General features: G+C 45.3%; 1 protein-coding gene across 1 annotated transcript; it reads right to left on the bottom strand.

Annotated features, from left to right (window-relative positions):
* Positions 1 to 37,596: 37,596 nt before the first annotated feature.
* Positions 37,597 to 105,323, bottom strand: LRRC56 (leucine rich repeat containing 56; the record flags this gene model as incomplete). The annotated part of the gene is made up of 14 exons (XM_084263122.1): positions 37,597 to 37,678; positions 37,762 to 37,842; positions 38,585 to 38,948; positions 41,596 to 41,775; positions 42,174 to 42,195; positions 43,845 to 43,909; positions 45,329 to 45,529; positions 47,624 to 47,801; positions 51,871 to 52,068; positions 52,493 to 52,589; positions 72,998 to 73,058; positions 79,862 to 79,949; positions 89,973 to 90,137; positions 105,288 to 105,323. 14 exons carry the CDS (start codon positions 105,321 to 105,323, stop codon positions 37,597 to 37,599), a joined length of 1,818 nt encoding a protein of 605 aa, XP_084119248.1.
* Positions 105,324 to 105,705: the final 382 nt, after the last annotated feature.

The raw sequence follows: 105,705 nt of genomic DNA, 5'->3' as shown, positions 1-105,705 counted from the left end.
TGCATTGTTTGTCTTATGTATTTAGATTGCACCTCATTGGCATGCAGCACTTCTGAAAGCATGAAGAGCACTGCAACGTCTGCGTGTGGCTACCTGCTTTCCACAGCTACACCGGTGGGAGCTGCGGAGGCAGATGACCCACCAAAGGTCTCATGAAAAGTGGTGCCCAGGGAACTCGGAGTGTAGATGGGAGTCAAGCAGAAAGGCAGCACTGTAAAAACCCAGGATGGGGTCAGAGGCAGATATCTCCAGTCCTTACATCCTCCAGAAACCTACACTGCTTGCTCTTTGCTAGAATGGCTCTTGCAAAAGGTCCAAAACCACCAAGATTGACCTTTAAAGTGGAAGCAAATAACCCAAAATGAGGAGCAGGGCTCTCACCCCTTTTGCAGTAAAAAAGTAGGAAAAAAAAGAAAAGGCTGCATTCCCATCCAGCATCCCCAGGGGAGACTCTGGCTGGGTCATTACAGATTCATTGCCATTCCCTGCTTCAACAGCGAGTTGAGCCATGCGACACCGGGAGCAGGGGAGGCAGAAGCAGCCGAAACGACGGTGGATGGAAGTGAAGAGAGAGAAAATGTACTGAAGAAATAGAAAGGGGAAAGGGCAACGGTGTTAGGAGGAGAAAGGATGCCCAGGACACATCCCACAAGCCTTTTTTTCCTGTCCAGGTCCCGGATAGTATTCTCAAGATCTGCCTTTCACCAGGAAATCGCCCCATTAATTATGGCTCTTGAGTATGGGAATGCGAGGGCTCCTTGCCACTCCGCTGCTGGGGGAGCCTGTGACCCGAGCCGTCCAGGTTTCCCAAGCATTTAGCAGTGTGGTCATGCTAATTTAGTTCGGGTTTTTCAAAGGCTTGCCGGGAAAAGTCCTCTCCCTCCCAGAGGCATTGAAAGTTTTGACCCCCTGACCCTCCCTTTTACTAGGAGGTTCAAAAGCAGCATTGCAGCTGTTAAAGTTTTTCTTCATGCCTCAGTGATTCTCTGATGGGGGACCAAGCTGGTGTTTATCTAGGCTTGACCTCTCTTCTTTGAGCCTGGAGATGTCTCTTTCTTGCAGTGCCACAGGCAGGGCAATGATGGAAACCTCCCTGCCTTGCCATTCATTGCCTCCCCGCATGCAAACACACCGGTGCCCGTTACTAATCCACCTCCCAGCAGGAGCTGGGGTTCCCGGCACTGATCCCATTTGTCCATCAAGCTGCAGGCTCATTTACATTCAATCCACCATGTGTATGAACTACCACCCTCCTCCCACCCTGATGCTGGCATCTATTTGGCTTCCAAAAGTCAGCTGTTGGTTTCTGGAAAAAAAACCCCACAACATCCCCAACAATCCAAACCAAAATCCAAACCCACTCCCAACAGGCTACCACTGGCTTTGCATGGACCTTTTCATCTCAACCTCTCCTCTGCTGCCAATACTCATTGTTTTCAGAGGACATCCTTCCCTTAGCTTACATCTTTGTCACATGCACCTCATCCACAGTGACAGACTCCTCCTTCCTCAAGGACCAAGATCCATCGAAGTTTAACTTCAAGCATCTTTTTTTTTGGGGGGGGGGGGATGACACTACACATCACATACCTGAGCAAAGAGGTTGGAAGTGGATGGCTTGATTTGTTATGCTTGTAGCCTGTTACAGCAGCCTGATTTCCAAGCCAGGACAAGGTTTGGTGCCTTCTGCTTTGCACAAGTCCCACCAGCTCATGCCCGCGCTGGGGCATTAGGGTGGGATGCAAAGGGAGGTGTGAGGAGGTGGGAGAAGAAAAGTTTCTGAACTGCCAGTCCTGAGAACTGTGCTATTAACCACATTCACACCAACAGATTAGGGTCATTAACGTAGTCATTAAAAAAGGGAGAGTCCTACTGTGAATAATGACAGGTTCTTCACACTGGCAGGTGCCTGTCCCTGTGGTGGGGACTTAAAGGTGATGAGATATGTGATGAGCACCGTTGTTACAAACATCTTCAAGGTAGGAGAAGCCCTCAGTTTTCCTGCCACCTGAAAATGGTGGAAAACACAGAAACATTCATGGCAGAGTCTGAATGACTCTGGATCGTGTTCCCAATGCCTCAGTTCTGCAGAACCCTCTGCAGAAAGGTGTTTGTGGTAGAAACTGGGCCAGGGACCTGTTCTCTGGGCTCCTACATACCTGCTAAGTTATTATCTCCTTAGGTGAGCTCAGCTTCCCTAGCTGTAAAATGGGGATAATGTTTACTTTGCTTGCAGGGGTGTGGAGGAATAATTGATGTTTATGAAGTGCTTTCAGATCCCCAAACAAGAGGGATGAGAAAAGCAGTGAGATTTATGAGGGAAGTGTTCCGATGAGTTACATTATTGCTGCCCGGTAAGCAGATACAGCCTCTGTATCTGACTTCTAACTCTGCTAGCTTCTTTCTTCCTCCTTCTTCCCAAGAAGACTGTAGTTTCACCTCTGCTACTCATGCCCAGTTGACTATAACAACCTGATAAATCATATGGGGCTGACCCATCTGGCTTCTGATGGGAAGGAGAAGAATGGTGCAACCAGCCGTGTTGCTAGTGGTGGTGAGACCTGCAGCAGGGCAGCTTCAACTTGCACCACTGCCATGAGCATCTCACTTGCAATGGCATCTGGGGAAGGCAGAAGACTCTTCCTTTCCGACGGGGTGCATCCACAGAACCTGACTCCCATCCAGCTTCAAACAGCAAACTTGGTGCGTGAGCCTCTTCAAAGCCTGTTGCAGGTCAGGCGGTGCCAGGACCCAGCTGCGATCCCACCGCTCGTGGTTACCAGTCCTCAGACGGGCTGGGGAACACTCCCACGGGCCTGTCCCCAGCCCAGTCCTTGCTTAGAAAGAGTCAAACCTCTGTTTAAGACCCCACACTGGCAACAGGTTAGGAGAGCATGGGGGCCATGACAGGGCAAGCAGGCACGCGGGAGCTCGGACCTCTTCTAAGCTGGGCTGAAAATAGTCTTTAGGCAGTTGGCCATCTCTGCCTTGAAACCAAAGCAAACGTGACCGGTTTTAAACCTGTGTGAGTAATGTGAATCCTGGGCTGGCATGAGCAGGTTTTTCTGGTTCTCACCGCAGCCTTTCTGCCTCCTTCCCTGCCTGGGCTCCCTGTTTCACACTGGGAGGGTACCCAGGCACAGGGAGGAGCACAGCTTCTGCCCTCCCAAACACCTTTTCCTGCCCTCAACCCGTGCTACTCCCGTTGGTCCTAAATTGCTTTTCTGACACCATGCCTCAGAAGCCCCCTGCCAGCCTGTGCTGTCAGAAACCCCCACATTGCACACAGCCAGCCCTCTCACTCCACCAAAACCAGAGGTCCTCTCCTATGGCCTCACTTCTGCTGCAGTTGCTAGTGCCAGGCGTCAGAGCACAGTACCGTCTCACAGCAGCCCTATGCCTTGGCTGTACCCAAGTGGGGACCTTGGGTAGAAATGAGGGGGGATCCTGAGCCTGAATTGCTTTGAGTACTGATTTGGCTACCCCTAGACAAAAGCCTACAAAGGACAGGCAAATTCTCTTGTTTCTAATTGTCCTATGTTATTTTTATACTCAAAACCTTTCTTCCTCCCTTCCCCAGCTAGGAAGACAAGGTCAAGCATGAAGACCCCATTTCAGCAAGATGGTTACACCCAGGTTGGAACCCATCACTAAAGACTTAGAGCCCGCAGGAAAACAATAGTTTATCCATAGTTATTTCAAGTCCTAAGTGGGTCCTATAAGCACCTGAAACACAGAAAGAATAATGCCTAAATAAAGAACAGTGATTTGGTATTTTTCCTCTTTGTCAAAGTTTTGCAGTTTTTATTTTAATTTTAAAGATAAAGTTATTATCCTCAAGGGACTGATGGGTTTTTATTAGTTATTCATTTTACATGAAGATATTATTTGTCAGGATACTTTATTTGCTCCTCATGTCCGAAGTGCTTGAGTAGGTTAGGTAATGTATCTCAGTAAACCGAAATTCACTTGGAAAGCCAGAGAGAAAACAGATTTTATTACCTACTATGTTAAGAATAAATAGTACCCGGTGCCTGCAAAGTATCTCTGTATTCTTAACCCAAGGTTTTCTAGTAACTACATAAATCATGCAAACAAAGTTGCTTTTCCATCTGCGTGCTAGCAGCATGCCTGAAATAGAAATATCATCCAACAGATGCACATTCAGCATGTATCTTCCTTTCTATTGGAAAGTCAGTAAATTGGCTTTCGCTTCCACAATGCTGAGCTCTTGGCAATTTTTGAGTGCAGCCGTACTCAGCACACGGCAGGCAGCTCTAATAACAGGCAACCTAAGCAAAAAGGAGGATTTAGGCTGCCCTTCCTCACCGAGATTTTCCACCTCTTCACAGTCAAAATTTGCCTTCAACCTGTAGGTTAAAGAAATCGGGGCAGCCCAGCACCCAGTGTGAAGTGCTGCTCTTCTCCCACCCCTTGCGCTAACCAGCACAGCCCCAAAACACATGCAGCAGCACCAAGAAGGACATGCCATGGCAGATGTTGGCACCTGCAAAGTCTTGCTTTTCGAACCAAGAACTGTCCCTTCTCCCACCAGGCATGGGAAGTCTGCCTGGATGCCATTCAGAGAAAGCGGAAAACAACTGAACAGCCAGAAACTTCAGACTGGACTAAGCTTCAGGCACATCACCCTCAACAAGGGGGAGTTTTAGAAAACACCACCTTTGTGAAACCAGACAATACAGAGCTTGGCATGGGCAATGAAATATGTATGTACCTAGGACCTCATCCAGCTCTCTCCAGCCACTGTACCTCTTGCCTTTGCATTCAAGGGGTGCTGGATCCCATCCAAAAAAGATGCAGGGGAACAAATGTAGCCCTGGCAACCCCACTGAGGGCAGGGAAGAACAAAGAGAACCCCTCCTGGGCTGAATTTGTTTCCATTTTTAATCCTTATCTATATCCATCACCCCCATGCATGTAGAGGGGCTTCTCAGCTGTACAGATTTGCATTGCTATGGGAGTCTGAAGTGATAAAACATTTGGCCTGCCTATTCAGAAGCAATTAGTGATTCAAAGCAGCTTGAGACATCTTAAAGGGGCCTGGTTTTCCAAGAAATAGGTGTTCTGAACTGACTTGGAGGGGGGAAATCAAGATTTTTAGAAAAAAAAAAGGGCAGCACTGTCTGCTTGAAAATCCAGTTCCTTACTAGAGAAAAAATATTGTACAGAAAATTCCTGTTTAAACTGGCAAAGTCTGGGAGGAGGTGGGGAGAAACAGCTTAACTTACAGTGAAGGCAGAAGTAATGGCTTATCTTTCCATTGAATTCTCATAGATGATATGTTCCTTTTCTGGGTTAAGGATTTCACCACCACCACAAGTAATGCAGGCACAGCCTGCATCTCCCAGTAATGCTGCTATCCCAGCATCCCTGTCCCAACACAATATCAGCTCTGAGCCAGAATTTGTCACCCAGATCTTCCACCAAGGGAGGAAGTATTTTTAGGGGGCATTGTTGCTCTTAGGCTTTTAAATCTACCTAGGCAAGAGGGCAGCCTGGCAGCCTTCAGTTTGTCTGCAAGGACCAGCACATCCTCGCTGCCACTGTTTCAGGGCAAGCCCGGGGAAGGAATGGGACCTGCACCACTGGTTACAGTCTCTGGCAGGATGAAAAGCTGTGCAAAGGAGCCCCAGGGGGTGGTTAGCTCTCAGGGTCTCTGGGGAAAGGCAGGAAAATCCACACCAAAGGAGAGCTTGCCCACACAGAGACAGCAGGACAGGGTATACAGAAGTCTGAAGCAGAGGAGAAAGTGTGCACCCTCCCCCTGAAGGAGCTGTCCTTTGGCATCATCCCCATGCAGCTCCTTTTCTGCATCTAGAACCAGGAGATGCAAATCGGTGCCTGCAACAGGCAACTGAGAGCAAAGCCAGGCTTTTGCTTGATGCTACGGAGGCTCCAGCTCCTCCCTATCCCTGCATCGCCAAGTTGTGCTGACACAACCATTGAATCGCTGGATCTGTGAGGAAAGGGGGAAAAAAAACAAAAAAGGAGAAGGAGATCTCCAGCTTCCCTGTGGAGGCGTCTTCTCCTCCCCACTGCTCTGTGTACAGCACCTGGGCTCCCTGCAAAAGCAGCCCAGGCAGCCCAAGTTGTTGCCATCACACACGCCGCGTTCCTCGGGGGCTGCTGCTGGGGCTTTGCCAGGCAGAAAGCAGCAGGAGAAGGCTGTAAGAAAGGGAAGGGCTGAAAGAGGATTTCTTCGAGGCAGGGCTTGAAAGCTATCAGGGCAGAGGGCCACAGCTGGCTGGGGATGCATTGTAAACAGCTTTTTAATCTGAGAGTGGATATATCCATCACTGTCTCTAAAATAGTCTGGCAAGCGGGATGGGTGGAGGCAATAACCTCCCAGGCTGTTATGTGCACACGAGGAGAGAAACTAGTTAGCAGATAGATTCAGGACCCCCCAGGGGTTTCCGAGGTGAAGGACGGGTTGCCAACAGGTGCCCCGACGAGCAGCAGAGGTGATGCAGATATCCCTCTCCCCACTGTGCTGTGGGAAGCAACGGCCCAGCAGGGAAAACAAATAACACCCTCCCCTACGTGCAGCTCTGCAAGGCTTAAAGAGCATCTCGGGCTGCTCAGCTCTAGAGCTGGTTCTGTGTGATTCAGTACAAGCCTCCAGCTGAGACCAGGGCCTCCGGCACGCGCTCACACATATATGGGGACATCTCCTGCCCCAGAAGCTTTCAGGCTGGAGAAGAATCATAAAAGGAGAGAGAAAAGATACTTCTTCCTGTTACCCAACTGGAGACCAAAATTCTAAGAGCCAGCTTAAAAGCAAAATAAACAGCACACAGACACCAACCCGCAATTTTAGGCTCTTCACGTAGGTGCTCCAGGCAGGTTTTTCACCCAAGCAACAAAGCATCAAAGGCAGAGGCACGAGTTGGAACTGCTTCCCCTGGTCCCCAGCTGCTAAACCTGCCCTCCCCTGCCCGTGCACAAAACTGCTACCACGTTTGGCCAAAACAAGGGACCAGACCCACAAACCTGTCCCAGGTGCTTTTCAGAGCTTGCTACACCCCCAAGAACAACTTAGGTTTAGGACAAGGTCATAAGCATGTGTGAAATACAAGAAGCAACAGGGAAGAAGGAGCAACAGGCATTACAGAAGAGGACAATACACCTATCTGGGGCTGATCTCAGAAGATCTGTCCAGTCCTCACAGCATCTGCAGTGTTTCTTGTCACCTCCACAGTAGCCCATTACATGGACATTTCACATACACCACCAGGTTTTAACTCCTGCTGTAGCAAAGGCATGCTAGAAGCATGGCCCAGATATGCTGCAAAGGCTCAGAAAGCAAAGCATACCCATGATTTACTTCTTCAATCTTGAACTTCAAGAGCTGTGCTGCCGTTTGAGTTAGCAGACTGGTGTGGGACCAACAGAGAGCTAAAATGCCAGAGTTTCCTCCCCAAAATTAGGTGTCAAAGATGATAAATCAAGTCTAACAGCAGCTACAGGAAGGACTTTTCCTAGATCCTATAGGAGCCTCAATACCATGTAGCAATCACTTGGAAAAAACTCACCAGACAAGAAGCAAGAAGAGATACAGCAGAACTGGCAGGTCTGGAGGTTGCCCAGAAGACCACTTGCAACCTACTGCCAGCACCCACCACTCAAACCCTTCCTCCCAAAGGAAATTTCTGCCTACTTCCCTCCCATGACAAGCTTTTCCTCCCCTACCCCTGCTCAGGTCAGCTGTTTTTCAGTTAAGAATGTTTTGCACTGAAGGAATCCTACAGCCATAGACTGGCTTGGGCTGGAAGAGACCTCGAAGACCATCAACCCTCCTGACACAGGCAGGGACACCCTCCACTAGCCCAGGTTGACCCAAACCCCATCCAGCCTGGCCTTGAACACTGTCAGAGAAGGGACATCCACAACTTCCCTGAACAACCTCCTTCCAAAGACTCACCACCCTCACATATCCAGAGACAAGCCTTGTAATTAGGAGGTGGGTGCCACCCACTCATTAACTCCTCTTCCTTCCTCATTTAGCCTGAGGGATGTGTAGCCAGGTTTGTTTATATTGCCCATACAACTTATCATTTGTGCATACTGCTTTCTGTCTTCAAAGCACTCAGCAGGCACTTTGTGAGCTTCTCCCAAACCCTTGTGTGACAAAGGTTTTGGAAAGGGGATGGAAGGGCAACACAGCAAAAGAAATCTCTAAGAAATTTGCCCCGAGACAAAGAGAGTCAGCAGCAGAGCCAGGATCAACACTGAGCAGCTCCTGCCTTTGAATCTCTTGCTCTGATCTTTTGCTTCTACCTCACTACCTTCAGGTTCAGAAATGGTGGTAGAGCCTGATGCTCATCCTGGTGCCTGAGAGCAGGTTTCAAGGGGGTTTCTTCAGCTTGGCACTCCTGTGGTCACAGCCACTGGGCCAGCTGGTCCTGGACCAATGATTAAACTAAAATTTCAGCCACCTGGCAGTGGTTGGTAAAAACCACCATCGGTGAGCATTTCTCTTAACAGCCCCCAGGAGAGAGAAGGGAAAGGATCCATCCATGACATCTCCACCCAGCTGATGTTGTGGACTGGTTAAAGCTGTCAGTGGTGGCCTGACAGCCTGCACTGCCCCTCCATCGTGCTGGCACTACTCCTGGTACAGAGAACGAGATGCAGATGTAGAATAAACCCCAGGAGAGACAATGGTTATTGTTTTTTCTCCTGCTGGACCAGTACCTCTGCATCGAGCAGCCACAGGGCAACACTCGAGCCAGCACAGAAGATGGAGGACTGAGTGCTTGGATCAGGCTGCTGGGATGAGAACAGCTTAAAGTACTTTCCCCATTGCTAACCGTAGCAGTAGAGCAGCCCCAGGCAGGTCAATGGAGCTGCAGCCACCTGGAGCAACACTGTGCACAAAATCCCTAATATATTGATAACCCTGCTGCACACAGCTTTACCATCAGCACTCCTGACTTACTAAACCCCATAAATCATTCTTGGTCAAGAGCAGCCCCTCTCCTGGGTGGTCCTGGACCCACAAATGACTTATTTTCTCCCCATCACTGAAACAATCTTGTACTGATGATTGTTTTGCTGGTTTTGCTGCAATTTTTCTCCCCTATTGCACAGGGAGAGGAAAGCTCATTAAAAGGGATAAGAGACACACTCCTTGTCTTTGCCATGCAATCACCAGGCAAAATGAAAAGGTTGTAGCAGATAACCAGCCACTCCAACAGAGCATTCCCAGTACCAAGACCCACCTGATGATCCGCTCCTTTGGGTGAGGTGAGAGCAACACTATCAGCCCCTTGGCTCTGCTGGGAGAGCTCCTACCTACACCTGTTACTTGGTCTTTCTCCTTATGCTTCCCAGCCGTAAAATAGATGTAATGCACACAGCATCTTCCCCAAAGGCCTCCAGGACCTGCTGATGAATACTCCAGAAGGGTTAGAGGACTCCAGTGTCATCGCTGCTTTGGGGGATACTCCTTTCCGGGGTAAGAGACGGTGGCAATTATAAGAGTCACGTCTCCATCCCTCTCCTCCACGGGCGGGGAGGGCCAAGCAATTTTGCCTTCTCCACTGAGAGCAGGCAGGGCAAACACACACAAAGTGCCAAGGCTGGAGACCGCAGTCACTGGGGTGATGCAGAGCTGGAGACAGCCCCCGACGCGAGGGCTAGGTGAGGACTACCAGCACCAGGCTGAGTAATCTCCTGAGGAGTCCAAACGCGCATGGAGATGGCTGGGACTTGGGAAATCTTGCCCAAGGGCCAACAGGGCTGTAGTGAGTGACCGCATGAACTCCTGCAGATCCCACGTTCATTAAAAGTAAAATTAATGTCTCCCTTTAATAACCTTGTTAATGATGTCTGCTCTCCTACCAACCAGGATTGCTTGGGGCACGTGTCTGTGGAGATCTGAGCTGGTGCTGAAGCCTTCTGGTGAGTGAGTTTTGTCAGGGTCCCTCTGCTATGAGGACTCTCAAGGTGCCTAGCAGAGGTAGGGTCTGTGCTGGGCATTTATAGGGGCAGTGTGCATGTCTCTCTCTCTCTTTCTTCCCCTTGCCACCCATTTTCAGGACACTTGTAGGTGTCCTGAAGCAGAGAACTCTACTTCTCAACAGTGTTTGAAGGGTATGAAGAGAAGGAAGGGGCACAGCCTGACAGGCACACACAAGTCTCACCACAGTGTCCCTTTAGAAAAGGAAGAGGAGATCAACAGATCAACCATCTTTCTTTTTTTTTTTTGTGGTACGAAGAGACAATTTCCTGTTCATGATTCAGCACTGTCATATGGAGTCAATGACTGGTCTTTATACACCTCACAGCTTCACCTTTAAAACACTGATCGTGACAACACACCTCTCCAGGTAAGGTGCAATTACCTGGGAGTTCACTAGCTCATTGCTAGCAATTACCCAACTGCCTGGTGTCCCATCAACCCACCCTAATCACTACATCATCACTGTAGCCTTAAAACTGGTAGCTCTTATTCTCAGCAGTAAATAGCACTATTAAACATCTGGGAGCAAATTTACTAGCAGCCATGGAGTGATTGCTTGCTGGGGTCATTGCAAACATGCAAACTGAGCAGAAGGATTGTTGTAAAATATGATCCCACTCAAATAAAAGCAGATGCTATTAGTGAGCAACAGGCAGTGTTTATTCCATAAAACACTGAGGAAAGACAAGTTATTTAATGGCTATCTGGGAAAGTCCTGCTTCGCTGGGGCTAGCGCTCCCAGTTCATAAACTGCCTCAACAGAACTGTTGGGGAGACACAGAGAGCTGGATTTATTCCTGGTTATAGATTGCAAGGTGTGGGTATGTTTTCCTCTCTCTTGGGTTTCAGACTGACATTATTGTTCATGGGTTTAATAAAGCCTGAAGAATGTACTTGACTTAACCCTTTGGAGAAACAAGGCTCATTTGAACTAACTGGAGCAGGGAGAGCTGTTGGTCCAAGTAGAAGCAGCATCATCCACTCCCAAGTTTTTGAACTTTAGAAACTGGCTCTAAAAACATGGGAAAAAATGTAACTAAAATACCCAATAATTTCATTCACCTTTAGGATTCTGTATTTCCAGGCTTGCTAGGTCAAACCTCCCCCAGCGACACGTGACAGATGCTTTTCCTTAACTTTTGCTTAGACACAGGAACATTGATTCTCACAGCCCCAGTGAGCGGGTCTCCTAGGCCAAGCCTATGCTGTTGTAAACTTGGGCAGTGCAGCGTGATGTGGGACTCTGGTTTAGTTATTTATTTAAAAAATCTAACAACTCATGCTACATGTTCCTGCTTCAACAGTGAAAAATGATCAGTGTATGAGATGTGACCCTTTCCCTCTGTCTAATCCCCACCCTCCAGCCCTGGGATGGGCTGGCTGTGATAATCATACACCTCACCACCGCAAATCCAGGTCAGCAATAACCAGCAGTTTGCTTCCCATCATGAGGCTATTTGGTGAGTGCCAATGGGCTGGGGGCTCCTTTGGCAGAGGAGCCCTTGTTGCATCCTGTTCCTGAAGTTCCTGTGCCTCTTTATGGAAAATGGTTCAGGATGGTTCCTCTGCTCCATTGCCCCACTCCAGGGACGTATCCAGCTGTGATCTGACTGGGGGTGTATGTGTGGGAAAACAGCTGGATGGCTGCAGTCACTTTGCCACAGCATGTGCCCTGTACCAGGTGTGGTACAAACGCTCCAGATAAAGCCTTCGAATGCTGTTTCAGGGATGGGGTGAATCAAATACAGTCCCTGACCCTGAGATTCCACCCCCCCCCACCCCACCCCCCCCCGCTTCCTGCTCCAGCCTTAGTTGACATACTTGTCAGCAAAACCACCTCTGCTCATGTGGTGATGATCCTCTGCCTGCCACCAGGATGCTGAGGAACTGCTCTTCTGCTACAAGCGTGAGGCTAGGAGACATCTCCAAGCCTCCTCATACCTTCAGGAAAGGCTTGTTCAGGCAGCCCACTGCCCTGATAAATAACATAAGCTGTGAGCCAAAAGGTTTTGGCATTGTGAGCCCGCTCTGTCCCCCACTCGTGGCACCAAGGCCTTTCTGAGTCACAGTGCTCCTTTTCAACACGTGCTGCTGGATGTGCACGGGGCAGCAGCCCCTCTGCCAGCTCCTGACCTGCACTGAGGCAGGAGGCTCCTCGGGGATGGATGTGACTCTGTGGAGGAGGTTTCGCCTCTCGGGCAGCTTGGACCTACCCCGTCATTACGCATCTGCAACACGGTTTCACACATGTGGCTCTGCCAGTTTTGGTGGGTGCAAAATGCACTGCGCTGGGTGCTGCCCCCCCGAGCAGGCACGCATCCTCCCCCAGGCAGCTCCTCGCATCTCCACTCCTATCTCCTGAGCGGAGGAAAAAAATCCCTTTTTTTACAGCGTGCTCCCGGCTCCACAGCGCTTCTCCCTTCCCTGCACACATCTGAGCCCTGGGGGGGCCTGTCCCTCCCCTCCACCCCCCCCCCCCCCCCCCCATGCATCAGGGTCGCGCTGAGGGGAACGCAGAACAGCTCTCTATCAGCAGGGAAAGCTGCTCCCTTTCGTTCAAAGCCGCCTTCTCCTGGCACAGCTCCTGGCCACGGGTGCCCTGCAGGGCTTTGCCAGCTTGGGTCATCAGGAGAACCCAAACCTCCCCAAACCACCTGTTCCGTCCTCTCGGGGCCGGAGCGCTGACCGCGCCACCGTCTGCAGGCCCCTTGACCCCTCCTCCCCGCACAGCTTCTCCCCAAGCATCCCTCTCGCCAGCCCCGCTGAACGGTCCCTCTCAAGACGCCCCCCCTCTAAAATACCCCCCAGCGATTTCTCTCCCCCCCCGCCCCAGTTTCCCCGCAGGAGCTCAGGTGCCGGCCCAGGCGCCCCAAGTCTGACACCCGCCGTGCGAACCGGGCGGAACTCGTCCCAACTCCAGGGCAGGGGCCGGGACCGCGCAGGGGGTACCTGGAGGAGGAGGAGGAGGAGGAGGAGGGGGCCGGTGGCCCCGTGTGCTGCTCCTCGACGCCCGCCTTTCCCCAGCGCCCGCTGCGCTGCCGGAGCGGGGACGGGAAAGTCTGGCTCCTCTGCTTCCCGTTGCCAGGACACCTCGGCGTTCAAACCGCGCTGGGACCAATCAGCCCCGGGGCCGGAGAGCACCAGCCTCACGTCATCCGCCGCCGGCGTTCATCTGAGCGAAACGGCGTGACAGCGGTCACACAGCCCGCGGAGAGCCGCCTTTGTGCCGGTGGGCTCTGCCCCCACCCCGCGCTGGAAGCATCTTCTGCCGGCCTGCGCAAAGCAAGAGGCGAGGGAGGAGACCTCTTCCCCCCCATTGCCAAAACTGAGTTCAAAAGCCCGGGGTCTTCTGGGTGTCATCGCTCCCCACCCCCTGGCTCCAGCCCAGACCCCAGGGTCACCTCGCCCGGGAGCGGTGGAGCCTCCCCAGCACTGGCAGGGTGCTCCTCCTGTCCCCCACCTCCACCTGCCTAGCTCTGACCTGCACCAAGCAGCACGGGCACACACCCACAAACCCACAGCTCCAGAGATGCTTTCTGGCTCGGATGTGGTCACAAGGGCACCTTTCTTTTTCCGATCCCAGGCAGGTCCCGCAAGGTGCTTTCTACAGAGCATTGGAGAGCCCCCCGTGAGCTTAGGGGACTGGGGTGCATCATGCAGAGAGACCATCCTTGGTGCTGGCTTCCCTGCTCAAACATGGGCAGATGCTATCAAGGTGCACACCTGAGGTGAAAAGATCAGCCATTGTCTTGGCTCCTTCGCTGCCAGAGGTGGGAACAGATACATTTTGATTGCCCAGAGCTGGGGAGAGCTGAACCCATGAGGCTCCTTCCCAAGGTGGGGTAGGTCTAGGTGTCTGGGTAGATGCTGAAGACCTCCATATCACCTTGGTGGCAGTGGTAGGGGAATAGACAAGAGATCCAGGTGCCCTGGCAGACCTCTTCCCCTCAAGGCCCTTAGACCCTCCAAGCTAGGTGTTTCCATGGAGTTCATTCCTGCTAATGGGATGAAGTTGCAGGTCAACATCCTCCACGTCCAGAGCAGATGCTGAGCCTCTGGGATAAGCTTATGAACCCTGCTGTTTGTCATCTATTCTTCCCAGCAGAAGTCAACTGAGGTTTTACCAGCTCCCAAAAGAAGACCTGAAGCATGGTCTGAGCATGCTGGAGGGAGGAACCATAGAATCAGCTACGCATGGTGCTGTGCCTGACTCACCTCCCCATTATACCACCTCCCAAACACTCATTTCACTCCATTAATTAGCTGTGACACTGAGGTGCAATTCACTCCTTTGGCCAGCACTCAAGCTGGCTTGCTTGCCACCAGGGGCTGGTGTCAACTAAAATCCAGGCTGGATCCTCACCCCACTCTGCTCTGCAGGCAGATGTGGATGAGCTGTGGCAGCCTTTTCCCAGCAGATCCATGTGTTGCCTGCACAGTACCAGGCACCCAGACTGCCTTCCTTGCCTTCAGGCTCAATACAGCACATTGTGAACGAGGTGTGATTGAATTAAGGAGCTCTTTCTGCAGAAGATGGCCCACGCCAGGCTTTAAAGGACTTTAACTCATTCATTTTCAGGACATTCATTTTCAGGACATACCCACAGTTAATTTGTGGTGACTTTATGGAGTAGGCAAACACACGGGGAGGTGTCAGTGTGGCTCTGAGGTTGCTCTGCTCATCCTTGGCATGAGCCTCCAGCAGAGCTGGTAGGACCACAGCTATAGATGTCCATCATTTGGCTCAGGTACCAGGTTTCTCCATTGGCTCAGTGTTGGAGGAGAAGGGGAACAATAATCACAGAAATAAATGGGATGGATTCCACCCCCTTATTAACCCCATTATCACAATTACAAAGCGTGGGGAGGTCAGGCAGGGCTTCAGCCCCACTGGTACACAGTACAGGAGGGTGAAAACAGCAACATTTCTGGGAGCCTTCCCGATGGGAGCAGACAATGTGGTGAGAGAGCAGGTATGTATCAGCCTGAAGACGGGTGGATATGAAAGGACATCCTCACCAGTGGTTTTCATGCTTTTAATAGCAGGTTGTGAGGGTTGAAGAGAATTGTAAACCAGTAAGACCTGGCTGGTGGGGCATCACTATGGTGTAGCAACATGTGGCAGTGAGTTGTGATGTTGCACCTGTGCAAAAGGCAAATAGCCAGCCCTGGGCAGCAGTGGGGCTTGGGGATGAGGCTGTCAGAAACACCGAGCTGGGTTTGTACCAGGATTTCTCTGGTGGAGAAAGAGCCATTGCTGCACTTGCACATGATGTAGAAGTGTCACCCTTTATCCTCTACCCATTTGTCAGGAGTGCACTTCCAGCCCCCAACTCACCATCTTGTATCTCAGGTTTTAATGCAGACAGCTAAACTTGGGTCCTGGTCTCCTGGGGACATTTTCAGTCAGTGGGAAAAACTCACTCAAGAGGGACTTGAGAGGCAGCTGACTCAGCCCCTGGAAGTGCCATCTCCCTCCTCCACACAGGCAGGAGCCAGGTGTATAACCAGGCGTAGTCAGCTGCTTCATGTTATATGGGAGCTTGGTCCTGCCTCCAGGCAAAAGTCAAAGGATATGAGATGCCAAAGTACTCCAGAGGACCTTAACCTCACTCCTCAGGTAGGAGCCACTGCTGACCAGCCCCACGCATTTTGTCCAGGCTCGAGCAGCACTGGTGGATTGGGTGAGTGAGCTCCAGGACTCACCAACTCCTTCCAGAGCTGCAGATGATGCTGCTGCCAGCACAGGAGGGAGCACAACCCCCCCTTTTGCACCGTTCTCCGGCAGCCACGCTGTTAGCAGAGCTGTTGTGCCACTGGACAACTGGTATCTGCCTGGACTGATGTGGCATCTAACCACAGACCTTTTGAAAGGGTTACAATGGAAGAGGGTCCCAGCAGAAACCTTGTCCATCATGTTGCTACAAGTGCCATCATGTGACAAGGCTAAAAGATAGCAATGATGAGTGGCTAAACTAACCCAGTGGTGGGGCAGGGTGGACTCAGCGAGTTAACCATCCAGGGCAGCAAGTGGGTAGTCTTGTCCAGGGTCCAGTTGTTCAGCTTTGCCCCTTCTTGCAAGATCTGCTCTGCCTGTTATTGGTGCTGGTGTCCCATCCACAGCCACACATCACCACATGCATGGTAGCAGTGGAACAATGGGGCAGGAGCGTGTCTGGATGCCGCGGCACAGTGTGATTTCCCTTCAAGCTGTTACTCATTTGGGAGCTTCCCAAAATCCCAAGCTAGCCACCACGAGAGTCGGCGTGCTGGTGGAAGGAGAGAAATAAATCAGCTCTTTCTGGAGGGGCTGGAAGGGGGCCCAGCAGTTATTGATTCAATTCTTCATTCAATGCACATTGGAGTGAAGCAATTCAGAACTGTCCCATCAATTCAGACCTGGGTAATAACATTAGCCACAAAACTCGGGCACTTGGTCCATCTTGCCTAGCAGATCTATTATTCTGCATCAGTCTCTAAGTAGCAACAATGAAATGATCTCGGCCTGATACACCAAAGCCAAAACCTTAACAGTTGAAGAGCCAAAGTTTTGACTGTAACTTTTCTTTAAGTGCCCTATGAGAACACACCAAAGATCTGATTCCCTGTCTCCTTCTTACCTTGAATAAATAATATCATAAAAGAATAATAAAGTAAAATTAATGAGATATATACACACATATGATAAACACATCTTAAAAACATAAAAAGAAAACAGAAAACCTGCAAACCTGCTCCCCTGGAGCAACCACAGCCCAGGAGAATGCCAGGGAAAATGCTCCTTCTTTTCCACACGTCCATTGCCACTCTTAGAATAGACTCAGCTGGAAGTTGTCTATGTTCTCAGTCCAATAGTACCTCCAGCAAACCTATGGCCCCTGCCCGCCTCACATCACCCGCTCTCAGGTGATCATCTCTTCCTTCCCATATTTTGGCTTAGCCTATGTCGTCCTCAGGAAAACTCCTTGAAGATAGGACACTCCCTCTGTCCCCATTTTCCCTGAAGGGTTTTCCTTCCCCATCAGGTTTGTTCTCCCATGAGCCCAGTGGCAACTGGAATGTGGCCAAACACATGTATGTACTCATGCACATCTCCATCTCCGTATCTACCCACCTCACAGGTGAGACACAAACCCTGCTGTGAATAACAGCTTTAACCATGGCAACATGCTCCAGCATTACAAACACAAAGGCACTGAGGTTGTAAAAAGGCTGGAAAAAAACATGAAAGGAGGACAGGGACCAGGTCCATCATGGCCTGTCAAGAGCCAGGCACCTGGACATGGTATGAGCAGCCAGGTGATGGGCATGTTGGTACCCTTTCTCTGCTTTTTTCCTCCCTTTGTACTTACATCTCAGCGTCTCACTGAAAGGTCACTGGGCTTGATGGACATGGAGTAGAGTTTGCTTCACTGTCCTCAGAGCTGTCATAAAGATGTTACTAGCAAAGATCCCAGCTGCTTGAAAATCACAGTGCTGCATCGTTGTTCAGCCTGATGGAGAAACCAGAGCAGTGGTGTGATTCCATCACCTCGGCTCCACCCTCCTACTGTGAGATGAGCCACAAGGCTCAGGCTATGAAATCCAACAGCCCCTTTGTTGGATGTGGGGTATCCAGGTCTCCTCCACCCCAGACCCCATCACCATCTCATCTGTGCTCATGGGACAGCTTTGAGTGTCCCTGCCAGACAGATAAATCAAAGTATCATTTTCCCAGGTTTGCACTGATTTACTTGTGGGGAGGGCAGAGATGCAGCTGTACAGGAAGCACCCGCAGAGCCACCAGGTCGTTCTTTGTGTCCTTGACCTCTCCAGGAGGACCCTGACCCTGTTACAAGAGGTGCTGCGTAGGAAAGCCCCTGTCACACGGAGCTTGCAAGCCCAAGGGGACAGATTGATGGGAGGTGGAAGAAAGCGTGTTCTATGATCTGCATTTTTGCAAGAGGACGTAGGGGAGTGGGAGGGTTGAGCGACATGCCCACAGTCAGCGCCGGTGCCCATGGCAGAGCCAGAAGTGGATGCAGCCCCACCTGTGGCTGCTAATACTCCTGAGACACAACCAGAAATATGGGACTGACACCTGGCCTTGCTGGACTTGTCTCACTGCTCCAAGGTGGGAGGTGAATCCAGACAAAGCAGCAGCTTTTTGCTTGCCACAGCTAAAACATCACCGTTTCTGGGTGGTTTTGGCCCTAGAGTGACCTCAGACCTCCTTTTAAAGAGTGATGTGGGTTGTTTTGCTTGTTCTTGGTTAAAACCCAACGAGTGTTTGCAGCCTGCAAATAGCAAAGGAGATGGTAAGGAAGCATGCTTTCCATAGACAGGGTGTTGGGAGGTGACAGCCGTTGCTGGGGAAAGCTGTTCCCATGCAAATCAGGGAGAGGAAATAATTCAGAGCAGCATGGGGAGAGGAGCACCTTCAAGGGTAACCGGTTAGCGAGGCGGAGGGATGCCGAAGGGTTAAAGGGTTTTACTGAATGCACAGAAGAGCCTAAATGGATTGGAGAGTAAAAATCCAATTAGGAGATCTAACAGGAAGAAGCCAAGCCCTGAAACAATAAAGATAATAGTTTTAGCTGCCAAAGAAAAGATTAGAGCCGAGTGGTGAGAGCAGATTTGCAGTGGGGCCAAGAGGAAGGAAAAACTGTAGAAAAAACATAGAAAAAAATAATAGAGAGTTATTGTTCCTCAAGACAGATCCCCATTGCAGCCTCACCTGCAGCAAAGTTCATCTTGGGACTCAAACTGTGTGGTTGGTTCTTGCTTTTATCATGGGCTGAATGCCTTCAAAGGAGTTTGAAGTTCCAGTCTGAGTCCATCACGCACTTATCAGCATGAGAGAACTGACCACAGTGAGGTTTGTTTGTTTGCTTTGCTTTCTGTGTTGTCTTGTAAATATGTTTGACCTGGGATAAAAGCAAAAGGGAAGGAGCTGGTACAGCTCTAAATGTGTTCCCTTCATCTCTGGCCTGTGGTCCCGTACACACCATGGGGTCTCTGCAGGAAAACCAAGCAGTTTTAACACTGGGAGGACAGCTTTGTGGCCAGCCCAACTCTCATAGAAACACCCAGACATCACCTCTACCTTTTGGAGGAGAAAAAGTCCAGGATTAAAAAAAACCCCAAAAAAGCAAACCCAAACTGGTTATGCATGTGGGTGGCAGTTACTTCAGCAAATGGGATCACAGGAGCTGGCACGGCCTGTGGTCCAGCAACAAGAACATCTGGAGGGAGCAAGAGCCACGTGGCAGGTATGCTCACCAAGCTACTGGGCTGACCTGTGCCCCAAAAGGCATCTCTCTGCATCCTCAAACCCAAAATACAATAGGGCAACACAGTGAAAGGGATGAAGGAAGATCAAAGGTCTGGAGGAGCTTCCCTGCAAGCAAGGACTTGTGTGTGCCAGGACTCCTCAGTCTGGGAAAGACATGACTGGTTATGGTAGAGGGCTACAAAATCATGTGTGGCTCAAAGAAGGCTGATATGGATCAGTCTTGCTGCCTCTTCCCAGTGCAAAAACCGGGGCTGATTTCAAATCACACAGGTCCTCTGTACAGTTTGGGACAGACCTGGGGAACTCCTTGCCTAAGGATGCTGTCAGCTGTGAGTACTTACAGGTGTTCAAGATGAGACTGGACAAGTTGGTGGAGAAAAAAATAATAATCTGGATTAATAAATCCAGACATATGCTGCTGAGAAAGTACTGGGGGCTGTGTTCTTGACCTGTGTTAGTAGAGAATGATGAGGGGATATTCAGGCCACACTCTGCCCAAGCAGACCTCACTCCTGAAGGAGATGACAAGGGGTAGCAACTGGGGTGGTGCTGAGCACTAGGTCTCCCAGGGTCAGAACTGTTCCACAGTTTATCTCAGGAAAAGCCTGACAGTGAGTGGTTTCTCCCTGTACACCAAGTTGCAGCCTCAACCCACTTATCACTAAAGGGTGATTTGCTTCACTCAGCAGAAACAAAGGTCCTTCCACTGAAGAATCCCACCAGGCCTATGGAGGATCATCCATCTCCAAGCTCACACAACCCTATTCAGCCTGTGGCCATGTTTCTCCACCACAAAAAGCACACTGCTGATGTTAGACAGCATAGAGCCACCCACCTCCCTCCTCCGACTCACTTGTCAGATGGGAACACTCTCTCGCCAGCTCCGGATCCCATCTGGGAACAGGAAGCCTTTGCCAGCCCCATGCCTACACCTGGGGCAGCGGGTCCCCCTGCCAACTTCATATGTGCTGAACCACATGTAATATTTGCCAGCTCAGGCAACCTCAGAGCTTTAATGTTTAATGAAGTGAGGCCTGCACAAGCACGGGCACAGGAGGCATCAGGCTGAAGCTCAGGTTGCCCATGTGCTCTTTTTTATTCCTCCCAGACAATGTCTTCCTTGACTGCCCTCTGACCTTCCTTTCCTCTGGATACACATGATGAGGGATGTGGTGGCAAGAGAGACACTGTGATTTGGTTTTTATGGCCTTGTGGGGTCACCAGCCTATACAAGAGGCACCAGGCATCAGTCAAACCTGTGTTTGATCTGTCTTGTGCCTATTGGGAACCACCTCATATTGGCCAAAAGAACCACACAACCTCACAGAGAGGTCCTTTCAAGCTCTCATGAAGCCAAAAAATGCCAATGCCTTTTCCTGGCTTACACTTTGCTAGAGCCCAGCCCTGAAGCGTGACACTGCAGAAGCCACGATAAACCCCTACACTGCTGGGACATCCCAGCAAAGCCACAGCAGAGGAAAGTGCTATTTTAACTGGAGCTGCTGCACTTGCAGTGCAGGATAAAAATCTTGTTTAAGCCAAATGTTAATGAGATGGCAGGGACTCTGGGCAGGCTTTGTTCTTTTTTTTCCTCCTGGATTAAGCAGTGACATGTGAGGACCGGGGAGCTGAAGTTCTGACAGCTGGAGGTTAACACCAGGTCAACAAGCCCTTTTTCTCTTCATTTCAGCCCTAAGACCCTGAGGTAGGTGGGGGAGACGCGATGGGGGGATAGGGGGGGTGCTGTTACCTAAAGCAAACATTTTAAATACAGGCAGTTCTCCTTTCCTCCCAGCCTCTTTCTCACAGAGGAGCTGCCTTGGGTTTGAAATCCAGCGTGAGTGCTGCTTTGCCAGAGCCAGCAGGACGTGGGAGCGATGGCAAGCTGTGGCTCTTCTCCCATCTCGAGTCCACTGGCCTCTCTTTCCCAGGACAAACTCACTCCCTCCTACACCCTGCAATGTCTGCAAGCACCCGTGCTGTGCCCCGAACAGCACGCTGCAGCTCCTGACTCTGCACCTGACTCCTTGGGTGACGCCAGGCGGGTTGTGCACAGCCTGACTAAGCCACCCTCACGTTTCCTTGTGCTGCAGAAGCGTAACTGAGATCTGGGCTCTGGCATCTCTTCTCCAAAGCAAAGGTCATCACCCCTCCCCTTGTCAGTCTCGTGGTGTTGCGGAGATGGTGACATCCCTGGTGAAGCAGTGGTTTCTGTTTGAGCATCTGGGTGGTACCACAACTCAAACACAACAAGTGGGTTGTTCTCATGGGTCACACTGTGCAGCGGGCACTGCCTTTGCACCCAAACCCAAATGCACCCAAGTCTCATCAGCAGTGCTAAGGACAGCAGAGCAAAGTGTGGTGCCTTGTAGTAGTCTGTTTTATAGTGCAGATTCTGAGGAATACAAGCACTAGGCACCTTCTGAAGCGGTGACCCAGCAGCTGCACTGGATGGTGGGCTCCAGGGGGGCACAGAAAAGTGACTTGTGGGGGCGATTTCCTAAAGGGATCCAGCTGTACAGTGGCAGAACTTCAGAGGGAACCATGGCTGTCTGAGTCAGACCCAGTTAAGTGTGCTGTGGGCATGAGAAGAGGCTCACCAACCCTTTTCACCATCTCTGCTATGGGTGCGCTGATCCGAGCAGTCAGAGTACCGTGCAGCTTCAGAGGAGGGAGCAGGGAGGGGATGGGAGGGAAAACAAATCATAAACCACCACAGGTACTTCTGTCATCACCTTCTGGCCCCTGCTTCAAGCCTCATTAGCATTCAGAAGTTGCACTGATTTAAAGCTGTTGGAGTAATCAAAGTGGAACAACTTTCCCAGTCATGTTTTTGCACAAATATATATATAAAAATTTACATTGGCAAAGTTTATTCTTGCTTGGGAAGGAAGTATCAGTACAAGATGCTTAAAAGGTGTGTTTATATCATGCTGCACCCCTTGAAAGACAAAAATATTTCACTTTTAAAACTCCTGCCACATATCTGACTGGTATTTATACCAATAAAAGTGTCAAGTGTGCTCTTGGAAAATGAATCCAAGATAATTAAGAGTAAATTTAGAGTGGTGGAGCCACATTAAGTCTTTTTTGTCTATACCCTCATTTGAAATAAACACTCTTAATTCAGGTTAATTTATAATTCATTGAAAAAATCCTTAATTAAACTTATAGGACTGCTAGTCCATTATGTTCCCAGACTGTCAATGCAGCTCTTGGCCCACTCTGTATTGTTTGTCATAGTTACACCAGCACAGAAACACCCAGAGGTTTCCCTGGGCAGAGAAGGAACCCCCACAGGGTGTGCAAGGGGGACCTGGGGACAGTGATAAAACACCCACGCCTCTCCTTCAGCCCTGGCACTGCAATCAGAAGCATGACCACTGGAGCAGAGAAACAACTCTGTTGGGTTCTTGACCCTTTGGTCCCGGTCAGCATATTTGCATCTTCCTGGCGGGGAGGGAGCCCACCCTGCATCTCTGAGGGTCCCCAGACCCACACAGATCAGGTGTCAAAGCCTGTTCGGAAATGCATATTAAGGTTTTGCATGTGCCCAGTGCCGTACGCCCTGCCCACAGCAGATACGGACCCAAAATTGTACCTTGCTGAGCGCTGGCCGGTTGTCCATGATCACTCACAAGGAAATAAAGCTTATTCCCTAAAGTAAGCATTGACCATGGATCCATCTGGCATCCCAGCCAGAAACAGAAATGGGACAAACAGCATCATGTCCCAGAGTGCCAGAGAGGAGGAAGCATGGCTCTGCTCCAGCCCATTGCCCCACGGCAGAAGAGGACACCGGAGTGGTGAGCTAGACAAAGGGAAACACCTCTATCCCAGGTGTCAGGAGAACAAGGACAATAGACGGGTGCTGGTGCTGCACTGGTGGGATCTGGCAAGGGACTAGTGCCAGGGGAGCCAGGGCAGGGCTGGGTAGCATGGTGTCACCTCCTCATGCCCTTCCACTGTGCCCCCTTCTCCCAGTCCACTCGAAACACTTGAGTCCTTTGACTCGGGCATCAGAACAACACTGGGCCATAGCTGCCTGGTTTTGTGACATGGCACATGAAAGCAAGCACCAAAGAGGCAGTAAGGTGTTTGTCAGGGACTTGTTTTCGTGTCCAGCGCTCACTGACACCGGCTGGTTTGCAAGCATTGCAGGCAGTTGTAGGCATCCTGCGAACAGGAGCGAACAAGCAACAGCGGCGGTCCCCAGGTCTGAGTATTCCCATTTCTAACAGTGCCCCTTAGCCTCACACAGTGCTGTGAGCTGCTGGAGTGATGGCAGCTTTTCCTAGAGCTACCAGCACGGAGATGAGACTAGAAAATGATTCCATCCCTGTGTGCCCGCGGCACAGACGATTACGATTTCGCTTCTGACTCCTACTCATCCCGCCTTGTAGAGATCAGATTAATCGTGGCACATGATCAAAGAGATTGAAATGAAGACACCAATAACCAAACGGCTGCAGTTTCCCTGCTGAAAAACTTGCATGGAGATAAGGACTGTGATTTTGCTGCAAATTAGCCTGGGCTGAGGGAGGGGAGGGACGCGGTGCTAACCCCGTGTGTCTTTAACCTACCGACGCTCTGGCTGCCCCGTGCGGGTGAGGACTTGGCTGTTGCACTGCGAGCTTCAAGAAAAAAAAGAAACACTCCCCACCTTTTGGGCAAGGAAAAGCAAAGTGTGAGACCTGTGAAAAGGAGCAGAGCTGCAAAGAGACTTTGCCATCTGGCAAACACTTGCGGCGTCTCGGAGCACTTGTGGGCACAAAGCCCAGCATGTCCCTGGGCCACTGCGTACGGGCCAGCTGCAGCCCCTGTCGCACCCTCCCCTCCAGCCGAGCACCAGTAACACACTGTCAGTGGGCCTTACCCACTGTCCCCCTCACGGGCCAGGGTGGTTACTTTAACGAAGGGTTAGCACCCTCGGAGGGAAACTTGGCAGCAGGGCACGTGTATCCCATTCGCTCCTCCTCCTGCTGCCGGCACACCACCCACAGACTCGCCAGCCACCCTCAGCAGCTCCGCAGAGCGCTCCACCAAAGCAGAGCCAGATGGAGCTGCCAGCTCACCCATATGAGATGGCACAGGCTTTTCAAGCTGCCTCTTCCCAGGGCTGCCTACTCCCGCGTGGGAGGTGTAAGCAAGGCACGTGTTGTGTCCCCCGCAAAGCGCTGCTCCGCCGTGTCCCAGTGCCACCACTGCCGGCACCAAAGCCTGTGCTTGGTGGTCCCGCAGAGCTGCCGAGCATCGAAGTCAGCTCATGTAAGTGTCATATCACCTCTTCCAGATGCCCTCTGGGTGGAGACCAATTCAAGGCAGAGTGGCATGGATGCCAGCCCAAAAGCAGAGAGACGTGATTTTTGTGGCCACAAAAGCCCCAGCCATGGACCCCAAACTTACTCACTGCCACGCACAAAGTGGTGCCAACAGCTGGATTCCCAGTCTGGGAAATGAAATCCCTGGGAAGACCCTCCTCCTTGCACACTTCCACCTCTTTAATCCAACTTACAACTTTGGGAGGACTGTGAGAAAGAGCATCCACCCCGTCCCTTACCGAGACCTGCTTCTGCAGGGACAGGCTGTGGCTGGTGGTAGGGGAGGAAGGCACTTGCTGTGGTACACATCTCCATGCTGAGGTGAAGTGTTTGAGCAGGGGTGAGAACAGCTAGGACCGCCGTGGTAAACAGCAAAGTAAAGTAAAATCCTGTCTTCCACCCCCAGAACTTTGCTATCTCAGTGAAGCCAAGCACGCACCAGGGGGAAAGAACAAGCAGCCTGCCTGCACCCCAGCTTGCCAAAAATGAATTCAGGTGCTGGCCATGCCACAGACACTTGCCTCAGGTTGCTGCAGGGCTTTGTTGCCATCCTGAGCCTGCTGCAACCAGCACTGCTGGGAATGCCACCTGTGGAAGATGGGAGGGGGCTGGTACAGGACAGCAGAGGAGCAGGCAGGTCTTGGACCTGCACCACTTAGGAAGCAGAGCACAGCCTTTCGTGGGCTGGGTAAGGCAGCCTGAAAGAGAGACTTGCACATCTTGTGACCATTGCTGTGTATCAGGCTGTCCTCACATGTTTTTGTGAAGCTTTATCTGTGCTGGAGATGTGCTTCTGGCCTTGGCAAACTCGCTGATGGGGGAGAGACTGGGATGCTCAGGGACTCAGCATTTCCCTTGGTGGGGAGCAGGCAGAAACACCTCATCCTGCCACACTGTCATGCTGGGCTTTCAGCAACTGCATAAACTGCAGACAAAAAAGGCTTGTAAAGGGAGAAAAAAATGCCTTTCTCACCCAAAGCAGGAAGGGCTGGGTGCTATCCTGAACCTCAGGTAAACTACATAGAGGGGGGTCTCACCTTTTTGGGAGCCTGCCAGGGTGGGATGTGGCATGGTGCAGTGCCACAGTAGCAGGGCATGCCTGGGGGCTATGGGCTGTGTGCGTGCATCAACACAGTTGTAGCAGCGTGCAGCACAGCACAGCAAAGAGGACCTTTAGGCCATGGGTAGCCTCCTTGCTCTTATAGAACATTTAAGGTTGGAAAATACCTCCAAGATCAAGTCCAACTGTGAACCCACCACCACCATGTCTACTAAACCACATCCTGATGAGCCACGTCTACACATCGTTTGAACACCTCCAGGGATGGTGACACCACCACCATGCTGGGCAGCCTGTTCCAATGCCTGACCACTCTTTCAGTGAAGAATTTTTTCCTAATATCCAATCTAAGCCTGATGCAACTTGCGGCGATTTCCTCTTGTCCTATCACTAGTTACCAGGGAGAAGAGACCAACACCCACCTCACTACAACCTCCTTTCAGGTAGCTGTAGAGAGTGATAAGGTCTCCCCTCAACCTCCTCTTCTCTGGGCTAAACAACTCCAGTTCCTTCAGACTCTCCTTTTAAGACTTGTGCTCCAAACCCTTCACCAGCTTCCTTGCCCTCCTCTGGGCACACTCCAGCAGCTCAACATCCTTCTTCTACTGAGGGGCCCAAAACTGAACACGTTACTCAAGGTGTGGCCTTACCAGATCCTTCTCTTATCTCTGTAGCAAAGATCTCTCCAAGGTCAGTCTAGGCCAACACAAGGAGCAGCCTTTAATTACAGGAGTCTTGTTTTGCAACTGCCATTGCTCACCACCGAAGAGTTGTGTTTGGTCCTCTGGGCTCTGCTTTCCACCTCTGTGCCATTTTTTAGCTTTCTTGGTTGCAGCCTGCAGTGTTGGGCTGCAGCTGAACCCAAGAAGCCTTTTTTAACGTGATGACTTTTGCTGTTGCACTGGAGGAGGGACAGCGCTGCGTTCCTCTGAGGGATGTGGACGTGGTTCACCAGCTGTGATGGTGGCAACTGCAGCACCGAGTCCACAGCCACCACGTTTTCCAGTGAGAGGGCTTACAAGCTACTGTCCATTCCGAGCAAGAGCGGTGGTTGTCACCTGCAGCAGACCCCATGAGCGACACTGGACACATGATAATAAAACAAATATACACAAAAATCCTTTTAGCCCCCTCTCTGCTGGTCTTCAACTGGAATGTGGGGCGTGTCCTTACGGTAGATCAGCTTTCTCCATGGTAACAGAGAGATGCTGCAGTCCCATCCCCCTTGGTGATGCTGGGGTGGGCGGGAGGGAGACAGATGGTGGCAGAGGGGAAAAGGGTCCAGATCCTCCAAGTGACAGAAATCGCAGGAATCCCTGATTGCCGGAGCCAAGACGCTGACCTGGAGCCGTGGGAGGGGGGGAAGGCGGAGGCACGTGGCTCTGCCGAGCCTGGAATAGCAGAGCAGCTGCTAAGTTATCGCTTGCAATTATTACAGCATATGGGAGGGAAAGAATAGCTCTCAAGGGGAGAAAAACAAATCAGGAAAAGGCGGGCTGCTGCAGGGCTGAGCCGCGGGGAAGAGCAGCTCTTGGCACTGCGGCAGGTCCCCGCTGGGTGGCAAGGGCATCAGGGGACAGCTCTTCCCCTCTGAGGCCCCGGCAGGAATTTGGGTACAAGTACTTGCACCCACAGAACCAGGTGCTCACCCATCTCACACGGTGCCCGCTGTCTGCCCAGGGGCAGGGGTATGCCAGGGAGAGGATGACACTGGTTGGGACATTAGGAAGGGATGGAGCCAGGTGGGTGCCTCCCTGGTCCCTTCCCCCATGTACAATTTGGCTGCTCCGTCTGCAATTTGGCAGGAGCCACCAGCTTCTGTGTATGAGCACGGCAGCGGGGCCATGGGCAGCAGGTCACACGGTTTGGAGGGAGACCACCCAAATTTCTCATCTAGGGATGCTGTCACCCATGTCTGGTGCTGCACAGGGAGACAGGACCAGCAGCATGAAGCATCACTGCTCACACCACCCCTGCAAGACAAGGCAGGAGGCTGCAGAGCCAGAGAAAACACCTGCCCCTGGCTTCAAGATATGCCATTAAGTCCCAGCAAACCAAAACAGAGCCGAAAGGGAAAGCCACGGGGACAGCCCTGCTCCGGGGAAGCCACAGAGAAGGGGAGAGGTGATGCACCACAGTGGGGAAATTCGGAGGTGATTAATTATCTGTGAACGAGGAGCAATGACAGTCTCTCTTAATTTCCATGCCGCTTGGAAAACAAACACTGCATCCCCTTGTGGCTGCTGTTACTCTGGGCTTCCATTATGATATATAACAAAATAATTACATGACAAGTCTCTGCTAATGTGGAGCCATTGGCAGCTGTTTCACTGCATCCCACCTTTGGGCTGCAGCGTGGGGACAGGGAGTGGCAGAGGTATGTTCCCTGCCTGAAAAAGCCTGGGAGACAATAGAGGAAAATGTAACTGTATCTGCTGAGTACTAAATGCCAGGGTTTAACTTCACAGATTGTCAGTCTGGGGCAGAATCTTGGGCCCACTTGATGTTTGCTTGCCCTGTGTAATGTGGCTGCAGAGATGGGGCAAGAGGAGCAGGAAACATTGTCTGTCCTGTTCCTACACTCTGCTGGCTTTTCCCTGCACATCTGCTACTGGCTACAAGTGGAGCTGATGCAGGACCAGGGGTGAGGGGTTAGGATTTAGTCTGCAGATGTATTCTTAGGCTCCCTTATATTCACCTGTCTTCTGCCTTTGAGCTGTATTTATTTTCTGTCCTCTCTGGCAGCATCATAAATATCCTTAGAGCAGGAGAATCGGCACCTGCCTGCTCACCTAGATCAACAGCAGTGCGTCCCTGGGTCTCTCATCCCAAGCCAAACTGTTCCTGTTGCCAAAAGCCTGTGGCTTTGGTGAAAAGCACCAACACGTGCCTGAGCAGGAGATGGGGAACACCAAACCCACTGGGTCAACATTCCAGGACAAAGCACACCGGTCCCAGGACCAAAGCATAGCGATCCGGGGCTGAAGCCAGGAACTTGGCATGATGCCCCTGGGAGGTGGGCAGGTGTCATGGTTTAACCCTGGCTGGCAACTAAGCACCATGCAAGCACTTCCTTGCTCCTCCTCCAGTCTGGCAGGATGGGGAGGACAACTGGAAAAAAAGTAAAACTCAGGAGTTGAGATGAAGGTAGTTCACTAGGACAGCAAAGGGAGAGAAAACTAATCATAATTATAGTGACAAAAGACTATAAAAAATGAGTGATTCACAATGCAATTTCTCATCACCCATTGACCGATGTCCAGCCCATCCCTGAGCAGGGATCACACCCATGGCCAGTTTCCCCCAGGTTTATATACTGAGCATGATGTCATATGGTATGGAATATCCCTTCAGCCAGTTTGGGTCAGCTCTTCTGGCTGTGTTCCTCCCACCACCAGCTTCTCTGGCATCCCGGTCTCCTCACTTGCAGGGCATTGTAAGAAACTGAAATGTCCTTGACTTGGTGAACACTGCTTAGCAATGACCAAACCAGCAGTGTGTCAGCACCACCATTTTCATCCCAAATCCAAAGCACAGTACTACACCAGCTACTAGGAAGAAAATGAACTCTATCCCAGCTGAAAGCAGGCCAGCAGGACCTGCTGGACTGGGAGACTGGGATATTCCGTTCAGCACTGGTACCTCACTTGGACATGCAGCACAGGCAGCTGCTGAACAGCAGTGATGCTGCAAATGAAGCTGGAGCAGAAGCACTGGAAATAGTAAATATGGTTCAAGGTCCATGATCCAGAACAGGAATAAATTGCACGTGGCAGGTAATTTATTGAGGGCATCGAGGGCTCAAGTTGAGGTATGCAGCTCCCGCATTGTGGTCTGTCAGGTGAGCCATGTACAACATGTTGTAGAAAGTTGCAAAGGAGTAGATCTGTTCGGCCTTGCTCAAATATCACCTGTCTCTGCTATGAACCTGTCTCCTAGCCCCTTGCATGCCTCCAAGCAGAAGAGATGAAGGTGACAGCAAGGGAAAGGCTGGGGTGGGGTCCTGTTGGGGATTTAACAGTGATCGCAACTCTTACAACCTCCCTACTCCCCTACCTGGGCTTGTATCCTGCAGACAGGGTGCTCCTTCTCCCTGCCACCACCACCAACCTTCTGCTGGGGACAGACAGAGAAGGCCTTGGCCCAAAACATCAGTCACCCATAAGTCACTGTGGGTTTCTGGAAGCTGGCCCTAGACTGGAAGCCAGCAGCGTGTCTCTGTGGTGCAGGCAGGGTGCAGGCAGGCCTGCCTCCAGCTGGGCTACACCATCGGGGCTTTGCCCACCCGGCTGTGTGCCTGAGGTGTGGTGCACAGTGATGGTGATGCCTTCTGAAGAGGGGGGGTATAAAATCCAAAGAGAATGACCTGCAGCTGGTCCCAAAGCTGATCCCTCCTTCTCATATTGCCTGACAGATCGCTCATGAAGTTGCTCGATCTTAGGGTAAAATTACCACTTTTCCCAGTGCAGCAAGGGTCTCTCCTTTGTTTTTCCTGTGCCACTAGACTAATGCAAAGGCTTGTGTTTGGATTCCTGCTTCTCCTGGACAGAAAACTGGGATTGGGCAACAGCAGTTGAAAGGGAAAGATAAAATCTCTGATTTAATTCTGAACCACCAAAACTGCCACTAAAGACAATAAAATACCTTAAATTCTTTTTTTTTTTCATTTAAAAATTAATTTGTAAGTGAACATCCAAGGGAAAAAAGGTATTCGTTGCTTTGATCCCACAAGACCTATGAAAATTCTTAATTCCTGGCTATCCCTGTGAAGACTCACCTGGGGTGGCAGCAGGACACATCACCTGGAGGGTGCCAGCAGTTCTTGGGACTGAACTTCTGAATGGGGAAAGATTTGATGACTAACCCAGGAAATCTCCTTCTCCTGGAGAAGACAACCCTATCCTGATCCCAGCTGTTGTTCCTGGTGTGCAGCAGTTTTCTCATTAAGAGCTGACAGGACCCCTTGGAAAGAACATGCAACACTAGCAGAGTCATTCAAGTGGTCTGAAAACACCACACTCTGCTCTACCCCTCTGCTCTTGATGGAGGGGTGGGGGGTGTTGCTTTGGAGGGGGATCCGTCACCCCTGCCTTGTTACTAGCTCCATGTCTGATCCAGTAGCATGTTCTTCTCCTCTTGCAGCAGGTTGGGTGATCCCAATTGGACTGCTGCTGCTGGCCTGTCCATCTCCCCCTGAGCTGCACACTGCAGCAGGTTTCTTCCTCTTTTCACCAAGCCCTTCCTCCTGAGGCAGATCTCCCGAAGACTTCCATCGCTCACACCCAGGGCAGTTTCATCTTTGCTTTCTCTCCCCCAAATCTGTCAGGGGTGTAGCTCCTTTACACAGCAGATGGTGCAGACACAGCTGCTTGTACCCTTGGTCAGTGCATGCCCTGACACAGCCGTGGTCCATGTGGGCTTCATCCGCCCAGGGCATGGCCAGGAGACAGCACAGGCTCAGCACTGTCCCCACAGGCAGCACGGCAGGGGCCAATGTGTTTTGGCTGGTGGGGAGAGAGGAGACACTGTATTACTTACCTTCAAGCCCCTGGCACAGCTCTGGATGTCCTCTAGGTTGTAAGTGATGCTGGTGACAGGAGCCCGCAGCAGCAAGGTGGCCCAGGGATGGAGACTGGACTGGGTTGGTACTTGCTGTTGGGGAAGAAGGGGCTGAATCCACCCACAGGGCAGCAGTAAGAATTTGGGTGTTGACTTTGCTTAGTTTGCACTGCTCTTACAGCAAGGTCCTGCCTGGGAGGTACCAGGAAGTCAACTGCTTGCAGGTGATGGACTGAGGTGGGTGAGAACCAGATGCAGGGCAGGGGAAGAAGGATGGAAGAGGAAAGGGTGGGGATTAAGGGAAAGAAATAGCAGAGATCTTTAACATAGCTGAGCTGGGAGGAGAAGCTGGAACTCAAGCCAGGCAAAGTCTAGAGACTGTTTGCAGCTCACAGCTACGGTCTCTGACAAAGATCATCTCTGTAAGATGTGCTGGGTTTGTGTGTAGCATCATCAGATGCCCTGTAGAACCACTGATGCCCTTTAGTGCCATGGCTTTCCAATGTCGAGGCAGGGGCTGGAGATGCTTTCTCTTACATTTTGTGGGCATTCCAGGTTTCCCAAGGAAATATTTCCCAATAAATCCAAGTTACATGTGATACAGCAAGCCACTGCCAGCACAGCGCATTTGGGGGCATCCTGCAAGGCCACCACGCTGGATGCTGGAGAAAGTAATAAAAGAACACGTTGAGCCCACTGCGCTCTGAACGCCTCCCAAACGGTCTGGAGCTGCTTGGGTTGGCTTCTGAACCTTTTTTTTTTTTTTAAAGTTAGGCTTGTGAGACTCTCTCCTTCCCTCTAGCGTCCATTTCGAGATGTTTCTCTTGCTCTTCAGCTACAAAAGGCGGCTTTGCGTGGCTGCGTTTGCAGCCACGTTCCTCCTCAGGCGCAGGTTTTACATTTATAAATGATTCTGCAACTCTTCATCCAGGAACCTGACACTTCATTTTCCTGGTTTATACCATGCCATGCGGGAGGCGCCCATTGCAAGGTTGTCATCCCCTGGCATGCTTAAAAAATTATCCTAATTACCCCCTTAATTTGAGCATGGTCACGCTGAGCTCCAGCTGGAGGTGTGCAGGCACCATAAAGCTTTTGATAGAAATAGGAAGAGGACGTGCTTGTGGCAAATGCCTTGTCTGAGGGACAGGTCAGAACAAAGCCCTGCTCATGCTGCCTGTGAAGGACCATACCACACCCACTTTCAGATCACAAGATTTGTCTGGAGGCTGTAGGAAACCAGTGAAGAGCTGAAAAACTACTCCACCGCTCCTAAGGCTTGACCAAGGCTATTGCTGCAAGGTTGTCGTTCGTCTGGTGACAGCAAGAGACCTTCCAGGCAGGATCTCCACTACCTGGGTTACCTCCCTTTCAGTTGGACTGGTTTCTAAAATCCAGCCAGCATTTCCCTCTTCAGGGATAGAGACGACAGACATGCTCCCTCTTTTGGGGACTGGGCAGCAAACCTGCCCTCCCAACTGTTACCTGCAGTGGGCCAGCTCTCCTCCTGCAGCCCCAGCACAGAGTCTTTGGTGGCATATTGAATTTGGCTCAGGACAAGCCCTTCTCACTGTCCCACAGCCACGCTGCCCTGCAGGTGCCTCCCTGGATGTTCCAAAAGCTTTGCAGGCCTGCTCAAGGAGACCATATACACTGAACACAAGGTGCACTGTCCCCAGCAGCCACATGCTCCCACGCCATCTCCACTCTTCTAGGCAGGTCCTTTCCCTCGGCCAGAAGAAGAAAGATGTTTACATTCATATTTCCAGTATCCCCCAGAGGAACTTCAGAGGAGCAAGATGCTGCCAACAATAACAACATGGCCAGGAAACTCTGGCATACAGGGAAATCTATTGCAGGGGAGGTTTCATTTCATTTGGCATTGGATAATAGCAATTGAGGCCATCTCAAACCTTGTTTTATTGATGGAGAGACTGGCACTGCTGGAGCATGAACTATCTGACTAATCATATCCCACAAGTGTCCATGTCCAACCACAGGTGTAGATACTGCCCCTGGCAATAAGCCCGTGGACATCAGGCTCTGAAGGTGGTGGCAAGCCAAGGAAGCGTGTATGAAGTGAACGTGAGCTGACCTGTTGTTTGTATTTGCAGAGGAGGTGTGTATGAGACTACCCTCCTGGATGTCTCCCGTACTACTTCTTCCTTGGCAGCCAAAGAAAGTATCTCCTCTTCATCTAGCAATGAAGATTAATGTGTTCCAAGCACAAAAAAAATCTGAAGCCTTCAACATGAGTAAGTAACAGCCTTGGTAACAAGCACAACAGCAGTGAGCTCTGTGCAAGAGATGGGCTGTGCATGTTGCTGTGATGGGGACACTGAACAGGGCTAGCCTGTCCCCAAATGGGAGGGACACAAAGGATCTCTGCAGAGCCAGGAGGTGCAGAACACAATCCAAGTCTGAGCAGGAGCCAGCTTAACTTGTCATGGCCCGTTTGTTTGGGTGGGATGCCATCCTGGACATGGTTCCTGCAGGAGAAGGAAGGATTTTTAGACACTGAAATAACTGGCTGCTAGCAACGCAGCTCCCCATTGCTGTCTCCAATTATTCTTTAAAGATCTGGCTTTCAGTATGCAGGGCAGCACCAACCAGTCCGGAAGAGCTGTTGTGGGACACCAGGTAGGTGATGCTGAGAGACCTCCTGGATGGATCATGCTGCTGCTAACTCTGAAACATCGTCACTTTGGGCCAGATCCCTTTGTTCCAAGCCCTAGTGCCCGCAGGAGAGCTGCCCCAGCTAACTGCTCCCTCCCATAGCAGCACAGATGAGACTGGCTCCCGGAAGGAAACTCTTCCCTGTGGTGCTGATTTATTAATAGGTGAGGGGGAATCAGTTCTCACCCCTCTCTCCTGCTTACACACTAGATAGCAGTTTGGCAGCTGGCAGTAAATGCCATTAAGGCAGCAAGATACTTAAGGGCATCAGCAGCTCCTGCCCATTACAAGGATGAGGACCCTGGCAACGTACACCCCAAGCTGGCTGTACCTAACTGGAAGCAAGGAGCCTACTGAGATCAATATTAATAGAGCCTGCAAAGGCAGGGATGGGAACAAATGATTTTGTCCACATTTAAGGGACTAATGCAGGATTTTAACAGAGGAAACAGCAACAAGAAAACTCATGATTAAACCCCTTGTATATTTCCCTTTTGGGCTAAGAGAATCAAATCCACGTGTCATGCCTGACATTTCCTAGTTAGCCTATTAAAGCCCTGGCTGGCTTTTGCATTTTCTAGATGAAAAGGGTGGAAAGTGGATGAGCAGCAGCTTTCCTTTGTGGATCTGTTACAGCTGCACAGATCTGATCTGCAATGGTCCTGTTTATTTTGCTTGTCCTGGAATCTTTGACAGAGAACAGAGCAGCAGCTCTGGGAAACCTTGGGGTGCACCCACTACTGGTAGAGAAGACTACTAGCTCTTCTTCCCAGTGTGGTCAGCCTGTGATCACCAGATTGCTCTCTTAACAAGACTCCCTGCTGCTCCACACATGACAGCTTGTCACTGGCTCTCATTACACACTTAGCTGCAGAGCACACACTCTTGTACCTACCACCCCTCAGGTCAGATTGCCTGGGAAGGATGCACTGAAGGTGGTACACAAGAAACTTGTGCCTGACAGAGCTGTCCACCAATGTTTGGTTCTGCTACCCACTAAGTGTTCATGCACTGAGAACTAATTGGTCTTCCTCCACTCCCTCTGCCAAAACCCTATTAACAAGATGCATGCATGATGGAGGGAAGTCAGATTCCTACTGGTGCCGCTGCTCTGCTGCCAAGTTGTTTTGTCTTCCTCTCTGCATGCGTGAACCCCATCTCTGTCCTGCTGGGTAACACAGCTGGAGATCCACCTCAGGAAAGCAATTCCCAAGAACTAAGCGTTGTCACTTTGCTGAACATGGGAGCATCCTTCTCTGGCCTCCTGCCCTGTGCTGTGGGCATGTGCTGAGCAGCGCAGCTCAAGGTAAGCACGCCTCCCAGATAAGCACGGGGCATCCCGCCTGCAAAGTCCATCTGAGACCAGAGATGCTTTCCTGCACATAACTCAGAGGTTCAAATGAGGGGAGTGGCATCAAGATGCTGCCCTGTGAGTATCCCAGGGCCCCCAGCATCGCTGCTTTCTGCTGCAGGACAGCACTCACACCAACCGCTTTAACCCCCAGGCCTTCCAGTCATCTCCAGACACTAAATCCTCACAGTAGCACTGCCAGGACCAGGGCACGTGGCTTCAAGTCCGTCTTACGTACCCATCCCCGCCGACACGCACCTGAGAGCGTGCTGGGTCACCAGCAGTGGGGTGACACCTTCTCCTGTCTGTACACACATGCTATGCCACTACATAGCCTGTGACTGCCTTGGTTAGGCTTCAGGGGGGACAGAGTTGGTTAGTAAGGGATGGGGTGGCTGTTTTGAAGGTCACACACTGCCCGCACCCCTGGGAGTTATCACCGAAAGGGAAGGTAAAACAGGAATCCCTGAGTTGAATGGTTTTGATGAAGTCCTCAGTGATTCTCACTTCCCACACATGAGGGCAGAGCTTTTTTTGGTTTCTGAAAGCCCTCTCCTCTACCACAAAGCAGTTCCTTGCCCCATGCACATACAGAGGCAAGCTGTGTTTGCTGCAAGACGAGCTGAGAGATGCTTTTGAGAGTACTTTCCAGATCCATACTCAGAATTTTGCATCTGCAGATGAACACGTGCAGACCCATCTTGTTGCCCCAGTTTCCATGCACAAAAACTTACTTATGCTTTTTTCCTCTGCCCCTTTGAAACCAAAGATGCAAATTGAGAAGGCGGCTTTGAATGTTTGGAGAAGACAGCCCTACCCATCACCCACTGATATGACCCTGGCCACAGAGAAGGGCCTGATTGTCACCAGTGCTGACTGCCAGTGAGGGCTGCAGACTTCAAGCACACAGGGAGGGTGCACAGCATTTCTGAAAACTATGCTGCCATTTTCTTCTTTTTTACAAGGTCAGATTTTTTTTTTTGGTGATGGTCATGGTCAGTGACACTGGAAGAAAGTCAATTTTAGGAGCCTGTTCAAGGACACAGGCACTGTTGTTGGGTGACATCTGATGGGAAATCCTGCCTGCATCCACAGTATTGCACAGAAATATATGCCACATAGTTTTCAATGATTTTTGATGGACGATTTCCTCTAGGACTTATCAAAACTGGAAAATAGCTTCAAGCTCCAGGCTCTTTTGTAGGAGAAAGTGGTGCACGTATCACCACACCACAATGAGACAAAGGTTTATGGCTTTCTCTATTCTTCCACTCCTCTAGATTAAACTGACCAGTAGAAAGAAGACATAAGCCAATTCATTAACTCATCATGTAATTACTGTTTTTAGCAACTGATTTAAAAATACACATCTAACATAGTAACTTAAACTGGAAAAAAAAAGTGTTGATGCTTGGTTTCAGGCTGCAACATCAATAAAGCTGTAAGGCACTGTCATTTGGGTCAGCATCTCACAGTCTGCAGTCTCTAAACCAGATGTTTTGAATCACACCCAAATATAAAGCAAATGCCTTATTGAAAAAACAGATTATTCCCTTACTTCCCTGCCTTGTCTTTGCTGCAGCATTAAAATTATTCAGTCATCAGAAACTGGGAAGCATATTTGATCTAAGAGAACTAGAAGTGGGATGCCTGACTCTAAAGGCACACCCACCTGCTTACAGAGGTCAGCTCTGCCAATGCAGTTCTGGTATGCGGTGTCTATACATGGGAAGCAGGAGAAATCCACCCAGGTTTGTTTGCTCCATAGCTACATGTTAATATTGGTACGAGCTGCCTGGTCACAGCATTTGTTCCAACAGCAATACAGGCAACAAGAACCTTGGACGCCTGCAAACGGGGTGAGCTCCCATGGGGCATCAGCTCTGAAGCCACCCAGACTTCCTGGGCTTCCCTCCCGTACAACCCACCCTGGTCAACACTTCCTCTCAAGGCCCTGGCTTCATCCCTTGCCTGTTAAACATCCAGGACTGCAAAAGATACGCTGTGGGGCTGCTGCTAGGTCTGGTGGCTGAGTGTGAGAGGGAAAGCCTGGCATTCCTCACTTCTTCCAGCCCACTGCACAAACCTCACGCTCCACGCTCTGCTTGGTTCCGTGTCCCTGAATGCTGTGGATGAGAGGAAATACGTTTAGACTTGTTCTGTTTCAGTGTGTGAAGCCTGCAAAAATAACCACATTTTTCTGTAATAAGAGGTTGATTAGCTCTTCTGTTATCAGCGGGGGCTCTTTAAAGAAAGCATTTCTGGACCAGCTGGAGCCTTAATTGAGGCAAATCATGTCATTTGTTTGAACTGCTCTACTCGCACAGCTCTGCGTTTAGCTTGTGGAAGAAGAAAGGTGGCACTGATCCTTCAAGACTGTGCTGTGTTCGTGGCTCTAACACACACTGCCACCTGGATATCTTCTACGATGAGGAACTTCTGTTCTGAGATGCTGTTGAGGAAGTGGGTCTGTCTGGCAATGACTGCAGCATGGCCCTGGCAGTCAGGGGCCAAGTAGTGCTCATTAGCCCAAACCTCTCCAAGTCCTTTGTGGATGAATGGACAGCTGCCTGGTGGTGGTTGATCACTCCAGGAGGGCTCTCATCCACGATGGGCCTGAGGAAAAAGGGGAAACACTGGTGAAATTGCACTCTGGGTCTGACTATCTGCATTCTCCCCACCGACTTTGCCACCTCCTGCTCTGAAAATTGAACCAAAAGCTGCCAGGCCTGGGAGCAGCACAAGGCACACCAGCTGCCCACACAGGGCATACGCCCTCTGCCTCTACAGCTCTATACTGACTGTGTTAACTTCAAAACCAAGGTGTCATGTCACAACTCCTCAGTTTCATTTCTTCAAAGCAGCAACACGATGCTAATGTTACAGTAAGTGGATTCAGAAATAACTGTGTTTTGGTGCATGTGATGCTTATATAATGCCTACTTTATTTTCCAAAGCTCTTTCTAACATGAATTAATGGAAATTTCAAGAGGAAAAAAATCAGAGAAGTGGATGTCAGGAACTTGTCCCAGGGTTTACCCAAGGAGAGCATCACTGCAAAGAGTTCTGCAACAGACATGGGTATCAGCCCTGTGTGGGGAACATGGGAACGGAGCTGTACGAACAATGGAAAATTGTGGGATATTATTCAAGAAAATACAAAATTTCAAATGCTCAAGCTATAAGGAATATGAAAAAGTCTTTCATTTAGCATTAAACATCAAAAGTAAATGTCAGCACAAGTACAGAACAGGCAGGAGACTCCAGAGACAACGCAGAACTCTGCTTTTTCCTGCTGTGAAGTCCCTTCTGTTTTCCCCAGACACACTGCAGGCAGCGCTGCTGGCAGCACACGTACCTGACTTTTGTTGATCCAGCAGCTGCTGGTTCTGAAATAGGCCTTTGCCAGCCGGTGGCCCCAGCAGGCTGGCGCTGCCCTCGGGATCCAGAGGCAGCCGGCTCGCTGTGCTCATTCCGGACAGCAAGTTCCTTGCCCAGAGGGCAGGCTGAAGTTTCTTGATGAGCCCTTGACTGGCATTGCTGTATCCACTGCCTGTCCTCTTGGCTTGGTATTGTTAGGCCTCTTACCCTGTGGTTCCTCATTTTCCAGGGTCTTGCTACAACACCCATTACAGCTGCAGGTGAAGGGCTTTTTGGAGGGAATGGAATCAGATAATGGTTCAGGTTGGAGGACATCACACCTTTCTCAGCCTGTGATGAATCTGAAACAGAAGGGAGGAAGCACAGTGATGTGCCAGTTCATCTTACTCCTAAATGACTGACCAGCTGAGCAGAAGGTTTCAGAGAATGGTGTGTGATGGAGCTGGGTGAGCAGATGTGTCTCAGGGCACACAACAATGCTGGCCTTGTTGAACTTCTTCCTCTGATAATTGGGGGTTTGGGTTACTCAGCAGCCTCCCTGCCAATACTGCTGGTGATGTGCCAAGCACTGAAACTGTTCATGGGCTGTGCACAGCCCAAGAGGGACAGCCCAGCCCAGCACACCCATCCTCTGTTCTCAGGCAGGATCATACCCACACCATTTCTGACCCATGTTTGATCTGACTTGTTTTAAATATCCAAGGACCCCACCCAGTGATCTGAAATTCAAGGTGCAGGAATTATCACAGAGGAGTGGATCCATCGTTTTTTTTAATTTATTTTTTTACAGAGGCAGAGGTGTAAAAATAAGACCTTGAGATTAGCCTTAAAATTACAGAAAGCACCACACTGCTAAGGACAATATTGCACTACATGCAGGACTACTATCTGGCTGTTCATACTTTAGCCCATGCAATCCTCAGGTGCAACACACAGAGAAGAAAAATCTTCTTGTTGATTTATGAATATATCATGCATGCATACACGCTTAAAAGCATGCTATATATAGCAGGGATCCAATTGCTCTTGGCTATTAAAAGAACCAATGGTATCTAAGTGGCTGATGTGCAAGGTCCAGGGCAGGAACACAATCTAAAGAATGTGCCACCAAAACCCAGGCCCAGAAAGTTCAGCTTTATAACTCCTAATTGATGGGAATGTATTTTACTGCTTAAGTAACCACATAAAGCTGATAAAAGTTTTTACTGAACAGTTTCCATCATTCTAAATGCTTTAAAAATGCCTAAACTTCATAGGCCTTTTTATTTCAGAGTGTAAAGACACTCTGAAAGCCTGCTATGTCTGACTCAAGAGCCTGAAATAACATTTGATGTCTTCCAAAGAGTGTGGATATATGGACTGGATGCAGCCAACACTTTTACTTAAGAGCAGTTTTGTTCAGATGACTTGCTCTTTCCTGGGCAGGATGTTTTCTAGCACCAAGTTCTTCTGTGGGAAAATCACGGTGGGTGGGACAAACTTTGGGAGATGAATGCTGAGGCATTTAAATACCTCTCCAAGTCTTGACACGGTCTCAAGTGTTGAAGTGTATTTTTAACCACCTTCCTGAATAAAGTCTATCAGTTGCTAAAGCTTTTTTTAATGTACTTGCTCTGCAAAACACATGTCTATTGGTGACAATGGGCTAAGGCTACCATCTTGGTGATTATCTGAATCTTGGTTATTCTGGCCAGCTGCTCATGATTTGGGCTCTGGGTTGTCGGCTCCCTTCCCCACCGCCCAGGTAATGCTGGATTTCGAACCACATGTCAATCTTGTAACCAAATCACAAGTCTGGTTAGAAGGTGGACAGATCTGTGAACCATTCACTTCTATATTCCTGTAGGGCATGACATCAGTACGCTGTGAGATGTCTGGGGCACTGTCTATTCAATCTAAAAAAGATTATAACATAACAAATCATACTCAATCGAAAGAAATCATATTAAATCTAAAAAAAGAGAGATCAGATTAAATTTAAAGAGACCATAAGATCATAACCTAAGACTTCTGAGGTCACTGGACAATAGGCTATTCCTTTAGATTTTTCCAAACAGGTTCTGTTCTTACAAAGGAGGTATTGTTTACATTACTGCTAATACACAGAGGCTTTGAATAGTTTAATGGTACTTCTGTTTTTTCCCCAAAATATATATTTACAAATTTTAATCGATCAAATTTTGCCCTTGCAAGAAATGTAAAATTCAAACTCCTATGCCAGTATTTATTGAGGCAAAATAAAGTGATTGTTAAAAATACAAATAGATTAAAGTTGTACTTTTCTAAGCTCCTCTACTCAACATTTATTTGGAATAATGCTGATATTATTATTTGCATCAATATTATGAACATTTCTAATATTCTTAAATACGATATTCAACAATAAGTGAAGAGTGGGAATTCTGCTTTCATTCATGTAAATGCAATTCCAGAGAGGTCTTTGGCTTTGCTCCTTAGTAGAAGAGCACGTCTCATTTTTAAACTCTTTACTGAATGTGTCACTTTGGTTGCATATCTTTCCAGAATTTCCAATTGGCCAGTTAAACCTTAATCATTAGCTCAGCCATTGTTTCCATCAGTGCCAAATGGGGAAAAATATAGCTCAGTTGGAACAAGCTGAGTGTTTTAGACTCACCTGGCACTGCCATAAATTAATGACACAAGGTAAAAGAGAGAGGCACATCCCACATCCTTCCACTAGACTTGATGCTAAGCTCGTGTAAGATCAGCTTTGTTCCTCTTAATTCTATGGATCCATACCGAAATACATCAACTGGTGGTCAACACAGGTGACCACCATGTCTTGGTTAAAAACTGGAATAGATACTTAGGGCCTGGCTCTGCAATGATAGTTCCAAATTCCTTCCCTACAGCGGCAAAGCCAGATTTCATAGGACTTTGCAGCTACTAATGCACCTGTTTACAAACACTTGGTAGCACGTGCCACTGCCTGATGCTAACCTTTCTCCAGAGATTTAGGTCCAGTACCTGAGGAAGACTGGGAGAGAGAAGACTGGCAAGAAGAATCAAGAGAAGATCTTTCAATAAGATCCTCATCACAGGTTTCCCTCAAATCATCTTCACGGCTGTCAGTCAGGCTGCAGTCTCCACCCTCTTCCTCATTACTAAGAGTTAGCTTCAGTGCTTGGGCAGCCTCTTCTTGCTGATCTGTTTGCAGGCTCCTGGACAACATAAAGTATCATAGCTTTAGCTAGTCTTTGAGCTGTGAATCTACAGCCAGCCAAGTGCAGCTCGCCATGGCTGTGCAGGCAAACACACGGACAGTAGATTTGGTCACCCACCATGATTTCTCACTTCCCTGAAGATACAGAACAGCATTCTAAACAGATCACCCATCTAAGCTGCCAGTTTCTCATTACCTGAAAGTATCCCAGAAGTTAATCAAGTGAAACAGGGCAGATTTGAAATACTAGACAGTGAAGTAAGCTGAGTGAGCCAAAGCTATTTCTACTTCCAAAACAACCATTATCTGTGGATGAGGTGGGGAATCTTGGCACGGCGTTATTTTCTTTTCAGCCTTTCATTTGCTTAGGCCAATGTCATACTTGCCTCATCCACTTTCACTGTCTGGAGGTAGACACTGGCAGGGTCAGGAATGCCTTACCAGTTATGGAAAGTCATTTCCTTGCTCTCGCTGAGCAAGCAAGCCCACTCTGCCCATGCTGGTCTTTCTCCTGCTCTAGAGGGAAGGCGTAGCTTTCCCTGGGTTTCTTCTGCCTTGCCCACCCAGCAGATGCTCCAGCAGGGAGGACTGATGTTAGGACTGCCACCACAGGGACAGGAAAGCAGAAGGCCAAGCCTGGCCTCTGAAACTGCCACCATGTGCCCAAGAGTTTATTTTATTACTAGAGCAGAAAGCAAACACTAGTTTTACCACACAACAAGATTTTTCCCATGGTCTTACCACCTGTGCTGCTGTCTCTGGACTCTCAGTTCAGAGAATACATTTTCTTGGTGCTGATCTCCTCTCCCAGAGCCATGAGGGTTTTCCATCCTCAGACCATGCAGTTTCAAAGGGGTCACTGCAGATGGCTGCAATATGACAAGTTATCATGATAACTTCTGCTTCTAGATTGTGGATTTTAGAAGGCATCAAAGTTTGCTGTTTCTGAGTTTTTGGATCTCTCTCCCTCACCATTTTCTTCTCTTCAGTTTTAAGAAGCCCCACACCCCAGGTGTGCGCACTGTTACAGAGGGAGGAACCCAGTGTGGCAGTATCAAAAGTATTGATGTATATCTCGCTGGTGTATAACCCTCTAGCATCTATGCCAGTAAGCATATGAGGAACATGCTGTGTCCTTCAACAGACAACCAGTGTCTCTTTCCACATCCCAGTTTATAACACACAGTAATTCATACAAATATACAAATTTGTTTGAGGAAACCTTCCACTGCTCGGACAGTGGCAGCAGAGAGACAAGGGAGGGACATGTTTTCTTCCACTGGTGGTTTAACATGTCTAAGGGATATGGTTTAGGCATAAGACAGGAATGGTTGGACTCAGTGACTTTAAAGGTCTTTTCCAACCTAGTGATTCTGTGATTCTGTTGTCAGCATTAAGAGAGGCTGCTGGCAGCACAGCGATGCCAGTGTCCTGTGCATGCTGTGTCCCTGATTTATCAAAACCTGTTTAAATATATGCACATGCATCTGTGCTCTGTTGAACTTCAGGGTCCAAGAAAGCTAACAGGACTAGCCAGGCTGCACCCCCTTACACACACAGGTATCCTCTCACTAAGTTACTGCTGCGATGAGCAGGTTGGGCTGCAGAGCCAGGGTACCACCCCCATGCCAAGAGGAACAAACTTTGACTTTGTTTAGTCAACAAGAACGACCTTGCAGCATTAGTTATCTGTCTATTTATGCCAACAGCAAAGAAACACGGCTGAGAAAACTCCTTTGCTCAACAGCTGTTGCAGAAATACCATCAAATTTTGCAATCCTGCCTGGCATTGTGCTCAACCAGGATGATAGGAAATGCAATGGCAGCAGCTGAGACATGATTTTCATGTGTTCCTTTACAGCTGATGCCTGTACATGGGCACCATTGTAACAGCAGGGCAAGAGACTCTGTCCTCCTCAAGGCCAGTTGCATGCTAGGGGGCTTTTGGGCTACAGAAGACAGCGGGCCACCACAAGCCACTGTGGGAACTTGTTTATCCCAGGATTTATGGGGGTCACCAGGCACAAATATAAAGTATTCAAGAAAAACGTACACCTAGCTTTTGTCTCCTTGCACAAAGGGCCTTGGTGGGGTTCCCACATATAACCTGGCCAAGTCCTAAGAAAAAAGGAAAAAAGAAAACATTTTACTTCAGTGTTTAACAAAAGGTGCTGTCTTTGAAATCAGCCAACATTGTTTCCCACAGACAGGAGGATGCAATATTTCGTGGCACAGGTTCACACCATCACCTGGCATGGCCAGAGACTGCTGCTAAGAGGCAGCTTCCCTGTTTCTACCAGTCTCCTTCTGCTCCTGCCCTGTGCTGGTGCAAACATTTGTGTGGCCACATGACAAGTCAGACCAGGGAACAGATCCAGATTAAAACTAAATATGGGGGTTTTGTTGTTTTACTGGGTTATTTTTCAGCTGGATTTTGTTCAGAATCGGGTTCCCCATGTGGCTATAGAGATGCTTCTGCCAAAACAAGAAACAAGGCAGCGAAGGGGCAGGAAGAAACAGAGAACATCAAGTGAAACTGTCTCTATCAGCTACCTAAAAGTGCATGTGAAATTATGGTCTCGTTCCCTGGCAAGCTGTATGCAGTTTCCATGTACTTTTCCAAATCAGCATTCAGCTCAGATGGCACTGCACTGCTTCATAATTCTGAGTCCTACCTACATCAAGGAACTGAGACGGGGCTGGTATCTGTGAGAAGCAGCCCACAGTGCTGTGAAAACAAACATCACCTCCCCATCTAATCTGCACTCTACAGGCAGAGGGGTTGCACTTTCAAGGTCTTTCCAGGACCCAGGAAAGGACGCCTTGGGAATTGCCAAATATTGTACCAGGAGTGAACTCCCCTTTCATCCAGCTGTCCCCAAAAGCTGCTGACTTCTCAGTATTTCCAGGTGGCCAAGGCATGAAGGGCAGTGATATGCCTGTAGATCAAGTATGTAAAGTCAAGGAACTGATCCCTCGTGCTGAGGGACCCACCCCTGGAAACCAAAAAGAAAATGCTCCTTGATAGCAGCGATGCTGCTGCAGTATGAGTCTGCAGTACCCACAGTTTGAGCACATGATCCAATGGGGAGTAAGTGAGCATCATCATGTCTTTCTAGAGGACTACCATGGGCCACATTCCTATGACTGAACAGCATGTACCATATGTGACTTAAGTGAGCCCCAGCTGGCTGATGTGTAATCTAAAGGACTGAGCAGGACAGCAGACAGCAACTTCAGCAAGGGAGCACCACTGTGGTATGGGGCTGCTGAGCAGGACAGCAGCACGTGATGCATGGGGGTGAGGGGCTGGGGAGGGGGAAGCCCAGATGACTTGCACCTTCTGCTCCTGGGGAAAATAAAGGAAAGCCCACACTGCAGCAGGCGAGTCCCGTGGATGAAAACATATGCTGTACCTGATGTAGCAGCGGCATGGGTGGGTGGTATTCAAAGCACCCAGGCTTTCATCAGCAATAATTACATTCAGAAGGAGGTGGAGGTGTGGGAAAGAACAGGATTAAAAAAAACATACATTACCATGTGTCAGATCACTGGAGTTGTCTTCTGGGAACAGCTCAGCAGATGCAGTGGGATCTGGAAGAGGACAGCCACCATACAACAGGTGGGCATTGCCAAATCTCCTTGTATTAGCTGACCACTGTGCTGCTCTAGGTCTGGAAGTTGCTGGGGGTCTTGGGACAAATCCAGACTGTGTTGCTACTGCCCCAAGATAGGGATCTAAGAAAGAGGTTTTACTACTGTAAGCACAGTCGTGCAAGGCTTCAAACAACACCATCACTGTATGCTGCCAGTACAGTGGCTGCTGCTGCACACTTGTAGTGGTGGGAGACAGGAAGATCTGTCACTGCAGCTACAAGAAACATGCTGGAGACAGTGGGCTTCCACAGTAGCTGTCTTCTGCAGACTACAAAACCTGGGGACCCCCAAGGAAACCAAAGCACCTTCCCACCCTCCTCCTGTTTCTGGGCACCAGGGACAGGCTGTTGGCTGAGGATGGGTCAGGAAGGGCTCTGTGCTCACTACCTGCCTCTGACTGCCCCACAGGTGACCCTGGATGTGTCCAGGGCTCTGCTACTTTCCCTGCCTGCTTTCCCAGGGTAAGAGGAAGCTACCCCTAATTTGCTGCCCACCTGTCTGCAAGAGAATCACTGCAGGCTTGCCACAGGCACTGTCCAAGCCCCAGTCTTAAAATACATTGCTTAAATGACCAGGCACAACACAGATTATGATGGCCTCCTTACCAGAGCTGTTAGTCAATCAGGGCAAATCATGTACTACTCCAAACCAGGAGTTATGGACATCTGGGAAGAGCAGCAGTAATAGACTTCCCCCCCGCCTCCCCCAGTACTGCCTCAGAGACAGACACTTCTCTACCACAGAAAGAAAGGCAAAACCTGAGTATTTGTAATGCTACAGGGCAGTGTGGAATACACAAAAGCTAGCAGACAAAAAGGCAGACAGAGCCTTGTCCTGTTACCTGCCCCACTGCTGGCTGTCCTGGGAGCACAGTGCAGCTGTAAGACTGCAATGTGCAGCCAACAACCCACAGGAAAGCGAATTTCATTTTGCTGCCTTGATGAATAGCAGGCTTTGTAAAGTGTTGAGTATCTACCAGCTCCACAGTGGGGCAATTGGCTCTGCAATAATATGGCCATTTCCTTAAGAGCTGAGTATTAGGGACCCTTAAAACATCTTGGACATCATTGTTAATGCAAACCCATAAAACACACCGTGTGTGTAAAGTACCTGAGTCAACATTACTATAGGAAAGAAAAAAATATGGGGATGTCTGAACCTGACCTCATCAGTTCGGAGCTGAAGGCAAGTCTGGTTACACTACGAAAGAATAATGTGAACCCACAGTCTGTGCTCTGTCCCTACTGTTTCTGCTGGCCCACTTTGTTAACTAGTTTTCTGAACGATAGCTGATGCTGCACGTTGCCAAAGCAGGATCGCCGAGGGATCAGATTTTAATGGATGTTTTCCCCTACCATAACTACTATTGCAACCGATGATTTGGACCCACAGGGATTAAATAAATGACGAACGTCTGTACTTATTCCTCAACAAGCTAAATTTTTAATGGAGTACAGTTGGCAGGCAAACCACAACTGGGAGGGCTGGGAATCCAACTGCACTGCCCACACTAATGGGAAGCAACGGGAGCAGTTATAGGAAATATTTCTAATATTTAATGGTATGTGGTAAAGTGCATGTAGCATGATACGTAAAAGCATGGACATCTGAACTATAACCAAGGCTACAGACAAGAGGACAACAGATTTCTTTTCAAACCATTTACTCTCTACTAATGAATGTAATGGACTTAATCACAAAGTCAAAGAAAATTGAACAGATCTATTATGAGACCGTACAACCTCTGTTGCTAGGATGTTGCTACCACTGAGGAGTGGTCACCAAATTGCCTTTTGGAGTAAGAAATCCTGCTACATCCACACTACACACCATTGACCGCTACCGTAGAATGGGCTGTGAACAGCTGTTCAAACATTCTTTTCCGAGCTTTGCTTCCTACCGTCATGCAGAATGAATGCTAAATAGAGATTCCCAGGAACTGCTGGATTTGCCTGATGCTCTAGAAGTCGCCCGCATTTTTCTCATCTTGATGCCCAGCTAAGGACAGCTTTCCTCTAAATCTGCACTGTGTTGAATTCCAGCTTCCTCACTTCCTAAGTGAACGAGACGACATCCTTTGTACCTTTGTTATAATTAAATGTTGGCTTGCTCTTAATCTTTCTTTTTCATACATTACAACCTGAAAAATGAACCCCAGTAGGAAACCTGACATACCTAACCATGAAATGTCTCCAGCTAAATCACCTTCCTTGATGGTTTCCTTGATGATTAGCCAATCCTCATGCATCTTCTTGGAAGGAAGGAGAGCGGTCTGACTTGCTGGTATTTCATCCAAATACTCCAAGTGGGGAATGAGTTTTTTTACTTCAGCTCTGTAATTATAATCTGGTTCCTGGAGAAATTGAGAAAGTGGTAACTCGAGCAGTTTATTTAACAGACTCTTCTACCAGCAGCACAGCAGTGTTCAATTTGTGTGACTACCATACAACTTCAAACACCTTCTACAAGGCAAAACTATTCACCCCATTCGACAGAAATACATACAGACAGGAGTTCAATTTCACTGTGCTTTCTCCTCATATAATTTTTACACAAATTGATCATGTGAACACATGCCCCTGACCAAAAGGCTCCTTTGTTGCTCACCCACTGCTGCCTTTGGCATTTGTCACGTTATGTGTAATGTTCAAAAGCATAGGAGGTCACTGTTGCCTGCGGAAAGCCTGAGCACCCCCTCAGCCTTCAGCCAGCATCTCTCCCTGCTCTTGTGATCTGCTGGTTGCTGCATCAATATTCAAGTGATAGGAAGTCTTGAAAACATGTTGTAAGTGTTGCTACATCTGCTGATGGAAAAAGAAAAAGCGTTTCCATGGATTGTGTTTTTAGACACACCCATATACCAGCTACAGCGAATGAACGGCACTGATTTTCTGGGGCAGTCTTCAGGGGTTCACTGTGAAGCAATGGCTTACTTCAAAGTATGTTTTCTTCTGCAACAGGCTGTGTCCAGGTGCACAGAAGGCTAAAACAGATTGCACTTGGGTTTCTTTTTTATGTGCTGGAAAAACAATGTGAATGCTCCCAAGGGATATGGACTCAGTGTGACAGCCATGGGGGAAGGATGCAGCAAGGATGCAGATGCCTTCTACACATGTGTGTGGAGTTGACATAATATAAAATGATTCATGAGCACTAATGGTCTCCAGTGCCTGGAGATCTCTAAGCATCAAGGCCAACCCAGAACAGTTACAACTGCGCTCTGAGTACATTGTAAATTGGGCTGTTTTGATGGATCCCAGTGGTAAAAAGATACCTTCATGTGGCACCTTCATCTCTGGGAAAACTTAGCAATATCTCAAGGCTGACTGGGTCATGCTGCTTTGCAATGGGAATATTTTTTGGTTAAAATAATCTCAGATTACAAAACACAGCAAACAGCGATGACTACCTATTCTACTTAAAGGAAGTATACAGCAAGAGTGCACTGCTAGTGGCAGAATCTGGACAGCCACTTACAAATCAACTGCTTTACCCAGATAAACGTTGCACTTTCCAAGACACTGCATGCAATATTAGAAACCCCCACAAACCCAAGTTTTCATTCAACACAGAGCTGTTCCAAACAGAAATCCTTCTGAGGGCCCTGGCTGCTCCCTGCGTGCGCACCATGCAGCACTGAGGCTAGCAGCAGGAACTCACCAAATAAAGCCTGCTTGCTGTTAAAAGGCAGACACTGAATTTCTCTAACCAAGCCTTTAATCTTAATTTAGAAAATGAGTCAACCAATCACTGTGCGACCCTGTAAGCACATGTACTCTGAACAGTGTCTGGGCTACAGCCAACTTCCAGCCATGTCCTGTTGGAGAGAAGCATCATGTTACACTCATGTTACATTACTGCGAGGGAGGCCGTAGAATTTATCATCAGGTTGCTGCTCTTGGTTTAGATAACAGGGGACGATGAGCTCATCTGAAAATCAAATTACAGAGAGCAAGCAGGCCATCTGAAGAAAGAGCAGTAAATTTAGCTGGAGCATTCTGCAGATTAAAAGTAAATAAATAGGAGAGGCTTTTACGGAGCTGTAGCAAGGGCCAGACTACAAGAAGGAGCGTGAGGAATTAGAGCTGGCCGTGTAGGGCATGCCAAAGTAAACCCACATCTACTCCTTTCTATATTTAAGGTGACTTTTCTATGCCCTGAAGAAATGCAACCATCATCAGTTGAAAGCATGACAGTGACAAAGCCCACGGAGAAGGTCTTGGAAGTCAAGGGCAGGGCCGGCTTTGTAACCACCCCAGGATTGAGCAGCTTCCCAGTGCAGACACTGGGTGGGAGGCAACAGTGAATTTACAGCCTGTCTCTGTTACATCTCAGTGTAAAACACCATCCTGCAGGCTCCCTCACTAAATTCTGTTTGGCATCTGAACACAACTACTTTCACGGGAGTAGCGACAGCCATCCAGCATGGAGAAGAGCAGTAGGGCACACCACCACATACTGCTCCTCTTTGAACTCCCATCAATAACACAGCAGCATCCCAAGGACTCATCTGAACAAACCAAGGGCAATCTGACATTTCCCTATTACAAGTATATTTAAGGACTGAGGATGCCAAATGAAAACCACATCCTGCAAAAAGACCACTTCCGTTGAGCAGGAATGACAAGGCAGTAGAAACAACAAGGGAGTAGGAACAGACCTTCTATGCTGCTTTCTTCCTATTTTCATGGTAGGAAGCTATGATAAGGAAGTGTTAGAAGTTATATTTGTGGGAGTGAAAGAGTAAATAGGCACGCTTTGTCCCTCACAAGCAGGCAGTGCTTCCTTACTGTAGGAATATGGTTATTCCCTCTCATGACTGCATCTCCCAGAAGGGAGAAATATTGATGGAGAAATGATTTTGGTTATAAATAGCTACAGGTGTGGTCCCTGCAATGTACTTCCATCGGTTCAGAACAGAAAGGCAAGTGTATTTTCCTCTGGATTCCAGAGAGAAAAATGACGATAGCTAAAGCACCACCTTCTGTGGCTCCTTTTACTGAGGGATACGATCAAGCCACAATCACATCTGAAAAACGCTAATAACTCATGTATCTAAGAAGTGTGAAGATTTAAAATGCACATATCTAGCACATGATTGAGTTTTAGTGACAGCATCTCAGTTTTCAAGTCTAAATGCAAGACAAATATCAAATTCAATCTTCTATGCAAATTAACTGCCTGGGTAGGATCACTTTGAAAAGCAAAGTGAAGCTACGGAACATGGCACGGTGGAGTCACAGCACCAGCTCTGGCTCTGCTTCCTAACCTCCACGTTAGCAAGGGCTTAGATAAGGTTCTAACCTCATCCTTAGTGAGTGCTGTGTACTGCATACCTATGAGTGTGTGCATAGCCCTGTGATCTTCCAAAAGACGTGGATTGCACGCTGGCCATAAACTGTCATCTGATGATAGGCGTTGGACATTATGTGACCAAAATGAGGAAGTCTTATTTGACCAAGTTTTTTAAACTGTAATTTTCTTCCAGTTACCTTTGCAGTACATGTCAAGATGCTTGGTTTTTTTTTAATCCAAACATTTTTCTTTGAAACAGGGGCAAGTAAAAGAGAGTAATACAGATCTGAGACTGTTAATGTAGAATTAGATCTCCCTTATTTTTCTTGTTGAGTGCCCTGAAACTCAAAGCAGATCATGTGTTACTGTGTTTTCATTTTTGTGACACAGAGGATCTCATGCCCTTGACAAAATACCACTGCAGGAATGAATTTATCATTTCAGTACGTAAGAGGTGAATCACTGTATTTTGTATCTTCAGTTTTTGCTGAAGGACTTTTTGATAATTTAATTTTAATCCTTCAGGGGAAAGGGCAACAAACAGTTCCTACAATGCAGATTTTCATAATTATCTCAAGCATCATTTTTGATTAACTTTTCACTGCAGTGGTTCTGGAGCACTTGCTGTTGGACTGGAGAACCTCCAAAAGAAATGCAAAACCCCAAAGACAGATATCTAGTTGAGACATTGCAACTGACATCTTGTAAGAAAAATACTGGCTACTTTCCAGTCTGCTGTGAGATCCCTACAGGCTAGAAGGATCCATACAGCTGTGGTCCATGCTCTCCTTGGTCTCCCTTTAAGATGCCTGCTTGTACTGCAGGCTGGAGAAGACAGAACAGTTGTATGGATCAGAACAGCAGATTTCTATTTTAATCTCATTGTCACAGCTAAGAAGGAACACATTGCTAGGAAACAGGCCTGAGTCTTTACTAGCACTCCTTGTGCTCATATTGAGACAATACCCATGAGAGGACAAAATCAGCAAAAATGAAAGATGGAAAATGCATCCTGTTATCATCACTCAGAATGACACAATTGGAAGACATGAAAATATTTCGTTTCCAACTCAAACTAAAAAAGCACTGTCAAAAATTAGCATGATTTGTGCAAATCAAGTCCTCACCTCCGCAGATTCTGCATTTGGCTTCAGACAAATAAAGTTGCCCTCCACTGTCAGGCGGCTCAGCTTGCCACAAAGTCCCAGGTACTGCATCTGGTTGATGTCCTCAATATTGTTCCCTTCTAGGTCCAAAACCTCAAGGTGATCCAACCAGGTCAGCTGGCTCAGGTCAGAGATATTGTTATAGGCTATGTAGAGCTCCTATGTAGAGAAAAAGTAAACAAAATAAATATGTAAACCACAGACTTGCTTGCACACATAATTCACAAGCTTTGCAAAATACTTTCTAATACTTGAAATATTACATGGTACAGCATGAAATTAGCTTGGAAGTGAACATTTCTCAAGTGTGGCTGTTGCCACCTTAAATAACCAGGGCTAATAGGGCAATGAATACTATGCTGCATTAGGCATTTTCAGGATCAGACCTGAATTTTGAATCTCATTAAGAAAAAATACACTGTAATAACTTTTAAATTAACACATACAATCCAAGGTTTCCAACCAAAGTGCTTTAGAAAAACAAAGGGCAAAAAGAGAACAAAAAGACTACAAATGAAGAGAAAAATACTAACTGAAGATAGTTTTGACATTGTCAACACAATTTTGACACATCCACACTTACTTTGAGAGAGCTGCAGGCCGAGATCCCATGTAAATCTGAGAGACCACAGCGAACCATCCACAGGACATGGAGATGGGACAATGTGGTTCCAAGATCCCTTATAAAAGAAAGAATTCAAGCTCTACTAGAATGGATGAAGTAACTCAAGACTTGCTTTCTTTTTCCTAAGACTAGATCACTGCTGCTTCCTTTGAGTTTCACATTGCTTACATGAAATGTCATTAAAATGTTCACCTTCAAAGGCAGAGGATAAAATTATGCCCCTCTCTACCTGTCTGTCTCACAGACATCTTTGTTCTTGCATAGCATGTCACCCAGTTCAGTTTGATTAAGATCCTGCCAAGAGCTACATCATGGTAATTCTGTCATAAATCACAGGCAATTGCTAAGAATTAAGTGAGGTTTTCTTATGCTGGCATCATTTGCCCTACACACATAACCCAAATTAACATATCTGATCTGATTGCACGGTCATCTTTCTCTGTCCTTTCATGGAGTTACCTTGTTTTTTGATTTTGCAGTTGAAAGGAACAGCACTCTTGCCAAATTACATTATTGAATCAGCAGAAACTTACAATCCTTTCCACGGTCTTTTCCTACCTTTGAGGTCTAGCAAAATATAAACAAGGTATCATTTGTATGAACTCCAAACTTTCTGGTTGGAACCCAGAGAAGTGTATCCTGGCCTACCTACCCCACGCATGTGGAACATCCCACTAACACTGCAACGGTGCCATACAAAGCTAATGCAAAACGCAAAAATGGTGGCAAATCAAACTCAGGGCTTAACCACCTCCCACCTTTGAGAACATTAAGTTGCATAAAGCTACTACACAAACAAAACTAAACATATCACCTTATCAAATTCCAAACCTACCAAAAGCTCAGAGCTCTCTACTGTAGCCATGATATCAGATTATCTAAGTAATAAGAAAGTACCAAGCAGGGCAGAACTAAACTCAAGGCCCCATCTGGAGTACTGTGTTCAGGCCTGGGGCCCCCAACACAAGAAGGATGTGGAACTGTTGGAGAGGGTTCAGAGGAGGCCACAAAGATGATTAGAGGGCTGGAGCACCTGCCCTACAAAGAGAGGCTGAGGGAGCTGGGCTTGTTCAGCCTGGAGAAGAGAAGCCTGCGGGGGGACCTCACTGTAGCCTTCCAGTACCTGAAGGGAACGTATAAACAGGAGAGGATTCAACTTTTTAAAAGGGTAGACAATGGCAGGACAAGGGGGAATGGATTAAAACTAAATGAAGGAAGGTTTAGATTAGATATTAGGGGGAAGTTTTTTACAGAGAGAGTGGTGAGGTGCTGGAACAGGCTGCCCAGACAGGTGGTGGACGCCTCGTCCCTGGAAGTGTTCAAGGCCAGGTTGGATGAGGCCCTGGGCAGCCTTGTGTAGATCCAGGCCTGAGGTTGGTGTCCCTGCCTGTGGCAGGGGGCTTGGAGCTCTATGATCCTTGGGGTCCCTTCCAACCCATGCCCTTCTATGATTCTATGAAATACAAGGACAGTTTCAGAGGAGGTAGACACTAGCATGGAGTTCACTGAGTCACAGCAACGGTTGAGGTTGGAAGTGACACCTCAGGTCATCCTGTCCAACCTCCCTGCTCAAGCAAGGCCAGCTGCCCAGGACCACATCTGAACAGCTAAAACATGTCTTAAATAGAGCTTCTTTGACTGAAAAAATGTGTATCAGCTATCTTTTGTAATATATACTGTAATAAATAATATATACTTCAACGCACTGTCCAGGGAAAATTGCAGAAGGTAAAAGAACATGGCTATTAGGTCCCTTCTGACCTTGGAACAAAGTAACTGTTCTTTTCCTCATGTCTTCTCTTTATGGACCACAGGGGGAAAAGAGCAGCTTTGCACTGCCCTCCAAGAACCTCTTGCAGCTCTGATGCAGCTTTGCAGCAAAAGACCCCACAGTCAAACTGCCTGCTTCAGGGGTACTTCACAGCCAGCCGGACCAGGAGGTCCGGAAGGACTGCTTTTACAAGTGGGGATGGGCACTCTCTCATCTGTGTTTCTCCTTGTTTCTCCACCACCTGGACACTTGGGAAGGGCCATGACAGGAGAAAGGAGATTGCATACAGCTGAATAAAGGACGGACACAATGAAAAATATCTCCAGATGCCTCCCTCCTGTGACTTGCCAAATACAGGATTGAATAAGAGTTTCTGGGGTGAAACCTGGGATTTTCATCCCTCTGCCTTCTGGGGCATGGCTCGTCCACAGGTGCCATTCAGACCTAACTCACTTCATCCAGCCCTGCAGGTGCCCCAGGCGCTGGGTGCCTCTGACCATCTCTTCCCTGGATGCTGCAGATTTAGGTAAGCTCACAAAGGATACACCATTCGATGTGGGTATACCACAGTCTGTTTATGTAACATTTTATAACCTTTTAAGTACAAACAATGCCACTGATCTAACGGCCCAAACAAAGCAAGTAAGAAAAATTTCAGTCACCTGACACACTTCTTTCTGCCTAAGGCTACTCCTCCTTACAGGAGAACACCCTCAACTGACACAAACCACAACTCCTCCACTGAGTTTTGTTCATCTAGGCAGCCTGCCTGTACTGTCACAGGATGTCGCTGCCTAGTACAGAGACACAAGCATAAAGCAAGCCACACGCGCACAGAAACTCCCCACATGTGTAAACTATACAGCTCCTTCTCTGAACTTGCTGTAAACTTCCTTTACCTCATCCCTTAGCTATCAGAGCAATGGGGAGCACTTGCCATCATGTCACTGTACCTGCAACAAGATGAGCCCCTGAAAAGACAGAAGTTTGTCACATTTCTTTCCAAGTACTCATTCAGATTTGCCTGGTCTGAAGGATCATAATGTCCCCTTGTGTCATCACATCCCCAGCCTAGCAGAAGATCTTCCAGAGACTATTTACATTGTGCATATTTTATAAATACAGCAAACACCAGTTCTAAGGCTTCTTTAGGGAACAGATGCCTCCCAAAGTAATATTTACAGAAATTTATTATTAGATTTGCAAGCTGTGTGCCTATAATAAGAAAAAAAAATTAAATTACAAAAGCAGAACCTACCATCAACCAAGGCCAACGCATCCATAAACACAAATATGGCATTAGGAGTAATGTGAAGGAATTACATTGCTCATTTCATGACCCACTTCAAGCACTGGTGAGTTTTTCAAATCTCCGGCTAATTTTGTTGCAGAATTTTCTTTTCTGTCAACCACTGAACAGTCACTTTCATTTTTGTATTGTTGAAACAAGTGTTTCTGATAGACACTCTGTTTATTAGGTCAGCAAAACCAAAGACAATCCTAACCTGATTACTTTACATGCTGTAAGGTATGATTAATGATTTTTTATTTTTTCATCTTGTACTTCCTACCTGGAGGTCTTTTGCCACAGAAGGAGCTTTTGATTTTATGCTTGTTCCTAAAGTTTCTCTGCCAATATAAAGGGTGCCAAACCAAAGCAATGGATTACTTCCCATGTAGCTTTTACACAAGGCTGCAAGAAGACAGCTATCCCCTCTGCTGCTAAACCCCTGATCACTTCATGCATGTTGAAGAAGCAGTCCCCTGCTCCTACTTGGAGGTCAAAGGGTCCCAGAGTTAAATCACGTTTTCCTCCGTGTGTTACGCTTGTCAGTTCCAGTGCTGGCTGTGGCTAAACCTGGTGCACACAAACAGGGTCAGTCCCCACTCACGCCATCCGTTAAGTCACGCACAGCACGTATCCGCTATGAATTATTAGCTAATGAATCTTCAAGAATTCTCCTACTGCAGATACCATCTGAAGACAACACTAATTTAAATGACTTCTTAAACCTACTTACCTTACAGTCACAATTTCCTCTGCCAACTATACAGTCTGAAATCTACTGCATTTTCATTCATGGGTTGCAGTTCTGGCTCTCCTATAGCTACCTTTGGCACAAATCAGGAGTAGCTAGCATGTTTAAGGTTAATACTAATCAAAGTTTGTTAGTATTCCAGACAAAAGAATTAGATTGTATAAACTCTGTCCTGGGTACTTGTAAAAGGCAGAAAGGCTGCATGTTTGCAATGCAACCCATTGTTTGACAATAGTGTCTCATTAATAAATACTTATGTAGATACTTCAGAAAAGAAGAAAACATGGAAGCTAGAAGGAACGTGTTTCTTATATGGCTGAAGCTGGTTGTCCCAAGCTAACCTTTAACCTGTGAAACAAGACACTAAGAAAGCATGAACTTCCTCACGCTTAGTGTTTAGTGTCACTTGGCCCACATTTGCTCTCCATACTCCATTTCAGGAAAGGGAGCTAGCAAGCCAAGGTAGGTATCCTCATCCCCCACTCCCCAAGAAGAGCACTTCAGTCCTTATACAGAGCAAGTGACTGCTGTCCCTCCTTCCCTGCTACCTCAGACAGACAGCAGTGAGAAATAGAGGCATAGGACTTTTTCCTCCACCCAGCACAAACTGCAGAACTCTGCTACAAGTTAAAGCCAGGACCAAAGTTCCCTTTCCTCTATCTATCCAGGGTCACGCTAGCTGCTGCAGGAGCCTAAATAATGGGTCATGCAGTCACATTTTGTCCCTGCAGACTTTCACTCCTACATCTGTAACGAGTCATCTCCAGTCAGAGATGTTATCACAGCAAAGTACATCTGCAAATATTTTATTCGGTAACTAATGAACTAATCTTTGGAAGCTGAGTGAATCACACTGCAGCATCAGAGAAAACTCTCTCATTAATTACTATGCAGATAATTGCCCTCAAGAGCATGGCTGCTGTAAGGTGAAACAGCAATGTAACTCAGAGCAAGCTGCTCCTGACGACCACATGCACCCGCGTTCCTGAAGATACTTCTGAAATATTGCCATGTGAGAAGAGAACTTCAGAGCTTGCAAGAGATGGGAGTACCTCCAGCTCTACTGCATCTGGCACCTCCACCTTGGAGGAGGTCAGAGCAAAGTGAGGAGCTGTGTGAGCACGCGTGACTTCCATGTGCACACAGGTATGTTCTCACTCATGTTAAGTGCAGAGGGTCAGATCAGCCCAAACTGGGGAGATGCATCTTGCAACTTTTTAACAAGAAACAGAATTAATGGGAATCTGAACTCTGATAAGAATTTACAATGATAAACTATTTTAATATAACAATAAACTCTTAATAACAATTTACCAGTGTAGGAGGAGAGAAAATCCACGATAATTATACACATAGTGTAACAGAACACAGCCCCCCAAATGGTCATTGTCCGAGAATAAAATTAATGAGACACTCGTCAGAAACCAAAACTGTACTGTACTAGGCACGATATAAACACAGAGGAAATGACAGCATGTATTCCAAAACCACAGCAGAGAATATGACTGAGAAGTTTGGACATCCGAAACAGGAAAATGAGGAGACATTGAAAAGTGGGTGGCCGTTGGTTGGATGATGCAGCACAGGAGCATCCCGGTGATGTGCAAAGAACAAAGAGCACATAGAAGGAACCAGAGGACGCTGTAGAGGAAACGCAGCTCCTGTTAATGTACACAACAGATAATTCCAGTGGATGAGTGTCCTGTTCCAAGTGAGGTGGAAGCTGTGCACTTTACAGAAGAGGCCAGGAATTAATAAGCAAAGCAATTACATATGCTGCTCACTTCTGCTATGGTTCATGCAGGTCAGGTTTGAGGCAGACAGAGTATGGGGTGGGAGTGCTTATATCATGTCTCAGTGTGATAAACAGAGGATTAAAGCCTCTGAGGTTGCCAAACCAGTGTCTTCAAGAGTATTTACTACACACACCCCTATGCACCTGCCTGCAGAGCACAAGCTGAATACCAAATTGTGTTTTTAGTATCAAAAAGTGCCAAGAAACCAAGACAGACTTCCCTAGTTTCACTGTGAACTTGCATTTATAATTGTTTGGGAAAAAAAATTAATAAACTGAAGGGTTTGAAACCTGGCTTCCCACTATTTCCAGATACTTCTGCATCAAATAGCTCTGCGTTTCTGTGAGGGTCTTGGCAACAACCGCCCCACCTGTGCATGACAGTTTAGGATTTTTTTCCCATGAAATTTGATGCTCGCATCTTGTCATCACTCCCCCAGACTGGGGGGACAGCACAGGGGCAAGGAACAGCTTGGCTGACAACACCTAATAACAAGTTTGAGAAATAATAATGTGTTCTTCCATTAATTCAACATCCTTGTTCTTCAGGGATTGATTTGCTCCAGCCAAAATTTTACTGGATGGAGACCAGGCGCAGAGAGCCAAATCCTGCTCTTGGTTTCACCACAATAAATCTTGAATAGTTCCACTGAGCTCAAGCTACCCGGCAAACACTTACAAAAGCACAACCCTGAACACATTTGTCAGCTTGAAAACCATAGTTTCTCTTGGAAGCTGGTTTCAAATAATTCACCTAGAAATAAACCACTAAATCCACTGAACTTGAACACAGTATCTCAAAGCACCAGGGCATCTGTTGAATAAATCTTCAGTAGCTAAACATCTAAAATACCCATTGATGCCAATATTATTTATTTCCAATGATTGCTCTGAAAACCAAAGCACAAATCAGAGAGATTTAGATTTTAAAACTGTGACCAAACTACAGTGTTACAAAATGAAAAAAAAAAAAAAACCCAAATAATCTTGTCTCTGATCTACAGAAATCAAGTCGAATTTATCAAACCACACTGTGATAACAATGATCCAGTCCATATGTCAGTGCACAATGGTTTGGTTGTACAGATAATTCTGACATCAGAAGCAAAAACTTTTCAGGCATGAATGTATTTAAATCAGTAACATATGTTCTAATAGGGAGCTTACATAATAGTTTCATTGTACTCTCAAATAGCTGTAAAGTATTCGAATTGTAAAACTGATTGCATGCATGTGTGGCTCGCGCTTCATCAAACCCACGACACAGCCCCAACTCTGCAAGCAGCGCTGAGGCCACGTCCTTCTGTCCCTGCGGTGTCCTTCTGTCCCTGCGGTGTCCTTCCGCAGCTGGACAAGTATCCAAGTACTAACGCAAAGACCCAACTTGCTTTGCAGCATCGCAGCCTTGGCTGGTTTTGTACTTGTGCTTCCAAATTCAAGTAGCCATACGCTGCAGAGCATTGGCTTGGGTCTGATCTGTCTCGCACCTCTCACAGCCACAGCACGCAAGAGTTGCCTTCAGCGTCTTGTGTTCCTTTACACCACTGCCCAAGGTGTAAGATAGGAAGGATCATGTGCCACCTTTTGCTGCCAGAAGCCTGCTTTTAGGCTGAAATGCCATGAAAATGTAGCACCTAATATTCCAGCCTCATTCTTCCTTCTGAAGCGTGCAGCTTTTTCACACTAAGGGCTCAGAACCCTGTTGAGGTATGTTGTTGGAGACTTCAAAAACTAAGCAAAGAGAGACTTTGGTAGACAATTCTCAACTCATCAGAGGAAAGCAATTGTGTTTTAGGCTAAACAGAAAGCATGGATCTACCAAAGATCTTTTAAAATAACAACCATGTCTATTAAATTGTTTTCATAACTCCCTTTTACATGCAAACAGTGAATTTCTGTGTAAATGAAGTTACTCTTTGCAGTATTTCTGCTGTCCCATCTTTTTGAGGGATCCTTTGCATGAACAAGCACCTGTTTTCCAAATGGGTTGCAGTGCTGATGCCACTGGCAATATTTCTCCCAAGAAAAGGATTTCAGTATTTCATTTCAGGTTTGTGGTTGTTTCTTTGGGGTTTTTAGGGTTTTTTTTTTGTTGGGTTTTTTTGTTTGTTTGGGTTTTTGTTGTTGTTGTTGCTTGCTTTTGAGTTGCAAATTTGGAAAGGTGCAAAATTTTTACCTGTGGAACTCTGCTGCACACAGCAAAATGGATCTCTGGGGAGGAAATGCAACCTCCAGTGCTGCGCAAGGGGGAAAACAGGGAGACCATTCCGGGTTTCAAACTTCATCCAGCTCATGACTCTGCCTTCTCATCTTTGTTATGCCAAAGTGAAAGCAAGCTGCTGCAGCTTTCATGGACTTGCTAAACCAAATTTTGATCATCAATGAATCACATGCTCATGGCCAACACTTTCTCTAAAGCAAAAGCCTGCAAACAAGGACAGGAGAAGGAGACTACCTGGCTGCTGCAGTCAAAACTGCAAACCATTCAAGACAGTTTGGTTGTTGCCCAGAACTGGAACCAGAGACCATGTTGGTGGTCCTAGTAGAGTACTTGAGCTCTGCCATGGACGTGTCTGTGACCAATGCAGAGACACTGCATAAAAATCCTTGTTCCTCTAACATCAGTGCCTAAGCTCCCCCTGTGTTCAGTGGGGTCAAGAGTGCTGGTGGGCAAGGGTGGCATCTGGAGATGGCATGACAACAGAGGAAGATACCAACTCCAGTGAGATACAGCTCTGGGCCATTCCTGGCTTACAACATTTCCACTCATCATTGTTGCTTCTCATTGCCTAGCTGAGCTCGCTGTGGCAACCACAACACTGCACTAAACACTATGCTACTTGCAAGCACTTTATTTCCTACGTCAGATTATACCTCACTTAAACCCAAAGTGCTTGCTGAGGCCAAGAGGACAGGTATTTGTAAATGAAACTGAGTGCCGATAAACATGTTTCTGTAACTAGCAATAATCATGCTTAAGCTAATCCAGATGCTTACTTCTGATAAGTTAATACACATGAAATGTAGCTTTTTTAGTTGCTGTCAAAAAATCCTAGAGCAGAATAATGGGCTTGATCGATGTTGATGCGGTCAGGAAGAACAATTCCCTCACACACGAATACACAGCATGTGTGGGAAGGATAATGTAATTTTGTGTTAATTTCCTTTTGATCATTAGAACAGCTTGTCAGCTTAGTTACTGTTAGTGTTTTAACAATGGAAGATGGGTTGCACTAACTCAGCTCCCACAGTTTGGAAGGAGTAGGGGTTGTCAAAGTGTTGTTCTGTGGGCCAAGACCTGCCCTCGATCCTCTTCCTTTTTTCCACCCTACTCCAACTTCCACCCTTGGCCAGAAGCTGGGCCCCAGAGATGCTGTAGAAATGCAACAGGCCGCACTGCATCTCACTGCACACATTATGCCTTCCACAAGAGCAAGTGAGTTTTCAAACAGGATAAAGTCGAGACATGCAGTAAATAAAACTCCCACACCCACCTATCTGTTGCCCCTCAGTTTAGCCCCAGAGCTACTGACAGTTCCTACAGCTTTGGCAATCGTTCATTCTCATTGTTGAAAGTTTACATATAGAAAAAAGTTAGGGATAAAGGAATTGTGGTTACGGAATGAGTTATTTACATTGAAGGAATGAATCCCACAGTGCTTTAAAATTTCCTTGCATGAATAACTTTTCAGTCTCCTGCATGTTGTGTGCCTGCTGCGTTCCACGTCTGAGCTTCCGCAGAGTAAGACAACTTTGATTTACTATAGATCTCATCCTGCAAAATCAACACTTGAAAGTTTTAATGCTGCAAGGTAGGCAGAAAGAATATCCCGTAAAACATCCAAATCATCTGACAGATTCAGTGGTGTTAAGTCACACAGTAGCCCCCCTCAGCCCTTTTTTCTGTATAGAAGAAAAAAATTGAATTCTAGACAGAGCTAAAGAATTTGATCAGCTGCGAAGTGCTCTTCAACTTTTGTCACTGTTATGGCTGTAGAGTTTCCACTAGAAAAAAACCCACCAGCTTGAGATACTGCAGAAACTGCTCAATATGAAAACCTAGAGAGAAAATGTAATTTAAGCAATTTAGTCTGAGTGTACAGTGGCAGGAATGCAGGTTCTCCAGATTCTTTAGATCTGGCACATCCATGTGACACTAATGATTTTCTCCTGTGGCTGATGTTCATTGCTTCGTTGTGCCTTATCCTTTCCTTTTTTATCTGTGCATATATTCAATAAGAAAACAGAAAAATACAGAAGCTTGCAAGGAACAGATATGGGTACAAGTTGGGCCTGTGAATGGCTGGCAAATTCCAGTTGATTTCCTCAGTATTTTTTCTCTGTCATGGTTTAACCCAGCTGGCAGCTAAGACAACCACACAGCCATTCACTCGCCTCCCCATCCAGTGGGATGGGGGACAGAATAGGAAAGAAAAAGATAAAACTTGTGAGTTGAGCTACAGCCAGTTTAACATGACAGAAAAGGAAGAAATAATAACAAGAACACACCACCACCACAAGTTTTGCACAGCACAACTGCTCACCACCCAGAGCCAATGCTGAGTTGGTTCCCCAGCCATGCCACCTCTCAGCCAACCCCTGTTTGCGTCACCTGTCCTGACTGTGTCCCATCCCAGTTTCTTGGGCATCCCCTGCCTTCTTGTTGGCAGTGCAGCGTGAGAAGCTGAAAAGCCCTTGACTGCTCAGCCAATACTAAAACCATCAGTGTGTTATCAACATTAATGGCAGGACAAGGGGGAATGGATTAAAACTAAAGGAAGGAAGGTTTAGATTAGATAGTAGGGGGAAATTTTTACAGAGAGAGTGGTGAGGTGCTGGAACAGGCTGCCCAGAGAGGTGGTGGATCCCCCGTCCCTGGAAGTGTTCAAGTGTTCAAGGAGAACCTTGAGGGACCTCAGAGTCCATCAACCTGACTACTGAGGCAGATGAGTCCTCCTAGACCTTACAGATTTTCATACTGAGGGTGTTACTGCAGTAATAGACAGAACCTCAGAATTTATTTCACAGTACACCAATAGACATCCCAAGCGTGGCTTGCCAACTGGATGCATAGGATCCACACCCTGGCCTTGACTACTTTCAAACAAATTCCCACTCCAGGCAGATCTAGCAGTAGATGTTGTAATATGTCATGGAGATGAGTCTTACAGTAGGAGTGCAAACCCTCACAAAGGCTCTCAGCTGCCAGAGATGCCACTGATCAGCTTCACTGACTGAAAAACTTCATCAATGTTAGTCCTGTATAAATAATTTCAGAGGAGCTCACAGAAAGTTCTCCCACCCATCTTGACCTAGCTTTAGAGACATCAGTAGTTGCCACCCACAAGTAACAGTTATTCTAGAATAACAAGAATAATATGGCTCCATTGCAGGAATAGCTAATGGCAATGGTTCCTTTACAGGCTACCAACACTCTCACCAAAACAGTACACAGACTTTGTACAAGGGAAACACAGACCACACAGACTTCCAATCACTTTATGGGTTGGGATAAAACCCTTCATTTGCTATGATGTACAGGGATCTTGAGAAAAACAATTCTATTAACTTAAACTGGCAGGCTTTTGGCTGTGAGGTAAGGGAAAATATTCCTCAAAACAGCTGCAGAAGAATCACGTAATCCATTATCTGCCACATCAAAGGTGGACAAACACCATGAATTTCAGCGGCTCTGTATCTCTCCAGTGAAAAGACAGGTTTTCAAATTGTCATACCTACCAATTGTTACATAAACTAAGTCAAATACATCATACAAACAATCTGGTGTCACTTAAGTAGGCAGGAAACTAAATGACTCTTTCACAAGACACAAATATACAGACATGCAGTTTTCTTCTGAGCTGTGTTGAGACTAATGTTACTTCAGCACCATGAAGTTAGCTTGGGAAAACACAAGGAAGAAAACCTCACTGAAGATGTCTATGAGTGGTATTTAACATTAAGGAGTGTATAAGGTAGAGAGAGATGACTCTCCCTAATGATAGTGCTTTGTGAGTTTAAAAGTAAATACTGGTTAACTGAAACCTTTAAATAAATTAAAAAAAAAATCTTGAAAACAACCCCCCAGATTCGCTCAGAGAAAAGACCTGCATTTTCACCTTAAAATAGTGGGAAGACCCATTGCATATTGCAGATTAGAGCAAATATTTAAAATACACAAAATCTGCTTCTCACATAGATGAACTTTGCAGAAGGTCCTTTCAACAGTGGTGGCTATACAGTTTAAACAAATAAGAGCAACAAAATAAGACTCATTATACAAATAAGCACATTTTCAAATATTTTAAAAATTACCCACTATGATTTAGCAACCATATTTTAATATTTTTTTCTCATAACGAATAAAGTTTTTGCTACTGATCCTTACTATTTCTAGAGTCAAAATTTAATTGTGGAAATAAAACTTTCTTCTTTAATTTAAGAAATTCCTATGGAACAAACATTAGGGTTTAAAACAGTCTGTCTTGGGATACTGAGAGAAGAAATTGAAAAAAAGGCCTGTGGGACCTTAATAGGTCTAATTGTTATAACTTTATATAAGGGCAAGACAAACAAAACAAAAATAAGAGTAAAAAAAATCTCAGTAAGTTCTTGCCTATGGTGAGATGAAGCAGTAGAAAGTGGTGTGAGGCTGGTGAAGTTCAAACCAGGAGATGTCACAAAGGGTCTTTCAAACATACAACACCTCATAAAACTTCTGTTATCAACAGTTCTATAGCAGGTTCTATTACCAGACCTTTGCGTTCAGGTTTTCACCTCCATGAGAAGAGTATGTGGTGCAGCTTAAAATACATGGTAAAGAGCGTGCACGCATTATTCCTGCTGATGGAATCGCAAACTTCACCTCCTAAATCACGAAGGCATTTCTGTATTTCTTTTTGCAGGTATTGATCTACCCCCGAGAGACCTGACACACCCTGCAAGGATCTCAGAAGGATAAAACTTTGCCAAACAGAAAATGAGAAATATATCTAGAGAAAAGAAGTGTGCATCTATTTTAGGGGAAAAATAGCAACAGGCTCTTTGTGTGCAGTAATGTGTCCACATAAAACAAGCACAACTAAATCAATTTCTGCATGGAGAATATTTTATAGAAATTAGATTACAAAAACTGACCTTACACTGAAAATCTATTTATTTATTCATTGCTTATTCATATTGTCTAGCACTTATCAAATGATGAATACAACCATATAGCTTAATTTCCCCATCAAACCCAAATCCCTCCCTTTTTAAAAAAACCCATCACTTACCTTGCATTTCAAAACCATAATTTCCCACTGAATATAATTAATTTCAATAAAAAACCCAAACAAGTTGCAGACAAAGCAATTCTTTTGTAGGAGAGAATCAAACCAACTTACAAACCTATTAAGCTAATGGTAAAATTATTTTCCTACCTCTTTCCATGAAGACAACCCTTCCACAGCTGGATAGCGCTGCCAGCGATGGGCTAATTACTACTGCTTCCCAGCCCAGTTCTTTGGCTTTTCTCAGATGATGATTATAGCCATTCTTTCTCATCACTCATGAAAATGAGCATTTAGGTGTAAATTTTCCTAAGTGATCCCTGACACTGACAGCTGAAACAGAGCTGCTGCAAACCCTAATAGCCAGGCATGTAAGTACTTATTTGCTGGCAGAAATCAGCTAGTTATTACCAACGTTTTTATTTATCATATTATGGTAGCCATCCAGAGCGTGCAAGTGAGATCATGATCCCATTAAGCAAAGCCCTGTAGATAATTCATCCAGAGGACTGTATCTGCCCCAGAGTAATATGCAAAATAAACAACTGAGATGATTGAAAACATGACGAATTTCTACAGCTAACCCAGGATGCTGTAGAAACAACAGCTATCCCAGGAACTGAGTCATATTTTTGAAGCCCCGGTCCAGTGACTCAGCCACAAAACTTAGTCTGACTACATCCTAGTCAGCCATAAAATCCCTTATCACTGCCATTGCTATCTTCAGCTGGTTCAAATAATAAAGCTGCCCCTGTAATCCCAGAGATTGGAATCAGGTGGCCTTGTGGACCCCTAAAAGGTTCCTCCTTCACTAAAAGCGCTTGGTGCATCTTAAGTAACTACTACTTGTAAGCAAACAGTATTTGTAAGACCAAAGCTTATACAGAATTTTATACGTTCCCTTTGGAAATGAAAAACCCTTTTATCTGTGTGTTTTCTTGAAGGACAGGAAGAGAGAAATAGTGTACAGAGGGTGAGAGCCAGAGATGTGGCTTTTGCACTTGTTTCTGGTCACTGACATTAATAAAGTAAGGGCTAGATTCTTTCCATGGGATCAAACAGTCTACCCTCAAATGCCACAGACGGAAGGCACGGTGCCTCTATTCTCAGAGAGTAATCTTAGGAGATTCAACAAGGGCAAGTGTAGAATCCTGCAGCTAGGAAGAAATAACCCCAAGCACCAGTACAGGTTAGGGGCTGACCTGTTGGAAAAAAGCTCTGTGGAAAAAGACCTGGGAGTTCTGGGGACAACAGGTTACCCATGAGCCAGCAGTGTGCCCTCATGGCCAAGAAAGCCAAATGACATCCTAGCCAGGAAGAAGAAATCAGGAAAAGTGTGGCTAGCAGGTCGAGGGAAGTTCTCCTTTCCCTCTGTACTGGTGTGGCCTCATCTGGAGTTGTGTGCAGTTCTGGGCTCCTCAGTTCAAGGACACGGAGCTACTGGAGAGGGTACAAAAAAGGGCTACAAAGATGATTAGAGAACTAGAACATCTTCTTAGCCTAGAGAAGACTGAGGGGTTATCTTATCAATACTTATAAATACTTGAGGGGTGGGTGTCAGGAGGATGGAGTCAATCTTTTTCCAGTGGTGCCCAGTGACAGGACAAGAGGCAATGGGCACAAACGTGAATCACAGAATCGTAGAATTATAGAATCACAGGGGTTGGAAGGCACCTCGAGAGATCATCGGGTCCAACCCCCAATATAGAAGTTCCACCTAAACATGAGGAGGAACTTCTTTACTCTGAGAGTAACAGAGCACTGGATCAGGCTGCCCAGGGAAATGGTTGAATCGCCATCCATGGAGGTATTTAAAAGACATGTAGATGTGATGCTTAGATACACAGATTGGTGGTGGACTTGGCAGTGGTGGGTTAGCACTTGGACTCAATGATCTTAAAGGTCTTTTCCAACCAAAACAATTCTGTGATTTTATGATTCTAGCTTGTATTTGAAATTAGATGCTTTCCCCATCCAGAAAAGCAAATGTCAATGCAAACAGTGATGTTTTGGGCACTGAAGATATTTACCCAGACCAAACCAGAGCAGTGGTTCTCTGACTGAATGTGTAAGTACAACCTCGAGCAAGAGCACCCTGATTCCTCATTTAACACTGTAAGCAGCTACTGTAATACAAATAAATTACCCTTTGACAAACATTTGCATCTTTAATGCAAACTAAGTAACAACTGATTTGAGATTTTTTTAAAAAATTTTATCTATCATAAAAGCAATGCTGACCCTTGTTGCACAGAACTTGTTGTATTTACCTGTAGTACATATGTTTGGTGCACTAACCACAGTCATTCAGTAATTGTAAAAATTAGAAGTGATGAGCAGAAGGAAAAGCAAGAAAAAGCAAGCTGGGGGAAAAAAAAGACCATGGAAAAGAATAAGTAAAAATGACAAAGAAAAAAATTAGGAGATGATGCCCCTAAATCTCTTCTGTTTGAAAGAAAATGATCCAGCAAATAGGGGGTGCCTAGACACGCTCTATCAGCAATACAAGAAATTCTGGACTGAGCAGCATCATGGCTCAGTCCTATACAAGATGGTGTAACTTGGTCTAGATCCAGAAAAGCACTTGGTCTAATTTTCAATTTCCAGCCTGTGAGCAGTTCCACTGAAGTCAAACTTCTTGTGACTTTAAGAGGTAAACATTTGCTTAAACTCATTGGATAAGTACCAAGGAGTAATATTGCTAAGTTAAATTCCTAAAGATACTGAATCAGGTCTCAGAAATATTTTTTAAACATCAGATTAAAGTCCCTGCCCTCAATTAAGAAAAAATAATTTCTTAATCAGCAAAATCCTTACTCAAATCACTCGGTTCACATTTTCAGTTATTTTTTTCAGTCAAAAGTTTTCAAAAAGTGAACACACAGACTCCTGTGTAGCCAGTCTTGTCCCTGGGAGCTGGTGACATCCCCCCCCCCCCCCCCCCCAAATAAAAAAGTCTATGCTAAGAATCATAAAATCATGAGAATTGATGCATTTTAATCTACTCTGCATCTTGCTCATCTGAACCTTCAGGACAGCTATGTCTTTTCCACTCTCTTATGACGACTCTGCTGACTCAAATGGACTGGGATTATTGTCCTCTTATTCTAGGGGACTCTTCTGCAACAGGGCAAGTGTAATTTGAGAACCGCATCTCCCTCTGGATGAAGGAAATCTGCTTTCCTTTCCTTACATCCCTCATTCTTATTTTTCCACGCCTTCTACAGTGTCTGCATTTCATCTCACTTAAATATAATAACCTCTCTCTGTTACTAGCAGTTGCTTACGTAGCCCTGGGAGCAGACCAGTCTTCTGCTGGCTGCAATGCATAGACCTGAACCAGAGGAAATGGACTTCAGCTGGTGAAACAGCTTCTGCTATAAACTTATGGGAACCAGTTCCTGAGATTCCCCTATCTGATTTAAAAGCCCTTTCATAAAGATATCTATCTAATATTTTTAAACAGACCTTTTCATTCATCCCTAAATTGAGAATAAAAGCTATCTGATAAAAAACACATAGGCTACATGCCAAACCAGAAGTAGCAATTCATTGGCCTTAAAATACAGTTCTTTTACTAGAAACATTACAAAGATGAGGGCCGTGTGTCATCACCAGCACCCAAAGCAGTTTTTAACAGGCATTCTTCAGAATGGGCTCCACATTTCATCCTCAATTATCAGTTCATAAATCTAGAATTTCTTAGCTGCTAGCAGATGGGTGAAGGTCACCAATCAAGGACCTCAAAAAATCAGTGCAATTCATAAAATTAACAACAATCTGAATTTCTTTCCCCAGTGCACTGGATTTTCTGGAGACATTATTTTCCTTTAGCAAAGGCCCAGTAGAAAACTAAAACCCAGAAATAGCTAAGAAAGAAATTCCCTGTCAGTCACCAAGGATATACTTTCCTTATGGATTAAACAATTGATAATGATATCCTGCACATATATGTATCCCTTCATAGTTGCAAGTATTTGAAAGTAGTGCAAGCTTTAGGATGGTTGGGGAGGGACCATGAATTTACAACTAAGGTAGCTCAACCACATTCCCTATCAAAGGATTCAGAACTCTTTCAGGAACTACCAGAAAAAACCCCAGTATCTACACTCACCGAGCTAGCAAGCCTTGCACTCCTGTAGAAAATTGAAATATAGAAATACCTTGATTCCTCCCTGCCAGAACGTTCCTCCTTTGATTTCTATAGAACAGCAAATGGCAATGCACACCTGGGCATCCTCACAACTTAAGTTCCTGTGTGAGGTTGACAGGAGTAAACATTTAAAAAAATATCAGTAACTGAAGTAAGGATCATAAATCCTTATTTTTGACATCTCCCTACATACAGTTTACTAGCAAGAGAATTCTTCTCCCATTTTCAAACTAAAAAAAAGATGGTTGAATTCCATTTAATCCTAAAACAATTAGGAATTCTGCTACACAGGATGAAACAAAAATAAAGTGACAAAATGCAAGTTTGTCATCTTATTACCCACTCATGCATACACACTGGCAGTCTTTTGTTCATAATGATTCACTGTAACACATTTTTTCACACAATATAGCATGAAAATAATGTCTGCTTTTAACATAGAACCATAGAACGGTTCCAAGCCCCTGCCATGGGCAGGGACCCCCTCCACTAGCCAGGTTGCCCCAACCCCCTTTCAGCCTGGCCTTGAACACTGCCAGAGACCCAGGTTGCTTCTCTGGGCAACCTGGTCCAGTGCCTCACCATCCTCATAGAGAACAATTTCTTCTAATCTAAACCTACCTTCTTTTAGTTTTAAACACATTACCCTTTGTCCTATCACTACAGTCCCTGATAAAAAGTCCCTCTCCATCTTTTCTGTGGGCCCTCTTTAGATACTGGAGAGGTGCCATAAGGTCTTTCTGGAGCCTTCTCTTCTTCAGCATGAATCATCTCAGCCTGTCCTCACAGGAGAGCTGCTCCAGTTGTCCGATTTTCATTGAGACCCTCCTCTGGACTTGCTCCAACAGCTCCAATTCTTGTGGAAGTGTCCATAACAAGGACACTTCTTATGCTGGGTGCCCTTAGCGTTGGATGCAGTACTCCAGGTGGAGTCACACAAGATCAGAGTAGAATCAGCTCCTCATCCTGCTGGTCATGCTGCTTTTAATGCAGCCCAGGATACGGTTGGCTTTCTTGGTTCCAAGCACACATTGCTGGCTCATGTTGAATCTTTTGTTCACCAACATCCCAAAGTCTTTCTCATTCATGCTCTCAATCCATTCTCTGCCCAGCCTGTTTGGGATTCTGTTGACCCATATACAGGACCTTGCACTTGGTCTTGTTGAACTTCATGAGGTTCTCACAGGCTCACCTCCAGCTTTCCATGTTAAGGTCACTCTGGATGGCATCCCTTTCCTACAGCATGTCAACTGCACCACACAGCTTGGCATTGTCAGCACACTTGTATGAAATGCCCTCTGACTTTTGCCCACTTTTCTGTCCTTACCTTCTTTCCAATGAACAAACCAATCTTCCAGTCTGTCCTTACAAGACATTTCCTGTTATCTGTTGCCCATTTTCAAATTACAACCACAATGATTCTGGCCCTATGTCTGAGAAAGACTGCAGGAATTACTTTTAGTGAGAAGGAGGAACATTTTTTTCACTCATTCTAGAAAACTTCAGTTGCAAGGGTTTGGTCAAATACAACAAAATAATCACATTTTGGACAGAATTCAAACATCGACCGGTTTGATTCAGAAATAAGATTTCTAAACATTTTTGAGTAAATGGCAGCAGCCTGCTAGAATGGAGGCAGCTATGTCACATCAGCTGTAGCAGACATCACTACTGCCATGACAGAAATGTTGTTTTAATGGGCATTAAATGGATATGATGCAGACATCCAAAAATAAAGTTCAAGTACCCAGGCTGAGCTCGCATGGGCTGTGCCCTTAAGTGATCCGTGTTTATCAATGACAGATTGTCAAAGACGGTAATTAATAAAGGACAGCTACTGCTGTACTATACTGACTGAGTTCTGGTCTGGGAGAGCTAATAGAGTCTTCTTCTTCCTTTACCTATTCCCTGACAATTGCATTTAACTGGCACGCAGAAAAGACGTTTGTTTATTTGAAGGAGGAGCAGCAGGTAGCTTCTCCTGGGGTTTGTGTGCCCGGGAAGCATCACAATATTAGACATGATATCCAAGGCCAAACATATTTACTTTATAGCTGATCAAATCAAAACTCAACCTGAAAATAAATGTTGCCTGTCATCAAAGATCACAAGGATGTCACATCACAGAAAATGGTGTGCCAAAACATTTCATGAGAGAAGTTAGAGTCTCACAATACAAAGGGATGTGCAATATCCTACTAAAGTGATAAGTTAGATAAACTAGAGCTTAGTTTTCCTAAACTGTATCCTGTATTCAATACCAGCAGAAATGGTCAAAACATTTTCTGTTAACACATTTTAACAGAGCAAATTCAAACAAGTTTTTAAAAATTATTTTTAATATAACAAAATATCTTTTGATATTCTCAAAAGAATATTTTTTTTCACCCACTACTTACTCGTCCTTTGCAATAGCAGAGCAATTTCATGCTGTGACAGTGGTTGGTTGCCAGTAAAATAACTGCAGCAATGTAGAATCACCACTTTTCCATTTTATGGATAAGAAGGTGGAAAAAAGTTTAGACTACAAATACTTCATTTCATATCCATAAGAAGGGAAAATAGCCTCAAAATGCAACAAATGAAGTTCAGTAACTGCTTTGGTGACGATGCATAAGACTGAGAAAAATGTATTGCTGTTTCCCACCAGGTAACGTGTTCTCTTCGACAGGAATTAGCAAAATCAATCTTTTTTTATCCCCCACAAATTTAGCAGATAGCCAGAGAGCAGTCCTGTTTAGTATAAAAATAGTCTTTATGTAACTCTTTACTGATATCAACTTTACTTTTCATTTAGGTGTGAATTACCATGGGTAATACAGATATTAGCCCCAGAAAGAGAAGATTGCTCTTCCTCCTCATTGCAATGATTTTCACTTCTACCTTCCCAACCTGCCAACTCCCCAGTTCTCTGGGAGAAAATATGTGATGTTTTCACAGAGCTCAGCAAGCCAGGGACATGCAGTCTTCATAGCAGCTCTCATAACCCCAACTTCACTGACTTCAATAAAGCCAAAGTATTTTTCATCAGCTGAGAAACTGGTCTGACCTGTACAGAACAGGCTACTGTGCACAATATAAGCTGAAAGGCTGAAATAAGCATGAAATCCAAGCGTGTAGACATAGATAAGAGGCTAATTTCTAGATCCTTTCAATTGTGCAACAAGTTTCCATGGACTTCAGCATGGCAGGAACTTCCCTGGTGGCAGACTAGGGCTAATTCACTGGCATCATTTGAGCTACATCGATTTATTCCAGCTTAGGTCCTATCCTTAAACTTATGTGGTTGGGGAGCTAATATTCATGACTTAATCCATTATCACAGCATGGGGGAATAGAACAAATGAAAGCAGCACAAATTAAGATTTTATCACTTAAATAAAATTGAGGGCTGTTATCCTTTATGTTTATTTCAGTTATGATTAATTTCTTACCTCACAGACACAAGCAAGCTATTGTTCAACTTCAGTTCTCTCAGATTAGGTAGATAGACACCTATGGGAACAGAATAAAGAATCCCTTTGCAGACCTGGGAGTGAAGGAAACTTCTGACAATTACAAGTCGAAGCATCTAATTTACATGCCTTTCTTACCTGTTCCAGACAGATCTGTACTTCTAAGGAAATGAATTAGATTATTTAACAACAGCAACAAAATTTTACACTGTGCATTTCTGCAACGTATACATATTGTCTGCATGACTAGCCCAGTTAGAATTTTTGGAACCCCTCTCTGACAATTCTGATAGAGCAGCTTTCCAGAAAGACAACAACAGGAACTGGCTTCATGGGTGACTGTTTTCTTTGGTCTGATTCCCAACCCTTGCTGACTAGCAACACTGATACTCTGGAGAGGTAAGGGATGTTAGAATACAGCATTCCATGACCTCTGATGTATTTTCTACATATTTAATGGCAAGTAGTGATGGACTTACTGGATATACAGCTAAGTAACACTTGTTCAAAATGTAATTCAGAGTCAAACAATAAAAGCATGATTTCTCCTGTCACAAGATCATCAGAGGTCCCCCAAACCCTACATTCATTTTCCTAAGCATTGCCATCTCCTTTTAATTTTCTGGATGTGAAACATCGTTTACTATTAAATTGTACAAGTTTGATACCTATCAAAACCTCAGCATTCTGTTGTTAGTAGTTCAAATAATGCTTTTTTTCCCCAAGAGAAATTTGCCTTTTTGTTTGCTTCTATAGGTATTTCTGAACCAAAATCATAGGCCAAAGCCCTGTAAGCTACAGAATTATTTGGACATAAGCTCAAGTCTCAGAAAACATTTGTTATTGACAACAGCAAACTTCTACTCACATCCACCAGCAGATTTTACCCATGACTGATGAGCATCCTACAATATAACATGCAAACATGTAGAGGTAAAACTGATTTTAGACAAACTCGATCATTGCTTAAACATTAAAATCTGTTCTCAGCAAGTATTTTTATGAGTCATCTGAGTAATCTCTCTCTGGCAAGGGTGATTTAGCAGTGTCCAGAAGGACATCATTCCAGCTCTTTGCAAGGATCAAAAAAAAAAAAAAAAGCAAACAAAAAGTTTAAAAAATGAAAAAGAGAGTGGGATCTCAAGAGGAAACAAAGGGGGTCATGTTGTTAATCCCATTTCCCCAAACAGAACAATAGCATTTATAGCAAAAACATTTTAATAAATCATATTTTAGTAGAAGCATTATCTATATCTAATGCTATTTGGGAGTGATTATACTCCACATATTGATCTTCATGCTATAACGCAAATATTTAACTTCATGTGTTTGAAAAACTCTTTAGAAAATATTAAAAATTCAAAACACAAGGTGCAATTTTTTAGGCTTATTTTTTAATAATTTTCCATAATCCATAAAAATTGTTGTACAAATTATAACATAGCATCCTCATTCTGCAGGGCATACTTTCTCACATCAAACAAGTTTTATAAAATATGGCAACAAAGTAATTTGGAGCCCTGAGAGAGGAGATGCTAGAATCTCTGTAAATTATTCACAGTGGTCCTACTAGCTACTGAGCAAAGATTTCCTCAGACATAATCTTTGCCTTAAGAAAAAACCTTCAGAAAAAATTCAAAATCTAGATTAAAAAAATTGCCATCATGTTTCTGATAAGATGCCTGGAGCGCAGAGATGCGATTACTTCCCTGCAAGAGTTGAAGGAAAGAACAAGAAGGATGCAGTAGCCTCTCCAGGCCCAACACAGCAGCAGGTTAGCCTTGCCATGTTTCAACCAGAGATGTTAAAGGCTTATGAAGCAATGGCTGTTTCAAAGCATTACAAATTAAATTGGTTTTAAAAACTAGTTTTAAGCAGAAGATTCGAATGAGGAGTGAAGAAGACTAACTCAAGAGAAAAGAAGAAACTCGTTCAAGAAAAAGCTTTCCACTGAATCTACTTCAGATTCAGGAAAAATCCCAACAATTAAAGGATTCAAAGAGGCAGAGTGACAGATTGCCAATACACTTTCCACATCTGGTTATTTCATTACTGTAACACGATCCTCCATCTCTGACATTTTCTTGTATTTTGGCACAATCTGTTCCTGGGAACTTGTAGAGTTAAGCTCTAATGTACTGTTTATTAGACTGAAGTATAAGTATGCTATGTGCAGTGGTGCAAAATTCTGCCAACAAGACTTTTGCAATGTATTTCTCTAATTCCACAGGTTCTTCCCTCCCTGACGTTTCATACTCTGTATGCAGTTGTTCTTTGGTGCAAAGAATTGTCCATTTGATTTTGCTGGTTTTTATAGCCCACATTATTATAGAGAGACTGAGTTAAGAAGAAAAAACTGTAAAATTAAGATAACAAAATAAGACATCTATCCAAACATAACAGCATACTTCTAATTTTCTTAGTTTTCAATCCTTATGGCATCTTTCTTTAAAGCAAGGATGCAATTTATTCTTATATTAGCATTAAAATACTCCAAACCATCAACAAAATTAGTTTCTAATATTAATTTAAAAACTGCAAACCATATATTCCTCATGCTGAAACTGCCTTCATAATGTACAATTTTGATTTTTAAAAATGGAAACAACCCAGAAAAACGCTGCTGACTGCAGTACAAGGCCAGTAATTCAGAACGGTGAGCAATACTCTCTCATCCATCTATGATTCCTTTTCACTAAATACCATTTTGTTACATAGCTCTGAACTTACTAACCACCAGCAATGTACTAGTGCTACTGTTCTACTATTCCACTGTACCACACCAGCGGAACAATGTTAAATGAAGAGCAGAAAGAAATTAAAGTATAAGACAGGTGAATAGCAGTGACACAGGCATGCTCAACAACATTACATTAAGTGCTGCACTGCACAAGCAGGGCACCACTGCAATTGTCCTTCTGAACTGTCTTGGTGCAGCAAGGAAAAAACAGGCAAGATGCTGGGTTTTTTTTATATTTTATAAGCTACAATATTTATAACACTTGTTTACATTACAATGTAGTCTTTAGGCAGCATCATGTATCTTGTTTTTTCTATTGTTAACAAATCATTGAGGCTTGACTTCTTATGCCTTCTGGAATATGGGCTAGTGAAGAACACACACAAAAGAAATTCCTGACATAATTGTGTTGGCATCAGGCAACCTATTGGTTTTGTTGATCCTACAGTACAAAGCAGGTATGTGAACACTGGATGCACTAGCAAGAGCAACCTGATACATAAATTAAACAGGCTATTTAACTCATTTAAGCCATGTTGGATAAAGTCAGATACATCATCTTGATGTTCTAAATATGCATTTTTTTGCACGTTTCTGGGATGAACTGGGCAGTGCAGCTGTAGATAAGACTGCAGTACTTGCTTGCAAACCCAAGTTAGCTGCGGTCTAGCTACCCAAGATGAGAAACCCACAAAACCCCACATTAGTGCAGGGCTTAAAATATGCTCCCTGTCCCAGTACGTACTTGTGACTCCTGGAGAGCCTGCCCAAGCTCTGCTGCAGCGGGTGCTGTGGCACCTTCTCACTGGGACTTGCCAATACCAGCTAAACCAAGACCAGTGTGGGCAGGGATGCACATGCTGGGCTCACACCTCCAGCCTCCACACTGGCTTCCTGGCCAGGCAAGCACCTGCCACTGCAACGCTGGCTGCTGACAAACGTCTCCCAGCTTCACATCAGGAATAACAACAAAAAAGGATAAAAGAGACAATGACCCTGTGTGAAAAATAATGTGTTCCTACTTCTGAACTTCTAGCAGAGCTTTTCCTTGATAAAATGCGTGCAAGGGAAGCAGCAGACTCCAGACACGTAATCAACTTAGCCTGGCCACCAGCAGGCAACAATTCAATAAGTACCAGCGAACAGCACTGTGGGTAACTTGATTTGTGGCTATTAAAATCACTTAGAAATAAGTGAACTATGTAGTGTCTTAAAAGACTCTATCCTACCATTACTTTCAATGTGAATTTCTAGAGCCAGTTATGAACGTGCTCCCAGATCTGTCAGCAATCAAAACCAAGGGGATAAGCTAATGAAAAGGGAACGGCCCATCTGTGTGAATATGAACTGAAGCCTACATGCAGCTGAAGAGCACAGAAGTTACATCCAAGGTCTGTAAAGCTGAATGTAAGACTTGCCAGGGCAGTTCAGTGTTTTGCCTGTCACTCAGCAAGGTGCACTGAAAATAAACAGCTAGAGCTTTCAACAACTACCCCACGTCCCACTAAGACTCAGATTCAAACACTGGCATGAAGCCTTTGCTTGATTTTAAAACTGATTACATGAAAATATTTTAATGTTGGTCATGTTTTAACCCCCACCCTGTCCCTAAGACACGTAAGTGTTCCTCCCCAACATGTCATGCCATTATGTAGAGGCTGACCTGACAAACTGGGAAAGGTTATCAGGATGGCACTTTAAAGTGTACTACATCCCAAAGTGAAATGCTCATAAGAAAAACTCAAACAACATGTTTTAAATAACTCTGGAAATCTTGCTAAAGGATGTGTTGCCCCGCAGTGCTCATGTTACTGTTTGTGTAAGGCTGTGAACATTGAAATGTTTCTCAAGTGGAAAATGTGGTGTAAATTTGGGATTTGAGTATTACAAGGTTCCAGGTGACCCAGAGTTATGTGCAGTCCAGTATCTTGCAATTCTTCTACCTGGCCATTTAAGAGCTTGCACAGCCTATTTTATCTTTATACATAAAGTCAGTTAAAACAACATTGTTTACTGAATGCAAACTGGTCATCCAAAAAAATAATTCCTTGATGATAAAGATGCTCTTACCCACCTTCTGCAACTGAGGTACACAGTGAGAGCAAGGTTAAGTGATTCAATATGGCTATAAAGCAATCTAATTAGCCAGGTTCGTAATGTAAACAGAAACACCAAATTGCAGGGCAGTCCAGACAGGAGGGGACAGCTGGAGGTTTTGATCCCTTCTGCTCAGAGTCAGGTCTTCTGTGAGATCAGCCCAGGTGCTCAGGGCTTCACCCAGCCAGGTCTTAAAAACCTTCAGGGGTGGAAACTCCAAAACTCTCTGGATACTCCCACTGCTCAATTGTTAAGGGTGGAAAAACTTTTCCTTCTGTCCCACTGGAACTTCTGTCATCCCAGCTGGTCTGGTTCTTATCATACTCCTTCCCCCAGACGCCTGTGACCAGATACTAGGTCAAGAGCACACAGTTTCCGGGGCAGGTCACCAGCAAGGAGCATGCAATGAGCCTGACACCTGCAATAGCAGCCTTGCTGACACCACTCACATTGAAGGTGCAAACTGTCCTGCGATACCCCTAAAAATTTAGAACTTACTCTATGGACCTAAAAATCAGCTGTCATGTAAAAAAACATGCAAGGAACTGATGATCACTGGAAGCAAACTTGAGGAAACTTGCTGCACTAGCCACCTGCTGATATTTGCAAAGAGATTTTCACAGGGAGGAAATTCAGAAATGCACTTTAAAAAAAAAAAGACAGAAGGAAATTCAGGAGAGTCTTGATGTTCTGTTATTCTCCAATGCAGCAAGGACCTGCAGCTGCTGGTTTTTATATTCCTCAAGAGCCAACTTTTGGTGCAAATGGTGGGACATAAGCAAGATAGAAATTGTTTACAACATGGGAACAGTGCTCTGTATTCTGTAAAAGTTGCAAAAGCCTAACCACAGGGACCAGAAAGCAAGGGATTTATTCCAGTAATGGAAAGGGAAGGGAAGTACAGAGTGAAAAAGGTGAAACATCTTGCTAGCTTGTCAGAGCTAATGTAAAATGGCATAGGAATGGGAGCACCACTTTCGAGCATGGTAGAAATGGCATAATGAGATTTTCTTATCATCTGGAGGAAGCATGACTGAATAGATTGTGATCTCTGAAAGAAACGGATGTAATTTACCTTAAATTACCAAGTCACTATCAGAAAGAGACCTATTTATGAAGCAAGCAGAATAACCAATACAAAGTGGGTATGTAATTCAAGGCAAAAGCCCGTCACTGTGCTTGCTTAACCATTCTTGACAAATCAACATCAGAAGACCCACTAAAGGTTGTTGGCTTTATATACATTGTGCATGTGAAAATGGACTGCTTGGCTGAAAATGCCAGCACCCACTTTTGGGGACACCTTTTGGCACAGAAAACATTACCCTGCCATACTTAGCAGAAGATGGACCTGGTTGTGATGGGAATTCACATGACAGAAATAACTGCCAGTACTGGAAAAAAGGAAGGGTTCACATTCTCGGTGTTAGCTCTGCTAGAAAGGGAATCCTGTTGGTACTTCCTTACTTCCCCAGTGTAGTGATGATGACATAGAAAAGAATCACCAGCATTAGGCCTGTTTGGGGCTCATCAAAATGACCTGTGTATAGGACCTTCCTTGAGCACAGCTTGATGAGGCAGTGCAGGACACAAAGACAGCCTGATATCACTAGCAACTTCTCAGCCACAGGGGAATCTTACAGTGGAGAGAACTGAACTCTGGCTACTGTTTTGCTAGAGTAGCCCCGAGTACTCTAGAGGGCCAGGTAATCAGAAAATGCTCATTTAAGGCCTCGCAGTGTGTCATTCAAGAGGAACTTGTTCAAACTAATTGGCTTTAGACAGAAGTGGTGTCATCCTACTGCCATAGTTTTCAGTCCTATTTAGAGTCTCACAGAAGAAAAGAGATACCAAGGAGTGAGAGCTACCAGGGAGATTATGTTCCAAGAGCTCTTCAGCAGGACAGTGCTTTACACTGCCTGTTGGTTTCCGAGTGCCCAGTCCTGTTTCATGACATCATAAGGAAAAATTTGAGACAGTATGCAGAACATAAAGTGTTTTCTTACCAAAGTTTCCCAAGCTGTTCTCTCTAGTATCTACTCGCATTTCTAGGGTCTCCACTTGCTGCAGATCATCTACCCCTGTCAAAGCTTTCTGTAAAGATAAGCAGAGATATGCATCTATGCAGTAAAACAGATGATACAGGAGCAAAAAGGTTTAGAAAGGCTTTCAACCAGTGCTTTGTCAATACATATTCTAGGTCAAAATGGCTACTTGCATGATCACAATGAAATAAATTTAGCATTCAAAGATCTTCCTTGTAACTCCGAATTACTCTAGTCTCACATAACTTCTACATTGCTTAAAGAGTCAAGGCTGAGGGTTTCATTCAAGCTGCCAATCAACAGCTGACCTACAAGACAATTAGCTTCATTTAAACATTATGCCCATGCTTTAAGATTTGCATATGTCATGTACTAATCCTCATCAGATAGGAAGCGTTACCTGTAAGTGTCACCTGTAATCAAAAGGGCACTAGGTAGTAAAATTCAGTAAAACAATTTGGCTTTTAACCCAAAACTTTGAGAAGGAAACATGATTTTAGCTCAGCTCACTATTCTGAAAGAAGATAACATTAATTCTAAGAATTAAAAATTCCTTTTAAAAGATCAAGGCAATGTAAATAGAAACCTCCAAAATCTTTCACAGTTTAATAATAGGATCTACCACTGCACTAAGCAAGGGGGCATGTATGCATGCAGGATCTTTCCTATCTTATCACAGGACCTTTCCTAATATCTTAGTCTGTGTTGATACATATATGTAGATTTTGCCTTGGCAGAGGTAAGCAGGAGGACAGAAAGTAACAGATAGCCAGTGAAAACTGCAGCACGTCTGTGAAGTCCTGAGATGCCAGACTGCAATTCCACAAGCAGCTGAAACAATCTGACATTACCACTGCTCTCATCCTCTGTTGCCTCCTGCTATGACCCAGCTCTGCTCTCTCCAGCTTCCAGCCTACATGTCCCACCACCTCCTTTGCATCAGCTTTGGGTTCTTAGTGGATCCTTCCACGCACAGAGAATGAGGGTTGTGATCAGTTCATCACACCTTGTCTCTGCTGCTCCTTCCTCCTCAGGGGAGGACTCCTCACACTCTTTCCCTGCTCCAGTGTGGGGTCCCTCTCACAGGAGACAGTCCTCCACAAACTTCTCCAACATGACTCCTTCCCATAGGCTGCAGTTCTTCATGAACTGCCCCAGTGTGGGTCTCTTCCATGGGGTGCAGACCTTCAGGCCCAGACTGCTTCAGCGTGTGCCTCCCACAGGGTCACAAGTCCTGACAGCAAACCTGCTCCAGTGTGGGCCTCTCTCTTCATGGGCTGCAGGTCCTGCCAGGAGTTTGCTCCAGCACAGGCTTCCCACAGGGTCACTCCCTCCTTTGGGTGCATCCACCTGCTCCACTGTGGGGTCCTCCACAGGAACATATATGATGAACCATATGTGAGAGAGACCATATGTGACCACAACCCCCATTCCCCGTCCCTCTGTACCGCTGGGGGAAAGGGGGTAGTGAAATCAGGTGTAAAATTAAGCTTGGAAGAAGGGAAGGGTAGGGGAAATGGTTTAAGATTTGGTTTTATTCCTCATTATCCTACTTCGATTTGGTTGGTAATAAATTAGATTATTTTTTTCTAAATTGAGTCTGTTTTGCCCATGAGCATAATTGGTGAATGATCTCTCCCTGTCTGTATACCGACCCCTCAGCCTTTCACTATTTTTTCTCTCCCCTTTCCAGCTGAGGTGGGGAAGTGATAGACTGGGTTTGGTGGGAACCTGGCCTCCAGTCAGGGTCAACCCAGCACAGGTTTTGATTTGGACTCCTAAGAAACAGAACTATCCCAAATCTTCAGCTGCTTTTGAATTGTCTTTAAAACATTGTGTCTAAAATTATTCTTTATCTAATTTTTTTAAACTGTGAGTTTAAGCAGGTTGAGCCAAAGAAAGCTTCTAGATTTTCTTGCCTCCCCAGCAGAGTATGAGAAACAAAGGTCTAAGGTGAAAACAGGAGTTTCCAGTGGCATCCAGAAATTTACTTTTTATGCCCAGCAGCCACCACAGAGACAGTTTTGCTCCTATAAAGAATCCAAGCTTACCAACTACAGACTGCCTTCTCCTCCCAAGTAAACACAAGATCCTCCACTGCAAGACAGATTTTGCAGTAATGCTTTCCAGCAGATGACACAGTCTGTCACACAGTACAAGAGTATGTGAGAAACGAGCTAGCTGACATTCTGGCACACAACCACATACTTGGATTGCTGGACTTGGACACAAGCTTAATGTCATTACATGAAGCTTCATCTGAAAATTACCCCTCACCCCACGAAAACAGTTTTAAGAGTGTACATCAATAGCTGAAGGAATAGGAAAGGTCTCAGAACAACTAATAAGATAAGGGTCATACACTTGTTCAGTGGAGTTGCAGAAGGTCCTGGCACCAGAAGGATCCTTTGCCTTTCTCCTTCGCTGGTTGCAATTCCCCGCACACTGTCCTTCTCCCTGCTCTATTCTAGACAGCCTCCTTTCACAGTCCTACTCCTTGTTCTCCTTTTTCAAAATCCAAGCATAAAAGCTGCATAAAGCTATATTCTCTCCTCTCCTAGGGTTCCCTATTCCTTTTCCTCGTACTAGGGATTGACAGTGTGCTGCTTTGGCTTCCTTTTCCTCGTACTAGGGATTGCCAGTGTGCTGCTTTGGCTTCCTTTTCCTCTTTCATCCCCCATCTGTACTCCCCTGTCTGAGAGATGAGCCTCTTAGTGCACCCATATTTCATAGAGGCAGAGCTGTGGCTCCAGTGCTGGAAAGGATTATTGGCTGCCATCACCAGCTCTTTCATCTATAGAGAGCCGCCTTGAAGTGTGTGATAACCAGATGCAACACGTTCACTAGGGCTCCTGGTCCACACTTCCCCATTCTGCTTTTCCAGGAGTCTCTGTGAAAACTGCTGTCCTTCCATCTGCTGATGCTGTGGAGATGCTTGGAAAGCTTGGAACTGATTGGCCGCGGAACGCAAAAGCTATTGTACAACATGCATGAAATGAGGAACAGTCTGGGGTTGAGGATATGACCTAACATAAAGGCACTAGAAGCACGGAGACCCCAGGTGTTCACTGCAAGGTAGTTGTCAAGCAAGAGGCCAGGACGGCAGTTCAAGAGAAGGTTACACGGTGAACGGTTTCTGTGGAAGATAGTTAGGACACTCCTACTCCCCAGGCACTTTTCTTGGCATACTGGTGTAACTGAAAGTGTGATTCGTCTCATGTGTCACCGCTAAAATTCTGGCACCAGGAACAGGGGAGATTTAGGCAAGGATGTGGAAACATTTAAAATAAAGATGACACGTATATAGCAAGGTCTCCTTTTTATGCTCATGTTTAATTTCAAGGCACGGGAACTTTCATCAAGATTTGAAAGGAAGAATTTTTTTGTTACTGGGTTGCAGAAGAAAAAAAATCAGTCAAACACACTGAAGGGATCAACTTGGACAGAGAGCTGCCTGACACCATGTGAGTAGAAGTGATGTTAAGGGGCTCTGCATCTCTTAATTACCAGGGCTCTGCCAGGTTTAGGAGAGACTCCTGCCCTAAATCAGAGGTATCCCACTGTAGCTTCAGGTAATGACTGCCTGCCCTCAGCTGAAAGGGCTGTTTTGCCAGACAGGGACAGAAAGTGTCTCTGCCTGTGGCCCAGGAATGCTTACAGACATGAGGGTCCATGTAGGGATGTCATTGGCTGCTCAATGAAGAGCAGACAAAAAGGGACCAAGGATCTATTCTAGGCGGAATTGGATATACTCAGAGTTACTTTACATCAAAAAGATACTTTGAAAAAACTAACTATAATTCCAGGCTGATAGTTGGTGTTCCAGAGAGGATTCTGCTTGCCACCCCTCTCCTGCCCAGGGAGGTAAGTATCAGTTAGATAGGGAAGGAAGATACTTTCTGAAGAATAAAACATCAAAATCTTTCTGGCACATGATGACTAAGAAGGTGGCCTGAGAGCCTGATCCTGGGCAGCAAGTGTACTCAAACCTAAATTTGTTCATTTGAAAGGCTAAATTTCCATGGTAAAGCTCAATCCTTTGAAGATTAATAAATGACAAGTAGAACAAAGGCAGATAAAGTTCACTTTACATTTCTGCACCTCCTTCAAAATTTAAAGGAAAACTATTTTCCATGAGATCATGCAGAAGCTATTGGTAAATAATTTAGCCAGTGTTTTAAGAAGCATCTCCATGATGGCTCACAGACAGTTTCCATAATCCTAAACGTCTGGCCAATATCTAACTGGAGACCATGCACTAGTTTGGAAAGCTTTTCCTCTGACTGACAAGAAGAGCCAATAAGTATTCTGTAAAAAATTGCAAGTGAAAAATACTTCAGTGCTTGCAGAGCTTCCCAATTGGCAAAGCAGTCACCTGGGGATCCCGGGAAATCCAGTTCAAGTCACACTTGCAGCTCTCTGTAAATTCTTTAATTGGCAAATAATATCTGTTTAATTAAAGCTGGCATATACAACTGATTTCTTCTCTCTTCCCTAGATTTTTCACATACTCAAAGAAAAGTAGATATGTTGCTGAAGAGCATGTTGCGTGCAGCTGTCAGAGAAGCATTTCCAGCTGTGCGTTTATTTTGCTGATCCTGGTTAATTTGGCTAAGACAGGAATTCCTGAGTGCTGAGCTTATTTTCTTTTAATACTACACCTGTATGCAAATACTAGATTCATGTCCATTCATGTGTTCATTGCTTTTTGCAGGGATTTTATTTCAAATTCCCATCTCAAGTTTAATCTCTCCCCGCACAAAAAAATCCCACCCTACATTGCTACAAGCCTGACAAAATATTTCTGCTAAGAGGAAAATTATTAGAACCGTAACAAGGTTTTGAGTGACTCTAAGTTGAGGGATTTTCAATGAGAAGGAACAGAACTTCCCTGTGGTCCCATATGCAATCTGCCTTTCAGAATGGCTACATGCTGCAGATGCCCATGATTATGTTATTTCACTACTTTCTGAATATACACACAAATACATTCTTCTCTCAGCTCAGGTGAAGAGATTGGCTGGGCATTCAAACTGTGACAAAGAGAGATCTTCTTGGCTTGTATGAGAAGCGTAGATGAAGGCAGTAATTGTGAAATTTAAGTAGTGGTGGATGCATTAGCAAAAACATCTTTATTCTTGTGCCAAAGCCTCCAAGTCACGCCAGTGGGTCTATACGGACACGCCCCTGCCCAGCCTTGCCATCTCCAGTTCAGCTCCTCATTTAATGTTAGCTAACCAGCTCTGACTGGATGCAAATGACAATCTGCTTTTGTCATACAAAGGCATGTGCCTGTTTCCCTACGCATGGAAGTACAGTGATTCCTGATGCCTGAGCGGCAAGATGAACACTAATCTAACAACCACAAGCCTTCACTGTAGTACGGGCATTAGTGTCAGGGTAAGAACATAACAGGAGGAAAGCTCTGAAACTAAATCTGGCTTTGTAAATTTTTTCCTGTATGTTTACTACTATCTGCTACGTTGAGCAATCTGATCTGACTTTGAAAGTAGATGTGCTGAAGATCAAACTGGGACCTCCAGAGGTCCCTTCAAACCTTTTTAAAAATTATTTCTTGACTTATTATACAATGCTAATAAAGAATTCAGCAGATCCAAATTCAGTTGCTTCCATCTTCTTGACTCCACTCAATTTATCAAGATTTTGCACTTGCTTGCTTGATCCCCAGGTTTTTTTTCTGAAATCCATTTAGCTTACAACTGAGAGGAAAACTTTCTGCCAAGGAAATAAAGGAAATGATTGAGTCATTTCAGCAAGAATCCAATATGTTCTTCTAGGACCCTCCAGGATTTTCTTCTCCCCCTGAGGATGAGTGCATACCATATGAAATACACCCTAACCTCCTGAGCAACAAAACTAAACACCACTTCCGAACACGTGTTCCTAAGTTTAAAAAACATGATTAATTGGAGCAGGATCAATAAATAGTGAAAAAAGAATACTTCCTTTCTTCTTTAGAGATCACGCACAAATGTGATTAGTTTTGATAACATGACAGTATCTGGAAGACATTTGACCTTGTAAAATGAGTTTATTCTGAGAAGTGGAAAGCTTTTTGTGGAAGTCAGGGAAAGAAAAGATCCTTTGAAATGGTGGGGAGGGGATGGGGGTTAATGGAACAAAATAAAAATCTGATTCAAGACAGGTGGAGCCCTTAATTTCAGTTCCCCCACACTTAATGAGAAATCTCTGCTTTAGGCCTAATAAAGTTAAAAATTAATTGTGATGCATTGCCCACTAACATCCAGACTTCAGAACAAAGGAAGAATGTGGAATGTGCTCACTCTGGTATTCTACAATATCTGACAACAACACGTAAGCATGACACAAGTACAGGCAGAGCAGGGTGCTGAAGTATTAATAGGACAGGTACAAATAGGAAAACAAGAATGCCTATTCATAGAGCTGAAGATTAAACAGTACAACAGAAAATTGACATTGACAGTAGCAGAAAGAATAAAAACAACATCTAATGATACCAAGCCTTGCATCAAAAGCTTTTGACCTGTAATTTGGATGGAGAGTATTCAAATATAAAAGGGCACTATGTGATGGTCGCAGCAAGAGAGATGGCAACAAGCAGAAACTACAGATGTGATTATCAGAATGGGGATATAGAATCACACAGGATTTCACAGTGAACATTGTGCTGAAACAAGGCCACAGAGAAGACCACAAACCCTGTATTTTGTGAGCGAGCATAAGTTAAGTGAGGTGAGGTAATGGTCTGCTATGGAAACGAAGAGAATGGACAAGGGACTAGTGGTTTTGTAGAGGTTGTCTTATAAGCTATGGGGTCCAAGAAGGCAAAACCAAAACCAAACAAAACAAAAGTAAACAAAAAAAAAAAACAACCCCACCAAAACAAAGAAACAAATAAAGTAAGGAATACAAGTATCACACCTTTTAGCAAGTCTTTAATAACGAGTCCCTGCTAATATAGACTGCTAACGTTTTTACTTCTAAACAGATTGCTATTCCCCTGGAAAAAGGACAAAATGAGTAAAAAATGCAGGTAGAGACAGAGCCACAGGCTGCAATCCAAGGCACCCAATCTTCACAGATTCTGCACAACTAGACTTTCCAGACATCCTGAGGTCAAACCCAGCTGGTGAAAGACAGAACATTGCAAGGGTGTCCTGGTTCTGGTCAGGATGGAGTTAAATTCATTTGTAGCAGCGGATGGAATGCTGTGTTTGGGAGTTAAAATGGGAGCAGTGCTGATAACACCCTAATGTTGTTAATTGTTGTCAGACAGTCTCAGCTCTTCATGAGAAAGCAGGGGCGAAGCCAGGACAGGTGACCTAACTGACCAAAGAGAGTATTCCACGCCAGTTACGTCCTGCCCAGGATATCGGGGGGCTGACGGGAGGAAGAGCAGGGGCGGCTCCGGGACGCGCGGTTCTTGGGGGACGGTCGGGTTCTGGGACGGCTCTGGGTGGCACGGCCTGAGCTGTGTGGTTTGGTGAGAAACTGCATTGTGTATCAACAGCTTCAAATATTTTTGCTTTGAAGTCCTGTTAGCATTGTTATATTGTATCTTTCTGTTATCTTAGTAAACTATCCTTATCCCAACCCATGGGCCTCTTAGTTTCTTAATTTTGGGGTTATTTGCCCCTTTCTCTTCCTTTTCCGTTCCCTTACTTCTTCCCCCCCCCCCCCCCCCCCACACACACACTTCCCTTTTCCTGCTCTTTTCCTTTAAGGAGCAGGCAGCTGCATGGATCTTGGCCCTCAGCTGGGGTAAAACCACGACAAAGGGCAAGGGGTAAAGCTGAGTATGTATCTCAGAACAGAAACTGTCCTGAGGAGCCTCCACCAGGTGTCCAGAAATCTGTCTAGAAACACTGCAGAACTGAGGCAAATTTCCTTATTTGAATGTAAAATAATTTTACTTTAATGAGCATGTATTTAAAAAAATCTATTGGTTTCCTTCTTAGAGCACTTCAGCAAATACAATCAATAACTCCTAAAATATTCACAACTAAATGACAATGAAGAATATATTGAAAGTGTATTGATTTAAGCAAAACAGCCTTTCGAACCATTTGGTTGTCAATGGCATTGTGGTTCTTTAACAAAATACACACGTGAAAACTTGTTTGGGATTCAATGTTTGAATAGCGTCTCTATTTTTACATTTGCAAATCCAAAGGAAGTAAATTTATGGAAGCCACAGTTTCCAATTGATCAATGCAAAGGTCAAAGAATAGATAGATTTGATATGTTATTCAACAAGCTATAAACATTGTTAATGTTTCCTTGACAATGTCATACAATTTCTCCTCTGAGCAGGAAGTATCCCAGCTATGCCAACACAAATGTTGGGTTTCCAGGGCCAGGAAATAACTGTGTCCAGACAAATTACTAGGACGGTATGCATCCAGTTAAAAAAAATCTCTGAAATGGAATTTCTTACACATGTTAACACACACAATCTTAAAGAGGCAAGACTTGATTAAGTTCAAAAAGGTACATATGAATGATAATGCGTTTTCCCCCCCTTTTTAAAAATAGCCTAGAACTGTGAGAGGATGTAACTTTGGATCCATATTTTAAAAACACATTGCAAAATAATGAACTGCAACTTAATGGAATGTGGGTAGCATCACCATACATACACTTTTCTGCTTACAATTTACTGTGAACTGAGCAGCAGAGTTTCAGAAAATAGAAGAATTTCATGCCAGCGAAAGAACTTCCTAAGGGCTTAATTCAAAGTTTACTGAAGTCAGAGGGCAGCTGTTTTGGTTACTCTAATGGGCTTTGGTTCATGCCCTAGAAAAACATACTAATCTGAGAGCTTCCCGTTGGGTTTATACAAGGTATTGTGGGCCACAAACACATCAGACTGGTCAAACTCTATGCCAGATTTAAAAAGAAAAAAAAAAGGCCAAGGAGTTGTCAGGGGTTCACATGAGCCAAAGGAGAGTGAATGGTGTAGATCGTAAGATCATACATCAATTTTTCTCCAGAAAACTTAAAATATACATTCTGCAGAAAGGGATTGTTGCATCTCCAAACATTTTATAAACACTAAACCATTTAGCTACTTCTAAGAACAACTCGCTGTCGAATCTGCAGCGCGCAGTCAAAACTGTGACTGGTAAATAGTTAGGGATTGGCAGAAACATGCAGCAGGAGTGTGCCCCCTGCACATGCTGTCTATCTTCATCAGTGCAGTGAATGCACAGAGGATCACACACGCTGCCACTATCACCACCCTGCCCACTGGGAGCACCCAAACCACAGCCCTGGCCCCATCACCTTTCACTAATTTCTATCCAGCTCTGCAACACAGAAAGTTGCAGCTTCTCCCCTTAACTCCTGCTTTCAGGTCTCCCTTCCTCAGAAGAGATAAGTGAGGTTATTTTCTCAGCTCCTACATGTACCAAAGGATTTCACTGTTAATTAGTCCTAAGCAAATACAGCACAATATGCAACCAAGTATTCCTTCATGAGAGGCTTCAGCATGTTACTCTTTTTCAACAGGCTGCATGCCAAAACCATTTCCTGTGGTCAAAAAGGAACACAGCTTTCAAATGTGTTTTGAAATTTCACACACTTTGACATATATAGAAAGTACTTATTGCACTCACAGAGTATTTTAATTGGCTTCTTAGCAGGACAGAGGATTTAACTTATTCAGAAAATAGTTGTGCTTTTAAAGTGAAATTTCCAATCTCTAGAACAAGGTTAATGTAAAAAGCTTTTTCTAATGCTAAGATTCGAGGTACTTCAGATGGCATTAATGAGATCTGTTTAAGTTGCAATTATGCTACCCACACTTTGTCTCACACTGCTTCAAGAAATCTGGCAGTAAAGACAGCAACACTCATGGTGAGCATATTTTTGATATGAGACTAGGTGAAAGGAGGAAAAACATTTGATAAACTTCCATAAGATGGAACCTACTTTATGCAGTAGTCTACCTGTCAGATATGCAACAACCTACAATCATCACAAGAGCAGCTGGAAGGTTAAGTTAATACAGCTCTGTATATGCCAGTTTGCCTTTTCTACTTCATTAAAAAGTTGGATGTCTACTCACCAGTTTCCTGGGGGAAAGGTATTTATCCATAAGTAGCTCTCTGTCATCTTTAATCAGCGGACTGGGATTTAGGTTGCCTCGCCAACTCAAATCAGCCACCCGGCCTGCAGCTGAGGCCGGACGAGAAACTCTGCCAGGATTCCACTTCACGTTCATCTCAATATCCTTTGGACAAAAGGACAAAAATCAGTCTGGTTTTTTCCCCCGTATTCATTATGCTTTAGCAAAATCTATTTTGACCTTCTTTGCAACTTGGCAAGTGCCTATGGAGATACAGGTTTCTCAGAAAGAACACAAAGCAATGCATCACATTAACATATATTCTATCCTTTTCTTCACCCTCAAGAGCTATCCTAGTCCCACATCTCATCCAGCTTTGAGTGTAAGCTTTCACAGCAAACCATTGTTTGCAGTTATATAAAAAGCCAGGTATACCTATGGCACTGTACAAAGAATTCAGGCAAGAACAAACAGCTCAGGATACCAGTTCTTTCCAGTCTTCTCGCTACTCCACTCACCCTTCTCCAGTGGCAATGGACTTCCTATCCACATGGGCCTTCCACCTACCCATGCCCTCTTGAGATGTGCAAACAGCACTCAGTAGAACTCTGTAAGCTCCAGGCTGCTAGTGCCAGCACCAAGACACATCACCACATTTTGAGCTCTGCCTATAGGTAATACTAACAGCAGCAGTCTGTCCTAAATGAAATGTACCTGCACAGTTACTGACTGCCTTCTAGGTCAGGCAGGCATGACTACTGACTTGTAGTTTTGAAGAGTCTTGGTAAAACACAGTTTAAACAAAACTGTGCATGTTTCAACTGAGGAATGAAATCTAAAGTCTGAAAATGAAGCTCTTCAAAAGTGTTCATTCTTCAATTCCCAAAACTATTCCTTTTACAGAAATAATAACAATTAACTCTGAAGTATGAGAATAAGTGTCTGTACACCCGTTAGTGTTAAAAAGCAACTGGCTGTACCCACATGCTACAAGCATTACAATGATTTATACAGCTATTTACTACTACTTGGCAGCAAGGAAGTATCACAGCTGGAAACACTGCAGTAACAACAAAAGGCTAGACTAGAGAAAAGCCTTCTCTCTCTGCTGAAGGGACACCTGCAGTTTTCCTCTGTTCTCTGCTGCGAAGCAATACGTATTCTTAGTGCTGGAAAAAGTAATTAAATAATCAAGCTAATTATAAGTGGCTGACAAGGCTTCAATGGTGGCCAAGACCTGAGAATTACCACCTTCCTTCCCCATCATACAAATAAACAGTTAAACACAGGGGTGATTTTTGTTAGGAAAAGCAGAAGTTCTTACTGCCCAGCTAGTCATCTCTACGTGAGAGGGCTGACCGGTTAGTAGATGTGAGAGGTTTACACCAAGCAACTTCTTGCTCTGACTATTCACGTTCAGCCAAAATTCTTCATCTCTGCACTACCAAAAGAAATTCAAAAGACTCAGTATTGTCAGAAAAATATAGCAGTCCTTATCTGAAGAATAACAACAAAAATTAACCGCCTGCCAAACCTTTCCCTGCAGGATCTCCTAACACTAGGAGAGGACCAAAAACCTCACACTCCTAAGTGCTCCTTCCATAACGCTTACCAGTGAAGAGGCAAGCCACAGAAAGCATCAAGCTGTTCTTTTGAGATCACTGCATGTACCTGGCAAGCACTCCTGAAGAAGAAGCTGACTTCTCAAATGTGCTCAATCTGAGCCACAGCAATGGTCAATGCTTAAAAAAACATATTCAAGAACAAATTCTTCAGAGACACATTGCCCCTTTCAGTCTTTCTTAATGGTTTATAAAAGAAACACCATAAAGTGACATTTGCAGCTTCCAAAACCTCAACATGCCCACAGTAGCATAATGACAGCTTTCATACTTCTGCCCATTAAGAGAGACAAGTGATCTCAAAACCATCGAGCGTCTTTATTTTTTGGAAGAAATACTACAGCCCATAAATTTATATCACCTGTTTTTTAGAATTCCAAGGAATTCTAGATTTTCTTAGCTTTTTTCCCTCTAGTTCCTTTGAAGCGGGGCAGTATGATTTAGTCACAAAACTGACTTGCAACAGTCATCGGTATAAGAAAATTCGCAAATCTTATGTGATATGAAGGCCTTCTGGTGGTGTCTTTATTTTCATAAGAAAGTGTTATTTTGGTCAATAACTGACTTGGATTAGAATACCTGCCATATAAATGCTGGAATACTTTAACAGATGCAGAAGACTGAAAGTACTGGTGGCTCCTTCTAATTCAAGCGAGGATTGTTGTTATCCAGAGATAATCTCTGATGTTGTTGGAGCCAAGTGGAGCAATAGTCAGAAATCACTGATGCAAAGTGTGAGTGCAGAACATCATGAGATAACAGCAGGGCTGTGTAGATTTAGGCTGTAAAGAGTTAACACACTTGCATAAACCAAATTAATATCCTCCTTTCCATCACTAGTCCATCACTATTACATTTTTGAATGTCCTCCAATGTTTGAAATATGTGTTGATACAGCACTTACTTAAGGTTTGACAGGGAGATCAATTTGTGGCTTAATATCTGAAGTAACACTTCCAATTCTATACATGCTGCTATTGATCTGCTGCTTGTAATTATCGCAGCATTGGATTAGTGTGTAGAAAAGCATTTTCATTACAAATTGTCTGGAATCAAAATGAGTCATTGTCAGCAAACAAAACTAATTTTTTTTATGTGCTTCCATCACTTCTTCAACTGTCTCCAGAGAAGAAAGAATCTTCTCCTGAAAATGGATCAAAATAACATCCTCAAAATGAGGAGCACAGAATAGCTGCGAGTGCAGGAATCCTAGTGGTGAGGTATCAATCTTACACAAAAATCCATAACCCCCAAAATATCCAGTGCTGTGTAGGAGCAAGAAGGGAGCCTGGCAGAACACATGCACACCTACAGGAACCGGAGTCAGAGCACTCACTTTCCTCAGGTCCCCCTGACTTTCTGAGACAGGTAAAACCATTCCAGCAAAGCCACCTCATCCACTCATTCAAAAAGTTAAAAAGCAAATGAGATATCTATGGCTCTGTCAAAAGCACAGGACAAGCAAACACTGACCCATACTAGTGTTAGCTTCAGTGGGGCTGTTCACAGGGACTGGAAAGACTTCATTGTCATTAATGAGGTCTGACAAGTCATGAACCTGAAGATTACTCCACAGAGAAGATGGTCACATTGGATATAAGTTGGATCTATATGCTGAATGGCAATGCAGATCATTCTTGCAAGACTTAGTGGGACCAAGGATGGAAGCTAATTGCACCTTAACACAAACATTCAATGAATTCAATGGGAAAGCAAAGCAACACTGGTGAGTGGCTGAGAGTCTCCAGGGAAGAGAAAACGGTTGAAAAAAAATGGGGGTTTGTCCTGCATGTGAGTAAAACAATGAAAGAAATCAATTAATTAGTTTTTGCAGGATTTGCATCATAGCTCTTGAGTTGGCAGGCTCTTACACATGTGGATAACAAGGCCAATAATCAGTGAATGCAGGAGAAATCAATGACCAGAGCAGCGAGATGGAAGATCTTCAGTTCTACGAACAGTTAATCTGCCAACTATCCCCACTGCTACCACTCTCCTCCCCAAAGTGAGCGTGATGATGGTAAACTATTCACTTCACTGACATGTTGGGAAAAGTCATTAAAAACTGCATGACATTTTCAACACATATAGACAATACAACTAATAAGGATCATTATTAATGATTAAATGATCCTTCGATCAACATGTTATTCAAAATCCCTGCAGAATACTGTAATTTGTTAGACAGAATTGGGCAGAGGATAGTTATTTGATGTTCTTAGGGTCCAACAAACTGGTAAAACTCCAAGATTTGATTTTCCTGCTACAAGATTTATCGAAGAGTCAATTATAGGATCTTGCATTCTTCATTAAATATATATTAATATGCATTTCAAATACAGAAATTGTCAGAAATGTTTGACTCCATATTAATTATGGCTTCTTAAGTCTGGAAAAGACCCTTTGAATTGTATGACTAGGCATGATAATTTCTAATGCTGCCATCAAGACATTACCTAAAGAGCTTGTTCAATTAGGCTACTGTTTAAAAAAAAAAAAAAAACCAAACAATAATAATCAATCCACATTTACTCTAGGAAAGACATATACCACTATATATTAACATGCCATACAAAAATGAATCTTTACTCCCTTAGACCAGATGCTGAAACACCATCCTCTCCTGCTCTGTGGCTACCCATGCCTTGAAAAAGCTCCACTGTGCAGGGAGGAGTGCCAGTCCAGGTAGGGTGCTGCAATCCGTATGCCCTTATCTTTACATCACCAGCCTAAAACTTCTCTAGGAAAAAAAAATAATATTTGAGAACTATTGTGTTATCTATCCCTCCATGACTGGAAGCTTGCACTGCAGACTTCCAGTCCTCTTGCCCTGCATAATGTAATTTTTATTTGTTTAATCCAGAATAGCAAATTACACTAGTGCCCATTCCGTTACCACTGCCACAGAACGAAAACAAAGAATTCTGTTTTTACTAAGGATTTGACAAAAGGTTTGGTTTTATAAGTCCCAGGGGAACTATGAGTGGCCTTTTAAGTGTAATTTTGTGCAAGTGCACTACAGATAACCTCTTCTGGAAAATAACTGTTTGGGCAGCTGGAATTTACTATGAAGTCATCAGGAAACTACCGTTACAGTAATCCACCCCTAATGGCAAAAACAGTTCCTGCTACATTTATGCAATATAAAGCATTCTGCAACACCCCACTCTATTTTAGCAGGTGCAACTTCTAAAAAGTTGAAAAATAAACCATCTGACATGGGAATCTTTCTTTTCCATATATGACTAAATGGTCTTATTGCAGTCTTCTCTTTCCGTTAAGCAGAAGGCGGTAACAACTACTTCAGTAATGCTACTTTAATGTCAAGGGATCATGTAAGCACTACAAAGAGCAACCATAAATATTCTGCCTTGTGTGCCCCATTAAGGAAAAAAAAAAGCTTTTTGAGAATGCTGAAATATCAGGATATCAATATCCCATTTAAAATAATTAAAAATTCACTGACTTCAATGACACTGAATGACATGAATGCTTACAATGATGGCTTTGTTTAACTACTCAGACAATTTGAGGCCTTGGTGCAAGCACCCAAATTTGCACATAAAGCAAGTATATCAATTTGCCTTCTTATTTAGCTTCCTTATTTATGCTGTACAAACTGTAAGAGTGCCTGGCTGTCTTTTGGTAAATCCTGCTGTATAGTGGCCATGACTGTGATAGGTAAACCTTGAGAGCTATGTCCCACACAGTCCTCAGGGAAATTTCTTGGGAGCTTCATGGGCTTGTATTACCCCCCCATGCACACAGCTGAGTTCAAACTGTGCCGACATCCAAAGCAGCAGAGAAGAAAATGCATGCTACAAACACAGAATAGGTTTGAGCCAACACCCTTGAGATAAAAGGAGTTTCATATTCTTAAAAAACATAGCAGTAATAAATAAAAAGACAATGACTTTAAATGCCACCTGTTTCTCTTTTATATATCTACAAATTGCACGTATTACAAAAGGAGGATATATAAGATCCTGCTGAGGAAGTTGTAAGGTGATGAGAAAGTTTTTATCATGTGTGTTGGAAATGCCTCAATGACATCATTCTGGAACTAGCTGGTCAAATGTTGTCCTGATAGCAGGATAAAAAGCAGATCTCTCTCTACTATATATGCTATTAAGTGTCAAAGAAACAACAAACCAAAGTCTAATCAACTGGGGGTTTTTTGAGTGTTGAGGAAAATAATTAGTTTAGGCAATTGGGGAAAAGAATATTGGTGAAAATAATTAGTTTAGGCAATTCTAACACTGCAGGTTTAGCTTTGTTAAAATAAAAAGTATTCAACTATAATGTTATTCTTTTCAATTATTCCCAAGGTATATATACTAATTTAAACCACAGCATTAGTTTAATGAAGTCTTTTGCCGGGAAATGCCTAATATCCTTCTTCCTGGGTCTTACCTCTGATATCCTATTCTTATTTCAAAAGACAGAATGTACAGGTAAGGGCATCCTGCCAGGCTGAATTAAGCTTTGATCTCATGTTTAATACTCCACAGCTTGTCTTAATATCTATTGGATAATCTGTTAACCTTCAAAGGACCCAAACAATTATTTTTTTCTAGAACATCAGCCCTCCTTACGTTCAAAAGGCCTACATCAGCCATTATTTAAATTGCAGATGCTAGGCAAGTCACTGGACATACTGAGGAAGGACATAAGCAAAGTAAGATTTTGCAAAGTCAGTATCTTTTAAAGATCAACAGATATAGGTGGGAAAACAAGACTAGTTTTAGGGCATACAAACCCTTCTTCATGTCTTGGGTACTTATTCATACTCTCCAAGGTCAAAGAGGAAATGTAACTCAGCATCACAGTTTCAGGTCCCAATCCTGAAGACTCATTCATGTGAACAACCTTAAACAGAATGAGTAGGGGGATGACCCAAGTACCAAGTTCATCACCTGGCTCACACAAGATAAAAGCATCCACTGGTATAATTTAACGTATTAACAAAACCATTCCCACCAGCCTCTCCCAAAGATGTATTCTTTCCTCACAACACTTCTGCAATAGCTGGTCTACAACCAGGGTGAACATCTCCCTCTGTTCTTCATCAGTCGCATCAGCCAGACAGCCTGAGTGCCCAAGATCAGCACTGCACATCCTACAGGTACTCTATGCAAGCCTGAGTGTGTTAAAAGACAAGTTACCTTCAGGGACCTCTCCACTTAGGATGCTTATTTAACATCTAGAAAAAGAAACAATACTGTCTCTGCGCATGGTGTGCAATATATATGTGTGTGTGTATATTGAAGAAGTAAGCAGCAGCATGGTGAAATCCTATTTTAGAGGGGAATAAAAAAAATCCCACACCAAATTTGAGTGGCATAGGGATAATTCATCACCCAAGCAATAATCTCCCTTACTTAGTGCCGGTGGGTGAGGCCTTTAGACATACTTTGTTATCACTGTAAAGGTACTTTCTTACTGAATAAAGTTTTTCTGTGAATAAAATAATTTGTCAACTGATTTTTTTATAATTATACCGCATTCCACACAGCACAAAAAGTTTAAGATTAATCTTCTGTAAAGTAATTAATAAGTTAACATTCCATGTGGACTCAAAATTTGACCCAGTTCTAAAATGATTATATTCAAGGCGGTGTCAAAAGTTGTAAAGATGGAACAGTGTTGAAAAAATTCCCTCTCTCTAAAGCAAAGTTAGTTTTGCTTCAGTGTTGGCCTAGTTATCCTTCCCTGTCGCATGTAAAATCTTCCCATCCTGCACAAGTACTGCCTTTAACCTAGCCTTGCTGCCTTTATCTAGAGCTTAAGGCAAGAGGTCTTCACATCAGTTGACACTCACCCACCTCATTATGAAAAAGCTGGATAAGTCACCTGATATCCTGGTTTAGCACCAGCCAGCAGCTGAGCACCACACAGCTGCTCATTTGTCCTCAGAGACTTCTGCTGAGTTGCCCCATACAGAGATGTCATCAATGTATTGCAGGTGCTCTGGAGCTTCACCCTTTTCCAGTGCAGTCTGGATCAGTCCATGGCAAATGGTGGGGCTGTGTTTCCACCCCTGGGGCAGTCAAATCCAGGTGCACTAGATGCCCCTCCAAGTGAAAGCAAACTGTGGCCTGCATTCTGCTGCCAAAGGGATTGAGAAAAATGCATTTGTGATACCATTTGTGCTATACCACTCATGTGCCTCTGACTCCAGTTTGCTCTGAAGTCCCAGCGTGCCCAGCGTGGCAGCACTCAGCAGCAGTGTGACTTCATTCAGGCCACAACCACCTACTGTCAGCCTCCACTCTCTACTAGACTTCTGCACTGGCCATATGGGACTGTTGCAGGGTGAGTGGGTTCTGCTGATGACTCCCTGACTCTCCAGCTGGCGAATCAGCTTGTGGATGTGAATTAGGAGGTGTTGGTGCGATATTGCTGCTGATACACCACTGCGGTAGCCATCAGCACCTGTTCTTCTTTGACTCTCAGCAACCCCACAACAGAAGGGTCCTCCAAGAGCCCAGGCAAAGTAGACAGCTGTTCAATTTCCTCTGTCTCCACAGCATCTATTCCCAAAGCCAAGCAGTACACTTTCAGGTCCTGGAAATACCCTCTCTGGAGGTAATCTATGCCTAGGACCCATGGAGCCTCTGAGCCTGTCACAATGGTGTGTTTCTCCCAGTTGTTGCCAGTTAGACTCAGTTCAGCCTCCAGTACATTTAGCTCTTGGGATCCCCCCGCCACTCCAGAAATACAGATGGGTTCTGCCCCCTTCATGGCTCAATGGCATTAGGTTTAGTCCCGTCTTCAGCTGAGCACCACGTGGACACTCACTCACCCCTCCCCTGGTAGGATGGGGAGGAGAATGGGAAGACAAAGGCAAACCTTGTGAATTGGGATAAGAACAGTTTACTGCGACAGAACAGGGAGAGGGTAAGAACAACAAAAATACAAAAGAATACACAGAGCAGATAATATACAATGAAATTTGCTCATTGCCTGGAACCCGATGCTCAGGACATCTCCCAAGTAGCTCTGACTCCTCCTCTGCAGACAGCATTCCCCTTATATACTGAACATGACATCGCAGTAGGGGATATCCCTTTGGTGAGCTTGGGTCAGCTGTCCTAGCTGTGCCTCCCTCCAGCTTCTTTTCACAAAGCTAACTCTATCCCAGCAAAAAACCAGGACACCTGAATTCTGGTGTTTCTCCAGCACCTTACCCATTTTCTCCTGCACACTCAAAGGTCTTGTGGGCTCTGTCTATTCATTAGGATAATAATCACAATGCAGATCACTTTTCTGAGGCACAGAAAGATGCAGCGTCTCCCTGCACAGGGGAGCACACCCTCAGATCAAGCTTACAGCAGTTCTAGTCCAACCCATGGACTCAGGACTAAGTGACACTCCAAAGCTGCATAGAAGAAAAACATTAAGCTTTTGGTCTTCCAAGCATTTTTAGTATCCACCATTTAGAAGCATTTCCAGATTCCAGCTACCCAAATGACAATAAAACCAGAGGGGTTTTTTCCAGCTACCGTTGCACCACATTTATGAGCCCTTTGAAATATATGGCATTTCTGAGTTTCGAAGTGCTCTGTTGTTCCCAAGCAATTTTCAGTGCATTTTATTAGGTAATTAAGCTGATTGAAGCAAGAGATTCTGTGGTCCACCAAGCTATTTGAAGAGTAATTTTCAATTCTGGGATGTTTCTGACTTCCAATGTGTTGCTCATGTGGGGTACATTGTATGAAATGAGATGAATTCTAGCTGAACTTGAAGGAAAACACTGAACAGTGGAAGATGGCGCAGGAGCTTCTTTATTAACAAACACTCCCAAAAATTTAGCAAGGACAGAAAATTAACAGTGAAAAGGATCTTGCAAAATCAATTTACGCTGCTAATGAGGCGGAATTGTAACTGTCCTGCTGGGTGAAGGCAGATGCCCAGCTATCTACTGTAGTCAGAAACAGATGCTTAAAAAACTGTATCAGAGACAGTCCAATGCAATCCTCCCCCTGACACACTTGTTTTCATTTCTGGCAGTCTGCTGCTGGGTACCTTCCCAAGCCAGAAGGTGCATTGTGTTCGGCAGCCAGGGGAGATATATAGGGAAGCGATTATTTGTCATCTCGAGCCATGGCAAGCAGTCATCCATCCACTGAAGAAACCACAGGAATTCTATCCGGAAGCAGTTTTTAAAGAGGAGAAAGTGCATTCTTGCATCATATTTGTTTGAATTGTGGATGACACTGGCATAGGCTGTTGTGGAGACTGAAGTTATAAATGAGGTCAAAAGCAGTTAGAATTACGGAGGATTCTTCTGTCTGTCCATGCCACTCGTTAATTTACAGCTTTCCCTTGCATCATCTCCTTCTTCATCTCCTTTTCTAGCTGCAAAGTTTCATTCATTTTACCTGTTTTCCATTTCTCATCTATGTTGTATTTCAAGGAAATCATTTCAGATCTGCCAGTTCCCCTCCCGGGTGATCAGAACTGCACATAAGATTCAAGATACGGCCATGGAGACAGTACGTGAATTTATGTTGCTTTCAATTCCTGTCTTAGATGTTTTACTGCTGTTTGTCTTCTTGACTAGCTGCAAGATTATGTTTTCAGAGAACTACCACAGTAGCTTAATGCTTTTCCCCCAAGTAGCAACAATTTACTCAAAGCCCCTTGCTCTGTGTATGTTTCTTTCCCCCATGTTCATCACTTTGAACTTTGGTGGATACTCCACTAAAATAAAACAAAAACGTACCCAAGCAGCACTAATGCCATTAGCATTTTAAAAAAGCTGCATTAGAACTCAACTCTAACAAATTAAATTAAAACTCAAGCTGCAAAAAATGTAAGCTATACAGTGTCATGCTCTACTTTGAATACTGCTTCCTGATGTGAGACTGTGGTGGGCTGACCCTGGCTGGAGGCCAGATGTCCACCAAAGCTGCTCTATCACTACCCTCCCCAACTAGACAGGGGAGAGAAGATGTATTGAAAGGCTTGTGGGTCAAGTTAAGGGCAGGGAGTGATCACTCACCAATTCCCATCACAGGCAAAACAGACTCTAGGAATAAAAATCATCTAATTTATTCTGCAGTCCAAACAGTGTAGGATAATGAGAAATAAACCCAAATCTTAAAACACCTCCCCCCTACCCCTCCCTTCTTCCCAGGCTCTACTTTATTCCTTAATTCTCTACTTCCTCCCCCCTGAGCAGCACGGGGAGATGCAGAATGGGGATTGGGGTCAGTTCATTACATGTGTCTGCTGCTCCTTCCTCCTCAGGGGAGGACTCCTCACACTCTTCCCCTGCTCCAGCGTGGGGTCCCTCTCATGGGAGACAGTCCTTTGCAGACTTCTCCAACACGAGTCCCTTTTGTGAGCTACAATTCTTCACAAACTGCTCCAGAGTGGGTCCTCTGTGGGGCCACAGCCTCCTCCAGGTATCTCCACCTTCACAGAATCACAGAATCACAGAATCTTAGGGGTTGGAAGGGACCTCAAGAGATCATCGGGTCCAACCCCCCTGCCAAAGCAGGCTCGCTATCTCATATTACACAGATAGGCATCCAGACGAGACTTGAATATCTCCAGAGAAGGAGACTCAACCACCTCCCTGGGCAGCCTATTCCACTGCTCCGTCACCCTCACTGTGAAAAAGTTCTTCCGCATGTTGGTGCGGAACTTCCTATGCTCCAGCTTACAGCCATTGCCCCTAGTCCTGTCCACACAGACCACTGAAAAGGGGCTGGCCAAATCCCCCTGCGTCCCAAGTCTAAGATATTTATAAACACTAATTAGGTCTCCCCTAAGCCTTCTTTTCTCCAGGCTGAACAGACCCAGCTTACTCAGCCTTTCCTCATATGGGAGATGTTCCAGGCCCTTAATCATCTTCGTGGCACTTCTCTGGACTCTCTCCAGGAGATCCCTGTCTTTTTTATACCATGGAGCCCAGAACTGGACACAGTACTCCAGGTGGGGCCTGACCAACGCAGAGTAGAGGGGGAGGATCACTTCCTTCGACCTGCTGGACATACTCTTCCTGATGCATCCCAGGATCCCATTGGCTCTCTTCGCCACCAGTGCGCACTGCTGGCTCATAGCCAACCTGTCATCAACCAGGACCCCCAGGTCCTTCTCCACAGAGCTCCTTTCCAGCAGGTCATCCCCCAGCCTGTACTGATACAGTCGGTTGTTCCTCCCCAGGTGCAAGACTTTACACTTGCTCTTGTTGAACCTCATCTGGTTTCTCCCAGCCCAGCTCTCCAGCCTGTCAAGGTCTCGCTGGATGGCAGCGCAGTGTTCCTGCGTGTCAGCCAATCCTCCCAGCTTTGTATCATCGGTGTACTTGCTGAGGGTGGATGCTATTCCCTCATCAAGGTCGTCAATGAAGATATTAAACAGGACTGGACCCAACACCGAGCCCTGGGGAACACCACTAGTCACAGGCCTCCATTCAGATTCTACTCCACTGATCACGACCCTCTGAGACCGGTCCAACAGCCAGTTCTCGACCCACCTCACTGTCCACTCATCTAACCCTTGTTCCCTCAGCTTCTCTATCAGGATGTCGTGGGAGACAGTATCGAAAGCTTTGCTAAAGTCAAGGTAGACGACATCCACTGCTCTCCCTCCGTCCACCCAGTTGGTGATGACATCATAGAAGGCTATGAGATTGGTCGAGCACGATTTCCCCTTGGTGAATCCATGCTGACTACTCCTCATAACCTTCTTCTCTTCCAGTTGTTTGGAGATGGCATCCAAAACAAACTGTTCCATCACCTTTCCAGGGACAGAAGTGAGGCTGACTGGCCTGTAGTTACTGGGATCCTCCTTCTTGCCTTTTTTAAAGACTGGAGTCACATTGGCTATTCTCCAATCTTCAGGCACTTCTCCTGTAGTCCAGGACCTATTGAAGATGATAGAGAGTGGCTCCGCAATCACCTCCGCCAGTTCTCTCAGCACACGTGGGTGTATCCCATCTGGACCCATGGATTTGTGTGCATCCAATCCTTTGAGTCGCTCCTGGACTACCCCTACCTCAACTAGAGGTGAGCCGTTCATTCCCCAACCACTGCTACTTTCGTCTAGTATCTGTGGGTCCCGAGAAGCCTTCGGAGTAAAGACCGAGGCAAAGAAGGCATTCAGTATCTCTACCTTCTCATCATCTCCCGTTACCAAGATACCCGCTTCATTTAACAAGGGACCTACATTATCCCTGGTTATCCTTTTACTATTCACATACCTGAAAAAACTCTTTTTATTATCTTTTATGTCCCTTGCCAGCTTAATTTCTAAGCAGGCTTTAGCCCTCCTAGTTGCATCCCTGCAGGCCCTGGCAACATCCTTATATTCATCCCATGATCCCAGACCCTGTTTCCACAGTTTATAGGTCTTCTGCTTCCCTTTGAGTTCCCTTCTCCACTGTGGGGTCCTCCAGATGCTGAAGGTGGGATCTCTGCTCCTCATCATCTTCCATAGGCTGCAGGGGGACAGTCTGCCTCAACATGGTCTTCTACACAGGCTGCAGGGGAATCTCTCTCTCCAGTGCCTGGAGTGCCTCCTCACCCTCCTTCTGCACAGACCTTGGTGTCTGCAAAGTTTCTCACATCTTCTTACTCCTTTCTCTGGCTGCAAAAAGCTGCTGCTCAAGGCTTTTTACCTTCTTAAATATGTTATTCCAGAGGTGCTACCATCATCACTGATGGGCTTGGCCTTGGCCAGCAGCAGGTCCATCCTGGAGCTGGCTGGCATTGGCTCTGTCAGACCTGGGGGAAGCTTCTAGTAGCTTCTCACAGAAGCCACCCCTGTAGGCTCCCCCACTACCAAAATCTTGCTGCACAAACCCAAACCAGAGAAAGTGCAATCAAAGGAGTGAGTGCTTTCTGATTAATTTTTTTTAAGTAAAAATCAGATAGTGCTTCTCTGAACTGGCCAGGGTCCACAATCTTTCCTTTTCATACAGACACATTAGTCTTTATTACATTTGCCTCGGCAAATCTGATCTTCTGATTTGTATTATGGAAAGTACTTGTGGCCCTACTGATATAAAATGGGTTTTGCTCCCAACTGTTTTTCAAGCCAAGATATGAATCTACAGAAGGTATAAAAACATGGAGCATTTTACTAGCAAATCAAAATTATGCAGATGTACCTAAATTAACTTTGTGAAAAGCTCACCAATTTTCTGATTGAAAAAATAACCTCTCCATAATTTCTCCCAAATAAATATTAACCCGTTCCCCCTAGTGACAAATGTAGCAATCCCAAATTTATGGTATATTACATAATATTACGATTTTGCAGCACTAAATTTTATATTACTTCAAACTTAAAGAATAAATTAGGTTTTAAAGAAATTGTGTCCCTAAGGGAGCTTCAGTTAGATAAGCACGTGCATGCTAAACCTGCAGCTGTTCTCACATTGAATCTGAATCCTGGTTTTATACTAGATTTATACAGGTCCCTCCAGTTGTGCAAGAACAGGATGATGGCATCCCAGGTCATGGGCAGCACCTGTTTTCTCTTCCACTGATCACAGTGTGCGATTAAACTAAGGAATTTAACTGCCCATATGTGGACGTGTCCCTGTATCAATCTTTGACAGGACAGACCTATAGGACTGTAGTAATTTGCAGTGTTAAAGCCAAGAGAGAAAATCAAAGGCCAGGAAAAAATCCACCACATACCCAGCCCTCCCCCCGCCCCCCCCCCCCCCCCCCCAAAACTTGCTATTGACAGCAGATCAGACATGTCCGACTGCTGCATTTTTAATCCAAGTTCTTTTGAGGCAAATTCAAATCAGGCAAAACAACATAAACCAGATAAATAAAACAAAATGAGAGTAATCAAACCCCCCCAACTTCTGAAACAATTTCTGTCTTTTGTACATTTGAAATTATTTTACCTTTTCTTCCAGTGCCACTGCTGCTCTGTCTCTTTCGTTTCCCATCCCTCTCCTACTGATTTCCATCCTCTCGCCACAGCTATTCATCTCCATTTATCTTGAATGATGCAGATGCTCATAGGGCAATTTATTGTTTCATTGCTTCATATCCTGCTAAAACAATAGTAAGAACACAGTCGTCAAGAGAAAAAGAATGCCCGAATAAACCCAGAGGCTCTGAGCATTCCATAATTAATAATAAAAGAGCCCTTTATCCACTGTAGCAGCAGAAGTCCACGCTCAATAGGTCTTAAGAGTGTAACAGGACATCAAGCAGTACTGCCTAGAAGAGCTTAATGAAAGTGTAACTGAGAACAGTTTGCCAAGGAGAACATGAGAAGGTGAAGAATTTGATGCAGAAGGATCTACATATTTGCAGAAAAAAAAAGAAAGGTTAATTACTAAACAGTGATTTACTCAAAGAACAGTCATTTCTAGGCTGCAGAAATAAGCTGAATGTGTAAAGTGTCAGACTGGTTCAGGGTAAAAAGCAGGAGTCGCCTTTTACAACATCTTCACCGTATCGCTCATCAGAAAATTTTGCCTCATAAAATGGAAAAATGCCTCAGAATGGCAAATAGGTGAGCAGGAACGTGTATATCAGGAAACAGTGGCTATAGAAGATGGGTGCAGAGCCAGGATAGCATAGGCCTCACAAACAGGTCAAGGGGAATGCCTGAGACAGCCCATGAACTAATTATGGTCTGCTAAAAACCATGGGCCAGTACAGCAGGCCTTTTGCTGGCAATGGGTTCATCGCCAAACCATTCTCCGTACCACAAAGGGGCCATAGGTGGGACAGGGGCCACACATGAGCCCTTTCTGCAAGAAGCTGAACACAGCTCGAAGCCTGTAAACCCCAAATTGGCAAATGTCTTCAGTCATCCAAGAGAAGCCGAAGAGCCGCTACAGAGGAGCCACGGCCTCTCAACCTGAAACGCTCGGGGATGGCTCTGCAACTTGCTAATGCCTGGGAAACAACAATCGGCATCTTCCTCCTCAGAGTTCTGCCCAAGTGTAAGTTTTAAACACGCCGATACATTTACCAGGCTCCCCACAGCACATCGAGAGGTGTCAAGGTGCTTCCACCTCCGCGCAGATGTCGCTACAGCAACGCGGGCTCTGGGCGGCTTCAAGCCCCGCTGCGCGTCAGACGGGCACCGTGCCGGCCGGTGTGGTCACCGCAAAGGCCTGC

Source organism: Gallinula chloropus, assembly GCF_964237585.1.
Source record: "Gallinula chloropus genome assembly, chromosome: 4".
In the NCBI taxonomy this organism is placed as follows: Eukaryota; Metazoa; Chordata; class Aves; order Gruiformes; family Rallidae; genus Gallinula; species Gallinula chloropus.
The sequence above is the reverse complement of the archived record's forward strand: the minus strand, read 5'-3'. Positions and strand labels throughout refer to the sequence as shown.